This window comes from Balaenoptera borealis (genome assembly GCF_965194805.1).
Source record: "Balaenoptera borealis genome assembly, chromosome: 19".
NCBI classification, from domain to species: domain Eukaryota; kingdom Metazoa; phylum Chordata; class Mammalia; order Artiodactyla; family Balaenopteridae; genus Balaenoptera; species Balaenoptera borealis.
The window spans coordinates 34,730,965-34,875,143 of NC_138878.1; the positions used below are offsets into that span (position 1 = coordinate 34,730,965).

The 144,179-nt window shown below is 44.8% G+C and overlaps 1 protein-coding gene across 1 annotated transcript; it reads left to right on the plus strand.

Moving 5' to 3' along the window:
- Positions 1 to 3,728: 3,728 nt before the first annotated feature.
- On the plus strand, positions 3,729 to 64,709 carry ABCC12 (ATP binding cassette subfamily C member 12). Its single transcript, XM_082366832.1, is given in 37 exon segments — positions 3,729 to 6,385; positions 9,384 to 9,539; positions 11,881 to 11,941; positions 11,945 to 12,028; positions 12,317 to 12,550; positions 13,853 to 14,026; positions 14,436 to 14,468; positions 14,472 to 14,583; positions 17,989 to 18,137; positions 20,540 to 20,647; positions 25,368 to 25,643; positions 29,189 to 29,260; positions 31,607 to 31,678; positions 31,682 to 31,731; positions 33,978 to 34,050; positions 35,711 to 35,879; positions 35,882 to 35,905; positions 35,908 to 35,912; positions 39,334 to 39,395; positions 39,397 to 39,442; positions 39,446 to 39,460; positions 39,570 to 39,645; positions 39,729 to 39,800; positions 42,625 to 42,735; positions 43,440 to 43,543; positions 45,470 to 45,667; positions 46,348 to 46,574; positions 48,986 to 49,123; positions 52,291 to 52,477; positions 57,313 to 57,402; positions 59,113 to 59,286; positions 59,290 to 59,302; positions 59,745 to 59,904; positions 60,967 to 61,045; positions 62,011 to 62,124; positions 63,662 to 63,826; positions 63,929 to 64,709. Coding segments are annotated over 37 exon segments (4,089 nt in total). The 5' UTR covers positions 3,729 to 6,266; the 3' UTR covers positions 64,016 to 64,709.
- Positions 64,710 to 144,179: the final 79,470 nt, after the last annotated feature.

Genomic DNA, 144,179 nt, shown 5'->3' on the forward strand with positions numbered 1-144,179 from the left:
AGGGGCATTGGTTCCAGGACCTGGCACAGATACCCAAATCTGCAGATGCTCAAGTCCCATAGTCAGCCCTCTGTATCTGTGGTTCTGCATCAGTGGATTCAACCAACCCTGGATCATGTAATACTGTAGTTATTAAAAAGAACTGTATATAAGTGGACCCACACAGTTCAAACTGATGTTGTTCAAGGGTTAACCATATATACACTGCATCTTCTTTATCCATTCATCCATAGATAGATACTTAGGTTGTTTCCATATCTTCGTTATTGTAAAGAAAGCTGCCATGAATGTGAGGGTGCGGATATTTCTTTGAGATCCTGATTTCATTTCCTTTGGATATATACCCAGAAGTGGGATTGCTGGATCATACGGTAGTTCTAGTTTTAATTTATTGAGGAACCTCCATGTTGTTTTTATAGTGGCTGTACAAATTTACATTCCCACTAACCATGCTCAAAGTTCCCTTTTTTGTATATCTTTGCCAACACTTGTTATGTCTTGTCTGTTTGATGACAGTCATTCTCACAGGTGTGAGATCTTATGTCCTCGTGATTTTGATTTGAATTTCTCTGATGATTGGTTATGTTAGCACTTTTCCATGTACGTTATGCCCATTTATGTGTCTTCTTTGGAAAAATGTCTGTTCAGTTCCTCTGCCTATTTTAAAATTGAATTGTTTTTTGTTTTTGTTTTGTTACTGAGTTCCTTATATATTTTGGATATTAACCACTTAGACATATGATTTTAAATTTTTTTCTCCTCTTCCTTAGGTTACCTTTTCGTTTTGTTGATTGTTTATTTTGCTGTGCAGAAGCTTTTTAGTTTGATGTAGCCCTACTTAATTATTTTTGCTTTTTATTTTGCTTGTGCTTTTTGTGTCATATTAAAAAAAATAGTCGCTAAGATCAATATTAAGGAAATTTTTCCCTATGTTTTCTTCTAGGAGTTTTATGGTTTCAAGTCTTATGTTTTAAGTCTTTAATCCATTTTGAGTTAAAATTGTGGGTGGTGTAAGATAGGAGAACAATGTTATTCTGGATGTGATTATGCAGTTTTATCAACACTATTTATTGAAGAGATTATCCTTTCCCCCTTGAGTATTCTTGACTCTCTTGTCAAATATTAGTTGACAGTGTATGTGAAGGTTTATTTCTGGGCTCTCAATTATGTTCTATTGGTCTGAGCCTATTCTTATGCCAGCACCATACTGTTTTGATTAATAAAGCTTTGCAGCATACTTTGAAATCAGAAAGTGTCACACCTCCAATTCTGTTCTTCTTTCTCAGGATTGCTTTGGCTATTTAGGGTCTTTTGTGTTTTCATACGAATTTTAGGATTGTTTTTTCTATTTCTGTGAAAATTTCCATTGGAATTTTGATAGGGATTGCATTGAATCTATAGATGGCTTTGGGTAGTATGGATATTTAAACAACATTAATTTTTCTCATCCGTGAACACAGGATATCTTTCCATTTGCATCTTCTTCAATTTCTTTCCTCAAAGTCTTGTAATTTTCAGTGTACAGATCTTTTACCTCCTTGATTACATTTATTCTTAAGTATTTTTATTGTTTTTGATGCTATTGTGAATGGGATTATTTTCTTTATTTCTTTTTCAGATATTTTGTTTTAGTGTATAGAAACACAACTGGTTTCTATATGCTGATTTTTTAATCCTACAATGTTACTAAATTTGTTGATTAGTGCTCATGGTTCTTTTGGTGGAGTCTTGAGAATTTTCTATATATAAGGTCATATCATCTACAGAGACAATTTTACTTACCAATCTGGATGCCTTTTATTTTCCTTTCTTGCCTAATTGGTATGGCTAGGACTTCCAATACTATGTTGAATAGAAGTGGTGAGAGTGGGCATCTTTGTCTTTCTGATCTTAGACAAAAAGCTTTCAAACTTTCTCCACTGAGTGTGATGTTAGGGGTGGGCTTGTCATATATGGCCTTTATTATGTTCAGGTACTTTTCTCCTATAGCTAATTTGTTGAAAGTTTTTATCATGAAAGGATGCTGTATTTTGTTAAATGTTTTTTCTACATCTATTGAGATGATCATATGACTTTATCTTTTATCCTATAAATGTGGTGTATTAATTTATTGATTTGTGTATGTTGAACCATCCTTGCATCCCGGGGATAAATCCCACTTGATAATGACATATAATCTTTTTAATGTGTTGTTGAATTCAGCTTGCTTATATTTTGTTGATATTATTTGCATCTATATTTATTAGGGAAATTTGCCTGTAGTTTTTTTTTTTCTTTTCTTGTAGCATCCTTATCTGGCATTTGGGAGTGTTTCCTCCTCTTTAGTGTTTTGGAAGAGTTTGAGAAAAACTGTCATTAACTCTTCTTTAAATATTTGGTAGAATTCACTAGTGAAGCCAACTGGTTCTGGGTTTTCTTTGTTGGGAGATTTGTGATTACTGGTTCAATCACCTTACTCATAATTGGTTTGTTCAGATTTTCTATTTCTGCATGATTCAGTCTTAATAAGTTCTTTGTTTCTATGAATTTATCCATGTTCTCTGTTATACAATTTGTTGGTATATAATTGTTCATAGTCTCTTATGATCCTTTGTATTTCTGAGGTATCAGTCCTAAGGCCTACTCTTTCTTTCCTCATTTCTTCTTGACTAGTTAAAGGTTTTTCAATTTTATCTTAAAAAAAAAAAAACTCAGCCTTTGGTTTTACTGGTCCTTTCTATTGTTTTTCAATATTGTATTTCATTTATTTCTGCTCTGATACTTATTATTTCCTTCATTCTGCTAAATGTATTAGGCTTAGTTTGTTCTTTTTTTAGTTCCTGGAGGTGTAAAGTTAGATTGTTTATTTGAGATCTTTCTTTTTTCTTAATGTAGACATTTATCACTATAAACTTTTACCTTGGAACTGTTTCTGCTGCACCCCATAGGTTTTTGTATGTTTTGTTTCCAATTTCATTTGTTTCAAGATATTTTTTATTTCCCTTTTGATTTCTTCTTTGACCCATTGGTTGTTCAGAAGTGTATTGTTTAATTTCCACATATTTGTGATTTTTTTCAACTTTCCTTCTGCTATTGATTTCTAGTTTCATACAATTGTGGTCAGAAAAGATACTTGATATGATGTTAATCTTCTCAAATTTGCTAAGTCTTGTTTTGTGACCTATCATGATCTATCCTGGAGAATGTTCCATGTGTACTTAAGAAGAATGTGTATTCTACTGCTGTTAGTTGAAATGTTCTATATATGTTTGTTAGGTCCATTTGATCTAAAAGATAGTTCAAGTCCAATGTTTCCTTATTGATGTTTTGTCTGGATGATTTATTTAATGTTGAAAGTGGGATATTGAAGTCCCCTACTAATATTATATTATTATTCATTTCTCTCTTCACATCTGTTAGTATTAACTTAATATATTTAGGTGTTCCAATATTAAGGATATATATATCCCCAGTATAATTATTATATCTTCTTAATAAAATGACACCTTTATCATTATGTAATAACCTTTATCTCTTCATATAGTTTTTGGCAAAAAATCTATTTTTCTGATATTAATATAACTACCCTGCTCGTTTGGTTTCTACTCTCATGGAATATCATTTTACATCCCTTCACTTTGAGCCTACATGTGTCCTTAAAGCTGAAATGAGTCTCTTGTAGGCAGCATATAGTTGGGTCTTGTTTTTTCAAATCCATCCAACCACTCTATGCTTTTTTTTTTTATGCTTTTTGATTGGAGAAATTAATCCATTTACATTTAGAGTAGCTATTGATACATAAGGACTTTCTAGTGCCATCTTTTTGTCCTCTGGATGTTTTTGTAGTTCCCTTGTTCCTTTCTTCCTCTCTTGCTGCCTTCTTTTGTGAACTGATGATTTTTTATATTGTTATGATGTGATTCCTTTCTCTTTATCTTTTGTGAATCTACTGTAGGCTTTTGTTTTGTGGTTACCATGAGCTTACATAAAACATCTTATAGATATAATAGTCTTCTTTATGCTGATAACAACTTAACTTTTTGCATACAAAAACCATACCATTTTATTTCCCCCTTGTGTTTTTGATGTCATAATTGACCTCTTTTATATTGTGTATTCATTAACAAATTATTTCAGCTATAGCTTTTTTTTAATACTCTTGTCCTTTAGCTTTTACACTAGAATTGAATGGTTAACACATTACCATATTATATTAGTAGCATATTCTGAATTTGGTTATATACTTTTTACCAGTATGCTGTATATTTTCATATGTTTTCAGAATACTAATTGGTATCCTTTAATTTTAGCCTGAAGAACTCCTTTTAACATTTCTTGTAAGGTAGTTCTAGTGGTGATGAAGTCCTTCAGCTTTTGTCTGGTAAATATTTATCTCTTCTTTATTTGTGAATAGTAACTTTGCCAGATAGAGTATTCTTGGTTGGCATTTTTTTCTTTCAGTGCTTTGAGTATACCATCCCACCCTCTCCTGACCTATAAGGTTTCTGCTGAGAAATCTGCTAATACCTTTATGGGGATTTCCTTGTAAGTAACAAGCTTCTTTTCTCTTGCTGCTTTTTAGATTCTCTCTTTATTTGATTTTTGACAGTTTTATTAAAATATGTCTTGGAGAGGATCTCTTTAAATTCAGTTTGTTTGGTGACCTATTAGCTTCATGAAATGGGATATCAAAATCTCTAGGATTTGAAAAGTTCTCAGTCATTATTTCTTTAAATTAGTTTTCTAGCCCCTTTTCCCTCTCTTCTCCTTCTGGAACTCCAATAATTTGCAAATTGTTTCCTTTGGTGGTATTCCATAGATTATGTATGCTTTCTTCACTCTTTTTCCTTTGTTCTCCTCTGGATAATTTCAAAGTTCTTGTCTTCTAACTTACAGGTTCTTCCTCCTGTTGATACTCTCTATTACAGTTTTCACTTTATTTGTTCTTTCTTCAGATCCAACATGATTTTTTGGTTCTTTTTAATGATTCCTATCTCTTTGTTAGACTTCTCATATGCATTTGAAGTAGTAGTCACCTCCTCCAGTCTTTACTAACTGCCTTTGGGAGAGAAATACCTTCTGTCAGCCCTGCTGGGGACACTGAGGTTTTCTCAGACGTTCTGTGGATTCCCCTACAAAATTGCTCTTGTTGGACGGGGGCAGGGAAGCGCAACTGAAGTAAGTCTTAGCCATGAATCTGATGTCACTACTACATATACTCTTGAGTAAGTCCCTTTGCCTCTCTGGGCCTTTGTTTCTTCTTCTGTTCAATGAGGAGTTTATAAAAGATTGCATTTGAGGATACTTCTAATTCTGACATGCCATAGGTTTATCAGCCATTAAAACCTCGATGGGAATTGGTTTATTTTATGTTTATAGACATGAAAAATTCCAGAGAGAATTCATAAGATGGGGACCCCTGTATTTATAATAGTGAGGCTTCTGGTTGCAAGTGACAGAAACCAACTTGGTATATTTAGGTTAAAAAAGAGAATTTATTGATAGGATATGGGGAGCAGAATGTCATAGAACTCTAGGGCAAGAATAGAACTGTGTATCAGGGAAGAACTGGAACTAGAAATAGAAAACCTTCGGGAATCATTCTCTTTTCTTTTCATTTAGGTGATTGGTGAATGGGGTGGTTGGTTTGTGGACTGGACGGGCACTCCCAAAAGCGTCCTCTCTACCTGGATTGTTAGTTTCCCTTTGGGGCAGTGGTCACAGAAGTGGGGGGAATGTGGGCTTGTTCAGATATGCCTGGTCCTGAGAGGTGGTCTCTTTGAAGTTCTCTGATCCTTGGGTGTGGGGGCATGGGAATGTGGATGCACAAGCTTGGGTATCTGAAAGAATCAGAGAGAAAAAAGGGTTTGTATGTGTGACAAACTTCATTCTCGTTCACAATAAGGCAGAAAATCCACCTTCTTGGGGTTCTTTTGCCAGGCTGGGACTCAGTCTTGGTCATGGGCTGGCTCCTGGTAGAAAACCTGTAACAGGCTTTTCTGCTCCCAGTCAACCCAAAATGGGAAAGAAGAGGAACAGAATATCTTTGCTAATAAGGAAGGCTCTTAATGGAGTTGAGGGAGTTGTGGGGTCTCTGGCCACACTCTCCCATGAATGTGGAGGGTTGATTGGTGAAACCAGGTCTGAGTCGTCAGAGAAAGGGAGCTGGTCTGGGTGGAGTAGGGGCTGCCTGATCTCATTCCAGAGTGTCTTCTCATCTCCTCATCTCTCTGCTGCAGAGTGAAGGTCCCAAAGCCAGGAGCCCAGGGCTCTAGACTGCCATCAAGATGGTGGATGATGGCCCCTGCCTTATCTCTGATCTGGACTGGCGAGGCCAGCGGAGATCATTTTCAGAGAGATATGACCCCAGCTTGAAGATCATGATCCCAGTGAGACTCTATGCAAGGTAAGCCAGGAGGAAGATTGGAGGGAGGTCCTGGGCAGAACTTCTAGGAATCATTTCCAGCCCATCAGGAGAGTTAACCCTGACCCTGTTCCCCATGCTGCTGCTCTATATGCTTGTCCTTTTGTCTTTCCATCCATCCATCCATCCATTTTTTAAATTTATTGACCATTCACTTCATGAATCCCCCTGTCCTTTGGTGAAAGGGAGACAATAGCAAATGTTTAAGAGAGCTTTCCATGTGCCAGGACCTGTTCAGGTGCTTTACAAACATCTTCTCATTCACTCTTCACAACCACCCTGGAGGTGTTGTGATTATCTTTATCTGATGGGTGAGTAAGTGAGGCACAGCCAGGTTAAATAACTTGCACAAATTTAATCAGGTAGATTTTGCTTTATAACAAACTGCCTCTACATTTAGTAGCCTGAAACAACTGCCATTTATTTAGCTTACAATTTTATGGGTGGGTCAGCAACTTGGGCTAAGCCTAGTTGGGTGATTCATCTGGTCTTGACCAGGCTTTCTTATGCATCTGCTGGTCAGCAAGATGGTTGTGCTTCTGGGAGTTGACTGGTTGGGGGAAGGTGGGCCACATGGGCTATGAACCTCGAGCAAGCTAACCTGCCCTCGATCACATAGTAATGCAGTACGTGGCCAAGAGGATGAGTCGAAGCATATAGGCCTTCTTGAGACTCAGGCTCAGAACCGGTACACCGTTTCCTTCACTGCATTCTATTGGCCAAAGCAAGTCACAAGTCAGCACAGATTCAAGGTGTGGAGAAATGTCTTGAAGGAAGGAGCTCCAAGGGTCTGGGATACAGGTGAGGAGAGAGAATTGGGTCAGTTTTGAACCGCAGAATAAGAACTCAGGCAGCCTGATTTCCAAGCTCACATGCTTAACTATAACGTCATATTATAATATTATATATGTATTCTTAACATTACATTAACTATAACATTATAGAAAGCTGCCTTTTCTACATGAGAAGTGCCCTATAGCCTGCTCTCTGAGCAGCAGAAGGCCAAGGGCATCTTTATAATGAGGTGATACAGCACTGCTCTCTCCTAGAATCTATGGACCAAAGATACACCCGTGAGCCCTCTAAGGTGAGAGGTGAAGGTTGAAAGGTGAGGGCATGGTTTACCATCCTTAGCCCCATGCAGAAGAGCTCTAACTACCCACCATTTTGGCTCAGTTCACAATTTCTTTGTGGAGAGGAAATGTGAGATAGTGCTTAAGAGAATGATGGGACCCTGGAGTCAGCAAGCATTGGGTTTGAATCTCTACTTCACCACTGACCAGCTATAAGATTTTGGGCAAGTACCCTAACCTCTTTGTGCCTTGATGTTCTTGTCTATGAAATGGGATCATAATAGTTCTCAACTACTTATCTCACTGAGCTGTTGTTAGGATTATATGAGGTAATGCATGACTTCATCATTAAAGTTACCCTTTAGGAAACATTTACTATGCACCAGGCACATAGTACCTTATTAATATTATCTTAGCTCGGGTTCTCCCAAAAGCAGAGCCTGAATCAAAAACTTGGATGCCGGTAGCTTATTTGGGAGGTGATTTCAAGAAGCAGGAGGGAAGATTTAGGGAGTGTGAGGCAGGGAAGGAGAACATGGGGTGTGTCATCAGCGTCACTGCTGTAGACATGGGGGCTGGATTCTACTAGGTCCCCCCGAGAAGTGTACAATTTTCCACCCATAGGATGGGCGGTGGGGGCATTTGTCCATGGGCTCCTGTACTCCATTAGTTAGGTTTTCTTCTTGGGGACATTCGCCCCTTGCAATTCTGGGTTGCACTTATGCTCTGAGAAGGCCCCAAACCCGGTAGTGAAAAGAGGCACAGGATACCTGTGAGATGGGATGCTGTCAGCATGAGCCTGAGCTGCACGGCGCTGTCTTCCACACATGAGATCGAAGGTGGATGTGAAAAAGATTCTTAACCACTGCGCCACCAGAGACTGCAACTCAGGGCATCTTGACAGCATCTGCTACAAATGCCAAGCTCTTTCAGGGCCTGGAATATAACAAACACTCAGCAATTAGTAGATAACACTCTGTGTCTCCGACTCTTATTCCATCTTAGATGGTTAGCTCCTCAAGGGCAGAAACATATCTCTTCCTCCTTCTTCATTGTTTCTTCCTTTTCTTCTTCCTCCTCTACTTCCCTTTCTCCTTTCTCCCTCCTTTTACCTCCCCTGTCTTCCCTATTTATCTGCGAGCTAATATTATGTAGCAGCTTACGTGTATTAATCCTCACAATAAACCATGAGTTTGCCTCTAGCTCTTGCCTCCTTGGACAGCCTCACCTCTGCTTTGGCACACTCTGCTCTGACCCTCCCCATCCTCCTGAGAGCAAAAGCCAGGCGTCCAGCTCCTCCGATGATCAGCTACTGGGTCTCCATTTCCTCATGTCAAATGGAGCAGGTACCCTCTTTCCCATGGGGTGGTCACTGGTAAATATTCAACAACTGGCTCACTAAAAAATTCCCTGGTTTGCAGCATTTATCACTTTTTTGGTGTAAATTCTCCTACCATGGCTGATTTCAACGTGATGTCACTGAGTGCAAAGTTGGGAAGAGATGCAAGGTAATAGAGCCCTATCCTGTACGGTATTTCCACCACAGACACCATAGACTTACATAATCTAAAGAACAAATACGAGTAAAATCTAGTAAAATAATCTTGGAAGCTATGAGTTTTGAGTATTGATTGCCTTTGTCTTTAAGATAATTTACTTACATTTATGTAATTTAATTTTTAATATAGGCTGTGTTTAAGAACTGACTTGCAGAATTCCTAAAAATCGAACAATCAGCTCTTGCAAGCTGGTAGGAGCTGGCCCAGCACACCGCCGCTCGTGGGGCTGATGACGTGAGTCACACGTCTGAGCGTGGCTGTGGTTATCACTGTAGTTAAGAATTGCAGCCAGGGACTCAAGGCAATGACCCCAACATCCTGGAACACCGAGTGTTTCGCTTGTTTTAGGCTGGCACCCAACCCTGTGGATGACGCAGGGCTGCTCTCCTTTGCCGCATTCTCTTGGCTCACGCCAGTGATGGTGAGAAGCTACAAGCACACGCTGACTGTGGACACCCTGCCCCCACTGTCACCGTATGACTCACTTGACACCAATGCCAAAAGGTACCAGGATTTGTCTGGGTCACATCTAGAGAGGATCCCACTTTGGAAAGGGAAATGTGAGTCCTTGTGTGTGCTCCCATTTACCTTTGCGGAAATCAACGCCCACTGGTTTGGTGGCTGTTCTCATGGCTTACCTCTGAGATGAGGGCTGGGCTGACTGACCTTCCTGGCCTCGTCTCTGGGGAGGTGAGTATTGGGGAGGTTTGGTAGGGAGAATGAACTTCTTGAGAGCCTGAGGCTTCAGGACTATTCTGGCAGGGCTATCAGCTATTTTGTAGGAGCACCGCATCAGGACAAGAGTGGCTGGAATCTCACTTTGCTCTGTGCTGGCTGGACACCACCTGGGCTGCTTCCAGGCATGGTGTTGTATTTCACTTTAAAAATTGTCATTGGACTTTAAAAAAAATGGTTATTTTATATGGGAGTATAGTTGATTAACAATGTTTTGTTAGTTTCAGGTGTTACAGCAAAGTGATTCAGTTATACATATACATGTATCTATTCTTTTTCAAATTCTTTTCCCATTTAGGTTATTACAGAATATTGTGAGCTTTTATATTACAAAATATGTTTAGGTTGAACCAAATGAAAACTTCCAATATTTGACAATTTTGACTTGCAAAAACATGTATTTCTTTGATTCAACCTAATTCAGATTCATTATAGAAATGTTAAAGTAACAGAAATTTAAGCAGTGGAAGTATCCCCACCGTACTCCAGCCCCACTCCCCAGAGGTCAGCACTGTTAAATGCTGGTGTGCATCTGTCCTGGATTTTTTTCTACTCTGATTAAACACACCCTGTGCTACCATCTTCTGCAGATCAATACCTCTTCTTCTTCCTCTTTACTCACAGGTCATCTTTTTTTCTTTGAACAAAAAATGAAGCATACTATCTCATGGTTAACCATTTTGCTATTTTCAGTTAAGAGTTTATAAAGATTTTTCCACAGCCCCAAACCTCAACTTCATTCTTTCTAACGGCTGCATTGAACTTCAAGGTTCATATCTTAAACAATGGGGAAGATCTCATAGCCCTCTCTCTGCATTTGTTTCTTCTGGAATTCTCCTTCTCTTTGGCCTCATATGCTTGAAGGGCTGGGAGTTATAATCATGCTCTTGCAATTGCTCCTACAATTGTGCGTCCCCTCATCTGTGTCCTGCAGAAATCTCTGTCAGTGGTAGTTTCCAAAATCTATAGTCTGGAGAAAGTTGCCAGGGAGCACGGAGAGAAAGGGGCTGGACCATTGCCTGTGGAGTACCAGGTTTTCCTTCTACCTCTCTGTTGGTTTTTAATGTTGCCTTCCATCTACCCAACATCAGCTTAGATCCTCTTCCCTTCCATGCTAATGTTCTCCCCCAAAGGCTGACCCACCAAACACATGCTTGACAACCTTAATAACACACTATCTTCAGTCCATGCCTCTCTTCCAGACTCTGAGTTCATACACCCAGCATCCGACTGGACTTGGATGATTCACAAGCATCCTATATCTAAAGCTGCATTCTTGCTCTTCCGCCCCACCTGACGATGTTCCCTCTTCCCCCTTTCCCCATCTCTGTGAACTCTATTCCCACAGTTGGTCAAGCCAGAAAACTGGGGCCCCTGATCCCCCTTCTCCTTTTCTCCCACATCTAATTCATCAGAAAGTCCTGTTGTCTCCCCTGACCACCTTTCCCTAAATCCAGTGTCAAGCCACTGCCACCTCCCACCTGGACGCGATGGTCTCCCACTGTGGTCTCCCTGCTTCTTTGCTTCTTTGCTTCTTTGCTCCCCACCCCCATAACCCACTACTCTCACAGCAGCCAGATGTTCTTTTAGATATGTAAAATGATCTTGTCACGTTGGCTTAAAAGCCTGCAGTGGCTTCCTTTGCAATCTAATCTCCTTCGTGAGGACTGTGAGGTCCCATGAGATCTGGCCCTGCCTTGCCTCCCCGTGTCCCCACACGCCTGTCACACTGGCCTCCTTTCAGATCTTTGAAATGGACAAACTCCTCCCTGCCCTGGAGAAGATTTTTTCTTGGTTTCTCTGTTGCCTCAGTGTTTTTATCACAACTGGTATTGTGCCAGAGACAGGCAGGAGGAGGAAATCAAGGCCCGGAAAGAGCCCCAGTGCCAGATACCATCTTGTGCTGTGTCAGGGCTCTGCCCGCTGCCTCGCTCATGTCCCATCCACCCTCCAAAAGAAGAAGGGAGAACAAATGCTGTTCTTCTGAAGCCACCACTGCCAGGGATGGGGGTTGTGCTAAGAATTCTTGCAAAGTTTTTTCCACCAGAGTAGCTTTGAACAGCAAGTGGGAATGTAAATCCTTTTCCTTCTTCCTGTTCTTTCATCACAGGTTTCAAATCCTTTGGGATGAAGAGGTAGAAAGGATGGGTCCCGAGAAAGCCTCTCTGGGCTGAGTGGTCTGGAAATTCCAGAGGACGCATGTTTTGATGGATATCGTGGCCAATATCCTGTGCATTATCATGGCAGCCAAAGGGCCGGTGAGTGCACTGGCCCTTCTTCTGCCTTGTCTCCCAGGTCCCCAGACTGGCAAAGAATGTCATTAGTTACTTTCTCCACCATCTGGTGGGTTTAGTACGTTGTTGTTATCTTTGCGCTCCTTGGGGGAGAATTTTCATAAAGCTAATCTTTGTCAAGCACAGCAGCAGACACTGAAATTAATTAAAAAGTTTGCCTCATAAAGTCAGCTTGCTGACATTATCTGAGGCCTCCTGTACCTACCTTGACCCCCAGCAGCACTCTTCTCTCTCCACCGCGCTGTTTTACAGATGGTTCTCATTCACCAAATCCTCCAGCAGACCGACAGCATCTCCAGGAAGGTCTGGGTTGGCATCAGCCTGTGCTCAGCCCTTTTCACCACCGAGTTTACCAAAGTTGTCTTTTGGACCCTTGCCTGGGCCATAAATTACCGCACAGTGATCCGGTTGAAGGTGGTCATCTCCACCCTGGTTTTCGAAAACCTGGTGTCGTTCAAGACGCTGACACACATCTCTGTTGGTGAGGTAAGTTGGTCCAGAAGGAGTTTAACTTTAGGAAACTAAATTCCGAGTTTTCTGAATACCTGTGAGATGTGCTTCCTGGATGGAATATCTGCCCCCCTTTTGGTTGTCAATATCCTGCCCATCGTGTCCCATCTCCTTGCTAAGTGAAGTGGTGGAGACTCAAAACACCAGAAGAATTCAGAGAAAGGAGAGCTCCATTCAAGCTGGAGAATTTGGAAAGGCTTCCCTGTTCCAGCTGGAACAGGGCTTAGGGGTGACCTCATCCAATCCCTTCGATCGTCAGTGAGGACACTGAAGCAGTACAGAGAACACTACAGCATTTAATAAAGTTGATTGACTAATGGATCTGATGATTCCAACTCTGTAGTATTTGGGATGCCAAGTCCCAACAAAGACCATGCCTGTTGGACTTCAGAGTTAACATTCTCTTAAGCCCTTAATCCTTAGCAATAAAATCTTCACCCTTTACACGAGAACATTTCCCTGGCCAAAGGAAACCTGGGTGGTGTGAGGTAAGGGAAAAGACTTGTTTCTTTCTTACACTTGCTCTTTCAGTTTGTTCAAAATATCCTGTATCAGTTACGATTAGATTCAGTTGCATATAACCGAAAACCCCCCAAAACAGTGGATTAAACAGGATGGATTTATTTCACTCTGTGTAAAAGGAGTCTGGAAGAGGATGATCTGGGGCTGGAGTGGGGACTTCCAGGCTTTTCTATTTTTCTTCATCACTACCTTAGCACATGGCTCCCGTAATGGTTCAGGATGGAAGCTGCAGGTCCAGCCATCCCAACCATGTTTCAGAGAGCCGGTAGGAGGAAGGAGAATTCCAAGTTGAGTTCGCTCCCTGTAAGAATTCATCCCCAAAGTCCCATTCAGCACTTTGGCTTATACCTCATTGCCCTTAACATAATCACATGGTCACCATGCTTCCACAAAGGAGGCTGGGAAATGTGGTCCTTTTGCTGGGCCCATGCATGCCCTGATTAAGCAGGGTTGTGCTAATAAGGAAGAAGGAGATAGAGCTATCAGGTAGGCAGCTGGCAACCTCGCCGGCATGTTCCCAGGTGGTATTTAAGCCTTTCTTCATTGGGATTCTCAGTTCTAAAAGACAGGCCTCTCCAAAGTCATACTAAAATGAGACCCACAAAACTCACCCTGTTGGTCCTCTGACAATTCTCTCCCCTTATAAGTCAGTTTTTCTCTTCCTTCCTCAGACCCCTCAGCCATTCCGAAAGCCTTCAGTTGAAGAAATGTTTAGGTGACCCTTCCAAAGGCTGAACCCATGTGCTTTCTTTCCAGGTGCTCAATATACTATCAAGTGATAGTTATTCTTTGTTTGAAGCTGTTTTGTTTTGTCCCTTGCCAGCCACCATCCTTATCCTAATGGCTGTCTGTGCGGTGTACGCCTTTTTCATTCTGGGGTCCACAGCTCTCATCGGGATATCCGTGTATGTGCTATTCATCCCCATCCAGGTAATGACAGGTCTTTGCCGTTGCACTTCACACACACTCTCACTGAAGTGGACTTTGTGTCCAGGGCCTGGCCCTGAAGCCTGGGCCCTTACTTTGGCCTCACAGACAGTACAGTTTTTTTACAACTTGAATTTGAATACCCTGGGGAAGGGGAGCATGCTTCTTCAGTTTGTCAAAGTCCCCAGCACTTTCCTTGCATCCTGGCGATTCATGCATTTGCATCATCTGCCCCGACCCCAGTCGTGTCCCCCAGAGCACATCAGCCACAACTCAAGGGAGGGATTCAGCTGAGAATCTCAGGCCAACTTCCCTTAGATCTTTTCCTGACACTTACACTCCAATCCCTGGATTTTTAGGCCAACTGCAACTCAGCAATTCTCTGAACACACTGTTTGTACCTCGATTTCAGATGTTTATGGCTAAGCTCAATTCAGCTTTTCGATGATCAGCAATTTCAGTGACAGATAAACGAGTTCAGACAACGAATGAGTTTCTGACCTGCATCAAGCTGATTAAAATGTACACCTGGGAGAAATCTTTTACGAATGCCATCCGAGGTAGGATGAGCAGTTGCTGAAAGAACCACTTACCCTGTAGAATGTGCTCTTCTAAGGGGTTCTTAAGGGTCCTGGGGCCAGGCATTCTGGAAGTTGGCTGAAGCAACCCCTGAGCTGATCTGTAGGCTTTTCAAAAAATTACATAGATTTTAGAATACACCCAGGCATCTCTTCTGCTGAACCCAAGGGCTCAGCAGGTGAGTGACATATGGTTTAGCCGTACTGAGGTCAGTGAATTCTTGTACTGGCCAGTTACCTTTCACAAAAATAGTCCACTAAAACAGTATGAGCAGGAGAAGAGCTGGCTCAGGCTATTTCCTTGACTTGGAAGACGTCCACAAGGACACACGCACACACTAACACTTACACACATGATCCCTCCTCGCCGGCAGTAACCTCATCAGGATCAGATGTCTCACTGACTTGACATGCTTTGGGCAGATAAGAGAATGCATATATAGCTGTTTTGTTTTAAAGACGATATGAAGACTATTTCAACCAAATAAAAATGCAAATCTAATTGTAGGAACATTTACATAATTGCTGACATAGACTCAGGTGGTTGACCGGTTAATGATTTGAACCACAGTTACAACTAACTCTCTAGATCCACAATTACACTTTTAGACCAGCATGTAATTGGGCCCGAAGCTGTGTATCCACATTTTAGGAAGTGGCTTTAGAAAATCTGCTTTTGAGACTGCCAAAGGAAGTGCCCCAGGTTGGGGTGCTGGCAGCCCTATGGTACCCTCTTTGAAGATGCAGAAATACTTCCTCACAAGCTGAACTCACTTTAAAACAATTTATTTGATGTGATTAAATTTGATTCCATTTGACATAATTCAATTTAAAACTCAATTTAATTCAAGTCAGTTTAGCTCAATAAATATGTACCAAGTTCCTACTATGTGCAAGGCCATGGGAGTCACACAATATAATTAGGAAAAGGGTCCCTAGTTTTAAAATTGAGGGACGATGAGTTAACTAAGCTCAAAAATAGCTATTAGTTTGTTGGCTCTACTCCTAGAATATATCTGGAATCTTTCTGCTTCTCTTCATTCTACTGTCACCCTAGTCCAAGCAATATCCTCTTCCTTCCAGACTATGGCAAGAACTTCTAGATGGAACCCCTGCTTTCCCCCTTCCCCCTAAAACCCATGATGCACTCAGCAGCCAGAGTGACCTTTTAAAAATGTCAGTCAGATCTTTTCTCTCCCCTGCTGAAAAAGCTTTAGTGGCCTCTTAGCACACTTAGGTTTTTTCAAATTTAGGTCTTTTGGATGAAGTCCAGATTCCTTCTGATGGGCTATTAGATCCGGCACAGTCTGGCCCCTGCTGACCTCCTGACCTTATCACATCTTGTCCCAGGCCTTGATACCTCTGCTTGAGCCACACAAACCTTCTGTTTTTAGCATAACATCCACACCCATTCATGCCTCAGGATCTCTGCTGTTGCTGTTCCCTCTGCCTGGAATGTCTTCTGGTAGATGCTCATGCTGACTTTGTCTTGACTTTGGGTCTCCTGAAGTCAATGTCACTGACTCAAGAGGCCTTCTTGACCACAGTCCCAAGCAGGCCCACTCCCCATTCACCTCTTAATCACTTCATCCTGTTCATTTCTCTCATATCACCCAACACAGTTTGTGATTATCTTATTTACTTGTTTGTTTGTTTCTTTATTGTCTATCGCTCCTACTGGAAGAGCCGAGACCCTGTTTGTCCCTATATTCCCCAGCACCCAGCACAGCCCCTGGCATACAGTAGACATCAGATTAAAATGTGCTGAATGAGTGAACATGTGAATTAATTATAGGATAGAATGGGTAAAATGCCACAAAAGAAACTGAGAGGAGCTCCACGGGTGTGAGAGATGAGGAAAAGCCTCCTGGCAGAGGTGGCATTTTAGACAGGCCCTGAAGGATAGCAGAGATGTGGACACAGATGGAGCTGGGGAAGCCCCCTGGGCAGGAGCAAAGGCCTAGAGGCTTGGCGTGGGGAGAAGGAGGTGCTGGTGTTCGTGAGGGGAAAGGCGTGTGGACAGCATGCTTTGGATGCCAACCTCTTAAGAGGCAAGTCACGTAAACTGCTAAGCCTTTCCTCTACTGTCAGAAGGGCATAATGATGGCTTCTGCCGTGTCACCCTGTGGTGAGAGCAGCCTAGGGAGAGCATGCCTGTGCGCGGTTCAGCCCAACACCTGGTCCGTAGGCAGCACTCAGCCAGACGGGCTGTGACACCATGTTGCTAATGTGAAAGGGTTTCTGCAGAGGATGCTGGAATTGCCATCAAGGACTCTTTAAACAACAGGGGAGGGAAGCTTGAATTTTATGTGAGTGGTGCAGAGTCATGGCCTCATCTGGACTTATGGAAGGGAGTCATGCTCTTGGGTTTTTGTACCTGTTCCTGAGACAAAGGGCAGGGGTTTCAATCTGGCAGTCTTCAGGCTGGCACATGTGTTTTGTTTGGCCCCTACAGTACTTTAACTTTTTCAATTAGTTCCCAACATTTAAGAGTAGGGAGATGTCTCATAAAATTCCAGATCTCAGACTTCAAAACAGTCTGGTGAGCCTGGGACATCCTCGCTCTGGTCTTGCTCTCTGCCCACTCCCTTCATTTACCTTACTTGCCTGACCCCTGTAGGCATCTGAGTGTATGACTCCTGACACACAGAGAATCAGATCAGAAGGGACCTTGGAAACCATCCAGCAATGGCAGCTGACATGCACTGAACCCCCAGTACATGCTGGCGTTGTGCTCCGGGCTGTCTGTGCTTCCTCCCATTTAAACTTCACAACAAGAGTCCTTAACACTCATTTGCAGGAGAACAGGGCAGGAGTAATATGTTTCTTTTTTTTTAAATTGAAGTATAGTTGGTTTACAATGTTGTATTAGTTTCAGGTGTACAGTAAAGTGATTCAGTTATCTATATTATATATGTATATATATAATATATATATGTTCTTTTTCAGGTTCTTTTCCATTATAGGTTACAAGGTATTGAGTATAGTTCCCTGTGCTCTACAGTAAATCCTTGTTGTTTATCTATTTTATATATAGTAGTGTATATCTGTTAATCCTAGACTCCTAATTTATCCCTCCCCCTGCCCCTTCCCCTTTGGTATCCATACTTTGCTCTCTATGTCTGTGAGTCTCTTTCTGTTTCCTAGATAAGTTCATTTGTATTACTTTTTTAGATTCCACATATAAGTGCTATCATATGATATTTGTCTTTCTGTGTCTGACTTACTTCACTTAGTATGATAATCTCTAGGTCCACCCTTGTTGCTGCAAATGGCAATATTTCATTCATTTTTATGGCTGAGGAGTATTCCATTGAGTAATATGTTTCTTAATGCTGGTGCTTGACAAGCAAAATAAGACCACCGTGGACCATTTCTATTTCACAGATATAAGGAAGAGGGAAAGGCGATTACTGGAAAAAGATGGATTTGTCCAAAGTGGAAACTCAGCACTGGCCCCCATTGCATCCACCGTAGCCATTGTACTGACATTCACCTGCCACATCCTCCTGAGACGAAAGCTCACTGCCCCAGTGGTAAGCACCTCTTCAGAGCTGGCCTCGTCTGTACCCAACTCTGCAAGTGCCAGGTGGGTAGCTCCTCTGGCACTGGCATCAGAACACCCAATCACGGTGAGCCAGAAAACAGCAGAATTCCACCCTGACTTCTAAAACAAGTACTTGAGCTGACTGGGAGCCAAGGAGAGCTTAGTAGCAATTCTTATTCAGTCTACAGCAGGGCAGGGGTAGTAGTTAATGCTGGAACACAATTTTACATTTGGACATTGAAACCAAAGGAGCCCTTGACTATTTTATTCTTATTTATCCATATATACGACAAGAAGAGAGTTGGGGAAAGTTCTCCGGGTGGGAGGGGTGTCAGTATTGGGAGAGGCAGTGTGGTGTCCGGATCAGGGTCCCCCTTGTTTAAAACCTGACTCCACACTTGCTAGCTATGACTTACAGCAGTTCATGGATCCTCTCTTGTCTCGGTTTTATTATCTGTAAGTGGGGTGATGACAGTCCCTATCGTTGTGAGGATGGAAGTTGTCTTACACAAAGCACTCGGTCAGCACCTCGAATGCGGTAAATGGCACTCGGTCAGCACCTCGAATGCGGTAAATGCTGCATAAGTTGTTGCTGCTTTCATTAGCCTTATGCTCACCCAGGCCAGGCATATTCAGGTTGAAAGCCTCAGAAGGAGAATTGGAGTGAGCGTGAGGGGCTCAGGACCTGAGCTAGAGAGGAAATGGCCCCTGACTGAAATAAAGAAACAAACATTTCAGATATTAAACCAGTGTCTGAGGGGCAAGTGGTTGGAAGAAAGAACACAAAGGCAAGAAAAAGAGAGAGAGAGAATGAAATAAAAAAAGGAGAGGTATGCTCACCAGGGAAGAATTGCACCAAAAATCAGGGATCTGGAGGGGAGGGTGGGGGGATGTTTGAGAAGGCAGGATGTTCTTCTGGGGCATTCATTGTGGTGCTGTCGATCCAATTACTGCCCCGTGTTTCTTTGGGAGATACTTTAATTTTCTTAGTTTCATCACACACATTTTTCTCTCACACACTCTGGGGACTTGAACATAGCCACGAACCAAAAGCCAAAATGAACAGCAATGGTTGATGTACAGAATGAATGCTACCAGATTATTGTGTCTGCTGTCTACCATCCCAAACCAAAAAAAAATTTTTTTCCCAGAACACACCAAGTAAATTAATTTGAAACCAAATTGAGTGCACATAGTTAATATTTTTTAAAACGATGATTTAGAAGAAATCTAGACCAAGAACAAATTCCCTGAATGCGAGGCTCGTATTTCTTTGGACTAAGAATCCCTTTCAGTCTCCTCCTGTGCCAGAGCCACATGAGTAGGAGGTCAGCCCTGAGGAGCTGCCACATCAGGCAGACCGGAGGCTCTGCCAGCCAGGGCCTGCGTTTCCTGAGCCAAGATAGTGCTCTAGGGCCTGGGGGAGATGAATTCTCTCTGGGGATATATTTAGGACCAGATATGATGAAGGGAGCATCCTTCATCATCCACTTAATGAACTAACTAGGATTAGTTGAAGCCTGGGGGCCCTGTCCATGGGGCCCATTCAACAGCAGGAAGGATCACTCCAGATTTGTCGATGGAAGTTGTGTTTTTAATTTCTTAGCTGGGTGGTTAGGGAGAGGCTGCTAATTACAAGTCGGACAGATGAGAAGGTGAAAGCTGAGAGATGAGATCATGCCCCCTGTGGGGCACCCACAGAACAAGGAAACTTGTCTTCATTGAGGCTATATGATATTATCCACCCACCAGGCAGGGCTCAGTGGGGAAGGCCCTAGTGAAGGGGGGTCATTTTTCATTGTTTTGGAAATGACAGTGGAACCAAGGCTCTCACATTGGTCCCTTATGTGTGTGTGGAGGCAGGGCATCAGACCCTGAGGGCAGGAGAACCAGCAACCAGCCTGGGCCAGGCACATCAATCTAGGGAGCTTCCACCTTCAACATTGGTCTCTGTGTGGGATGTAAAAGGTTGCTCTGTCTCTGAAGGGTCAGATGCCTCTGAAGCAACTGAGAGAAGGGGATAATTTAGGGAAAATCTGCATAGGTTTTTGAGCGAATCGTCTAGGCCAAATAAGGATATGGTATGGATGGAGATTTCCAAAGGCACTCAATTAGAGGCCCTTTTCAGACCTCATCCTCTGGATTGACAAAGATAAGGGGATAAGTTTCCCACCATTTTGGTGAAAATCCAAAGGCAAAATAGTTTAAGATGTAATATCTTTAATTTGCCAACCCATGATTTCTGAGCCATGAAATGAGAAAATTTTTCCTCTGAGAATCCCGACTGTGCTACTGTTTCTCGTCTCAGGAAGTTTAATCCCCATGGACTTAATGGTTCAAAGCCAAGGCAACATCCCATCCTGAATTCTATACCTCTCTTTTGTTCTTCAGGCATTTACTGTGATTGCCATGTTTAATGTAATGAAGTTTTCAATTGCAATCTTACCTTTCTCGGTCAAAGCAGCAGCTGAAGCCAACGTCTCTCTAAGGAGAACGAAGGTATAACTAACACTGGGTGAGCAGGGAAGAAAGATCTCATTTTGGGGCAGGAAAATTCCCAGATAAGGGGAGGCTGTGTCAACCTATTGGAGGGCTGGGTCACTGGTTTGGTGGGTGTTGGGAGAAGACCCTCCATTCAGTGTTGGATACACAAATATGCATCAAGCAGGATACAGACAGAGTATTATAGGTGGCCTGCCCTTTTAGTAAAAATGAGATGGAGTCTCCACCCAGGGAGATGATGTTCCTGACCCTCTACTCTTTCTCCAAGCCATAAATCTTAACTTGTTCCAGGAGTGGAGTTCAGATTGCACTGAGCCATCCCCCCTTTGCCTACCTAGTTTGTCCTAGGATGTGTGTGGTGACAGAAGTGATGAAGACAGCGTGGGGGGGGGCACCATATTTATACACTCATTTAGTCATTTTATTTATTAATTTATTCATTCATCAAAGATTTACTGTGTGAGTCCCAAACAGGATCAACACAAAGAGAACCACACAAAGACACATTGTAATTAAAATGGCAAAACTTAAAGATAAAGAGAGACTATTAAAAGCAGCAAGGGGAAAGCAACAAGTTACATACAAGGAAACTCCCATAAGGCTATCAGCTGACTTCAGCAGAAACTCTGCAGGTCAGAAGGGAGTGGCACGATATATTTAAAGTGATGAAAGGGGAAAAACCACAATCAAGAATACTCTGCACAGCAAGACTCTCATTCAGATTTGATGGAGAGTTCAAAACTTTACAGACAAGCAAAAGCTAAGAGTTCAGAACCACCAAACCAGCTTTACAAGAAATGTTAAAGGGACTTCTCTAAGCTAGAAAGAAAAGACAACAACTAGAAACAGGAAAATCACAAAAGGAAAAAGCTCATCAGTAAGGGCAAATATACAGTAAAGGTAGTTAATCAACTATGTATAAAATTGGTAGGAAGGTTAAAAGACAAAAGTAGTAAAATCATCTAAATCCACAATATATAGTTAAGGGGTAAAAAAACAAATTGATGTAAAATATGGAAAAACAGTACTTGTGAGGGGAAGAGAGTAAAAACGCAGGGTTGTTAAAATGCATTTGAAATTAGGAGATCAGCAACTTAAAATAATCGTGTATATACATGTATAGATTGCTATATATAAACCTCATGGTAACCACAAACCATACATTTATAATAGATAAACACACAAAGGAATCCAAACATAACACTAAAGATAGTCATCAAATCACAAAGGAAGAGAGCAAAAGAAGAAAAGAACCAAAAAGAACTACAAAAACAACCCCAAGACAATTAACAAAATGACAATAACTACCCATTATTACTTTAAATGTAAATGGACTAAAATGCTCCAACCAAAAGACATAGAGTGGCTGAATGGATATGAAAACAAAACCCATATACATGCTGCCTGCAAGAGACTCACTTCAGATCTAAAGACACACACAGATTGAAAGTGAGGGGATGGAAAAGGCATTCCATGCAGATGGAAATCGAAAGAAAGCTGGAGTAGCAATACTTATACCAGAAAAAATAGACTCTAAAACAAAGACTGTTACAAGAAACAAAGACATTACATAATGATCAAAGGATCAATCCAAGAAGAAAATATAACAATTATAAATACATATGCACTCAACATAGGACCCACTTAAATACATAAAGCAAATATTAACAGATATAAAGGGAGAAATTGACAGTAGCACAGCAAAGGAAAGCATTGACAAAACGAAAAGACAACCTACTGAATGGGAGAAAATATTTGCAAATGATATGACTGATAAGAGGTTAATATCCAACATATATAAACAGTTCATACAACTCAACATCAAAAACCCAAACAACCCAATTAGAAATGAGCAGAAGAACTGAATAGAAATTTTTCCAAAGAGAAAATGCAGATGGCCAACAGGCACATGAAAAGATGCTCAACATCGCCAATCATCAGGGAAATACAAATCAAAACCACAATGAGATATCATCTCACACCTGTCAGAATGTCTATCATCAAAAAGAACACAAATTACAAATGTCGGGGAGGATGTGGAAAAAAGAGAACCCTCATATACAGTTGGTAAAAGGTAAATTTGTGCAGTCACTATGGAAAACAACAGTGTGGAGTTTCCTCAAAAAACTAAAAATAGAACTACCATATGATGCAGCAATTCCACTCTGGGGTATATAGCTGCAGAAAACAGAACACTAATTTGAAAAGATACATGCACCACAATGTTCATAGCAGCATTATTTGCAAAAGCCAAGATATGGAAGGAGCCTAAGTGTCCATTGAGAGATGAATGGGTAAGGAAGATAGTGGTACATATACACAATAGAATATTACTCAGCCATAAAAAGAATGAAATTTTGCCATTTGTAGCAACGTGGATGGACTTGGAGGGCATTATGCTAAGTGAAATAAGTCAGACAAAGAAAGACAAATACTGAATGATATCATGTATATGTGAAGTCTAAAAAAGTAAAGCAAAAAACCCTGAATATAACAAAAAGGAAACAAACTCACAGATATAGAGAACAAACTAGTGGTTACCAGTGGGGAGAGGGAAGGGGAAGGGGCACGATAGGAAAAGGGGATTAAGTGGTACAAACTGTTATGTATAAGATAAATAAGCTACAAGGATATACTGTACAGCACAGGAATATAGCCAATATTTTATAATAACTTTAAATGGAGTATAATGTATAAAAACTTTGAATCACTATGTTGTGCACGTGAGACTAATATTGTAAATCAACTATATCTTGATTAAAAATAAGATTTACAGTATGCTTCCTATATGCAAGGCATTGTGGAAAATGCAAATACAAGGAAGAGAGTCTTTACTCTTAAGAGCCTCCAGTCTAGTACAGGACCAGGTATCCCAGTAATTGCTATATATAGTAAGGGTGAAAGTGATGTGTAGGAAGGGCAGATAAAGTGGTTTTGAAGTTGAGGCAAGGAAAGGAAAAGAAGCAGGGCATTTCAGTCAAGAGAACAATGCGTTCAGACCTCTGTGAATTGATTGGAAGATCTTATTCACTCATGTCTGAAATGTGGATGTCATTTTAAGCATCCTAGGTGCCTGTATCCCTCTTCTCCCTTACCATCCACATTTAACCAATCAAGAATCCTGTTGGGACTTCCCTGGTGGTGCAGTGGTTAAGAATCCTCCTGCCAATGCAGGGGACACAGGTTCGAGCCCTGGTCCGGGAAGATCCCACATGCCGCAGAGCAACTAAGCCCGTGCACCACAACTGCTGAGCCTGCACTCTAGAGCCCGTGAGCCACAACTTCTGAGCCCGTGTGCCACAACTGCTGAAGCCCATGTGCCTAGAGCCTGTGGTCCGCAACAAGAGAAGCCACTACAGTGAGAAGCCTGCACACTGCAACGAAGAGTAGCCCCCGCTCGACACAACTAGAGAAAGCCTGCGCACAGCAACGAAGACCCAATGTGGCCAAAAATTAAAAAAAAAAAAAAAAGAATCCTGTTGACTCACCTCCTGATCACTGTATTCCTTCAATTTTAAGAGGCACCATTTACGAGATTGGATTGGAAGGTGCACTGTTGAGTTATTACGTTTTGAACAAAACACAGAGTCAACCTCATCACATTAATTGTATAATGATATCCAATATCTTAGACTAGAGGAACAATGCTATTTCCTGACTCCTCAACCTCTACTCTGTCCCTGGTGTCATCACCTTCATTCAAGACTTCATAGTCTCTCATCTGAACTATCGCAGTGACTGAAGAACCAATTGTCTTTTTCCAATGTTGTCCTTTTCAAATCCATATTGCACTGTTAATTGAGCTTTAAAATATTTGTCTGATCACTGACATTAACCTGCTTGAAATCCTTGTCCTTCTCTCTCCAGGACTGAGCCTGAGTCCTCCATCAGCAGGTCTTCAGTTATATCTCCACTTCATTTCTTATTCGCTTCCTACCTTGAGCTCTGGCCCTCAGTTATACCGAATTTCTTGTCTTATACCTCTCATCCCCCAAAACCATGCTATTGCCTGTTTTTGCTCATGCTGTGCCATCTACTAGAAAGCTCTCCCCCCCAACCCCTCCCTCATCTTTGCCTGTACAGACTCAGCTCAGGCATCAATGACATGGGCCTCCAGGATGGGGAGCCAAGTGTCCCATCTCTGGCAGTTACAGGGCTTTGTCCCTGTCACATTTCACTGAAATGATCTGTGCATGTTCCCATCTCCACCTGGACTGCAGTCTCTTCAAGGACAGGAAGCATGCCTGATGAATATTTGCATTTCTGCTGTTTACCCCAGAATCTGGCACAGAGTAGGCACTTGGCAGGTGTTTTGTTGAACTGAGCTGAGTGGGGACTTAGGAAGAAGACACAGCAGAGACTGAGCGTGTGACCTTGGTTTCGTAAGCATTAGTGTCAAGCAGTGAAGCCAACCACCCAAAGACTGGCAGAAGCTGGCCATCTTGGGCATAAGGGTAAATTGTAGCTGGGATCAGCATTCTCCAATGTGGGTGACCCAGATAGGCCTTGTGGTTAAAAAGGCATCCGTTCCAGATAGTATGAGCTAATAGACTATTTTTGCTGCAGCTTCTCCTGGGGGAATATCTTCAGAATACCTTTCCTGGATGTCCTAGGTAGAATTCCCAAGATTATGATTTGGGGTCATTAGAAGATATACTGGGATGATTCTTGCAAATGGATGACGTCTGCCAAGTTAATTTTGTTTCTTTACTCTGAGAAAATTCTCATAGCTAAAAGCCCCCCATCTTACATCACCCAACCAGAAGACCCAGATACAGTCTTGCTTTTAGCAAATGCCACCTTGACATGGGAGCAAGAAACCAGGAGGAAAAGTGACCTAAAGAAAGTGCAGAACCAGAAAAAGCATCTTCTTAAGAAACAGAGGCCAGAGGTATACAGTTTGAGTCTATCAGGTCAGGGAGTCACCGGCGCCGAGGAGCAACGTGGCAGCCGCAAATCGGTTCTGCACAGTATAAGCTTTGTGGTGAGAAAGGTGGGTATGTGTTCCAAAGGTGTGGCCTCCATCCTTCTTCCTTGTGTCACATGACCATGGCCTTCTCAGGGTTGAATATAATTCAGTTTGAGCAGGAGGTGGTGGTGGGATGTCTCCATTTCTCCCCAAATTTTAAAGCTATGCAAATGAACCCTGGAGACATCTCTTCAAGCTGAGAGAATACCGTTGTCTTAGTGGTTGTATTAGTGCCGATCTTCAAATTCCACAGGAGTTGAGAGCCAGTCGCAGTGTTTAATGGACAATCCATTTCAGGTGGCTAGACTCAAACTGACTTTCATAAGTCTTTTCAGATTTGTTCTTAATTTCACATTGGAGTCCAATAATAGATTATAATAGCTGACAGTTATGAGCAATTTCTATTTACCAGGCACAAAATTAACTCATTTAGCTACCCCAATAACCTTATGAGGTGGGTGTATAGCTGCCCCACTTAATGACTGAGGAACCAGAGACACAGCAGGTTAAATAACTCGTCCAAGTCATACAGCTCGAAAGTGGCAGAAGAGGGCTTCACACCCAGGGTGCCGGGTGCCACCGTCGGCTCTTAACCACCAAGCGACACTGCTCTTGTAAAAAGCAAAGTGAGTGCCACAAGCAGCCTAGGAACAGAAGCCCGCCAGATTCTGCTGGCTGGTCCCCTCCCCTCGGGATTCGGGGGTAGAGTCCTTAGAGAAGCTCTGCATTTGGGGAATGTTTGACCTTCTCTTGCATGTGGTTTTCTTGCCCTGGGTACTCGTCAGCTGTGCTCCCCAGATGGCAGTGTTGATTTTGCTGCAAAGGGCTCAGCATTTATCTTGTGCCTAATATTTTAATCTCCCGTCTTGTTGACTCACCCTTTCCCCATGTGAGCACTATAGAGGGAGAGGTTCTTATGTATTATGTGACGCTAGGCTCAATAGCTGGTGTAGAGTGGTACCTCTTGTAGCTAACAAGGCTCTCTGCACATATTCATTGGAAATGATATTCGGTTGGCTGAGTGCAATTGAGCTTGGCTCTCAGTGAAGTCCTGCTGTGTGCAGCCCACTTGCTTTCTCATCACTTTTCCCCGCCTATGACCTGCAGCACCCAGATTACTTCAACCATGCCTTCAGCGTTGCTCCAGAGAGGCCTCAGTGAACTGCTCTCGTGTTGTAAAGAAGCCTCCTCTTAGCCCTTCAGTTGCTTTCCTCCTTTTCAGTACGTTGGTGGCTCATGACTTGTCATCAAGGACATGGTCAAATATTTTGTGAAATAAGGTAAAGACAAAGGGTGCAGCACAATATCTTGGGGATTAGGGCTATGCCTCTCTAGCCTGGTGGACCAGGATTCCAATCCCAGCCACTCGTCAGCTGCATGGCCTTGAGCATCTTGCCTAACCTCTTCAAGCCAGTTTCTTTACCTGCTCCATGGGTATTTTAATAATAGTACCCACTTCACAAGGTGGATGTGAGGACGGAAAGACACATCACACGCAAATGCTAAGCCCCCATGGACGGGAGCGATTGCTGTTGCCTTTTTCCTCTAACAATTATGTCCAGCTTAAGTGCTGTCCTTAAATGTCCTAAACTCAAGGCATCTATGTTTTCCCAAATTTAGCTCTAAGGTTCCATTAGACCATAGCCTCACTGAGGTCAGGGTGTGTATCTGTGAACTTGTTCACAGTCGTGTGGCCTTACACTGAGCCCAGAGCCTGGCACAGAGTAGGTTTCCAATAATGTTTTCCAAATAATCAGAAACTCAGGGGTGCAGGCCTCATGGATTTCCTGCTGAAGACAAGGATGAATCTAGAAGGCTTAGATCTGGCCACAAGTAGTGGACAGGACTCAACAAAGAGCCAAGTGTCTAGGGAAGCTGGATCCATCCCTGTGTCTCTTTGTCCCAAAGTCTTCATAATGCCCCTGTTCCTTGTAGTCCTTTTGGTGGAATTAAAATGGATCCGCTTCACTTACCTGCAGCGCCAGTGACAGTAAGGCAGGGACTGCGTCTGCCTTGATCACTGTTTTACTGCCAGTGCCTAGTGCAGTATCTGGTGTTCAGTAAAGACTTATCCAAGGGATGAATGACGACAGGCAACAACCCTCTTGTGCTGGGGGTAGCAGGCAGGCGAGGGGCCCTCTGGTCTAGCTCAGGTGGGAAAGAAGCCATATTAGGCCCCATGCTGGGCATCTTTGCTCTGAGGGTTCACTGGGAGCAGGTCTCAGTGAGAATGTTCCAGATGTGCCAACTGCTGCGTTGCAATATCTGCTTGAACACAAGAGTGGTCTCACCTCAGAGTCTCCACATGGACTCCTATTCTGCCAGCAGTGGCTCCCCCCTGATAACTACACGACTCACTCTCTTGCCTCCTCCGGGTCTTACTCAGACATCACCTGTAGCAGGTACTGTCAGTGACCCATCTGTGTGGCCTGGCCATCTTCCAACTGCCAGATCTGCATCTGTGTGCCTGAGGGCCCTCCCCACCACCCTCAGTAAGCCAAGACGTCAACAGCCGAGGGAGCAGCTCTCAAACACTGACTGTTGGCTATTTATCCTGACTCCCTCAGCCATTGGGAGGACAAAGCCATGCTCAGTTTCCGCAATTCCTTGAGCTTCCCTGCAGGATTGAGCTTCATTTGCCTCCTGTGGGAGCTGACCTAACAGCACTCCCTTGATGGGCCACCTTCCTTCTCCTGTACCATCCCCCTCCTCCCAGCTGGTGTTTTCTGCACCTCCCCAGCAAGCTACCTTCACTCAATTCCTTGCTTTGGGGTCTTCTTCTGGGAGAACTCAAGCTAAGAGGTCCACATGTCCAGTAAGGCTCCCCGCCCCCATCTCCCCCCTGCTTTATTTGCTTCCATGGCATGTATCTGACATACTCCATATTTTACTTACTTATCTTGTTTACTGCCTCCCCAACTAAAACATAAGCTCCGTGTGGGCAGACCCAGACTTTTGACTGTGATGTTCTTTCCTGTATTGTGCTATTGCTGGTGTTCAGAACAGCACCTGGCACAAAGCAGGCTTTAGCAATGATTTGTTAGTTGAATTAATAAATCTGCGGCCCTAGAAAAATCCATGAACCCAACATGCTGGAACAGCATAACTGCTCAGTAATTTCAGACTGAGTTGTGATGGAGGAAGGATGCTTTAAGAGGACTTTTAAAAAGCACGCAGCCTTCTGTACTTGCAGGCTGTCACTGTCCCTCTGGGTCGTGCAGCCTTTGACGTCCATTAGATTTACTTTCCTGGAGTCGGCACAGGACCACCCTCACGTTCAGGGCCTGTGTGTCCCAGAGCAGCGCAAGGCTGTCCTGCATCAGTGCTTATACACGATTTCTAGAAGCCCTCCGGGTGCCGTGCTGGGTTGTGTAGAGGAGGCTCTTAATTAAGACTGAGGGTCCTGCCTCCTATGAGGCCGTGTATCGGGGCTGGGGGGCGAGGCTGCAACTGCCACCTCACAGAGCCAGCAGTGCCCCACTGGTCCCTGCCTGGCCTGGCCAGTGCAGTTTGGTGGTGACCCTCTAAGAACTGGGAGAATGACGGTCTTTTTTCTGTTTCTCTGGTAGGGGAAGGTCTTGGGCATCTGTGGGAATGTTGGAAGTGGAAAGAGCTCCCTCCTCGCAGCTCTCCTAGGACAGGTAAGCTGTGTGCTGAGCGTTGTGACGATGGAGTGGTTCCCTGCCGGCCGCGTTTGGGGACCTGGGCTCGGCCGCACTGGACTCTGTGCTCCTAGTTAACGTTGATGCCCAGGAGGTCAATGCGCTTGGCAGTCCCAGGCCCATGGCAGGCGGGGCCGGGCCTTCCACGTGCTCTCCCTGGTTTGCCTCCTGAGGACATGAGTTAAACAGCGATAGCTTCCTTGCCTGGAGCTCCATCTTGGTCAAAGGAAGCGATGGGTCATTAAATCCATGGTTTTCTCATGACATGCTTGGCCTGTGCCAAATAGAAAGGCCGGCCAGGCAGCTTGGCGGGGGAAAAACCCGGGAACCTGCGACTCTCGGTGACTTTAGATCCATCTCCATTTCCCCACTGTCTGCCCCGAGCATCTGCTTCTCAATGGAGGAGGGGTTGAATGAATGTGTGAACCAAAGCACACCTCGTGGTAGCAAGGGAGGGCGGGCAGACGCTCATCCTTTGTCTGCTACTTCTAGCTACTTGACCCCAGGGAAATGGCCAAGCCATTCACTGTATCCACAGGAAATGAATAGTTCACAGTTGCCAAGGCTTCTCATTCCAAATGAATGAGAAACTTTCTGGGGAAAGGAATTAAGTTCTCTTTCTCTCCACTCTGTGTTCCTAAAGGGAAGGTTGGGCACCTGGGATTGCCTTTGCCTGCAACAGAGACAGGGGGATGCTAGGCTCAGAAGAGCCCCTCCAGACCAGGGTGACTCATTCTGGCCTCAGCTGACTCATTTGTACAAAGAGTGACAACTCCTTCCCTGCTTGAAGGCGGAGGCGGGGGCTGAGTCAGGAGAGCTGTGGCGGTCCCTCAGGCTCCGGGATTCAGCGTGAGTGCCTTTGATAACCCTAGAGTCGGCAGGGGCATTGCAGGTGACCCAGCCCAATTCTCCACCTAATAACATGAGTCCTTTCCACTGAATCCTATAAGAGATGGGCCAACCTCTGCTCAGATGCCTCCAGTGATGGAGAACTCATTATCTCTTTAGAGAGATTTGAGGTATATGGGAGTGAAATTTGCCTCCTTTTAACTTCTACCCTATGGCCTGCTCCTGTGGAATGTCCCAGAGAAAGCAGAATCCATCTCCTATGTGACAGTGGTGGGATCAGGCCCCTCACGTGGTCACTGGGTTAAGTGAGTGGGCTCTGGACGGCGTGGGTTCACCAGCTGTCTCAGCCTCATGAGCATGGATAAGTCACTTCACCTCTCTGAGCCCTGGTTGACTCATCTGTAAAATGGGGCTAAGGATGTTGTGATGAGGATTAAATGAGATAACTGATATAATAGTAGTTATAGGACCATTCCCAGCGCCAGCCACAGTGATTAGCATTTTATATGTACTTAACACAGTGCCTGGCATACACCCTATTCATTTTAGCTATTATTATTATGTTGTTGTTGTTGTTGTTATTGTTATTATTATTCTCTCTTCTCCAAGTCCAATGTTCTCTATCCCTTAGACCATTCCTGAGGAGGAATGGAGTCACATCCCTCGGCCATCTTGGCTATCGTCCTTGCCTGTCCCCAACACACTGCCACTGGCCCATGAGCACCAGCCCTGAGCACCACGGCCTGCCTCATACACCCCTTCCTGACGGCTACAAACATGGCACCACCACTAGCCTCTCCCGTTATCTGTTGAGGCTCACCATGAAGGGCCATCTTAAATGAACGTGGGTACTCAGGGTCACAGACTGGAGCCCATGCATGTTTCTTAATTGGATTCCTCATTGTTTTGAAAGTTCAGAAGTTCCACATGAAACTAGACTTTCCGTTCCTCTTGAAAAATTAGAAACTCGCCACAGCAGGCTTGCATCCTTGCTTGGCACCAACTGTGCAATGGAGTCAAGGTTGCTTCCTTAGGATGGGGCATGCCAGGGCCACCATCCACAGCAGTGCAGGCTGTGCCCTCTTCCTGGGGGCCTGGCTGAGGAGGGTGGGGTCTAGCGAGTGAACCTGGGGGAAGAGAGAGCCTTTGTGATGGGTCTGCTCAGAAAGCATCTCATCCTAGATACACAAAGGTGCACGTGTGCCAGCAGCAGCCCTGCAGCCTGTGCTCTCCAGAGCACAGGGCTCACCTCTGCTCCTTCTGGAACATTCCCACCCGGCCTCTCGCAGATGTTTGACTTTGAGACCCTTGGTCTGCACAGCTGGGCTTTGCAGTGTGTGGCAAGACAGCTTCTCACCCTCTTGCACCTTCCGACTTAGTTCTCGTACAGTAAGTGGGTGGCAAGTTTGCAATAGGCCCCCGAAGAGAAGGTGGCGAGGCCTGGCTTCAGAAGGTTCTCTGGTGTTGTTGCTCCAGATGCAGTTACAACAAGGGATCGTGGCCGTCAACGGGACTCTGGCCTACGTTTCCCAGCAAGCATGGATCTTTTAGGGAAATGTGAGAGAAAACGTATTATTTGGAGAAAAGTATGATCACCAAAGGTAATATTAACTTTGAAAGCATGAGGCATTTTAGTATTTGGTATAATCTGCTACAGATGCTGATGCGATTGGTAATGATTGCTAACTGGGTTTCTTTAATGAGTTCTGATTAAACATTTGTCAGATCCAAATGGCTGTTGCTTTTTCTCTTCCTGATCCAAGAGCTCAGGAGAGGTGCCTTCTGCAGACCTGTGATCACGCTCTCAGAAACGTACGGAATCGCCACTCAATCCCAGTGCAGAGTAGCATATGTTCTGCGGTTCTCTGTAACAGTGCATATGGTGTCTGACTGGAGGAAGAGGAATCTGGCAATTTTGCTTTAGGCCAAGTAACAAGAACTTTCCTTGAAATTGAGCGCAGCAGGTATGCAATTAGTCAGCCCTGAAACTATTAATTGACACCAGTTATCAGGATATATCACTGTTGATGTCCTCAAAACGATCTAATGGAATGAAAACAAAGTTCAAGTCATAATTTTTGAATTCACTTTGGACCATTATATTTAAGCTCTGGAAATAGCTTCCTAAGGTTCTTTGCCGAGTTTGGTGTGCTGCCATGTACATTCTCTCGTTAGAGTCCCATAACCACCCGTATAAGGGAGATCCCGGCATCATATCCCCATTTTACAGATGAAGAGGTTGAGGCCCAGAGAGGAGAGTTGACCTGCCAAAAGTCAAAGCTATTAAATGTCAGAGGAACTCCAGGCCAGCATTATTTTTTCCCACTGGAACTGCCTGACAGCCCCCTCAAGTGCCACGATGCTGAAGGAAAGACAAATGGAGTTGGTTTTACAAATCTGGCTGTCAGCTCTTTAACTGTGGTCTGGACTTTCACATCTTATTGCCTGAACCCACAAACTCTATCCTTGCTGATGACATCGGCCAGCATGTGGGTTCTCAGCAAGAGATCTGTTACTTCCCCTCCTTGTTCCAGGCCACGACATCCTGTCATCAGGAGGCTCAGTCAGGGAGTCCTTGGCACCAGCCGAACTGTTCTGCCCAGCATCTCCTGGACTGCCTTTGCCTGTGCCTCCTCCCAGCCCCGCCTGGAATGGCTTCTCTTTCCCCAGAAGCAGACTAGAGGGAGGGATTCCTGTCTTTTATTATTAGGACATCAGAGAGCAAATATTTACCCAATACCTGCAAGACACAGGACTATGCAGGGCCATGTGGGCCACCAGGGTGGCTCAGATGTAACTTTGCCCTTGAGGTGCTCAAGTCTGTAAAGGGTTGTAGGAGATGCACAATGGGCCAAGGAGGAATGCGCCAAGGGCAGGAGACTGTGCTGGACTGTTCAGAGGCAGCAGAGATCACAAGAGGGAAGAGAGGGTGGCGCTTGAATTGGGCCTTGAAGGATGGACTGAGCACCCTTCCCATGTGGCATCTCTAGCAGGGGTTCTGCTCCTGGGGTGGATATTGAGACTCTCAGGACCACAGGAAGCAGGAGGGTGGGAGGAAGTTTAAGATGGGGGTGGAGCTGGCAAGAAGATGTGCTGAGCAGTCTGAATCTCATAGTCCAAGATTGGCAAAAGTGATAACATTAATTATAACTACCGCTGGAGAATTTGCGCACCAGACAGCGTGCTCTTGGCTTGATATGCGTGTTCTTGCTTCTCACAACCCAATGAGAGCTATTAGCCTATTGTGTAGAGTGGAGAGGGAGGATCAGGGAGGTACAGTCATTTGTTCAAGGTTACCCAGCTGAATTCAAACCCAGATTGTTCTGATTCCAAAGCTACTGGTCTTAACCACCAGGCACACCAGCCCTAAAGTTGATAACATGGGCACAATGCTCAGGGCATCCAGTGCTGCCAGGACGTAGTGCGCCACCTGCCGGGCAGCTACCTGTGATCTGCCTGCTCACGCTAAGCTGGCACCACCCGCACGCTTCTTCTCATCTACTAGCGGTCTTGCGGCCCCCGGGAGGCCTCCTGCAGCGACCTCAGCCCTCACTGGTGACTCCCTGCTCTGACTCCCACGAGCAATTTTCCCTTCAGGTGTTTCATGTGCACTGATTTCAGCTTTCTCGAATGGCGGGAAGCCTGTGAGCAGAGAGGCCCTCCCAAGTCAACTCTGCATCAGGTAAGCGGGGCAGAGGTCAAGGGGAAGCTGCCCTTGGGCATCAAAGACCAAGCAATCAGCCGCCTCCTCGCCTGCCCACGACGCCAGCGCACCTTTTGAGCAACCTAGGGCTGCACGGACGTGGGGTCTTTCTCACCGTGCTGACTTCTAGCTTTCCACCCACAGGTATCAGCACGCGGTTCGTGTCTGTGCCCTTCAGGAGGACCTGAGCAGCCCACCTTACGGAGACTTGACTGAGGTGAGTAGAACCCAGAGCTCAGCCCCACAGCAGCTCATGGCAGATCAACCGCCAGGTCCAATGGCCTGAAGCTCTGCAGGCACCAGCTCCTTCATATCCGTGTGCCCCAGAGGACAGGAAGATCCCAGGAAATGTGGGGAAAGTCAGGTTCTACCATTCTGCATTCTCCACCTGGGTCCTTTCTTGGGAGATATCACAATGGATGTGACACCAACTCCACTTGTGCTGGGCTCAGCCCGGTCACTCTTGGGGTCACTTCCAATTTGCCTGTCATCTCAGGGAAGGTTGCTGGTGAAAGGTGCTTCCTCATCTCCTGGACCAGCTCTGTCATCCTAAGACAGAGATCAAGGGTACAGCATTGTGGCTAGAGGCTCAAGGTCCCCTTCCTGCCTCACTGGACCTGCCCGCCCAGGAGTATAAGGGTCATCTCCAAACATTGCCCCCCAGGGTTTTGTTTAAAGGGCTGGCGGGGTCCTGGGCTGAGCCTGCCAACTCAGGTGACCCAGGGGAGTCACCAGGCCACCTTCTGTCTTCCCATCCCAGTGTACCCTCTGCACAGACTTCCCCCTCTGCCCAGTCTTCCCCCTCTGCCCAGGAGCCCAAAGAATGAGGCATCCTGAAGAAAGCCCAGTTGAGAGCACATTGTCATTCTCTGCTGGTACCTCCGTGTGCCTGCATCAAGGAAATGGCCATCACAGCCACTGCAGCACTGACCTCCCTGCCAGGGTTTGCTTCCACCCACCCCTACCTGCCTGACTAGGTGTGCACTTGCCTTCAGTTACCACCCTTCAAGTTCCCACCCCAAATCCACACCCTTGAAGAAGGCTTTCCCCAGACCCAGAGTCTAAAGTAATTTGCCCCAATGTACTTAGTTTATGCTTCTCAGTTGGCACTCATTAAATTCTGCTTTGTGCCATTATTATGTGTATAACTAACCACACCGCCCCCCACCCTGCTAAGATGCTAGTTCCCAGTAGATAGGGGAATTTTCTGGTCCCACTTCATGTGTCCAGCCCCAGTGCTCAGCACAACACCTGGCCGAACTCCTGGAGGCTCACTTTGGGGTCAGTTGGATAGAATCACCTAAAGTAGACAACCTAAGCTTTTCATCTTTTCAACAAATGTTTATTGAGCACCTGCTCTGGGCCAGGTGTGGTGCCGGGCCTTAGGGATGTAATGATGAAAAAGGCTGACATGTCTGTTATTTTCATGGAGCTTAGACTTGCCTAGTGGGGGCGGGGAGTTGATCCACAGGTAAACAAAGAGAGCCCCCTTGTCCCTCTTCTCCCAGACAGTTTTCCTTCCTGTTCGCTTGTCCACTTGCCCAGAGCTTCCTGCTCAACAATGCCCTTTGGTGCTAGCGGTCAAGATGTAGCCCCTCCCTACAGGACTGCACTGGGATGGGGCCGTTGTGAGCCCGCTACCCTTCACTCAGCAATGGAAAGAGCTTTTCCCTATTTGCCACTGCCCACCAGGCTTCCTGCAGAAGTGGAGCTTTCCGCTTTCCAGGGTACCTGGTGTGGCCGGGGGGTTCCTGTAAAGGGGTGATGAGCAGTCTGCAGAAGAATCTAGAGAAGCTTCAGGAAGTTCCTGGTCCCCAAGGACTGCAGGGTGGGGAATGGGGTCCGGTGAATGACAGTAGCATTGCCCTTGTCTGCAGATCGGGGAGCGGGGCCTCAACCTCTCTGGGGGGCAGAGGCAGAGGATCAGCCTGGCCCGAGCCGTCTCCTTGAACCATGAGATCTACCTGCTGGATGACCCGCTGTCGGCCTTGGACGCCCATGTGGGGAAGCACGTCTTTGAGGAGTGCATTGAGAGGCGCTCAGGTGGAAGACCATCGTCCTGGTGACCCACCAGCTCAGGTGACTGGGACCAGCAGGACCCGTGAGGTCATGAAATGGGCGTGGCACTTGATGCTCACAGAGTCTCCTCTTCTGCCTAAACCTGTTGTCCTCACCTGGACCAGGTCAGGGAATGGGAGAGGCGCACAGGAGACACCATGACCGGCCCCGGCCATCCTGGTTCACACCTAGACCTGCCTGCTCCTCTCTGTGCACGCTTCCGTTGCCCTACTTTTGGGCTCAGTGGGGCCAAGACCTTCCCTCCATCAGAGGGAGATTCTCCAGCTCTGGACCACTGACCCCTACCTGTGGGGTGGACACTTGGCACCTTCTCCAGCTCTGGACCACTGATGGTGGGGAGATGGGAAGTCGGGTAGGAACATTTAGACCAACCTTTCCTCCAGCAAGGGCTGGGCAGGCCTGAGGCCAGGGGTGCCCGGGTGTGGGGTGGCAGGGGATGACAGATCCCTTGATGAGAGGCCCAGATACCCCTGGCATCACTCCCCAGGGGAAAAAGGATGGAGACCAGGACTTCGGGACTAAGGCAAGAAGCTTCTCCCTGCCCAGAGCCACGCTCTCAGGCTTAGGAACATGAATATTGCCCAGGAAAGGGACTGACTGAATCCCCTGAATGAGCTTGGGAATTTGGCAGGGTGGGGACAGTTCTTACTGTGTCAGCCCCATGTAAAGGGTTCTGGATGCCTGGTGGGAAGCCAGGACCCCTCTCTACCCTGAGATAAGCCAGGTTACCCCTGTCCTACAGTGACTCCCCAGAGATGTGCTGTGTGTGTGTGTGCACGTGTGTGCGCACATGCGTGTGCACGCACATGCGTGTGTGTCCCCTGCAGGAGGAGAGAGCCCACAGGACTGGCCTGTAATGAGAGGTCAGTTGGAGCAGAGGCAGCAGAAGTCCTGTCTTCTGACTCTCTTGCCACCTGTGGGGAAATGTTAAACTAGGGGTAAGAGGCAGGACTCTCAGCCTTTGCAAAGGTAAGTCAAGCTGGGATGGGAGCTGGCAGCAAATGAAGTTGCCATGGCTACAGGATGCCGTAGCCAGCATCTTTAGGCTCCTCTGTCAGTGGCCAGAAGGGCCGGCCAAAGAGGGAAAAGTTTCTTCAAGACCCAGGAAAACCAGGCCTTCCTATACCCGTGGCTTTGCCCCCAGCCTCTGCCTCTGTTTGCTGAGGGCTAGAGACCTCAGGATAAGCTCCAAGCATCTGAATTTTGCATGTGGGGATTGCTCAGGTTTCCTCTGAGTGGCATCTGTCACCTCCAGGAAGCAGCCAGCTGGGCTGGTGCAGACAAGAGCTCCTCGTTCCTCTGCTGGGCAGGGACCAGGGTGAGGAGAAGGTTGGATTTCTTCTGGACCCCCATGAGGTGACTGGGAACGGGCTCTCGCCCAGCCAGGGTGCTAACTATGGTGACCACAGCTCTGCACTGCAAGGGTCCAGTCCCTGGAGACCATGTGTAGCAGGAAGGGCTGTCCTCCTGGAGTCCTGGGGGTGCACAGGGAGACTCCCGGCACCTGACGGATGTGGGTCAGAGCTGTCTTTGCAGGAGTCCTCAAGGGGGGAGAATGTGACCTTGGTCCTGGCCCAATCTCTGGACCTCACTCACCAGCGGTATGAACTCAGGCAAGAACCCAGGAGGCCTTGGAGACACTATTTTTCACCAAGGTCATTTCATCTTACTTTTTGCGTGTTGAAAAATACAGGCAGCCACCAGATGGCACTGGAGTCTCAGTCCGGCCATCCATTGTTGGGGAGGAGGCGCTCGGAGCCCAGACCTGGAGCCTGTGGGCTTTTCCAGAACATTTCTCGGGCTGCTTTTACTCTGGGGCCCGCGGGCAATCTGTATGCTTCCGAGTGCTCAGGATGGACCATTGCCCTTCTATCACTTGAGGAAACGAATGAAATGAGGCCGCTGGCCTGCCACTGAAATCCAACCCAGGGCCAGATTTTGTGAGTCTGCAGAACAAAGCTGCTCAGATCACACCTAGTCTCACTGGAGAGAACTGGGAGCTTGCTGGCCAGAGGAGCTGCACCAGGAGCTTCAGGGGCTGGAATGTGTGCCCCTACATCTGTGCCTCAGTTTCCACATCTGAGAAATGGGCTGATAATAATGTTGCCTGCTTTCTTCACTGGGTTGTGGGAGACTGAGAGATAGGAGATGAGATCGGCCTTTGAAAGTTAGAAGATGCTGTGCAAAGGTGAGAGGTGATTTTCAGGAAAATGGCCCTGTCAGAAAGTGTCTCAACTGGACATTAAAAGCCGGACTGTCCCTCCTTGGGCTGTCTGGGAAAGTGGACAGGGCAGTTAGTACAAAGGAAGCAGAAAGGCTGGAGCTGTCCAAAGCCAAGCGAAACTGCTGTCATTTGGCCTTTTGGGCACCACCCTCTTCCCCCCAAACCCAATCAGATGCACAATGACCAAATGTAGCTACTTCTTTCAGGGTTTCAATCAAGAGCATCAAAGGTAGATTTGACCTTGGGTGAACCCCAAAGCACAGGGGAAAGACCTGTATTTCAAGGCCCTGTTTTGGCTGAACCATCTTAGATCTCACAGCATCTTGTCCACCTCTAAGAGGGTCTTCCTGCCCCTAGATGGGCTGATCCTATGGGGAGAGCTTGGTCTCATTCCAAAATGAAAGGAAACTCCTCTTAGCAACTCTTTGATTTCAGGCATGATATGGAAATGAAGGGAACTCAAATTAGAAAAACAGAAGTGCTTTGGGCAAAATGTAGGATGCTATCATTAAATGTGGCTATATTTTTATCGCACAGATAAAGCTGGTGTAAACTCCTCCGGCCAGCTAGTATGGCCTGGAGGCCGGAGACCGCACGGTAGGCTACATCTCCTGGGCTAGATGAGGATGATGAGGTGGGCTTGTAATGTTACAACAGAGGGAAGCCATCTCTGAGGTCATATTTCCCCTCTCCACCAAATCTTGGCTGCAGTGACTTTGTCAATTTCATACTCCAAGTCTCCATGATGAGATTTCTTAGCACAGCAGCTCATGTAGGAAGCAATAGCAAAGGAAGGCTCAATATGCTTCACAGTGGCAACCAAAAGTCTCTTTTATACTCATGAGACCCGTGGGCACTAAATCAGTGCTTCTCAACTGAGGGCCATTTTGCCTCCTAGCCGGCACTGGGCAATGTCTGGAAACACTTTTGCTTGTCACACCTTGGGGAGGAGGGGCCCCTGACATCTAGAGGGTAGAAGCCAGGGAGGCTGCTAAATATCCTCCAATGCACAGGTCAGTCCCCACCCCACCCCACCCCCCAACAAAGAATTATCTGGCCCTCAATGTCAGTGGTGCCAAGGTTGAGAACCCCTGGACCAGATGAGCCTGGGACACTGCTGAATGGGAGTCTGGCATGGCTCTCTTCTCTCTCTTCCAAGGCAGAAGCTCACTGTAGATTGCTTTAATATCTCTGCAGTTCCTGGAGTATTGTGATGAAGTCATCTTGGTGGAAGATGGAGAGATCTGTGAGAAGGGAACAGTTAATGGAGGAGAGAGGACTCTATGCAAAACTGATTCACAAACTCTGAGGGTTGCAATTCAAGGTAAAACTCTTTGGCCTTGGGTGCAAGAGATTGGGTGCCTTCCCTCATGATTTCTGGCCTGGAGAAGTTCTGTCATTTCATTTTCAGAGGAATTTCATTTTGTCTCCAGGAGCCTGAGCACATTTATGATGCAGCAGTGGTGGAAGCCCTTAAGGAGAGTCCTGCTGAGAGAGATGAAGACACTGGTACAATCAGAGTTCCAATCACGCCTCTCTTATCACCCACGGCTCACGAGTGGATACAGATCTCTCTTTATTTCTCACCCTAGTTTTGGCTCCAGGAGATGAGAAACATGATGGAAAAGAACCTGAAACAGAATCAGAGTTTGTAGACATAAAAGGTATTTACCTTTCATTCCCTGAGTTACATACTCTTAACTATTTGTTGGGCACCTACCATTTGGGACAGAGAAGTGTAGGCATGCTGTATGTCCTTTGGGGCAGCTAGAATTATGTGGTTTACTATAGTGTGAGCCTTGGGGCTCAACTGCCTGAGTCCAAATTCTGGCTCAACCACTTACTAGTTTTATGACTTTGAAGCAAGGTACTTGGCCACTCTGAACCTTAGTTCCTTAATCCATAAAATGGGGGAAATAAGAGTACCAACTTCATAGGTTCTTGCAAAGATTACATTAGAAACTGTACATAGAATGAATAACACAGTGCCTGACATATAGTAACCCTCAGTAGTTGTTGTTGTGATGATGATGATAATGACGATGATGATGATGATGATGATTAGTTGGAAAGATCAAAGCAATGCACAGAGATTAATTACACGCAAAAGCACACACAGGAGATGTTTCCCAGTCTTTATGCAGAGCATTGAGAAAGAATTGTGCAGCCGTGAAGAGATCGAGGTGGGATAAGGTTATTCATTCTTTCCACAAAAGGACTCAGCATTCTACTATGTGCCAGGCACTAAGCTAGGCTGGGGAGAGAAAGAAAATATGGCCCTGTCCTCGGAATCTTTTGGTCTGGTGGGAGCCACCTGCAAGAGGATAATCATGGGAAACTGTGATAAGAGTAATGGGGAGCTGGGGTGGGAGTGAGAAGTCAGGGAGGGCTTCACAGAGGAGGTGACCTTTGGACTGGTCCTTTAAGCATATGTAGGAGTTTGCCAGGGACACTCTGGTGACAAGGAGGGGAAAGGGGAGGACCTGGGCTCAAGGGCATCAGGCAATTCCAGGAAGGCAGAGAGGAGAGATGTGGGAGATAAACTTGGCGAGAACCAGGCTGGCCAAGCTGCCTCTCCTCCTTAGACTCTGTTGCCTTCCATCCCTTTATCCATTCAATATTTGTTGAGCACCTACTTTGTGCCCTGCCCCTCACTGGGCACTGAGAAGGCAGAGATCAAAATACCCCTAGCTCAAAGTGCCCACAGCAAGGTCCCTCAAAAATGTGTAGCTGAAAAAAACCCTTAGTATATTTCAACAAATTTAAGATGCCATCCATTTTGAGAACACCATCATTTTATGTAGCACTAAGAAAAGTCTCTGCCAATTAGATGATATGGCATACTACCGAATGGGACACATCCTGATTTCAGAGATGCTAAAATGTGGGGAAAAAATGTGAGTCTTCTTATCGATGAAAGTTGGCACCATTAATGGTGCTTGTGACAAATGCGTGCCCATTTGGAAAAACAATATATTTTTATCGCTCTGGAGGCGGCCGAGGCTGAAGTGGGGGGCCCTGTAGTCTCTTCCATGCTTTCCCAGGAAAGCTCCAGGCTGCTCAGGATTTGGGGTCCTGTGGGGAGAGTAAATCCTGCTCCTCTTCTCCTCCTCATCCCTCTTCTCTGGAGAGGAAAGGGAAAGAGTGAAATTAAATGCTCTGAGAGCTATAGGAAGGGAAGGGTTGAAGGTGACGGCCCACTGGGCTGGCACGAGGGCATTTTCCAAGGGCAGCGAAGGTGAGCAGACCATCAGCAACACAGCTGCCTGGACTGGGGCTGCAAGGGGATCTGACGGTTCCTTTTATGCTTTAGGGTGCCATTCGTTAGGCTCTGCGGACCCATCGAGGTGACCCCCTCATGCTGCAGACCCAGAGGGAGACACAATGAGTGAAAGCCAGGCTGAACATTTCAAAGAAGCGCGAGGGTTTCCCAGGCAGGGAGGATAATGGCAGCTCTATTCACGGAGGCGCCTTTGAGATGGGACAGTTTTCCTTGCCAGGGCGGGATGCAGAGAGCCCTGCGAAGGGGGGCCCCCGTGTCTGGCTCTCTTTATCTCTGTTTACAAGAGCCAGGTGTAACTACAGCATGCTGCTTTGGAGTGGACATTTTCATGCTCCTCTGTGTAGGAGAGGGAAGAGACATGCATTCAATCCTGGCTGCTGGGAGCTCTTAGGCAGCCTCCCTGCACCTCTGAAAGCTGTTTCAATGAGAGCTTGACGGTCATTTGCCCTCACCCTTTGGAAAATGGAGAGGACTTGGGACAGCCACGCGGAGGGAATCAGGAATCCACCTGGGAGGATGCCCCAGGTTTCTTCTCATGGTGTGAGCTCCATGGTAGATGTCTTCTTGTTGGCCCTGTAGTAGATGGTGTGGGTGCCCTTAGCACTTCTGCGCACACAGCTGCCACACCTGCATCCCTTTGCCTGGGGCTCTCTAGTAGCTGCCAGCTGCAGGTCAAGGTAGAAGTGCTGGGGAATTAACCCCTGGGGGGAGCCCTCACCCAGTGGCCAACGGGAGTTGGTGTAGAAACATCCCAGGTCCCGCTGAGCATGAGAAAGGCCTCTGAGTTGTAGTTCTGCCCCAGCCTGAGATTTCTCTATGCTGGGTTAAGCTCCCATCGCCCATGGGTGCTGCTGCCTTGATGAGACACCTTTTATTGTTGCCTTCCTTTCCCTGTACCCTTTAGCTCTGGAGTAAACTGCATGCGTTCACATCCTCTTCTTAGGATCTGCTTCTGCAGAACTAGATCAAGACAGCCCCTGTCTCCCGAGGGCTGAGCACATAGTAGGTGCTTAATAAATATATTTCTCAAAACACGGAAAACCACCTGCCTCACAGGGCTGTAATGAGGACCAAATAAAACAAAATGAGCAAAAGTATGTTGGAAATTTCAAAGCATAGGGCTGGTGGAAGAAAGGATGGCAGTTGGCCCTAGTGGTGGCCGGGAGTGGGTGGGATGGGGCCTGCCCCGCTGGGGGGCGCCGCAGGACTTGTGTTTGTCCCCACCGTTCCTCTGCACCAGCTCATCCAGACTGAGTCCCCCCGGGGAGCAACCGTGACCTGGAAAACTTATCACACGTACATTAAGGCTTCTGGAGGTTCGGTAGAAAACAACGGGTTTCTTGATTTAATTTGCATTAAAAAATTCTTTCTTAAACTGTTGGGTTCATGTTTTATGGTTTCTTTAACAATTACTCTCTTTATGCTAAGGTCATTTATCAGTGCTTTTATTCTTTCCCCCTAAAAATCTAAAGTCTGATAAAACAGCCTTTTAAATGGAGTCATCCTTTGTCTCCATTAAAGCTGCCAGACTCTATTTATTGAAACTGAGTGAACAGCAGCATGACCCAGCTGTGGTTCTTGTGTAACCTCGCTCTCTAATCTCTGAGGACAGCAGGCACCCGCTCGTTGCCTGCCTTCAGTGCAAGAGTCATCTCCATGAGCAAAACGTACCTTATAGTTTCATTCCTTGTCTCCCCTCAGCAAGGCTGGGTTTTTATTTGTTTGTTTTAAAATACTGAGTCACTTCTATTAAAGTGAATAGTGGTGTGTTTTTTTGTTTTGTTTTTTTTAATATGTTGACAATTTGGACCCATGTTCCAACCAGGTGGAACAGATGTCCCCATTGGGGGTCCAGGGACCTAACACTCAGACTTGTCACATCAGCCTAGAAAGTGGTTCCCGGGGTAGAGGCCATTTTCCTACAGGCTTTGATTTTCCCACCAGGGTTAGACCCAAGGAAGAGGAGCCCACCACAGCCCCCTGGCCTCTGTAACCCCTGGCCCTCTACCCTCCCCTGCAGGGTACTTCCTCTCTCTCTTCGTGGTGTCCCTCTTCCTCCTGATGATTGGCAGCTCCGCCTTCAGCAACTTGTGGCTGGGTGTCTGGTTAAACAAGGGCTCACAGGTGAGTTCCCTTTTGGCTTTGGGAAATGCTGAGTCAGTTGCTAATGGAGCGTATGAACACCATACAATGAGCCTTCCACAGCCCTCTCCACAAGGCTGACGTCGGCTGCTTAGACTACACAACTCAACTCCTGAAATCCCCTTTGATTTTTCAAGACAAGCAGGGCATCCAAATTTGTATGTGCCGCCTTCAAATTTTAAAGGATTGTGCCAAGCAAATGCAGCATGGCTGGAGTCGTGCACGTGCAGGATAGGGTCAGTTCTGCAGCCTCTGTTGTAAGGTACCTCTGAGGAGTGTCTGGGAAAGGCTGGGGAAGCCTAACACAGATTTCTGTCTTCTTGCCTCTGAAGAGAAACTGGCATCTTGTCATGGACACTGTCTGGTGTCAGAGAGTTCCACCTGGCTCTGCTCCCCAAAGTCCCCCTCCAGGAATAGGACATGCAAAAGTCAGACTGGGTCCCTGGATTTGTTGTAGGGCCATTGGGGGGCCTCTCTCTGCCTCCCAAGCTCTCATCTAGGCCAGGCCCCTCCTGGGAAGGATGGATAAATCTGCTCTCCTTCAAGCTTGCTGGAAACTCTCCCAGCTTTTGGCCTATGGTTTCAAAGCTTTCCTGGAGCCCCAGGAAATGCTGTGGGGTTGCCTGCCCATCCTCCAAGATTACATTTTGGTACAGTTCTGTTGCTATGACAACCAAAGTGAGGAGGCCCTGGGAAGACATGGGCAGGGGAGAGGATGCGATTGCCCTCCTGGAGTTTGGCATAGCTCCCTGAGACCAGTCCCAAGGGGAGAAGCCAAGGGGTGGCCTTCTCTGTGCAAAAAGACAGCCATCTCTGGAACGTCCCCCAGATCCTTGCTTGCTCATGAAGAGCCCTTTCCTTGGAGAACCCAAGGGGTGAGTCAGAGTGGAGCCTCTCCCCATGCGTGGTGCTTCCCCAGTAGGCCAGTGCCATTCTAATTGGGCAGCAGCAATGATGGCTGACCCACGCATTGGCGCCACCACCAGACACTGCGGGCATAGCCCACAGCGCAACAAAACACCCTCTTCAAGCTGTCCTTTGGTCAATTAGCCCCCCAGGGATGCTTTTGCTTTTATGGATGTTCAGCCATCAGCCACCACTTCTGGTTTACATTTCCGCTATGGCTGTAATCAGCAAAATAACGTTTAGAAGAAAGATGCTTGTTTGCTCCCCAAAGGCAGTCTTGACTTTTAGCACATGGCTCAGAGAAAAGCAAAACTGCCAGTTTTTCAGGAGGAGGAGATGGCCTCCCTCCAGAAATGCAGGCAAAAACACGTGTTCTCCTCGTGCAGGATGGAGCCAAGTGTGGTCTCCTTGAACCCTCCCAGAGTCCTTGGTTCATCAGGCTCCCTCCTCCCCACCGCCGACTCCAGGGCAGTGGACCGGCGCCCTCCTAGGTGCACCCTGAGAAAAGGAAAGGAAGAGGGCCCTGGGGGGGCTGGCCCATCATACAGAGAAACTCCTGAGTCTCCCCAAAGGCCTGGTGGTTTCTGCCATCAGGTCTCTGATCCCCTGGCCTGTCTGGGCTGCCTGAATGTTGCTCAGCCAGCCTGTGGAATCCAGCTATTGTTGCTTCTGTGATTTTCCTGGCCCAGCGTCACCTCTGGTCTCCTGAGGTGCAGGTGGTTCCTGGCTGCCCTGTACAGGTCTGGTTTGTCTGCTTTGCTTTTCTCACTGGCTCTGCTGAACCTTGTCAGCCAGGGGCCCTTGGGTGCCCAGCGGCCCAGCAGGAGGACCCATGCAAAGCTCAGGAGGTCCCCACAGGGAACTGACTTGATTTTACCACCTGACTCATTCTTAACAATTATGCACCCCTTTTTAGTTTCTTCTCCCTGGAAAGATTCTCTGAAAAATTCCCATTCTTTTGACAGCTGATCAATCCTCGGTGCCTCTTGTTTTCCTCCCAAGATGACGTGTGGGCCTCAGGGCAACATGAGCACGTGCGGGGTGGGCCCGGTGCTGGCAGACGCCGGGCCGAGGGTGTACCAGTGGGCGCGCGCAGGGAGCGCGGTGTCCGTGCTGGTGTTTGGTATCACCCGAGGCTTCACTTTCACCAGGACCACGCTGACGGCATCCTTCTCACTGCACGACCGAGTGTTTGACAAGGTACAGGCTCCCCGTCCCCCGCCCCAGGGGCTGCATGCGCATCGGTACGTCAGTCAGTGGGGTTTATTGATCACCTGCCATGTGCCAGACACTGTGCTCAGCTCTGGGGGGGACACTGCTCACGGAGCTTACAGTCGAGTCTGGGAAGAGTCTCCCAGTATCTGATTATCAACTGCAAAGGCAAACTTCAGGGAGCTGTGGGTGTGTCACGGGCCCAGGCAGGGCTGGGGGTGGAGGTGTGAGTGGTCAGGAACGTCTCCCTGGGACATTGCCCTGGAGCAGACGTGTGCAGGCCCAGAGGGCATGTCCTGCTCCAAAGAGCTCTGAGGACATCAGGCCCCCTCTTCATTCCGCTGCTGCCGTGGAGGGCCCTGGCCGGAGTGCACAGGTGTGGCCCCCCACCGACACACACACAGGGGAACTTGGCCTTTTATTGCCCTGGGCAAAAAATCCCTCCCTCCTCCAAGGAGGCTGAATCCCTCCACGGTCACTCTCAGCCATGGTGGTGGCGAGAAAGGGCCGCATTCTCGCTTTCCCAGGACGGCCTGGCGCATTGTGTTGGCCCCCAGAAAAAACCTCAGGCCTGGCTCGCGATCCCAGCCCCAGGGAGCGCCGGACGGGGCAGGGGTGGGGGTCACCAAACAGGCACCTAGCCCGTGACCCTCCATCGTCACCCACAGATCCTGAAGAGCCCGATGAGCTTCTTTGACAGGACTCCCGCCGGCAGGCTAATGAACCGTTGTTCTGAGGACATGGACGAGCTGGATGTGAGGCTGCCGTTTCATGCCGAGAACTTTCTGCAGCAGTTTTTTACGGTGCTGTTTATTCTCGTGATATTGGCTGCTGTGTTTCCTGCTGTCCTTTTAGTCCTGGCCGGCCTGGCTGTAGGCGTCGTCATTCTTTTACGGTAGGTCGATGCGCGGTTTAAAAAGGAGCACACGAAACCCATGCATATTTGGTTAACCCTGTGCAGTGACCCGGTAGTACCCGGTGGTACTGAGTCCTTGCTGTCTTCTTTGAATGGTGGAGCACGTTGATTTTTGGTGATGTGCTAAGTGCTCGGCATACATCTGGCATTTGAGCCTCAGAGCAAGGCTGAGGGGTGGATATGGCTGGGAGATTAAGTCACTGGTCCCAGGCCAGGAAATGAGCGACCGTGGGTGCTGTCTACCTGCTGTTACGTTCTTAACCACTGGGCTTTGCCATTCCTGCTGCTGGAGGATAGAGGAGACCAGTCTCTCTGAGCTTTGAGAAATAGCCCCACCTGACCGCTGACGTGGTGAGAGAAAGGCCTTGGCTGCTTGGCACTGAGGGGTCCCCGTGCCCACCTTCATACCCACCCTGGGAAAAAGCGGGAGGGCAGCATCGGTCCCAGCTTTCCAGGAAACCCAGCTCCTCAGGTCCTCCCTCGCCCTGGGCGAGCTGGAGTTCTCAGCAGGCAGCCTGGTGGGTATTGCGTGAGGGCTAAGGATTGGAAATCAGATGAAATTTGTATCAGAGTCCCAGCTCTGCTGCAAAACTAGCTGGAGGACCTTGGAGAAGTCGGAGGAACGCTGCAGGCCTCAGTCTCCTTATCTCTAAAACGGTAATCATCGAAACATGTGCCTCGCCTGTTCTGGAAGGGTTCTCAAGAGGATCAATAAGTGTCTTGTAAATTAGAAATGGGACACAATATTATATAAACTTTGAGTTTCTATAAAACTCAACGAAATGTTTATTATGTTCCTAAATGTGCCCAGCCCTGGTCTGGACACGGAGGGTCTTGAAGAGGGTGCCCCAGATTGCAAGGATTCAGCCCACAAATCGTGGACCCACGTCCACCTGTAAGCAGGAACATCACACTCAGAGCTGAGTTTTAGAAATATTGCTGTGGCCATTGCGCAGTGTGGAGGGGGGATGAAGCTACAGAAAGATTGAGACAAGGCTATAGGATTGGAGACTCTTGCAGTGTAGAATCTGAGTGAGAACTGAGACATAGGCAGCAGCAGTCAGGGCAGAAAAGAGGTGGATTCGGGAGCCGTTTCGGAGATAGTCCGCTGGGGTTGGGGGATGGGAGAGGCCAAGGATGAGTCCAAGACGGGGAGTGCTGTGAAGACAGATATGAGTGATACTGGAGGAGACGCAGTTGGGGGTGATCAAGGTTACCGGTTTGATTTTGGATGTTTCAAGGTTGTGGATCAAGTCCACAGATGATGCCACAGACAGTGGGGAATGTGAGTGTAGGGATGTACGGGCAGAGAGGCTGACTCCACGTCCTTGGCTGAAGCTGGTGTCGCCATGGGAACTAGCACATGTGCCCTGGGAGTTGGGGGAGCCGGGCTCTTGCTTCAGTCTCCCACTGCCTCCTTTGTGACTCTGAGAAAGGACACATGGGCCTCAGTGTCCAGCCTCAAGAGTTTATTGCAATGACCAAATAAAAATAATTTCTGCAAGTCCTTTACAAACATAACATGTCCTGGGTACCACTTCTTAAAATGGATTCCTTGGGCTGGTGTTTGTTTTTGTAATCTGTGTGCTTGTCTGACCATTGTTCCTGTTCTCCCCTCTGTGCTGTTGACTTACTTAGCAAAAGGTTTTTCTCTGCCCTGCACCCCTACTTCTTGCTACAAGACAGGCCAGATGAGGCTGATCCAGACTGAGTTACCCAATGTTTCCAACTAACTCACTTGCGCTCTGAATGAGGTTTCCCTTCCTCTCCCCTGGGTGAATGTCAGCTGAGTCTGGAGGCCAGATCAGATTCGCTGTCACGGGCCAGCTGCCAATGTGCGTGCCGAGGGCAGTGGTCTCTCACTCACCGGGGCCCTGGGGGAGTTACATCCTGTGGAGCATTTGGTTTTAAAATCAGCTCCTGAGGTGACAATGTTCAAATGTTCAAAATTACCTTTGAAAATGTCTTTAGAAGATCACATATTGGCAGTTGACGCACCAGATCCAGATTTTCCTCCACAATTGGAACAGATCCCTTTTTCTTTGGTTGGGTACCCAGAAGTGGTTGGCTTGTATTTAGGGGCTGCACTGTGTGAAAAACTCTAGTCTTCAAAGACTAGAGTCACAGCTCGTGCAGCGAGACACTCATGCTGCAAGAAGCCTTCAGAGCTGAGACCACAGGAAGGAGTGGCTCAAATTTCTGAGAGCCCCACCCTCACACACAGGGATGGGCCCCCCAAGAGGAGAATGGCGGGCCAGCCCCTCCTCCCTGGTTAGATGGCACCGCCCGTCTTCATTTGTCTTGAGTGCCCAGCTGGATTTGTGTGAGCTGAGGGGATCACTGGGAGACCCCAAGTGGGGCCCCCTGGGCCGCTCTTGGTTTTCCCGCAGCATTTTTCACAGAGGAATCCAGGAGCTCAAGAAGGTCGAGGGCGTCAGCGAGTCCCCCTGGGTCTCCCACGTAGCCTCGTGCATGCAGGGCCTGGGAACCATCCACGCCTACGCCAAGAGGGACGACCGCGTCAGCAAGTAAGTCCTGGGCAGGGCCTGCCCCAGGGCTTCCGCTCCCTGTCAGCCCCAGCGGGAGGCCCAGAAACGCCGGCTGCTCCGGCTCTCAGGAGGGAAGTCTGGGTGGCGAGGCCTGACTGTGGACGGAGAGCCGGCAGAACGGAGGAGGAGCCCCTCACACACTAGGCCTTTCTCCCCAGTGTCCGAGGCCCGCCAAAGACTCAAGCTCATCCAATGACAACCTCAGTACAGCGTTTAACATGTTTTATTTTTTTCTCCCTAAAAGTAAAATGTGTTCAGTTAAGGAAAATAGGAGAAAATAGAAAAAAAAAAAAAAAATCACCCATGGGCCCCCAACCCAAATCCTATTAATATTTTTGTGTATTTCCTTACAGTCTTTTCTTTTTTTCTATTTCTGAAGTATTTATAATCATGTTTGTCTTGTTTTATTTTTAAATAGCATTTTTCATGTTATTACATATTCCTTGTAAAAGTCATTTTTAAAGATCACATTACATCTCACTTCGTAGATGGACCAGTTTTCTTCTCTTTAAAATGTCGGGACTAGATTAATAAATTTCTCTGGAGTCCTCCAGCTCCAAACTTCGAAAACACCGTATAATCACATATAATCAGTGTGTATCAATCACAGTAGGCTCACTGTGGTAACAAACAACTCCAAATTTTAGGGGCTTAACGCAATACATATTTATTCTTCCTCAAGCCACACCTGAATGAGGGTCCCTGGGGCAGGGGTAGGGGATTCTGCTCCACACTCAGGTACACGGTCTCTCTCCATCTGGGGCTTTTCCATCCTGAGGGCCTTGGGGACCTCTCCAGGATCCTCTGGTCTAACTGGAAGATAAGAGGAGAGATGTGGGTGGAGGACCCCAATGAAGTCACTCATCATTTCTGCACACTCATTGGCCAGATTTCAGTCACATGGGTGCACCTAACTGCAAAGGAGGCTGGGAAATGTAGTCCAGCTGTGGCCATAGGAGGAAAAGAAAATGGAGTTTGGTGAATCTGTAGCGTCTCTGCCACATAGATGTTCTTTTTCCACCCCCATCCTTTCCCTCCTTAAAATCCTAACACACACTTCAGAGTTTGTGTCTCTCTCTCTCCCCGCCACCCACGATCTCAGTGTGGACCTGGCACCCTAGCCTGTCTTTAGTTCAGTCAGCAGCTAGCGCTGTTACTGGTGTGACCTGAACATCATGTGTCAAGAGTCCTGCATCACACATCCACCCTTCCAGTGTCCTGGTCATGGGCCATTCATCAACTCACAACAAACTGAACAGATCCAATCCTTGTCTTCCTGCAGATTCTCCCCCAAGGTTTCCAAAACGATCCTATAGGAGAGCTGAGCCCTACGCCATTGATGGGCTCTTCCCTCTTTTAATCCTTTCGTTCCTTTCATGGACTTTCCAGAGGGCTTGGGCTTCTGACTTGTACTGCTTCTGCGAACAGACAAAAATGCTACAGCACTAAAAAAAGGTTTAAGGTCAAATTCCAATTTGATCCCTGCCAGTGGTTCTGTTTCTGCACAACCTAACCAACCACACACGTTAAGACCGCAGATGACTCCTAAGTCACTTAAGCTGTCAGTTGAATTTGTAGGCTTTATAGCGACATGGTAGAAAGACCAAAGTGTTTGGAAGAATATTTTAACTAAGCTCTGGGAAACATTAGTCGGAGTGGAAGCAGAGAGGAGGGTGCTACAGGGCCCAGCCTGGGTAGTCAGAGGGGCTTCCAGCCAGAATCCTTTGAGGAGGTTTAGAACAGGATGGAACAGCAATGCCGAGGACGTCATGACTGCACCAGTGGAGGAATCTCAACTCTTTAGGGGTTTAAGCATGGAAAGTTTTAATTTTTTCTAATAATTTCTACCAGTTGTTCTGATGAAGCCCCTTTCCCAGTAAGTCAGGGGAACCTTCAGTGGCAATTGTGATTAATGTCCCTTCTGGTCAAAGGTTAGCTCAGTCCAGTTAAAACTTCAATCTTGAAGGTACTCAGGCCACGGCCCCCCACCCTCCACCTGCTCAGAGGCTTGGAGTGGGCATGCTGTGCTGCTCTATGTGTCGGACAAGGGGGCAGGGTCACTGTTGGGAAGCACCTACTCTTTTAAACACTCTCTCCCTTTTCTCTGAGCCTGGTTCTCTGAGGCTGGTGCAGAGGGATGGAGGTGGGGAAGGACACATCCTCAGGTGACCACCCTGTCTGGGTCATTCTCCTTTCTGCTGCTGATTTCTTCTGGTCCAGCTCTCCGTGCAGATAAGGTGTGGTGGGGGAGAGCCCCCAACAGGACCCAGGTCCCCAGCTGCTCTGCTGTGCACTGCCGATGGTCAGGCTCTGGTGGGTCCTCCCATGAGCTCCGCCTGGCAGCCTCACACTGCTTTCCTTTTATATGGGGCCTCTTGCCTCATGCCGATCAGTGTGGCATCAAGACTGCAGCCACACATGCCATCTTCCCTCTGTACCCCAACTCTAGGGACTGCAGGAACGGGCAGGACCCACCTTCCGTACATCTGGGGACCGAGCAACTCCGGGGCTGGGTCTTGCCTTCATCCCTCGGCGGTGTCGTCTCTCTGTCGCTCTGCCCTGTGCTCCTTCTCCTCTGGCTCAGGGGACACGCAGCAGAGGTACAAGATGTCAGCTTTCTTTTTTTTCCTCCACCTTTATAAACAATTGCCTTGACTCTTCTTTCCCTGAACTGGGGAGGAGAACCAATCCAGCACCCTCCTTTCCTTCCTCTGCCATCACAAACATTGAGATCTCCTCACCTGCCACCCTGTATAGATCAAAGGGGTCAACGGTCATTTCCACAGGGCCTTTGGGGAGTGGCTGTCCCCAAGACAGCGGTCCTTTGGAGGTAGAGTGTGAGGTTCTCAGCCCCTCTTGTTCTCAGCTGTGGGTTCCAGTTGCCAGTTCTGGGAAAGACAGAAAGAGCCCACTCAGCACCATATGCTACTGCTATGTAGGATTTCTCAAAATAAGTGCAAATCAAAGATGCCCATGGCAGCAGATTTTAAAGAGTATGAATATGCTCATCTTTTAAGAGACTCCTATATAAGAATGCATTGGCCCTTGAGTAAAAATTCCTCTCGCCCTATTTCTCCAGTAGCCCTAACCCTAAGTCTATGGAAGCACAACCTGACCTCCTGTTTTGTCTGATTTCTTAATTTTAGGTTTAATATGCTAAATGATGAAAACTGCAGCCATCTCCTATACTTTAACTGTGCTCTCAGGTGGTTTGCTCTAAGGATGGATGTCCTCATGAACATCATCACCTTCATTGTGGCCTTGTTGGTGACCCTGAGTTTCTCCTCAATCAGTGCTTCATCCAAAGGCTTGCCATTGTCTTACATCATCCAGGTAACACCTAGTGTGAGGCTGGACTTGGCCTGGAGGCTCTGGCATAGAGTGTATCAGGGAAGATGGACATAACAGAAAACCCAACTCAACGGGTTTAAATAATAAAGAGAGCTCAGTGGTTCACATCATTAAAAGGTCTGGTGGCTGTATGGGCTTCAGGCACAGTTGGATCATGGCCCCTGGGTTTGTCCTCCTCCTGTGATGACTTTCTTCGTTGTTGTGCAATGGTGACTGGCAGCCTCTGGGGGCTATAGCAGGAAGGAAGCGGGAGAAAAGCATTTCCTGCCCCAGCCACTGAACAAAAGCCCTGTGTTCTACTTTTACTGGATTAATTGAGGCATCCCAGAACTAATTTGTGGCTCGATGGGATTCGGATGACTGGCTTAGGCCAAAGGATGGAGTCATACCCCATGCTGCTCTCATGTCACACACCGCTGCCCCACAATGGGGAGAGGGAAAGGAATGCTGGGGGGCAACCATGGTGCCCATGACGAATAATCACCAACTTCTCTTTTTGGTTGCTTTGGTGTTTTTCTTTTGAAAAATAAGAATAACAGGGAAATAATAATAATAGGGAATAATAATGATAATAGGGAAACACATGTCATTTTAGGCACTGTTGTAAGTCCTTTACATAAATTAACTCATTTATCCCCACAATAACCCATGAGGTAAGGACGCCATAATCCAGGTTTTACAGGTGAGGAGACTGAGGTCCAGAAAGACTTGTCAGAATCACACACTGGCCTGTGTGAGAGCCAGGATTTGAACCCATGTCAACTGGGTCTGATACCAATCTGAGTCTGCATCTGCTCCTTGTTACATACCTCACACTTCTGTCTTTGGAAGCTGTTCCGATGCAGTCCTTATCCTCGGTGCTCTGACAGTCCAGGACAGTGAGTCTGAGTGGGGGTCTGTTTCCACTTATTCTGTTCAAGGCTGGGAACAGAATAAAGTCAAATCTCTCTTCAAGTGGAAAAATTTCTCCTTTTCCTCTTTTATTCCTTTTTCTCCTCTTGATAATTTCCTTGTCTCCTTCCCCTTTGTTTTCTTTTTCTGTGACTCATATTTGTTGAATATTGGATTTCTTGCATCAGTCCTCTATGTTTCCTTTCTTGCATCTCAAAGTTTCCATGTTCTTGTTTTTTTATCTTTATTCTGGGAATTTTCCTTTGCTCTGTCATTCAGCCATTCTCTTGAATTTGAAGTTTGGCGATCATATGTTCGTATACTTAATTTCCACAAACTCTTTCTTAGTCTCTGAGTTTTTAAGCAAATCATTTTAAAATGGGTGCAACATATTTTAAATCTCTCTGAGGATATTAATTAGAGCTCCTCACCTTTCTTAAACTCTCCTTTCTTCTTTGACTGATATCTGTTTTTTCCAGGATCAGGTTTTTTGTTTGTTTGTTTGTTTGTTTGTTCATCTGGTTCTTGCTCTTTCATGCCATTGGTTTTGTTCATATGTCTCTTGATCCATTTGTGGTTAAGGCTGAGAAACTTGGTTGGATTTTCACGGTTTCATCTGCCTTTGTGTATGCCTTGGTAGGTCTCTCCTGATGGGAGGTTTTATAACTATGGATAGGTGGGTTGGACTTTTCCACAGGCTGGCTTCACTTCAGGAAAGCAGCCAGAGAGCGGGCCTTCAGACACCCAAAGACTAGATTTAAAGAGATTTTATCTAGGATACTATTCTGGGAGCCCCATTTATCCCCAAGTCATTTATCCACTTTAGGGAAGTGTGTGTGTGTGTGTGTGTGTGTGTGTGTGTGTGTGTGTTAAGTGAGGGAAATGAATTTTCCTTGGGCAGGCAGTTTCCCTCATTGATGGATGATTTTATTTGCTGTTACCTAGTAAAATATTAAACAGATGATGTTGAATAGATTCCCTTACTTGGTCCAAGTGAAACCGCTTTCCTCAACTGAGGTTATGCTCTTGGGATATATCACCAGCTTTCTATGAGATTGTTTTCAAACATTCCTGTGAGGCTGGAGAATTTGCACACCTCAAGGTCTAGGGGGTGTTTCCCCTCCAGCTGGCTTTGGAGCTTTATTGAGCATTAGCCCCCCTTTGGAGAATACAGAAAATCCAGCTGACAGAGCTTCCCTTGAGAACAGAGGAGACTCCCTAGGTGGAAGAGAAATTGGTGTGAAGTCCCACAGAGCAGAAAGTGAGTGCAAAGTAACATCCCATACCATCACGGAGGCGGATGAGCACTTCCTGGGGCCAGCACTGTGCTGATAAGGGAATTCTAACCCCATGGAGGGCTGCCCGGGGCCCTGAGGAGCTGATACCCTTGAACTTAACAAAATATTTATATGCCCTTCTCAAGAGCAGAGTTCATTCATTCACTCACCAGACGTGTCCACTGAGCACCTGCCGGGAGCCGGAACCATGCCAGCTGCTGTGGGTTCAGCAGGAACAAGCTGGACAGGTCTCTGCGTTCATGGAGCTTACATGCTAGTGGGACATAAAGGGATATAAAGTGGGATGGAATAAATAAGTGCGCAAGTAAATAAGTAAGGAGACTTCGGAAACTGCTGAACTGTTATGAAGATAACGAAGCAGGGTAATTGACTGTCAGTGGGGAAGCAGCGGTTAGACCCGATATAGTCAGGGAAGACCTCTGCCGGGAGGTGACTTGCAAGCTGACACCTGAATTTGATAAAGAAGGAGCCAAGGGAGTGCTTCAGTCTGAGAGACCTGGGAAGGCTGGGGGCAGGCAGGAGACTGGTGCCTTTGGGGAACTCAGAAGCTCCTGTGGCCTGAGCAGGGTGGTGGAGAATACGATATGAGGGGTCTGCGGGGCTCCATCAGCCGTGGGCAAGGGTGTCACCTGTCTTCTAAGAAAGGCTTTCTCGCCTGCAGCACTGTGGACATTTGGGTCAGATAATCCTTTTTGACAGGAGCTGTTCTGTGTGTTGCAGGATGTCAGCAGTCTTCCTGATCTCTAACCAGGAGATGCCAGTAGAATCTCCCTCCTCCAAGGTCGTGACAACCTAAAATGTCTCTAGACATTGCCAAATGTGCCGGGGACGGGGTGCCTAATCACCCCGGCTGAGAACCAGTGCCCTAAGAGAAATGGGAAGCCAGTGGCATGTGTGAAGCTGGGCGGCAGCAAGCCCACTGAGATGAGCTCTCGGAGGGTCTGCTCTCACCTCATCCACCTGTTCAGGCCACACTGCCTCCTTCCTGTTAAGGCCACTTGCTGCTACCCAGGGTTTGCCTGGCAGACTTCTTATCATGAATGGTTCAGCACACACCGTCTTCTTAATCACCCCAACTAAGGTAACCCCCCAGCCCAGCCCTAGCCCCTCTTTCACATCTTCCCATATAACTGACATTCTTAGGGTTCCTTGAAATTGCCTGTGTCTCATCCCGCCGGCCCACTAGAATGCAAGCCCTGGGGCTGCAGGGGTCTTGTCTAGCACGTTCACCCCTGGGAAACCAGCCCCGACTGTGCCGGCACCAAGTCACTAGTCACCTAGTGAGGAAGACCTGGTCCTTCCTCCGGCCCACTAGCCCACCCTGCGACCGAGGCAGGTGCTGTTGGTGGCCGCCCTTCCAGGGCAGGCCAGCTGGCCTCCCACTGCTGCGGGAAGGTGCTCGGTTCAAGGCTGAGGCAGGTTGCACCTGCGGTATGGGGGGTCCTCCCAGAGCCCCAGCAATGCCTGCAGGGAGTTAGTGGAGACGGAACAGCACCCTCGGGACAAGTCAGGTGTGTTCCGTGCGGACTCCCAGGACCCCCAGGGGCGTCAAGCTTCAGCTGCCCACAGTGAAGCCTATCCGGACTCTCCTCCTCTGTGCCTCAGTTCTCCCAGCTCCTACTGGGACTTTTTGGGTCCACCTCCTGGAGTTGTTTCCTAGGGCTGCTGTAACAAATTATAAACTAGTGGCTTAAAACCAGAGAAGTGTATTCTCTTGCGGTCCTGGAAGTTGGAAATCTAGAATCAAGGTGTCTGTAGGGCCATGTTTCCTTGGAAGGCTCTAGGGGAGAATCTGTTCCTTGTCCCTCCCAGCTTCTGGTGGCTGTTGGCTTCCTTGGCTTGTAGCTGCATCCCTCCAATCTCCATCCCACCTTCATATCTCCTCCTCCTCTCTCTCTTATATGGACACTTGTTGGATTTAGGGTCCACCCAGGTAACCCAGCTTGATCTCAAGGTCCTTAATTACACCTGCAAAGACCCTTTTCCTAATGAGGTAACATTCAAGGGTCCCAGGGATTTGGATGTGGAATATCTTTGGGGGGGACCTCCATTCAACCTGCTTGCCCTCAAACCTCAGGGTTGGCTTCTGGGGGATCCTGGCCTAAGGTGGGTGACCTTAGCAGGCCACCATCTAAGCCTAGAGTTTCTCATGTCCGAAGCAAGCAGATGGGCTTGATGGTTTTCTTCCACTTCTGATATCTGTGGTGATTGGGTTTCAGGTGCTTCCAGGATGCAGGTGGGGTAATCGGGGAGGGCACAGAGGTGCAGGACCCCACCAGGTGGCCGCAAGTGCTGGGTTTCCAGCAGTGTGGAGGCCCTGGGAGAATTCCTGCTCACAGCAGTTCCCCACCCCTCCAACCAAGAAGCTTGTGCCTGAGCGGTGCTGTAGTGGGATGACTCTGACCATCTGGAGTGCCAGGGAGAATATAATTACCATTTGTTTCTAAATACAAAGGAAGTGTTTAAAGGCAAAACACCCCAACAGGAGTGTCTTTACATCTGGGCACTTGGCTGGGAATGCAGGCCTGCTTTTGGTGTGGTCCTGAGTAAGACGGGAGGGGTGACTCACAAGCCAGCCCTGAAGGCAGAGAGGGCTCTGACTGTGGCTGCTTGTCGCCCCCTCCACAGCTGAGTGGGCTGCTCCAAGTGTGTGTGCGGACAGGGACGGAGACCCAGGCCAAGTTCACCTCCGTGGAGCTGCTCAGGGAGTACATTTCGGTAAGAAATCAGTGCAAGAGGAGGAGCCAGTTAACTCTGGCAGAATTTAGGTATTTGATCTTTTTACATGTGAAAGGGATCTCTTTAAAAACTGAAATCGGACCACAACCCCTTTTCTTAACACCCATATTTACAATATAGTCTAAAGTCCTTGATGATGAGGGAGAGGTTCTTTTTAAAAAAATTTCCTCAAGGACAGTTTCTGTACACAGAAGAGAGAACTCAGTGGCTTACTTTAGTTTCTAAAAATTAATATTTACTTGACTAAAATTGTAAATTGAAAAAACCAGTCTTCCTCTTCTTTAAAAGCTTTTATGTTCCCCTTACAAATCCTGCTATTCTTTGAAAAGCAGTCTTGCCAATTCAAGCAATCACTTTTAAGGGCCTTTGAACAGCATTTGGCCCCTTTTACAAACTTAAACACTTTAAAACATTTTAAACTGCATTTTAAAATTTAATGCATTCCATTTCCTTTTTAAGTACCTCGATAATCTGATTGAACAAACAAACCTTCCTGAGGTTATATAAATCTAATAAATTAAACTTGTAAATATGGTGAGCTTTAAGTTCTCATGACAATCCCAATACTGTATATAAACAGTAAGTTTTTAAACTTAAAACCATGTTAAAATAAGTTATTCAATTATACATTTTAAATTAGAATCACAAGCCTGAATGTTATTAACATTATGAATACTTAAAGCACCAAATATGCAGATTCCATAAACTTAAAAATACTACTATTCCAATTCTGCTTCTCTTAAACATTATTATTACTAATTCTAAATCTTCTAGGGATTAAAAATACTCACTGTCTAGGAATACAATTATTTTCTCAGCTAATTGTGGTTGCTTATCGACCAGCGATGTGGGCTGGTCAGCGACCCTAATGGGGAACACGGGAACTCTATTTCTCCTGGTTAACAGGGACTTTATAATTCAGAGGACGGGTTGGTCTTATAATGCAGTCAAGTTGCTCTCCTCCTTAATTAGAGGAGATTTGCATTTCTTGGGCTCTTATAAAACTTTAATTCCTTTTCCAAGTAACTCTGAACTTGACACCCGGTGCTACTGTCATCTTCCTGCTTCTAACACCACAGTGACTCTTGCAGATAATGAAATTGTATCTGATCGAATTCAGCAAATCTCAAGGCTTGGTCTGGATTTGTCACACAGCTTCAAGGTCACATTGCTGACACTTGCCCAGGCTCACAAGGCCCAGTATGAGCTGCCCCTTATAGTCATCCATTCTATTCACTAAGCTCTAGCCACACGACTTTTCTTTCTATTCCTCAAAGTCCCCACACTCATTCTGGCCTCAGGGCTTTTGCACTAGCTGTCTACTCTGCCTGGAATGAATCTTTCTGTAGCTGGCATCTTCTCAGCATTTCAGGTCTCAGCTTGAATGTCACATCCTCACAGATGCCTTCCTCAACACTTAAGTAACTTTTACTCCGCCTACCCCTTCCACCCCACACATTGTGTATTCTATTACAATACTCTGTTTTATTGTCTTCATTTCTCATCTCTTCTTGTTTATTATCTGACTTCCCCACTGCAATGTGAGTTTCTGGAGTGCAGTGTCCTTACTGGTCTAGTTCACCAGCATGAATACCAGTACCTAGAATTGTGTGAGTGAATGAATGAATGAATGAAATGAATGGAAAAGCAAATGACTATTAACCCATCATTTGTTATTCTGCTTTTCAGACCTGTGTTCCTGAATGCACTCACCCCCTCAAAGTAGGGGCCTGTCCCCACGACTGGCCCAGCCGCGGGGAGATAACATTCAGAGACTATCAGATGAGATATAGAGACAACACTCCCCTTGTTCTCAACGGGCTGAACTTGAACATCCAGAGTGGGCAGACAGTTGGGATTGTTTGAAGAACAGGTTCCAGTGAGGACAAGCTCTGATTGTGTTTCTTTCAGGTTGTTTTCTTTGCATTTCCACTGGGCATGCTAGTTAAATCACAACAGAGGGTGATGTGCATGTGTGGTGGATTGGTTGTTTTTTCCCTGACACCTCTTTACTGTAAATTAGGATTTCACGTTGGATGGATGTGTGGAGTCGGAAGTAAACACACATCAGTTTTTGAATTAATTAAATGAGAATCATTCTGGTGAGACGAAGCCCAGAGGATGAGTCATGTGTAAATAGCCCCTGCAGGGGTGGACAGGTTAACTGTATTAGGGTAGCTGAGTGCCCCTGCAGAGTGGGGTTTCTGTCTGCACAATGTCATTTTCATTGCGTTAAAAATTCCCTTGATTAGATAGATACTCAGGTATGATGGAATACAAACTGATGTTTGATTTGCTGCTGTTGCATTTATCGTTCCCAGGCAAGTCGTCCTTAGGAATGGCCTTGTTTCGTCTGGTGGAGGCCGCCAGTGGCACAACCCTCACTGATGGCACGGACATCTGTACTGTTGGTTGCGAAGACCTCAGAACCAAGCTGACTGTCATCCCCCAGGATCCTGTCCTGTTTGTAGGTACAGTAAGGTAGTTGTCTTTGATCGTTGTGCATCCCTATTTTTGGATAGTGAAATCAGACCAACAAGAGCTTTGTGAAGCGCCCGCGCCGTGGCTGGCCTGGGGCCGTCCTATCCTGAGATGTTTACAAGGCTTGGGAGGAGCTGAGGACTAGGGGCCTGAACATTACTTGTGTTTTATAAACTGCATTACAAATACGCAAGATGCGTATGTGCAGGGTGAGCAGACATCCCAGTTGGCCCCGGAGAGCCCTGATTTATGCCTGTTTCAGCATCCTATCAGGTTTAGCAGTGGCCACTCCCTAAATTACCCCAGTTTGCACGATAAAATAAATGGTTATTCTACGTACGTAGCTATCCTTTCGGAAGTAACGTCAATTCACTCCCACGAAGAAGTGAACAGAAACTGCTCAAGTCCAAGAACAGTAGGGTTGCAACTTCTACAGGGCTCAAGACCTGTCATCAAAGCACAAGGAGAAAACCACAGTTACTCACTTGCCCCAGTGTAGTAGCTGCCCCTCTAACAAGAGGGACATTCCCCCATTGAGCACCAGATGAAGTAGGGGGCTGTATTGAGAGGTGAATGAAAAGCACCTTCCGTGTCTTGAAATGCTAGACTCACACCCTGCATGTAAGGTGCTCAACCTCTGCAAGGCCTGGGAGCTGCAGATAAAGCTCTTGCCTCTGAAGGCAGAGTGAACACACCGGGAGGTGGAATTGCTCGCTGCTTCTCTCTCTGCCAAGAATTTGCATAAGGTCAGATCCGCTCTGCTGCACACGGCCACGGAGAGGACCAAATGTGTCTCCCCAGTGCCTCGCTCGGAGCTATCTCTTGGCAGGGTTGGTGGTCTGCCCGCCTTGGTGGTTTCTGCTCCGTCCCAGAGTCATGGGTCCTCGGTCTCTCGGCCTGAGGTTGGTATTTCATGAACCAGTGCCCTGGACTAAGTGCTGCTCTGGTTGCTGCAGCGTCATCACACATCACCTCCCGCTCTCCTCCTCATGCTGTGGAAGACATGCTCTCCCGTCCTCTCGTCCTCAGAAATTCTGCTTCCTCCCCTTTCCTTCATTGCAGGTACAACTTGGATCCCTTTGGGAGTCACAGCGATGAGATGCTCTGGCAGGTTCTGGAGAGAACATTCATGAGAGACACTGTAGGTCTCTGGGGCTGTCCGGGGTGAGTCCGTTTCCCAGCACCAGTGCCCCAGACATCTGGCTCAGGTTTAGATTTGGCCAGTTGTTTGTTGGCACCACATATGTCAATCCTTATTACTCCTTGTTAAAAGCAACAATAGATAGTATTTATCAGGCCACTGCGATGATTCAGTCAAGAGCTCTACATGCATTATCTCAGTTGGTCCTGACTACAACCCTCTGAGGTTGGTACTCCTACCCCTACTTTTAGAGATGCAGAAATTAAGACTCAGGGTAGTCAGGTGTGAGTAGCAGAATGGAGACTTGACCCCAAGCCCATCTGACTCTAGAGCAGATGAAGTGCCCTACTGCTCTGCCAATAGCCTCATTTGCTTATTGAAGCAGATAAACTCTGGGAAGATGAGCGCGCATGGCATGGAATGAACCATCTGTGAGACGGAACCCTGTCCTATAAGAGCTGCAGCTGGGGTCAGCAGGTGAGCGTGGCCACCTCTGCAGCCCAGAGGGAATTTTATTTTCCCAGGACTTGGTACCAAGGTGAGCATCTCCCAAAGCCACTTTGACTTGTCATGCTAGATAAATCAGACCCTGTCTTTACCTTTCCTTGATGACCAGAAAATTCCATCCCATCTCCATTTTATGCGTAGAAATAAGGATCCCGAAAGCCATTTATACTTGTTTGTGTTTCTCTGGAGCCATATGTGCATCATTTGTACTCTTTTGGCAAGGTGTCTACGGGGTTCTATGAATCACACTGTGATTTTAAATTACTAATGACTGCCTACTCCTTGGTCTTTCCCTGGTGCCTGTTCGCAATATTGAAATGATTGTTGTTTTGCACTTTGTTTTCCGCAGTAAAATAAAGCCAGCTGATAAATGTGAGAGAAGGGGGCAATCAATATGGAGGATACAGGACAATTTTATAGATCATCAGCACAAATATGGCATTCTCTGTGTTCTATAGATAATGAAACTCCCGGAAAAATTACAGGCAGAAGTCACAGAAAATGGAGAAAACTTCTCAGTAGGGGAACGTCAGCTGCTTTGTATGGCCCGAGCGCTTCTCCGTAATTCAACAGTAAGGAAACAGCGTGGAAAATGGATTGGTCAAATGTTGGATATTTCCTGCAGCGCCACTCAATCCAAGAGGTAGAGCCAGGCGTTTGTCTTTCAACAAAGAGAGAGCAATTGGGCCATTTAAAAACCGATCACTTTTTCTTAAGACAAAGTTGTGAGGGGAAAAAATTGAAAAATAACAGCCATTTACAGCAATAGCACCTGCCTCCCCTGGGCCTTTCCCCGGGAGGTCTTGCTTAGGTATTCTCTCTGTCCTCCTAAGTGGTTTGGGTTTGAGAAATCTGCCTCTCAACTTTTTCCCTTTGTCCCTGAATGATTCTGAGGCCTGATAAACAGTACTCAGGATACTAAAGAAGGCCTTCGGAATGCCAGGATATAAGGACTGTAAAATTTATACTCATTTTTCTGAGTGACTTAGCCATCTTTGCTTACTGATTTCGGGGAAGGGATTGCTGTTGCTTTAGAGATCCCATTCTCTGAACCCTGATCAAAGTGTAACCCATCGTGTGTGCTCTCTACATGTGCTAACGACAGGGAAGGGAGCAAGCATGCATTCAGTCCTGACTGTGGCACTACACAGCGCTGAGTGGTTGATGTGTTGTCCTTGCATTTCGTGTTCATGATAAGGTGTAACTCCCTTTTACAGACAAAGAAATGGAGCCTTGGGGAAGTCACGTAATTTAGCCAAAGTCAAGCAGAGTTAGAGCTGAACTCAAGCCCTCTGACTGGCAAACCAGCACTGTGGCAGGCAGAATAATGGCTCCCCAAAGATGCCCATGTCCTGATACCCAGAATCTGTGAACATGTTACCTTACCCGGGAAAAAGGGGCTTTGCAGATGTGATTAAGTCAAGGATCTTGAGATGGGGAAATTATCCTGGATTACCTTGTTCGGCCCAGTGTAATTACACAAGTCTTTATAAGGGGAGGAAAGAGAGTCAGAAAGAAAGAAGAAATACAACGATGGAAGTAAAGGTTAGAGTGATGCCAGAAAGAGGCCACAAGCCAAGGAATGCAGGCAGTCTCCAGAAGCTGGAAAAGGCAAGAAAACCATTTCTTCTCTCGAGCCTGCAAAAGAAATTCAGTCCTGACAATACCTTGGCTTTAGGACTTCTGACCTCCAGAACTGTAAGATAATAAATTTGCGTTGTTTTGAGCCTCTAATTTGTGCTAATTTGTTATAGCAGCAGTAGGAAACATAACAAGTACTGTTATTATATCTCATGCTAACTCATGTAGTACAGTAGATAAAGACCATGGGGCATTTCTTCTTACTGTTTTGTAGGATTAGAATAAACCATTCACAAAAAGGGGAGTAAAGAATATACAACCTTCTTTCTCCAGCAAGTCCCTCTGAGGAAGAAGAAGGTGGTGTGATACGACTTTTATTCTCTTGTTCTTCTTCTAACTTTCTGAGACAGACACTTAGCTCATTACTTTTCAACCCTTCTTTTTTAATAAATTGAGCTAAGACTATAAGTTTCCCTCTAGGTATAGCTTTGGCTTGGTGTGACTTTCACAACGCTCCTTCCTCAACAGATCATTCTCCTTGATGAAGCCACTGCCTCCATGGACTCTAAGACCGACACCCTTGTTCAGAGCACCATCAAAGATGCCTTCAAAGACTGCACTGTGTTGACCATTGCCCACCGCCTCAACACGGTCCTCAACTGTGACAATGTCCTGGTCATGGAAAACGGGAAAGTGCAGGAAGTTGGCGTCACCTCTCCAGAGGTTTCAATGGTTTGGGCTCTGTGGTGGGTGGATATTTTCTGACAATTTCAGCTCTTCTTCTCTGACTTTCAGGTGGTCGAGTTTGATAAGCCTGAAGTCCTTGCTGAGAAGCTAGATTCTGTGTTTGCGATGTTACTAGCAGCAGAAAAAAAAGTCTGACTATAAAGGTCCCCATAGGGGCCACATCAGCTGATTTTAGAGGAAGAGGAGGCTGTGTGAGATAAGTCAGATGTGCCTGCAGGAGGAGGGGCCGTTATCTCAGGGGGCAGCCCTGGTCCACCATCCCTCCCACGCCTGGAGCACAGGCAGGGCTGGGGTGGAGGTTGTTTCCTTGCCTTGCCCAGCACGTGCCTCCTGACCTCACTTGGAGGGTGTGGGTCTGGTCCTAGGTGATGAACAGAGGCAGAAGAAGCTTGTGGGTTAAAAAACTGCCCCTCACCTTCTAAAACCCCAACCATCCCTCATGTGTCCTCATCATTACCACCTCAGTGCCTGGGAATGGAACCATTGTAACTTTCAGTTAAAAACTGGTCAAACAGAACGGAAAAATGCCTAAGGATGGACTTTGTAAAGGTTTCCTGCCTTGTTATCAGAAGGGAAAAGAACAGAGTTTTCTTCCTGCTTAACTCCTATTCACATCTATTTGGAGTGTGTGACAAACAGTAACTACACAGATCTGTAGCATGAAAGATTGATTACAGTGTTGGGTGAAAATTTTTTTAAAAAAATCATATTGTATGTCCCATTTGCTCTATTAGAATAACCAGGGAAACAAAATGTTGGAGTTTTTCTGTAAATTACATTTTTATATCTTCTATATTGGTCACTAAAATGCAGTAGGAAATTAAACTACCCTGAAATGTTGCCTTGCAATTATTTTGCTGAAGATATTCCCGGTTCTGTACTGTTTACTCTCACAGACCCTCTTTGCTTTCTCCTTTGACTCAGTAACAAACCTCCACAGCGTTTCCCAAATAAAACCTTTCTTTCCAGCCTCAAAGTTTGCTATGACGGAGGCAGTAAAGACATAGTCCCAGCAGCCCAGGAGTGAGTGGCATGGGGCAGCCATGGCCAGGGAAGCCCCCACCCCACCCCTTCTCAGTCTTGGTCCCATCCTTCACCCTAACCTTCCAAACATGGAGGAAGGCAAGTCTGGCACATAGTACTCAGGAGTGAGTGACATGAGTACATGACACCATGATGAACTCATCCTGGCAGGTACCTGCCATCTCCCTACTCCCAGGGTATATTTGCATGTTAAGGGTTTAATCCGGAGAGGATGAGATTTAGGGAAGACAAGCCATCCACTAGCATCTCAAAGGCTGGGCTTGTGGTGTGTGCTTCCAACAAATCAGTCCCCAGCTCTCCTCTGGCCAGGCCTGGGCAGGTGTCTGCAGGACCAGAGGTGAAGCAGGCACAGCTGGCTGCAAGTAGAGTTCCCCGTCTGGTGACCATTAAGGCCCTGGCTAAGGTAGTTGGGCAGCAATTCTGCCATCAGCAGAGGACACAGAGCAAGAAGGATGTGGTTGAAAAGGCCACGAGTGAGGGGGCTCCGTTCACGGCAGCTCCATGCCAAGTTCAGATCTCCCTGTGAAGGGACACAGTGCATCTTAGAACGGTTCACTGTCCTGACCTGATTCTTGCCTTATCACAGTATGTGAGGCTGATCTGAGGTCTTCAAACCCACATCCACTGGGCTCTGGAGCAGCTGCTCCAGGCTGAGTGCGGTCTTCACTTTGACGGATGGATGTCCAGTGACTCCCCCATGTGGCAAGCAGACCAGGCAGTCTGTGCTGCTCGTGGAAATCCACGCCAGCTGTGTGATGGAGGAGGATGCTTTGTTTTCTACCAACTCAGCACCAGCCAGACAATCAGTCTATGATTTCAGGAAGGTGTTTCCAGGAGGGCAGGAGGGCGCCGAGGCTACAAAAATCCCTGTGGCTCATTCCGATGCACTAAAATAGGAATCATCTCCTGCTACTTGTTTCTGCCCATGCTCCCCTGGGCTTGTACTGTCCAGAAGAGAGTACCAATCCTGACTCACCCCTGTGATGTGCCAGGCACCGTGATAAGCATTTTTACATGAGTAATTTCATTGACTCTTCACCTCACACCATGAGATGGACGCTTTTATTATTCCCATCTTCCAGATGTAGAAACTGAGGCTCACTGTGGTTAGTAACTTAGCGATAGATGTACAAAAGGAAAAAACAGAGGCAGGATTTGAACCCTAACCAGTCTGACTCTAGCACCCTGCTCCTAACCCCTCCACAAGAGCCCCTCATGCCCGTTCCCCTCATCCTGTAGCCGGGACAGTGTTGGTTGTCAGTATGGAACCCAGCAAAGAGTGACTTCCAGAGGGATGACTATTGCTTGCATGTGCAATGACATGGATTGGTCTCAGGGAGCCCTCCCCTCCCACCCCTATTGTCACTGAAATGTTGGCCAGGGAGAAAGTATGTTGAATAATGATAACCAATGTTTAGCCACTACAGGCAGACCTCGGAGATTCTGCAGGTTTGGTTCCAGACCATGGCAATAAAGCAAATATTGCAATAAAGTGAGTCACACATTTTTTTTGGTTTCCCAGTGCACATTAAATTTATATTTGCACTATACTGTAGTCCACCAAATGTGCAAGAGCATTACGTATAAAAAAAAGTACGTCAATGAAAAACTATTTTATTACTAAAAATGCTAACCATCATACAAGCCTTCAGTGAATCATAGTAACATTAAAGGTCACTGATCACAAATCACCATAACAAATACAGTAATAATGAAAAATATGAAATATTGTGAGAATTACCAAAGTGTGACAAAGAGACAAGAAGCGAGCAAATGCCTTTGGACAAATGGCACTGAGAGACTTGCTCGATGCAGGGTTGCCACAGACCTTTGATGTGTAAGAAACGCAGTATCTGTCAAGTGCAATAAAGCAAAGAGTAATCAAGTGAGGTGTGCCTGTAGTCCTCAAAACACAGACTGAGTTCATTGAATCCTCACCATATTGCTGTGAGGAAGGTACCAGTGTTACCTTCATATTACTGATGATGACACTGAGACACTGAGAGTCCCTGGACCGACGTCACACAGCTAGTGAAATCTGAATGCAGGCAGGCGGGTGCTGGAATGTGCGCTCCTCAGTCCCATGTAGCACTGCTGGTAACCTGAGACTCTCCAGGTGAGAAAGAGCCCAGTGTTCAGAGCTGTAAAGCCTGTGTCAGGATTAGGCTCAGTTATGCTGTGGTAACACACAGCCTCGCATCTCAGTGGTTTATTTCCCGTTCACATGACATGTCCATCATGGGTCATCTGTGCCTGTGCTGTCTATCTTCTTCATTCTGCAGCCCAGGCTGGCAGAGCAATCAGAAGTGCCACGTGCCACTTCACCACATTTCATGGGCAACAAGTCACATGGCCATTCTTGAGTTCAACAGCGAGGTGAGGCGTGTACTCCACCTGAGGCGAGGGGGGGGGGGCATGTCAAGGCACATGGTCAAGCTTGTCCCTGCAGGGAGTTGTATAATCCACCTCTTGGGAGGGACAGCAGATATTTTGAACAACATTACAACCTACCACAGCCTGGGTTTGGGTGTTAATTTTGGCACTGAGCGGCTGTGTGATCTGGGGAAAGTAGCTTGCTCTCTCTGAGCCTCCATTCCCTCATCTGTAAAATTTGGGGGTTTGGACTGAGTTCTTTTCAGTCCTGACTTTCAATACAGGGGAATAAAAAGGAGATATGAAAATAGTTTCTAGAGACTGGAATTTGGACTTCCAAGGGGATTATAGTGAACCCTAAATGTAATTAAGCATTTTTGTAAATGTTAAATTTGGCAAGTAACTTGAACAAGGTTTAACTGAGTTCTGACTCTTCCTTTAGTGTCTACTTTGATGCTCATTAGGACATTAGAAGGACTTTGAAATTTTTATTCTCATTTTATTTGGTGCCCCGGTTTTGCTGTCTTCTCTTAATCTGCCTGTCTATTAGGTGATCATACGTTCAATGTTATGACTTAGAACTTCTCAAATATCCTTTATTAGATGCCAGCAAAGAATAGAATAAGCCACCAATAAGCATTGCTATTATAAATTAATAACAAATTGCCTGTGGCATGTTTCAGAACGGCTGATCTAGAGTGGGGATGGGCAAACTACAGCCCATATGCCAAATCCAGCCTGGCTGCTTTTATAAATAAAGTTTTATTGGAACACAGCCACCCTCGTTTGTTAATGTATTGCCTCTGGCTACTTTTTGGCAGAGCTGAGTAGTTGCAACCAAACGCATGTCCTCAAAGCCAGAAATATTTACTCTCCTGGCCCTTTACAGAAAAAGTTTAGGCATTGGTGTGTAATGCAATTCAGGTCAATGAGACGTAAGAGGGAAGTCAGCTGAGGGCTGGAGGGTGGGTTCTGGAAAGCGTTCTCTCCCGTGGCCTGGTGTGTGTGCGTGGTGTCTGAAGCTGCGGCAGCCACCTTGTGCCCACAGAGGAAGTAGAGAGATGGACGGAGCATAAATTCTTGCTTATGACATTGAGCTGCTGTTTTGCCGACCCTGAAGTCACCCCACCTCTTGTCATGTGAGAGGCTGCATTCTCTTTACGGTTTAGACCAGCTGGAGTTGACTTACTGTTACTTGCGGCCAAAAACATCATAAACGATGCAGAAGACGGTGACATCCTCCTTCCTGGGAAGATGCTGAGCCTGACCCGAGGAAAAGCAAACCTGGGTCCCTGCCCTGGAGTCACACCCATTTTCCTCTACCTTAGAAGTGGCCCAAATGGGCACTAGTTCACATCCAAGCAAGAAGGGCTTTCTAATTCTCATCTCCTGCCAAAGCTTCATGCCACATACGAATATTTCCCTCACCTTCCCTCCCTGCTGCCTGAGATCAGAAGGACCCAGAAAGAACTCACAGATTTTTTTATTTTTGCTATTCAAGTGAACAGATCTGAAATCAGCCAAGAATTGTTGGTCAAAACGTGAAATATTCTTTGCTAAGAGTTGGAGTCACTTTGGCCAGAACAGCATGATTTAAAATGAATTAAAAAGCGCAGGAGGTCAGTTTGGGGTCAGATGGACGATCAAAGAAATCACTTTTCTTTTGGCCCTGTGTAGAAGGTCACCTCCGAGTGAGGCTAAATCGGGCACTAAAACCTTCAAATACATGCTGATTTCCATGGAGAGGGTCTGCCCGCCTGACTTCCCGATGTGCATGTTCATGGCTTCTGCTGAAAGGCTTTCCCTCTGGTGGGACTGGCATTAAAGGGCCAGACCCAGGCTGTTTCTACGGTTTCAGCAAGAAACACGGAGGCAGCCAGGCTGATCTTTACCCTCAGCTCCAGGAGTCTCTGGCAAAACTCACACCCAAAGGAACCTAAATTTGGTTTGTGGCAATTGTTTTATATTTCTTTAAAACATTTTTTATTATGTTAAAAGATATATAACATAAAATTTACCACTTTAACCATTTTCAAGGGTACAATTCAGTGGCATTAAGTACATTTACATTGTTGTGCAACCATCACCATCACCCATCTCCAGATCTTTTTCATCATTCCAAACTGAAACGCCATACCCATTGAAAATCAACTCCCAGTTCCACCCTCCCCCCAGCCCCTGGTGATCACCATTCCACTTTCTGTCTCTGTGAATATGACTACTCTCCGCAGCTCATATAAGTAGATTTATACAATGTTTGTCTTTTCGTGACTGGATAATTTCTCTTAGCATGTCTTCAAGGCATGCGTCAGAATTTCATTCCTTTTTAAGGCCATCCTAATAAGTGTGAAGTGGTATCTCATTGCGGTTTTGATTTGTCCCTGATGTTTAGTGACATAGAGCATCTTTTCATGTGCTTATTGGCCTTGCATTTCTTTTAAAGAGAAATTTGCACAGCATGTAAGAATCTTAACAGAAGAAACAGTCTTCCACCACCTTGCAAATTCCTTCTCTGATATAGTGTCTTGAATGAATATTCTCATTGTGTCAGAATATGGACAGGAATTTAGAGACTGTAATTATCAGCTGTGGGCTAAACACCTAACATGCGGCATATCATTAAGTATTTAAAGCAACTCATTAAGTCTTCCTGTTTGTTCAAGGAGGTTACAGCATCTGCCCAGATGGTAGACCAAGGAAACAGGATTTGTACTCAAGAGCCCACTCAGTTCAATCCCTCCACTCTAAAGACTAGGGAGCTAAAGCCCAGAAAGTCTAAAACTGGTCTGAGTTCATCTGAAGAGTAGCGGGTGGGGGTGGGGGGGGAGAATAGGATCCTGAATTCCAACTTGGTGCTGTGTCCATGATGCCACACTGATTGATGCACAGACCGTTCTCAAAAAGATCGACGGTGGCCAAGTTCTGTGACCTGAACCATAAAAGAAATAAAAAATAATAGTTCTTTCCTCCAGGAAGCTTATAATATTACTCGGGAAGTGACTTAAAAGTGCCAAAGAGCGTACAGTAAAATGCAGGAGGATGGAGTGTAAGGTTAGATGTGAACTCATTCATTCATTCTTTCACTTATTTATTTATTCATTCTTTAAGTATTTTATGTGATCATTCACTCTTTTGATCCTTCCTTCCATTTGAAAAAGGGGAAAGTGAATGAAGTTTGGAAGCGGTGAGAACGATTCTGAAAACAACCGACAGTCCCTGTAGGACAAATAGGGGCCACTAAGGCGGGAGACTGGGAAATGTGTTCCTGGTTGGGGAAATCATCCAAAGACCTGAGGTGAGGATGAGGCCTGGTTGAGGGAGACGGCAGGTGACTGCTTAACTAACACTGAGAACTGTTTGGGAAATTGTCAGGTGCTTCAATGTCTGCATCTCCAAACACAGGTGGAGACCACCAATGGCTTGGATGTAATTGGATATAGTTTGCTGTGGAATCAATTAGGGCAGGTGCTGGAAAGAGCGCATTAGCAATCCAGGGAGTCTGGCCAAGGAAAGCAGGGCCTTGGACAATCCCACTGCCACAGAGCCAGTGGAGCCAACAAACGATGGGAGGACAGAGATGGGTTGGTTCTGCCACATCACCCCCCATCCCCAGGGCAGGATGCATGTCCTGAGGACAAACTGCCAGGGACATGCAAGGGTCACATTCACCAGCCGGTATCGTGCCTGCTGCCCGCCAGCGGGAAGCTCTCTCCTGGGCGCTCGGTGGAAGGGAAGCCAAGTTCCTTCTGGCGCATCTGTTTCCACGGCATGTCTCTTTGTTTCTGGAATAGGTAAGTCTGAGATGATCTGCACAGCAGGACCAATTAGGAAATGATGAGGCCACTCTGTGCAGAGAGCGCATTTGGCTTGGCAACCAAAGGGCTTCTTTGGTAAGTGGTGATAACGGTGCTACAGCGCTAATCAAATTCCTGTTTTCTCTGACGTGGGGATTTTAGAGCCAGGTGTCCTCACTCTAAGTGGAGGCAACATGTTAATATCAGGATAGACAAACTGAAGGACAGGGCATGCGGGGGAGAGGAGCAAGCCTGGGCCCCGGTCTTCTAGGAAACGCTGTTGGTGCTCTGCCAGGATCCCTCTGGTCAGTGGGATGTTTCAGCCTGCTCTTGCTTCCAGAGGGCTCTACCTTTACCTCTTCTTCCCAGGACCACCTTGGGCTACTGGAGCCACTCAGCTCACACAAGGAAAGGCAGAAGAGCCTAGAAGTTTACGTTCTTCCAGGGCAGCTCTGAGCTGATAGGCCAGCTCCCTAGTCTCAGGGTGGGACTCTTCAGAAGTGTAACGCACACTTGCAAGTTCCCCTGTGGGATTAGGTTGAAGGGAGTCTGTACAGGACTTGGCCAGAATCTGGACCTCTCCCCTTCCTTGTCCTGCTTTCCCTCAGCCTTTACAGATTTTTCCCTGGGAGCACTTCCTTGATAAATTACTAGCATATAAATCCTTATCTCTGGGTCTATTTCTGGGAGAGCCTACCTAAGACAGAAGGTCAAAGAAATCTCAGCTCAAACCCAAACCCATCATTTTCAAGATCTCAGCACCTCTTGGGGGACCATTACCCACTCTATTCTTAGCCCAGGACCTAGGCAGTTCAGATGGTGCTGACTCACCAGCTGTCTCCTGGGGTGGGCCTGGGGTAAGAAGAGGCCAATCAGAGAGTCACACCTCCGTGGTGCTGTGAGAGGTGTGGGCTGGGCACGTGACCCAGGCCGGGCCAGTCAGAGTCAAACCCAGGACTTTAGCTGGAACTAAGGGGGAAACGGCGAATTCTCCTTCCTGGATGGAGGGAGGGAACCACAGACCTCTTTAGCTTCCAGCTTCCAGATGCCATATTTGATATGTCAAGGAGAGCGTCTGCCTGAGAAAGAAGGCAACACAGAAGAAAGCAGAACTGAGAGATGGGGAAGATGTTACCATGTGCCCTGGGCATTCCTCATCCCTTTTGGATAGTTTGGTCTCTGTTGGGGATTTGTTGCTGATGGGGTACTGACTCCTGGTGCCCCCGGAGCTTCCCAGCCCCCAAAGTACCTGCCGTGCCAGAGCTATACTGTGTTGTGCCCTGAGTGGGGAGAAGGCCCCTCACCAGAAGGCTAGGCTAGGAGCCAGATGCTCTTTCAGGCCCAGGCCTCCCCTGCACAAAGCCTCCTCCTACAAGTCAGTCCCAGGGGGTCTCCTGCTCTGTTATACTCTCCTACCAGCATCTTGAAGCACAGAAATAAGAACACATTTATTTAGTGCTTGCCACGTGCCAGACACTGTTTTTATGAGTTTTGCAGGATGACCTCACTCACTTCTCACAAGAGCACAGCTGGGATCCACGTTTCACTGAGGCCCAGGCAAGTAAAGTTACTTGCTCAAGGACCCTGCATTTTAAAAGTATCACTGAGTTTTTTTCAATGATTTTACATCTTTAATCTCCTTTTATTGTCACAACAGTTTCCTGAATTGAAAAAAAAAACCCAAAGCATAAAAAGTTGAAATAAATTGCCTAGGGTCAGACAAGGACTCTCAAGTCAGAGTTCACTCACAAAAACATGGAAGCTCAGAGTTGGAGGGAATTTCAGAAACCATGCAATTCTAGCTGCTCATCTAACTGTGGGGGAGACGGAGAGTCAAAGGAGAGAGAGGTCTGCCTGAAAGTGAGTTGGGGTCTGGAGTCTTAATCTTCTCAGCTCTTTTATTCTACTGTGCTTCTCAGAGGGGTGTGCCCTTCTCTCGCTCTCTCTCTGTCTTTGTCTCTCTGCAACTCTCTCTCCCTTTCTCTCTCTCTCTCTCTCTCTCTCTCACACACACACACACACACTGCGCCTGCCCACTGTCTCAGAAACTGCTCATCTCCACCCTCACCCTCCAACCCCCTAACCTGGACCACCTCCCTCTAAGTTCAGAAGGAGCAGGCGGTCTGTACTAGCCACGGTCCCTCTGATAAGCTAGGGAGAGTTTCAGCTCAAACCCAGATGACTTTATTTCCCCCCAGAAAGTGTCCTCGGTGTCCAGGGGAGTTTAAGGTTTAATTTTTTTCTGAGCTGAGGTAGGAGGCAAGTATGTGATGGAGGGACCAGCATCCCGGGGGACGGTCAGAGCTCCCGTGTGCGACAGGGCTGCTGTGAGGACTCTGGTCTTCCTCTGCCCCAGACCGTGAGCGTCTGGGAGAGCGAATGGGAGGAATATGGGAGTGGAGTGCTTGACCAGCCAGCCAGCCAGGCCCATGGGCTGTCACTAATGCAGAAAAACATGGAAGGAGGTCACAGCCGAGGGGAGTTCATAGTCAGAAAGAGGAACCCATGCAAATGAAAACTATCACCTGAACTAGGGAGGTAATGAAGAAAGCAAATCAGCAGAGGCAATGCAAAGTCCGACCACTAAGCCAAGCCTCTCTCCTCTCTCTTCTGAAAAGCTACCACGTGTGGATTGATGTATATCTCCTGAGTCGAAGTCGGCAGCACAAATAAGATTAATGAGGGCAATAGCATGGAAATGCATTGTATTAATGGACTCAAGCAGAAAACAAATGAGAATGACTTTCATGAATGAGTCCAAGATAGGAACAAAAAGAAGATGCAGAGGACAATAGGAGGTGTTGGGGGGCAGGGGTATAGGGGAGGGGAGGGGAGGGAAGACATGGAAAATGATTGCCAAAAGTTATTTCTTTGAAGCCATTGGTGACAGCAGCCCCAGAGATGAGCTATCTGATGAAACTGAAACATTAAAACATAGTAGGATTCAAGGGATTGGCACTGGAAAGGAGAATGAGGGTGAGAGCAGAGGAAAAGTTGAAAATCAAGAAAGGGAAGAGCATGATGCTACAAGATCGGGTTTTGCAACTGTGTGCAAAGTAGAGTACCTGGGGGCAGAGTTCCACTGGAGGAAGGCAGGGATGTTGGTGGATGCAATGGGGAAGCACTGCTCCGTGGGCTCCAGGCACCTGCCTGAAGATGATCTCCTCTACGTTGGTAACCGCACTGCAGAAGAAGGCCAGGGACCAGTGAGATCTGGGCAGTGAGTAGCATTTCCAAGGAAAGATGGACATAACAAGAGTGTTTGGAAGGCTTCGTGCTTCACAATTTCCTGTGTGTTACTGGGAGCCAGGGCATGGGATCTCAGGCTGGGCAGTGTGGGTTGGTGACTTCCCCCCAGTGGTGCCCATCTTCCTCATCTGATGAAGAAAAGCCAGTGGCAACTTTAGCTCCTACCTGTAGCAGAGTCAGTGGTCTCAGCAAACATTCCATTGGCTCCTTCCCCACCCCCACCATTCCCTTGCTATTACGAGGGGAGTTTTGCAGTTCTCTTGCAATGTTGGTTAATAGGCTTAAATGGAAAGGATACAAGTCAACATGGACTCATGCATGGAAAAACCAGTGCAAAACCCTCCAGGTGTCTCTTCCACTGTTTTGGCCACATTCCAGATGCCATTCCATATGGTGGAGGCTCCATCACCCTGGCTTCCTAAATAACTATGTGAAGAAGAATCCTCCTTCTCTCCCTACTCCTAGCACCAGCTGACCTGAATGGAACACGTGGCATGAGCAGTATGAGAAAGAAATAAGTTTCTGGCATGTTAAATAAGAAGATGCAGTAGAAGAAGTCTTATTGCATTGGGTTCAAAAGAACCATGAGAAAAGCAAACAGCTGAATCCCAGAAGCTGAGGTGTGTGTGTGTGTGGGGGAGTGGGGGGTGGTGATCAGGAAGACCCTACAAAGGTGGTGTCCTTTGAACTGGGCTTTGGAGGAAGTGTACAGATGTATCAGGTAAAAAAAGGCTTCAAGAGCATGCAAGTCAAAGACTTGAAGAAGATTAGAATACCTGCTGTTGGCTTTTCTATTGGACTAACTTATCTGCTACAAATCCTTTAAAGTTTTCTCAGGCACCGCCCCTTCCTGAAAGCCTTTCTCACCTCTACTCTCCTCCGTCATCGCCCTCCCCCACACACAGAGGCACACAGAGAGGAGAGGCAGGCCCTCCTCTCTGCCTCTGCAACATGCCAGCCCCATCACAACAGTATTTTTAAATTTCTTGCCTGTCTTCCCCATTGTGTTGGAACCTCTTAATGTTGGGACTGCACTGTATTCCCAGAGCTCTGCAGAGGGCTTGACCCATAGCAGATACTCAAAATATTTTGAAAAAAGTAAGCAAAAACAGGAAAAATAAACCATCATCTAATCAGAAACAACTCAAGACTCCATCACAGACCTACAGAAATCTGGGTTCTATCTGGTTCCAGATTCTAGAACCAGAGGAGGAGGAGGGAGGGGAGGGCTACACAAGGCAGGAGTCTAGGGGCTTAGGAAAAGTGCAGTCCAGCCAGGAAAAAATCAGCTGAACCAGGAGAGGACTGATCTTTAAAAGCAAAAGGAAGGCAACGATTCAAAGTGGGAAAGTCATGGAGGAGCCGTGAGCTACTGACTTTGTTAAATCATTAATGATTGGTATTGGCGAGAAAATAGCATCTCTCTTTCCTGTGATTTCTAATTTATCCAGGAGCCTCTCTGGCATTCTAAAATTTCTGTTAACTCATGTGTCTTCATGGTAAATTCCAAGTGTCACCGTTCTTATTGATGTTTCTCCCAGGCTAAGACCTAACGCTGATTCCGTGACTGGGAATCAGTAAATACTTGCTGAGCCCTTGCTCTGGACAAGATGCAGGGCTAGGAGTGGGAAGGACACCATGGAAACGGGAGATCACTGGGCTCTGGAGTAGTTACAGTCTAGGGGGAAGCAAACATGTTCTACACCATCAAATGACCCCTCAAGGTGGCAATGGGATGCAGAGCAAGCCCAGCCAACATGAGGCATCAAAGTGGTCCAGGGGCTGGAGGCAGGCTGGGCTGGTGCTCACGCTAGGGGTTTAGGCCAGGAGAGAACCAGAATGAGAAAAAAGCTCTTTCCTAAGGAAAACAACGATCAATACCGGGGACATCAACTTCTACACTCAAGTTCAAGGAGGAAGCACAGAGCCAAAATGGGAGAACTATTGAAAAGTCAGAAGTCAAGAAGAGACTGGAGTAAACAGTGAGGAACAAGATGGGAAGAGAGAGAAGATCCCAGACACTTTGCTGTGAACTAGGCTGGAGGTCCCAATGCTTATTTTCATTGGTCATTAGCCATACCTTTTGTAAGTGGGTGGATTTGTTTAAAAGCTCAGGAACTGGATATATATCTATGTAGTGCTTTAAGCCGTGACCCACAAAGCCCAGTCCCAAGGTGGTTTTGAGGTCAAGACTCAACAATCAAGATTAATTTCAAAACAGGCACTCCTATTCTTGGTTTATATTTTTCAGACACCAAGGAGGGCACATATAGACCTCAGCCATTCTTAACACATTCCTGTTTTCTCTCTCATCCTCTTTGCTCGTGTACTACAGCAGCTCTGAACTTATTTTTCCCAAACCACACTGAAGAACTTTCTCCTCTAAGCCCCGTCTCCCAGACCTCTTGTATTTCTCTCCCCCTTCCTTTCTCCAGATTCTGTGCTACCAAGTCTGAAGAGCTGGTCTGCTGAGCAGCGCCCTTCTCAGAGGGTGGGGAGCAGGCCCAGGCAGAATGTTCACGAGTGGGTAGGGGATCAGGAAGGACCGAGACCATTCATCTTCTAAAATTATATCCCATCACATGTATAACAGACCACAAAATGCTGAACACGAAGCAAGTGCCAAGCGGAGGCCTAAGGATCTGTGTACAGGCTCAGACAGACTTTCCTGTCTGTTGTGGAACATCACAGAGATTTCCTGGGCCAGTGCTGTGGGGTGTCCCAGAGAGAACATTCCATGTCCTTTCAGGGCAAGATAAAGTTTCCCAGTCCATGTCAAAACTTGGAGGATGTCTCCCTGTACCTTTGTGATGCTTTGGACTCCAAACATAGGTTTGACCCAGCATTTCATGGTTGATTTCCCTCTTCACTGCTTCTGCATCTTCAACCGACATTATTAAATGCCTGTGCTTTGATGGTAGGGCACACCTTAGATTTTCCAACTATAAAATGATCCTGTTTTATAACACTGCAGGCTCTGTGTCACTTGAATGCCTCTCAGTCCCGGAATCAATCCTGCTCAAGCCAAGTTGTTGGAAAAAAATCCTCTCCAGCCATTCCTCTCAAATGTTGAGTTTCCTGACATAATTGCCTGGTCCTGGGGTGTCGCTGACTCTCCGTCTCACAGCTGGAGGAGATTGGTAGCATTTCCTTACAGGCAGGAGCAGGGCAGGACGGTTTGTTCCCTCACAGGCAGCAAACTATTCTTTGTTTGTGAAGTGTGAATCCTTCTAGGACTTAGCCTAATCCACACACTGCCCTTGAAATGGGAGAACAGGAATTCAAAGCAGGCCCCGTAACAGCAAATGAACCAGTTTAACGCCCACTTCAGCCCTTCCTGGCAGCCTGGGCCTTTGGGAGAGCTCTGTCCCTGAGAAGTCCTAACCACAGATATTTCTAGGTGGCCGAATATTCCCTCGCCAACATCCCTCCTGCCTCACAACCTGGTCATCCATTCCATCCCTGACTTCTTCCCTGGACACAACTCTGTGACAGGTGTGCATTCTGCCCAGGAGTTAGAACACTGCTTCCCAAAGAGTGTTCTCTGGAACCCTAGCCCTTCGAGATGAACTGTGAGAAAAGAGTTCCTCGGTCAAATATATTTGGGAAGACCTCAGACTATGGCCCTTGGCTGGAGATTTACAGTGTAAGTTGGCTGTGTCTTCATTTGGGTTTCCCAAGAGCATTGACTGAGGTAAAGTTTCCTGATTCCTGAAAGATGGAGAATGAAGGTGGGGAAGTGAGACAGGGAAGGATGAGTTATAGGGCCAGTGACCCTTGTGAACTTGATTCCACTGGGGAATTTTGCAGCAGTGAGAATACTGGCCTGCTGTCTGCCCGAAAGGACAGGGTGGGAGAGCTGGGTGGACACACACCACCGCTGTGGACCTTTGGCTGAGGGCTGCTCCTAAGGAGTGCTCAAGCCTTGGTACTTCTTGCTGGTCCTGTGTTGTCAGGGTGGGCTCCAGGGGTCCAACAAAGACTTCAAGAACAGAAATGAAGGATCTGACCGTGGAACGAGGGTCGGTCGCCTGCGCTGAAGAGTCAAGGGTGTCGCTGACAGCGACTGCCAAAGTTTATTAACCCAGAATTTTTAAAACTTATTTGACCACAGAACTTTAAATTTTTCCTCCAAGGAATATCAATTCCTACACTGTGACACATTTTGGATAAACCTAGCTCAGATAGTTAGCAGGCAGGCGTATAAAACCAAAAGCTGAAAGTGGCGCTTCTGTTATAAGAATAACAGGCTCTCCATCCAGAACAGAGGATACCTGAGAGACAGGGGAGGCCTGAGGGGTTGTCAAGTGGGGCAGACTGAGCCCTCTTCCCTTGGGCGCAAGAAGAAGTGGAGATATCGGGTCAGCGGCTAAGGGGATGGAGGGACAGCGAGCTTCCCGGCGCCGTGCGCATTCTAACAGCATCGGGGTTCTGTGTGCGTGTGTTGTGGGGTGGGGGGTATTAAGGGAGGAGACATTTGTCAGAAGGCTGACGTTCTAGCTCTGAAACTGTGTCATTTTCATATCTTCATCTTGATGCTAGCTCCAGGATTGGAGGGCAGGAAGAGGGGAAAGCCGGGGTACTCCTTCCCAATCTCTCTGCTTATTTGGTATCTCTGGGTCTCTCAGTGGCCCCTGGGCAGCCTCTGCCATGATTTAGTTTCTGCCAGAAGCCCCAGCTTGTGAACTTTGGATCAAAGATGGAAGATGCTAGAGGGAAGAGATATGGGAACATATGTATATGTATAACTGATTCACTTTGTTATAAAGCAGAAACTAACACACCATTGTAAAGCAATTATACTCCAATAAAGATGTTAAAAAAAAAAAAAAGATGGAAGACTCACTTCTGCTCACAGCAGAACCTTCTCCCCCATTATGCATTTACTCACGGGCTGAGGGGAAACCTGCCCTTTTCACACAACTGGGGTGGTAGGAGGATAAGGGAAAGCAGTGCCCAGGGTCCTAAAGTCTTTGCCTGGTGTGGGAAAAGCCATCCTCTTTCTTCCTTCCTTTCCCACTATGTTAAAAATCCCACAAGAAACTCAGCCTGTGCTGAGATTGTCAACCAAGTCTCAAGCCTCCAGATTGCCAAGGAGGCAGGGAACTTCTTGGGCTTTTAACTCAAAGAGCTATGCTTTTCTGTTGATAAGAAATAATAATTGTGCTTTGTTCAAAGAGTCAGAAAAATGGATTAACCCTACAGATTTGGTTTAAATTAATCTTCCAAAGATGTATGGAGAACATGAAAGAAAAATCCCAGATTAACAATAAAAAGAACTAAGGCACTTGCCAGAAAAAATTTAAAGAAAACAGGCAAATGTAATTCCCCTAATCCCAGCAGCATTTCCCTTCCTGCTATCTATAGTATTCCTTATCCTAACAGAGCAGCCCTGGGTATGTAGTGTGGTTGCAGGACCCTTCTAACCAGTTTACCCAGTGCCTTCTGATACTTCCCAGATGAGAAATGCTCCTTTGCATTTTACTTCACTCAAGAGACAAAATTCTGTGCCAGCTCCAGGGGAGACAAGTGCATTAGGAACTGGGAAAGGAGGCTATGCCTGTCAACTACCCATCTCTCTCAGATCCATTGTCTGCATTCTCTATCCCACTTGGTGTCGTAGGAAACTACATTTCCCAGATTCCCTTGCTCACTGGATGGGATGAGAGGAGGAGAAAAGCCAGGATGTTTCTTCCCATCTCCCTCTGCTTACTATGCTGTCTCTGGCAGTGGCTCTGTCTCCTCCATGGCTTTAGCTTCCACCAAACAGTCGCTCCCTCCAATGTCCCAGGTACTTCTTATCAGCCCCTTACGGCCTTAGCTCCCAACTGGAAACGTGGCTTTTGGACCCTGCAAACCCATATTTTCCCATAGTCCTTCCAGCCCTCAGATGGTAATGACTTCTTTTTTTTTTCTTTTTTTATTATTTTATTTATTTATTTGGCTGCATTGGGTCTTCATTTCTGCGCATGGGATTCCTCCAGTTGTGGCGAGCAGGGGTTACTCTTCGTTGCGGTGTGCGGGCCTCTCATCACGGTGGCCTCCCTTGTTGCAGAGCACGGGCTCTAGGTGTGCGGGCTTCAGTAGTTGTAGCACGCGGGCTCAGTAGTTGTGGCTCACAGGCTCTAGAGCACAGGCTCAGTAGTCGTGGCACAGGGGCTTAGTTGCTCTGCGGCATGTGGGATCTTCCCGGACCAGGGCTCGAACCCATGTCCCCTGCATTGGCAGGCGGAGTCCTAACCACTGCGCCACCAGGGAAGCCCGGTAATGACTTCTTGCCATTGCTAATTTCTGGCTCACCTCATTGTCCTTTGCTTGGCTTCTTGGCTCTTGCCTTACCTGTGTCACCAATTCCCCATGTTAAACTGCTTCTGTTTGGAAGGCCTGGAGTGATTTCTGTGCTTTTGACTGGATCCTGGTTAAAATAGTGGTCTGTCCTATGGGTTGGAGACCAGAAAGACCTCTATTGGCCTATGCTTTGAGAAGCCGATTCCCTTAATTGAGGACCGTGCTAAACAGAAGCCAGGCTGCAAGGAGCAAGGATTTGGGTCAATGTCACTGTCGCACAGCAGCCACAGGGGCCCCTCAATGCCATAGTTCCCACAATTTCCCTCTACCCTCGCCCAGAACATTCCAGGATTGTTACCATTACTTACTACTATTATCCTATTTTACAAATATGGAAATTAAAGCCTAGAGCAGTGAAGTCAATCCTAAGGTCGGTGTGGGGTTTGAACACAGGTAGGCTGACTCCAGAGCTTGTGTTCCTGACCGCTATACTACTCTGATCCCCTGACCTATTCTCCATATGGTCCCCCAAATAAACATTGCCAAAGGTCCCCTGTTTTTTGATCTGCTCAGACCTGCCTTGGTTTCTTTTGACTTTAGATGGAAGTTGGACTAAAGAGAAAGAAAACATATGCCTGGCTTTTGCATCTTAGATGTCATTTGACTTCTAAACAAGGTAAGTCCTTAATCAATTATGCTATAAAATAGCAGAAACAGCCCCCAGGTCCTGAATGCTTAGCTATAGCTGTGGGGCCTGCCTCATGGATAAAGATGCTTCCTCTAATTCGGCAGTAATGAGCCATCCTCCACGCCCTCTCACCATCTATATGAATGCTCTGAGGACATTTGCAAGATGCTGGGTGACGTTAGGAGCGGACTCCACTCACAGAACAAGCAGAGCTTGTTATTCCATGTGGGGATGGAGCCCTGACCCTAGCCTCATTAGCAAATAATCTCTAAACAGCTGGCGACAACCATTGATGCAAACTCCTTTTCTTTCAAGAACATTTTAGGTCATAGACAAAAGTCTGCGTCCCTGTCCGTTCCCTGGGAACCAGGCTTTATTAAGAAAAGAGCTAGTTGTGCCCCAAATTTCCTCAGATGACAAATTAACTAAGCTTTTAATAAACTGTGGCCTTGGGGATGAGGAGGAACTGGGTTATTCTCAGTGAGTCTGCTCCACTAATGTTGTCTTGCAAAGAGTCTTGTGTGGAGTGACCAGGAAGGCACAAGGCACCTATTAGAGAAGAAAAGAATTTTCAGAGATCAAACGGGGGCTGACCTGATTTCTTACTGGGGAACTGTTGCCTGGTGCTGAGACTAGAAACACATGAGTGAATATGTTTCAGGTTTTCATCACCGTCGCCATCATCATCATCATCATCAATGACATTGTCATCCTCAGCCCCAGACAATATTTATTAAGTCTGCTGGGTTAGGTACGTTGTGATGGTAGCCAAATAAACTTGGAACAATTCATTATGAAATTTGGTCCCGCATCTGAACTCTTCAATCAATCAAATATCTATTGACCATTTTCTGAGTATCTGTGATGTGCTAAACCACTAGTTCTCAAACCTGGCTGTGCAGTAGAATCACCTGGAAAGCTTTATAGTAGAACCTAGGCCTGGGCCTCACATCAGACCAGTTAAATCCAAATCTCTGGTCGTGGGACCTGGCATTTATTTATATTTTCACAAAGTTCTACTGGAGACTTTAAAGTATAGCCAAGGTTGAGAAGAGGTGTAATAAGAAATGTGCTAGAAACTGTGGCAAGATTAAAAAAAAACGCTGACTTCTAAGTACTTACTGCCTAGTTAGAGAAATAAGATGCAGTTAAAAAATAATGAACGTGGGGACTTTACTGGTGGCACAGTGGTTAAGAATCCGCCTGCCAATGCAGGGGACATGGGTTCGATCCCTGGTCCGGGAAGATCCCACATGCCGCAGAGCAACTAAGCCTGTGTGCCACAACTACTGAGCCTGCACTCTGGAGCCTGCGAGCCACTACTACTGAAGCCCACATGCCACAACTACTGAAGCCTGCGTGCCTAGAGTCCGTGCTCTGCAACAAGAGAAACCACTGCAATGAGAAGCCCATGCACTTCAACGAAGAGTAGCCCCTGCTCGCCACAACTAGAGAAAGCCCACGTACAGCAATGAAGACCCAATGCAGCCATAAATAAATAAATAAATAAATAAATTTTATTTATTTATTAAAAAAATAATGAATGTGTTAACTAATGAACTACGACAAGACTCAAAAGAAAAGATGTTTCAAACTAGCACACAACTGAGAGAGAGAGAACTTTCCAGATGAGTGGAAAGAAAAAAAATGTTCAGGAGGTGTGGAGATGAGAGTAAGTTCAAGTATTCAGGAGTGCTTAGTGGAAGAATTGGAGCCTGAGAAGGGCTTTAAGGAGAGTTAGCTAGCAGATGGATCATTCCAAGCTGAAATGGTCTCAACAGTTCTAGAAAAGCAGGTTAAATTTGCTATTTTCTGGAAGTAGTCACTAGATCAAGAATATATTAAACAGTGGGCCAGAGAGAAGATTAAAAAGGTAGGTCATGGGTTGGATTGAAATGGCCTTGATTATGTTACACAGCAGATTTCTAGAACTTATTTGTTGTATATAACTGAAACTTTTTACCAATTGAACAAAGTGGCTATAGTTAACAGTACTGTATTGTGCACTTAAAATTTTTTAATTTGTTAATAGGGTAGAGCTCATGTTAAATGTTTTTACCCACACATACGAAAGGACACAAGGAAACTTTTGGAGGTGATGGAGATGTCTGTTACCTTAATCGTGGCGATGGTTTCATGTGTATATGCATATATCCAAACTCATCAAATTGTGTATATTAAGTGCGTATGTTTTTTGTATACAAGTTATATCTCAATAAAACTGCTTTAAAAAAATGAAAGGAAAGAAAATGGCCTTGACTGTAAGCTAAGGTGCTTGGCTTTTATCCCGTAGATAATGGAGTAATTGTTGATTTCTGAGCAGAGTATCAAGATGCAGAGATTTTAAAATTTTTGTTCTTTGAGGTTTAGCTTTATATTTTATGTAATGTAATACAGTATGGACTGGAGTGGAAGGGAAAGAGAGGGCATTTAGAAGACTGTGTTTCCTCAGGAATGAGAACTTGGACCAAGACAAGGCTGTTTAGAGAGAGGAAGATAGAAGAGATGCCTAGAAGAAGAGTCAGCGGGCCCTAGTTACTGAAAGGATGTTGGAGTTGCTGACTTGCATGACTGATTGGACGGTGGTGCTCTTAACCAAACAGGAAGGCAGCCAGCCTGGCATAGTGGAGTCAAAGGCAGCCAGCAAGGATTGGGAACAGTTGGCCTGAAGTTAAACTTTGGCTCAGTTACTAATCAAATGAGCTTAGACTCTTTGAGCTTTAGTTTCCTCATCTGTATAGTTGGACTTATACTATCTGCCTTGCATGTTAGTTGGGAAGACTAGAAATAATGCATATATATACTGCCTACTATAGGGCTTTGCCCAGAGTAATACCTTATTTGTTGTTATTATTTTCAGTAATATTATGAGACAGAAGAAGATGTCTGGAGGGGTGAGGCTGCATAATGAGTTGAGTTTTAGATGTTATACTTGCAGGCTCTCTTGGTAGAAACGTTTCAGTAGTCAGTAGGTAATATGAGCCCAGTGTTAAAGTTAGGGCCTGAAATAAAGATAGGAAGGTCATCTACATAGAGGTGACAGCAGAAACTCATGGAGGTAGATGAGATTGCCCAGAGAAATATGTAGAATAAAGAGAAAGGGTGTTCAAGAATGGGTTTGGGTTTTGTATAAGTCAGGACTCTGGTTACAAATGACAGAACCCCAACTCAACTGGATTAGGGAAAAAAATGGAGACAGGAGGAATGTTTATTGACTCCAGTAACCAAAGGCACAAGGAGGGGTACATATGGCTTCACACGTGGTTGCATGGTTGATTCTGGGTGCTGAAAGATGTCATGAGGATTCTTCCTTCTACCTTCCTTCTGGATAGCTTCATTCTCAGGCATGTTGTCCCTGTGTTGTGGCAAAGGTGACCCCGAGGACTTACTCTGTTTGCTTAGTAATCCCAACAGAAAGGGAGTATGTCTTTCTCAACACTTACAGAAAAAGGAGCAAGGCTGCTTCTCATCAGTTCACTGGCCTTGCGCCCATCCCTGAGGCAATCACTATGACTTTGTCCGAGCCTGGGTCACACGACCACCCTTAGGTCTGAGGAGTGGGCTCAGACATGAACTGAAAGGAGAGAAGGGTGTCTGCCCAAAGAAAAATTGGGGGTGTTGTTAATCCACTAAAACTGAGGTCCACGGGCCAAATCCCTCCCCTTACAACCCATTTTGTAAATAAAGTTTTATTGGAACCCAGCCATGTGTGTTTATGCATTGCCTCTGGCTGCTTTTGAGCTACAGCAACAGAGCTGAGTCGTCCAGAGACCTCCAGAGACCATCTGGCCTGCAAAACCTGAACTATTTACTGTCTTGTCCTTTACAGAAAAAGTTGGCCAACCCCTGCACGAGAATCTAAGTCCCAGGGACTTTTGTCTGTTATATCCACCTGTTGCATCCCCTGGGTTGGAGGAGCGCCTGACAGATGGTAGGCACTTAATGAATACGGTGGAATGAATGGATAAAGGGGAAGCGAGGACTGGATGCCCACTACCAAACCACGGAGAGCATCAGCAAGATGATGAGCGTCAACAGGATGATGACCATCAACAAGAGAGCATCACCAAGGTCGGCTTGAGGGGCATGAGGAAGAACAGAGGATAGGAGACCTCCGTGTGAGCCTGTCTCAGGAGCTCCATGAGGGGAACGGCTCAGAGAGGCAGGTCACCTGCAGGAAGGCCTGGGACGAGGTCCGTGGATCTGGATGGGGAGAGGGCGCTCAACCTGGTGTCCTTCCCCAAAGTTGTTTTAGTGATGCAGCCAACTGAAGGTGGATGGACAGGTGGAAACAGTTCACGTGTAACACATTTTGTGATTTGGGAGGAGAAAATAAATGCTCAGCAACCCCAAGTCACCCACAGAAGGGTGAGGGCAGGTCTTGACAGGGAGGAGGCTCAGCTTCTTAAATGGCCTGCAGCCCTTGGGAGGGTCTCCTTCTCTCCTGGTCTTGGCTTGGAAGTTAACCCCTGAGTGCCCAGCCTGCCTGCTCTGACATCCATCTTTCAAATTGCTGAGAAGCAGGCCACACCAGGTCCAAGATCACACATGGCTGGAAGGATCTGCTGTCCCCTTACTGACTAACTCACATTCCTCTCCAAGATCCAGAGCTCCAGGCTTTTCCTCATGGGTTAAACATCTTCTGAGACTTTGAAATAAGCCCCGAGGGAATTGCCCTGTATGCGCTGTTTTAATTTCAAGCAGAAAGTATAAGAGCTGTTTATTCTTCTCTTTTTTTTCTTGAGCTTAATTCAAAGACCACTTCTACTAACTTTATTGGAGTATATTAACTGATGTCAAAATCACCCAACTCAGTTTCTGTTGTATCTGAATCCATTTTAACATGTACAGGGTCCATTAAAGGCAGGAACAAGAGTTCCATTCCCCCAAGTGTCAGTTCCCTCCCAGAGGAATTCTTCCCATGCTGGTTTCTCTGTGCAGAGTCTGAAGTGAGCTAAGGTTAGTGAAGGAAGCATCCAGTGGAGTCTCAGCCCTCAGTAGGCGTCCACAAATCCAATTCCCCTCCCTTCCCAGCCCTTCCAAAATGGGCCTGGGCGGACCCTGATGCTTCCACTGGCCTTTGATTCCAGGAAGGGGGATTGTGAAGGGGCTTGACTATTAAGATTCCCTTAAGGGAAAGTAGTCTTTGCATCAATTCTTCACCTGGGTTAGGGATCCAAGGACACCCTTGGGACGCTGTTTGAAATAAGCTTTTGCATTTAGACTTTCTTTAAGAAAAGTTGTTTAGGCTGTCATCCAAGGTAGGAGTTTGAGGTTTTATGAAGTCATTCCCTGGGAAGAGAGAAGACATTCTGCTGCTTCATGAGGGGCTCTCTCTCAAGGGTGCCATTATGCTTTTCTCACCTTGGCTGCTGGCAGCTGCTTGTGGGGCTGTGAGGATAAAAGCAGGGATTGTCAGTCCCTGTGTGAGGCCTGGCTTGTCCACCCCTCACTCTTTGACAGCTGATTCTTCTGGACAAAAATCAAGTCAGAGTCAGGTCCCAGTTTCCCAGGCCACCCTGGACCAGTAAACATGGGAATTTGCTGAGACAGCCTCCCTCTCCTCATCAGTCTCCAGCCCTGCACCCACTTCCACCTGAAAGGCTCCTTGACCCGGCTGGTCCCACCCCACACAGAGTCAGTGTGAACATTCATTCATCTGTGAACATTCATTTGTGTGCATTTGTACGTATTGAAGAATCAAAAGGTTAACCTGAGCCCCCAAGAAATACAAAGTAGATCAATGAAGGTGAGCAGGAAGGGTGGGGTCTGGAGACCTCTCTGGAGGCGTCTCAACTCCTAGGATCCTTCTGCAGGCCTGTGTGCCTAGCTTGCTGCCACTAGGGGCTGCTGTGGGCAGGGAGTAGATGGAGAACAGAGCGCTATTTAAAAACAGGGAGAAAGAAAGACAAAGCCGGGATTATTTCAGCTCGTGAATATTCTTGCAATTTCAGAGGATATGGGAAGTATGCTTGCCCCCCTGCCCCCAGTTAGCAAGTACGTGACTCCTTTCTCACAGAGTGGCCCTACCGGGGCAGCCCCATCAGAAGATCCCGTCTGGCTGATCCGGGATCCAGGGGGCCTTGTGTTGATATGCACAGGCTGCTGTGGCAGACATGGGCTGGGCTGGGCTGGGCTCGGGGCTTCATCTCCAACACACTGCTTAGGGAGTAAGAGCTCCTCTGAGGGTGCAGACCTCGAGTAATGAACACCGAAGAGAGCAGACTAGGTTGGAGAGGCAAGGTGTCTTTTCCCTGGATTCTGTAATTCTCCACTGGGCTGAGGTCAAGATAAGGAACTGTTGGTCCTTCAATTTAATCCAGGGCAACATTTATTAAGTACCTACTACATGCAGGATACCTTACTCTAGTTTAACAATATTTGTATAAACTCTTCTCAGAAGAGCCAAGTTAGATATTTGGAGGGAGGGGTACGGGAAGAGTTGAGAAGCTTTTGAAAATAGAGTTCACAGGAACAAAGAAAGTAAGACAAGCCTATAAATTGCACCTATTTAATTTACTAAGAAATAGACACTAGATGGGAGAAACAGTGAATTAAAGGGTAAGGTCCAATGCTTGCTTTATTTCCTGTGGCTAAAAACATGAAAGCTGGAAAAATGATTCCCTGCTGAAGAGAGATTTCCTCCATGTGCTAAAAGGGCATGGTGGCATTGTTATTATTGTTGTTGTTATTATTATTGTTGTTCTTACCTGGGATATTTTTTACCAGTGTGAGCAACTGTCCATAAAGATACCCACTGTTGCTTATTAACTTAACCCCTTTCAACTGGAAAGAAAAAAAAGACAAACCCATTCCTCCTCTATTGGAAATGGACCTGAAATCGACAGCATTGATAACAAGGTGTTTGTGCCGTAACATTTTGGTCTGGGCTCTGGCACTCTATGGTTTGGCATTTCAGGCTCCAGGAGAGGATCTGTAATTTTTGCGAGCGCAGAATCTGGGCAGGACTTCTGCATTTGCTCTCTGCAGCCTCCCCTGGGAGCAGGCAACACTGGGAGAAAATAACGACGTGGAGCCATCATCACTAGATTCTCCCTGTGCAGACAGGCAGCCTTGATCTGGGAATACTTTGGTGTCTGTCCTGGGCCCCCAGAGACAGTGGGAGAGTTCTGGACACAGTCAAAGTTGGGACCTGTGTGTAGAGGGACAGGAGAGCAGTCCGGGAACTGTTGACTCACCTCTGTTGCCCATACATAATCAGGAAACTTCTTTTTCTGTCTGTACCTTCCATTGCCCTCTAACGATAGTGCAATGAGCGTGAAGGAAAATGTGTGGAATAAGCCTGGTCCATTGTCTGGCATGTAGTCGGTGCACAGCAATGTGATTCCTCCTCCTCTTCTTCCTTCCCTATCAACTTGCCACCCCCACTCCAAACACAAGCTGTCAATTCCGTGATCTCTGCTGAGGAAGGAATGGCCAGTGGTTCAAGAATGGCTGGTGTGGTCAGCTCAAGGGCCTGGAGGGCAATTTCCCAGGCTCTCCAGAGCCAAGTGGAGGAGCAGCATTAGGGTGAAAATCTGTATGAAAAGCTGGTAACTCAGAGAAACAGACCCAATCGAGACACTGTAGGGTGTATGAGGGACCTCATTTTGCTGAGATCAACAGCAAGGAGCTTTAACCGCTTCATGGGTTCTGCATGAGTTATGTATTTTCTGTTTGTAAAGCGTTTGACAGGTTTTAAATGCATCAAACTGAACAGATTTGTTATGAAGTGCAGTACATATGCTGAGTATTTTAGTAAAATCATAGCCACCAGGAATGCTTTTCTTCTGGTGTGAAAATACAAATACAAAGACATCCTTTGATCACAGTTCCAGCATAGGGATCTCTGGATTTACATAAATATAAAGATGAATTTGTATGTGGGGAAATCACACCATACCAGATTTCTCAACTTCGTCCTTTTTGTGGAAGGCTCAGCACTCAGGGACTCTTAGAGAAGGAAGTGACCTAAAATGATGATTCACACTAACCTCGCTGAAGAGTTCCATCTATATCTTCCCTGCCCAAAAGATGGTCCACGAACAGCAGCATCGCCTGGAAGCTTGTTGACAATGCAGCATCTCAGCTCCACCCAGACCTAATGAATCAGGATCTGCACTTTAGTAAGAGCTCCATGTGATTCAGGAGCACACTGAAATTTGAGAAGCACTGTTCTTCAGCTCTGACAGATGCCACCCACTTCCCCCAAAAGCTCTTTGAAACTTTTTTACTCATTAGCTATCATCAAGCTTTCTGAAGCAGCATGCAGCAAGTCATCCCCTTCTTTTCCAGGTAAAGCAATTAAATCACTCACCCACCAAATATTTATGGTGAGCCCACTCTGTGCTAAGTGTTTGCAGGGGAAGATGTATACGTGAAGCTAGCAGCTCTCCATCCCATTGCTTTTCCTTCTCCACACTCCCAGTGTATTCGGCTTATTCTCAAACAATATGGCTCTCAGACCCCTTCGCCATTCTTCTTCAGCTCATCCAAGTTGTCAAAGTAATTCTTTCAAAAGAATTATCCCCCTTAAAATCTGGCACTTAATCAAGACCATATTTTTCTTTTTTCTTCTCTTCCTTTTAAACCATTTGATCCAGCAATCTCAATTTTGGGTATTCATGTACTAACCACTTGTTAAGATGAAATGAAGATGAGACACGGTAGTCTCTATCTTATTAATTCAATCAAATGTTCTATATTTAGGCTTAGAGAAATATGTTCCCACAATTGGAAGCAGATTAAAAAAAATGAAAAAATCCCCCCCCCAAATTTATTTACCCAAAAGAACTGAAATCAGGATCTTGAAGAGATACTATCACTCTAATGTTCATTACAGCACTATTCACAACAGCCAAGATGTGGAAACAACCTAAGTATCCATTAGTGGGTGAATGGATAAAAAAATGTAGTCTATACATACAATAGAATATTATTCAACCTTAAAAAAGAGGGAAGTTCTACAGCATGCAAAGTTCTACAACATGTCTCCGGCAAATACTGCATGATTCCACTTACATGAAGTATCTAAAATAGTCAAACTCATAGAATCAAGGAGGGGAATGGTAGTTTCCAGGGGCTGGGGAGAGAGAGAACTGGGCAGTTACTAATCAACAGGCATAAAGTTTCAGTTAAGCAAGATGAATAAGTCCTAGAAATCTGCTGTACAACTTTGTAACTATCGTTAACAATATTGCATTGTACACTTAAAAAATCTTTGAGGGTAGATCTCATGTTAAATGTTCTTACCACAATACAATTAGATTTTTAAAATCCTGTATTTCTAATGTAGCCTGAAAAAATAATAATTTAGGGGGACTTCTACCTCTGTGGTCTCGATAGAATTGTCTAATTTGAGTCCCATCCCTACCACTAACCAGCTGTGTGATTTGGTGGGTGGGGAGGGGGAAAATCCTTTTATTTCTCTGGGCATCTTCATCTAAAATGAGGCCATTGGAGTCCATCACTAAGGTCCCTGTATGTTCTACGTTATTATTCCAGGCTATGAAAGGAAGGGAAAAGACACCCTGCCACATGGAACCGCTGGTGCTCCCCACTTCCTTTCCACCCCACCCCCGAGTCGCAGGCATGTTCCTAGGCCCTGGAGATGCAGCAGAGAGACAGCACACAGCCTCTGCCTTCATGGAGCTTCCATTCTAGGAAGGAAAGACTCAAAACGGAGGAGTTCATGAAGAGGCACTGTCCAGCTGCTCTCCAGCCCTGCAGCCCAGATGGGGAAGCCAGGAGAGAAGGATTTGCTGCTTCTGCCACTGTAGGCATATCAGTTATTCCTCACCTCTACTTAGTAAGCAGACTTCTTAAGAATGATGGAATGAATAAGGTAAAATAAACACTTTGGGGGGAGTTTAACAACTCTTTCATTTAACAACTACTCCCACAAGGAGCAAACATGTCACTTTTCCTGGGCAGCAAGAGGAGGAAACAGGAGAGAAGCAGAGGACCCACAGCACCAGGGAAGCAGCATTTTCCACCCCGAAGGCAGCAGCAAAGAGCCCGAAGGATGTGGGCTCCGAGATGTGATTTACAGAGACTCTCACACCCGACCACTCCCTGAGCGCTCTGGAAACAACGCTCTGTTGTAAAATGGAAAATGTATGTTTAAGGGCAGCTGAGGGAGTGGACGCCTCCCCGGTGCAAGGTCAGGGGTGAGCGCTCCAGACTTGACTCACTGACATTTCCTGGGCAGGCTCTTTCAAGCATCTCTGCTACAAACAGCAGCCCGAATAGAGGATAACCTTTCTATAGGATGCCTGCCGTTCTGCTGGTGCAGGGAACCAGCTGCAGGAGGAAATGACACTTTGAGCAGGCTTTGTGATGGAGAGACACCCCTGGGATGTTCCTGTACAAAGCCTGTGCACAGGCAGCCCCAGCTTAGTTCAGCGTTTAGTCCCAGGGTCCCCCTTGGGACACGAACTCCTCTGTTTGGCCAGGAATCCACCATCCAGGAGGCTCCAGGAGTTTCTCACTGTGACTCAGGGTTGCTACGGACAATCCACCAAACTCGGGATCTGCTCACCTGTAGCCGTGTGGCCTAAAGAGAACCTAGCCCTCTCTGCTCCCTTCCCAGTTCCTGGCTGTCCACCGAGGGCCTCAGTGACCGAGGAGGGGGCTGGAACTTTGGAAAGATTTTAAGCCCTGCCAACACTTTGTGTCAGTTAGGGGTTCAGGGCTGCCGGCAACAGCAAGCAACTTTGGCCTCTTTGTACAAACGGAGATTTATGGGATAACTATAACAGGCAGGGGCCGTTCCATCCGAAGTGTGGATGCCATGGCCTCCGCCATGGCCACGAAGAATGACCTCCAACCATTTACACTTTTCAGCATTTTTCAAGATTCAAGGTCTGGGGAGAGAACACATGCCCTCACTATCCTGGGGTGGGATTGGCTCCCTCAGTTTTTAGAGTGAAAGGTGGTCACCTGGTATTATTTTTCACCAAGACCATCTCCAATGGGAAGGGGCAGAAGATGATTCCCCAACAGGAAAGTGGTGGGCCATCAGGGAAGAGATGTTGGCGGGTAGCCAAAGCTGATGGAAGTCTATTACATAGTTGGCCCAGCCTCCATCTTGCAAAAGACAATGAAAAAATTACAGTGGGGGGCTTCCCTGGTGGCAGCAGTGGTTGAGAATCTGCCTGCCAATGCAGGGGAAACGGGTTCGAGCCCTGGTCTGGGAAGATCCCACATGCCGCGGAGCAACTGGGCCCGTGAGCCGCAATTACTGAGCATGCGCATCTGGAGCCTGTGCTTCGCAACAAGAGAGGCCGCGATAGTTAGAGGCCCGCGCACTGCGATGAAGAATGGCCCCCGCTCGCCCCAACTAGAGAAAGCCCTCGCACAGAAGCGAAGACCCAACACAGCCAAAAATAAATAAATACAATTAAAAAAAAAAAAAAATTACAGTGGAAAGCGTCTAAAGCTCCCGGTTTAATCTTCTTTGTCTTTTTGTTTCGTTGTCTTTTGAATATACCAGAGGCAGCACATAGGAACCTCCACCTGGATTAGCACGTAAGGACCTAGTCTCAGCCCCGCCATCTCCCGGTCTGGTGTCCTTGCTGTAAAATGGGGCTAGAACTGTCAACCTTGCAGGAGCACTGAATGAGGAAATGAGCATGGATATTATGGAAGAGCGGAGCTCATCCTGTAATTGAGAGATATTCAGCTTGCTCTGAATAAGCCAGCTGTGCCAGATCACCAGCTTTTCATTCCCTCCTAGTCTCACTTCCCTTTCATTTGCTTTTGCTCTGATTGAGTTTGTTAAGTTTCACTCTGCTTTTTCCTTAGAGGGTTCGGCTCTCAGGTGGCGGAATTCCTCCTTCGTTCCCTGGCAGGCTCACATCCAGTCCTCTGAGATTTCATGGGGGCTTCTGCCCTCCTCCCTTGGATTCCATGTGCAGCTGAAGGGAGAGCTGGAACAAGGGTGGGGGTCACCCTCTGATGGACAGCCTTTCCTCGACACCCACGGGGGACCAGGGGACCTTCCCCTCATGCAGGCTCAAGCAGAATCTAATCATTCCAACCCCTGCCCCTCTAGCACATTTTCCTCTTCCTCCTCCTCATCCCCCTTTTTTCTTCTTCTTCTTCTAAGTATGACTACGTTGGGTCCACTGAAACCCAACAGGCTGAGTGCGATGTTGCCTGCATCTCTGTCCAAGGCTCTGGATGGAACACACCTTCCTAATCTATTCTATTCCAACAAGATGTCATTTGGCTGTAACAGAAGCAGACCAAGATTCTCATTGGAAAGAACCATGTAAAAACAGCACCCTGAGTCCTCTTGAAAAGAACAATCGACAACACAATAAAGAAGCCATGGAAAAAGAGCAGGTTCTGGACAACAGAGTCACTTCAATATAAACCAGGACTAAATAAATTCGGAATCATACTTATAGACTAGCCTGCAAATGTCATAAACCTTGAAAAATCTTTTTAAAAAACCAACAAAAGTAGGGGAAGGGTAGTGCTGATTTCCATATTTTGCATAGAATGGAGTAGATAAATATTATTTTAAATGGATATAGAAAGGTAAAAATGACTTTCAAATTTTAATTATTATTATTATCTTAATCTAAGAAGGCTTTTTTAGGAACTAATACCTCTTGTGGTGAACCTATTCTCAGGGCAGGATAGAAACATAGACATAGAGAATGGACATGTGGACACAGGGTAGGAAGGGGAGGGTGGAACGAATTGGGACATCAGGATTGACATATATACACTACCATGTGTAAAACAGATAGCTAGTGGGAACATACTATAAAGCACAGAAAGCTCAGCTCAGTGCTGTGTCATGACCTAGATGGGTGGGATGGGGGGGAAGAGATCCAAGAGGGAGGGGATAGAGGTATGCATATAGCTGATTCACTTCATTGTACAGCAGAAACTAACACAACATTGTAAAGCAATTATACTCAAATAAAAAATAAAATAAAATAAAAAATAATAAAAATTTAAGCAGAAAAATAATACCTCTAGTGGTACAGTAATTTTTTACTTCAAATTCATAAATTCTTTTAGTTTAATGTCATTTTTTCCTACTAAATTTAAGTAAAATTAAATTAATTTTTAAAAAATAGCATGTATAGGGCTTCCCTGGTGGCGCAGTGGTTAAGAATCTGCCTGCCAATACAGGGGACACAGGTTCGAGCCCTGGCCGGGGAAGATCCCACATGCCATGGAGCAACTAAGCCCGTGCACCACAACTACTGAGCCTGCATGCCATAACTACTGAAGCCCACATGCCTAGAGCCCGAGCTCTGCAACAAGAGAAGCCACTGCAACGAGAAGCCTGCACACCGCAATGAAGAGTAGCCCCCACTCGCCACAACCAGAGAAAGCCCGCGCACAGCAACAAAGACCCAATTCAACCAAAAATAAAAATAAATAAAGTAAATAAATTTATTAAAAATAAATAAATAAATAAAAATAGCATGTATAGTATCATCCAATTCATAGAAATATAGTTTACTTGATTTATCTGGCCTCCCATCTGTATATATGCAAAAGAGAAAGACATATTTGGAATAATATTTTTGTAATTTAAAAAATATTCACATTGTTTTAATGATATTTCTGGGGATTAGATTTGGGATAATTCTTTTACTTTCTTCTCTATAGACTTGTCATTGCTTAAATTCTTTATAATAAGCACAAACTGTTAAAAACAAAACAGCCTAATACAATTATTACTCTCAAAAAAAAAAGCATCTTGAGAAAAAGGACCCTGGGTTAGTTGGAAAATCCACTGTAGAGATGAATAATTTAATGTAGATTCTTAGGATAACATATGTGATTATTCATGTTTACCTGGACTATTTGAATATGTCTATAAATCCTGGTGATTTATAACTCAGATACATATTTTTTAAACTTAAAGCCTTCCAATTTAGAAATTTCTCTGTATGTTAATGTATGGCTATGCCGTTGTTGAAGTATGACAGCATGCTTTCTTAATCCATGTGGGAGTGCAGAGCTGGTGATAAGGTTGGGGCAGAGGGTGAGGAATGAGCTCTTGTGTTAAAGGCAAATGAATTTATTATGATCAGTCCTACCAGATCGAAGCAAAAAGTGAATATATAACAAAGTAATGATGTGAAGGAAGAGCTGAAAGATTCTTGTCAATGATAGCAAGCTTAGCCTTGGGACTTAAGGCCCTGTTTTTATGCCTCCACCACCTCCAGTTTGGACTTGATATGACAGCCCCACACTTTTAGACTCTCTCTTCTTCAAGTTATTTTTTGGGGGTTGGCAACTTTTCTGCTCTCAATTCAGGGAGAGTGAACTGAGAGCAAGTGGGTTGATGGGAGAGGGCTAGCCTGAGCAAAGAGGGTGCTGATAGGCTGCTCTTCCTAATCCCCAGCCTCTCCTGAGGAAACGCCTTGGGCAAAGTTGGTAATGTAGTGAGTGTCCTCTGTAAAAGTGGGTGGTTTTGAATTTTAATTGATCTGGGCAAATTACATTTCTCCAAATTTATGCCAGCCTTCTGACCCAAGCCCAGACATTGCTGCCACCCGAAGCACTGATGTTTAACCAGGGTCTTCCAAATTTATGCTAAAAAACAAGGAATAAATGATGTAGGTCCATTTCTACTGAAACTATGGGAACTCTTTGAAATTGCTTGCGATAAAGGTATCAGGGAATGCATGTATTTTTATTTATCCATGGAGAAATATGTGGCATTATTTTGTGTGTATTTTAATATAAATATATATTAGATATAAAGTATAATATACACTAAATATACAGTATGATACGGTATAAATTGTATCATAATGTATAGTTATATAAATGCATCTAAAAAGATCTGCCACTCTCATCTCATAACAATGGTGGCCTTTAGGGAGAAGGGAAGGGACCAAGGTTGGCCAAGGGGAGCAAAGAGACCTTAGCAAAGGGACATCTGTAATGTTCTCTCCTCTTTTCCTCTCTCTCCTTTCCTTCCTTTTGTTTTTCTTTTTAAGAAATAGGGTCGGGCTTCCCTGGTGGTGCAGTGGTTGGGAGTCCACCTGCCAATGCGGGGGACACGGGTTCGAGCCCTGGTCTGGGAAGATCCTACATGCCGCGGAGCAACTGGGCCCGTGAGCCACAATTGCTGAGCCTGCGCGTCTGCAGCCTGTGCTCTGCAACAAGAGAGGCCGCGATAGTTAGAGGCCCGCGCACCGCGATGAAGAGTGGCCCCGCTTGCCACAACTAGAGAAAGCCCTCGCACAGAAACGAAGACACAACACAGCCATAAATAAATTAATAAATTAATTAATTAAAAAAAAAAAAAAGAAATAGGGTCATACTTTACTTCCACAACTAAAAATTACTTTTAAGGATTTAGAAACAGTACTCTCCAGAAAAGTCCAGTTATACACTTAATGATTGCCTAGTCAAAGTGCTTCTTTGGTTGTTTTAAAAACTGATGTCTGCATAGTACCTATGCTTTTTTTTTTTGGCTGTGTTGGGTCTTTGTTGCTGCACGTGGGCATTCTCTAGTTGTGGTGAGCAGGGGCTACTCTTCCTTGTGGTGCCTAGGCTTCTCATTGCTGTGGCTTCTGTTGTTGTGGAGCATGGGCTCTAGGCGCGTGGGCTTCAGTAGGTGCAGCACACAGGCCTAGAGCATGCAGCCTTCAGTAGCTGAGGCGCACGGGCTCTAGGGCACGTGAGCTTCAGTAGTTGTGGCGCGCGGGCTCTAGAGCGCAGGCGCAGTAGTTAGCTGTGGCCCACAGGCTTAGTTGTTCCGCAGCTTGTGGGATCCTCCTGGACCAGAGATTGAACCAATGTCCCCTACATTGGCAGGCAGATTCTTAACCACTGAGCCACCAGGGAAGTCCAGTACCTATGATTCTTGATGTAGCTGATTCCATAACATCATTGGGATAAATTAAAATATTAAAAAGATGGTTTTTTGATCTCATGTTTATATCTGAATAAATATTATTTGCACCTGGGAAGAGCAAAGAACCTGTTCATGAGTGGCACACAGTATTCACTCAACAGAATGCTTGTTAAATGGCTGGGCAGATGGATGGATGGATGGATGGATGGATGGATGGATGGATGGATGGATGTATGGATGGATGGATGGATGGTTGGATGGATGAATGAATGGATGAATGACTAACCTGATGTGAGAGATAATCACTTGTTAGATTAAGGATGAACTTGAGCACAGGTTATAAATTCAAAAAAATGAAGTTAAAAACATTCTCATTTACTTTTGGCCAAGAGCTGAGTTTGATAAAGGCAGTATTTCTTGGCTTAAAAAAAATCAGCAAAATGGGGAGTTGGACAAGATGATTTAAGTCTAATAGTAAAGCTGAAGCTGAGACTTACTGGTGTGCAACTAGGGACCAATAAACTGTTTCTTCTCTGTCTGTGAAAAGAGAGGAAAACATACAAATGAACACCAAAATCATTTAGGAATGTAGCAGGGTGATTACACAAGTTACAGGGAGGACAATAGTGCCCAGAGGTGCTGCAAAGCAGTCAGGAAAACCGAATCCACTACACAAATATGGGTTTTATTCCAAAAGGGACAAGAGAAGGAGACAGTCACTGGTGGCCAAGTTTGCTCTCCACCCCAAATATGATAATGGAACCAATAATTCCATCAGAGGAAGCAGGAGGTGCATCTTCTTACAGGCACTCAGTGAGAGGGGACTAGGAAGAGTGCTTGACCAGTGTGATGTCATGTCTTTTCCAAAATGAACATCTCCTTCTCCCTCGTTTTCCACTTCCCAGCTCAGGGTCACTGCCCTCCCCTCCCAATATTTGTGCAGCTCCAGATGTGGAGAAAAATGAAGACTGAATATGAAGCATGAAGCTTTCATTCTATGTTTCCACTACCAGCCCACTTTGTCCCAGCCCATCAGGGAAAACAAAATCTTTTCCCTAAGCTCTAGAAGGCTTTCAAGCAGGCATCTTGCCAGAAAACGCCTCTTGGTTTACGCAGTGAAGAATCTCCTGAAACACAGTTTGGAAAGCTCGGCGTTGTGTGATGCCCTGGGGTCCATGGCATTCCAGGAGCTGCTAGGTATCATGACAAAGGGAATGCCAAGGCAGACAGTACCTTGAAAATCAGTGGGAACAAGAGGGAAATGGGTTTGCCTATTCACACAAGCATCTAAAGAGAGCAGACTGAGGCCCTGGGTGGAAAGAAGAAAGGAGAGAGAAAAGAAGTCCCCCTCCCTCCCGCCTCCCACCCCACACACAGGCTGGCAGTGATTGACTTTGGAAGTGCCATATACGAATCTCTGCTTAAAACACATGCTGTCAAACCTGTTTTTCTGTGCCTTGAATAATTCTGTCAAATGCCATAAGCCATTCTGTCAAGAAAACTCTTGTTTTTAACTGCCAGATGCTTTGCCTTTCCTCTTTCTTCTTCAAAGCATTAACCTTCTTCATGGGCTGTTGGCCAAATATAATGGAGGAAATGGATGCTCTCATTGGTCATCCCAATGATTGAATGTGCTATTTGGTGATACACTAAGCCACCTGCCTCCAACTCAAATGCCTACGGGGTCCAGGCAGGCCACATAAATGAGCAAAGCAGACCTGATGGCAGCTTTGGCAAAGTGGACTGTCCTCATCCCACCTGAGGACCTGGTCCTCAGCTCCAGCTGACTGTACACCTGCAAGTCTAGTGTTGCCAGATCTGTTGATCTGTTCCATCCACTTCAGGAGCAACAATAAAACTCAGGAACATAAAGGTTAAGATAAATTATTTTTCCTGAAGCTGTTCAGCTTGCAGTAATTATTCCAGTGGCAAAGCTGTGCTTTCTCCATCCTTTAGGGATTTTTTTTCATTTTTCTCCTATTCCATGACTCTAAAATATGATTTACCAGAAGCTACTTTATCTCTCCCTCTGCAATAACTTCTCCAAGGATAGGCACCTAACCCAGCCTGAATGATCCTGGTATCTCACCCTACTGGCCACAGTGATTGGGTCCCGGTCATGGGCATGTGACTCAAGTTGGCCAATCAGTATCCTTTCCTGTTTCTTCTCTCTCTCTCTTTTTTCTTTTTTAAACAATTGGAGCTTGGGGGCAAGAGCTTTCTTTTCATTGTGAAGCTAGGGGGGTGTCAACTAAGAAATAAGACTCCAGCTTTGTGGAAGAAGCCAGCCTGAAGGAACTATGGAAACACCTGGAGATCAGAGATAGAGAGTCCTGAGGGCAGTCAAATTCCCAGTCTCAGTTGTCTCAGTGAGCAGCTCCCTTCCTGTTCTTTTCAAGGATTGGTCTTGTGAGGAAACAAACTTTCCCTTTTTGCCTAGTTAATTTGAGTTGAGCTTCTGTCACTTATAACTCAAAAAACTCTGATGGATATGTGGACTCTGGGGTTAGACCACTTGGGTTCAATCCGTATCCGACACTTGCTAGCTGTGTGATCTTGAGAAAGTTCATTAACCTCTTTGCCTTAGTTTCCTCATCTGTAAAATGGGAACATAGGGTTATTGGAAGGATTAAAATAGTCAATACACATAAAGCACCCAGAACACAAGTGTTGTGATCAAGGGGCAAAAATGATTAAAAACCCCAGAGGCAGGGACCCAGTCTGTCTGCAGTCGAACCCAAACTGTAGGTCTTCTCAAAGAAAAACTTGAAAGCTGAAAGGTGATTCTTCTTCTAGCAGCTTCTCACTCTTTAAAGAATGGTAACTGCATAAGAAATATGTTTCTCTTTTCCTTTCCCAAAGAGAAGGAAAAGAGAACTTTATGAAATCAAATGCATGTTACATCGAGAAATTAGAAGACAAACTAGACAGGAACTCTAGAACAAGGTGAAATTCATTACTATTCTGAGAGGGATGGAAAGTTGAAGAGGTAGTAGAGTCATTATAAGACATTTCCACACCCACCACAAAGAGAAGTTACTAATGGGTGAGTGTAGGTAAAACTTAATGCTTGCATTTATGAGAGAATCCAGGAAATGACAGGCTTGTAATTTTGACTTCACTTGTAGAGGTAAGGGAAATGCTATTCAGGCTTAGAGCAGCAGAATGCTGTGAAAGTTATTATTTAATTAGAAACCGTAAGCACAGATTCAAACAAGGGAAGAACTCTTCATTTTGCAGGCAGTAGGTTCACTGGCATCCTGAAGAAATTGAAGAGACAGCAGAGAAGTGAGCTACCACCTTCTCCAAGAGGACCTATCTGAAATGCATCCCAGAGTGAGAATCCGGGGTCGTGGGTCCGAGGAAACCTTCCCTGCAAGCTGCCTTTACCCTCGAGAGCCCTTGGTGCCATTCCCAACAGAAGCGGTGTCATCTGCAAGAATACGAAGGGGAAGAACAAAGTCAAGTGGTAATTTCCATGTTTTAGGCATCAAACTGAGAAAGGAAGAGATTAAATGGATGTTGAAGGGATTGCAGTTTTGATCAGAGAATCAGCTTTGTGCAAGTCTAATGGTAAAACATCAGGTTCAGCCTACGGAGTCAGGGCACGGGGGTGTCCCTTCTTGGAGATTTTCAGGAAGGGGTGTGATAGCTCTCTGAAGACAGTGCCAGAGAGGGAGTGAGACAGGTCTTTTTCTGGTGATTTCATGGCTACTTTGCTCACTTCCACTGCCTCCACAACACAACCTATCACCATGAGTTATATTGACATTTACAGACTGTCGTGGAAAGTTACAGCACCAAATCTCCTTTAAAGACAAATGAAGATTTCATGAGTTCATGATGCCTGGGAAGCCCTCTCTGAAAAACTGGTGGGGGAAGGCAGGTTAGATGACTAAGGAAGCTCATGGCTATGCTTGACATCACTATTTTCCCAAGGGTAGACAGTGGCCTTAAAAAAAAATGGAGGATCAGAAAAAGGGTGACTGATCAATCCCAACATTTATTTCACTCACTCTTATTTGAAAAGGTTAAAAAAGGAAGGAAATCAGAGACTGACTTGAAGAATCCATGGAGAGTGTATTCCAAGGTCAGTATAATTGACCCCAAGACAACATGGTCTGGTCACAAACCCCAAGGACCCATGACCAAAAGTATTTCTAGATTATCTCAGAGGACACCAATCTCAATTCAAAGAGCGTTGTGTCTCTTCTTAGTATCTGAAAGCTCACACTTTGTCAGTTTAATCTTCAGGTTATACCCACAGGAGGTGGCCAGGTACAGAGAAGCTACCTTATTTGAGCCAGATGACACAGATTCTTGTCCCAACTCTGACTCTCATTCTAGTGACGTTAGGCAAGTAAATTTGAGGCAATGAAGAGTGATTGGCTTCTCATGTCCCTTTCAGCATTAAAGTTCTATAAATAAGTTCATTCTATGGTAGAAAAAAACCTATAGTGTGAATTATTGGGAAATGTGTTTTGGGAGAGGAAAATTTAATAACCAATGAAGTGTTGACTGAGAAGGCCAGACAGAGCAGGGCCAGCACCAGGATAGCTAGAAACCAGGAAGGAGAAGTAAAATACATTCTAGGGAACATGGTGGCTGAGAAAGGAAGTGAGGAGGCTTGAAAAGCAATGTGATAAGAAGGAATTAAGAAAAACAAGGAGCACAGTCAGTGCAGAAAGCAAGTGGGTTCTATACCAAGCTCTGCTCTGAGGTTCATTCATCAAAGTCAGGTTTTAGATTCACCTCCTTGGAGTTTTCCAAGGCCGGTCCCTCCTACAGTCCTCTGGACATGTCATGCTTCTCTCAGAACCATCAGAGGCTCTTCATGGCCTAAAAAGTCTAGTCTCCAAAATTTGTTTCCTACTTATCTTTCCAGACCTCTCTCTAAACTGCCTCTGGCAAGGGCTGAATACTTCATCTTTTCCAGAATGTTCCTGAACATTCTCCCACTGTTTCCTCTTTCTGGAAAGCCCTTCAGCTCCCTCTCTGCTGGTGGAAATAATCTCTTCTTTCAAGATCTATACCATCATTCTTGACCCCAGGAGTATTTTATCCATCAGGCCCCAAAGGGTTTTCGTGAGCTTGTGACAATGTTGGAGACCTGCAGTGGAGGTTCATCTCAGAAAGAAAGAATGAACTCCAAAATATGAAAACTGAAAAATCAAAATAATATTTTAAAGATAAATTTTGACAACAAAATATTAAATTTAATATGAGAACTGGGTGTATTTTAATATGATTACCATGTCTTGGGTGGGGTCTTCAAAGGAAAGAACGCCTGAGTCTTACAGATGTCTCACAGGGAAGACTCCTGCTGAAACCCATGCTTGGAGGGCTCTCCCCCTCCTTCTTGCTTCTCTAGCACTTTGGGGATACATCTATCCCATCTCTCTGCTCTGTAGCAAGTGACCTGTGTCCACTGCTGCCTCTTGTTCTTGAGGACAGGAATCCTGTCTCCAACTGGGGATCCCAATTAGCAGCCATAGGCCAATAGACAGCGTTTTCAAATCAGGACATTTCACTAAATGCTCAGGTTCATGGCTTCTTTTAAAAATTTAGATGATCTGACCACTCCTCCTCCTCTTACCTTCACATGAGGTGATGGGTGACTGGAGCTGAGTAGGCGGGGCATGTGGCCTCCCATTTGCTGACTCCCCCTGTGCCCACTTGGGCCATTCATGTCAGCAGTGTGGCAACTGCAGGCACTGAGACTGGGGCCCTCCTGTCTTACTTTTTTGTATTACTCCTCCTCCTCCTCTTCATACCCAGCACAATGTCTTGCATAGTATGTATTTGTTAAGCAAATATGTGATCACAAGGCTTGGGGCTTGATGTCCCCAAAATTCACTGTTAAAATCAGACTTTGAGTTGCACAAAACAAACTTTATCCATTTACTAATAAAATGACACTATTTCCCTTTTCCAGCTGGTTGAGGGAAGGAAGCTAATAATAAGCTATGCAGAGTATAATTGGATCATTTTACTGAAAATGATCACAGCAGTACAAATTATATCTGTATGATGGATCTCCAGCATTACTGAATTTTTTGGTCAGATTTGCAGGCAAATTATTGTCTTAACTCCAAGATGATACATCCAAGGATTTGTTAACACAAGAGTGTCAGATGCAATGCAAATTCACAATGAAACATGAACCGAAAATGAGATGAATGCTTACCATCTAGTGCTTCTATTTTTCTTTTATCAAATAAAATTAGTCTTCTCCCATAAACTGATAAAAATACCCTTGACGAGACAAGAAATTAAGCTGAAAGGAATGCCAGAGAAACCTAAGCGTTGCTGATCAGAGATTTGAAACCATCATTTCAGAAAACTGAACTTTTTTCAAAATTTCATGTTTGCTTTTGAGATCCAAACTACAGAAGTCAGATTTGAGAACATGTTAAAAAACATGCGATTCCATGGCCTCAACTGTGGAATTTAAGGTGACATTTTCAGTGACGATTTGACCTGAGCCACACACACACTGTAGTACTGACACGGCTGGCTTGTGTCCCTACGGAGAGTATATCATCTTCCCAACAAGACTCTAAGCTCCTTGAGGGTAGGAACTCTCTTCTACTCAGTCTGTCTTTACTTCCCTGCCACAGTGCTCTGTACATAACTGGGGCCTACATATCTATGATTACTTGGCTGATAAACACACCCAACCCATTTGCCATTAAACACAGCAAACCTTCATGCAATGCTCTTAGAAAAGTAGCAAGCTCTAAAATCTGGGAAGGGCATGGAAAAGTGCGTAGATTTATAAGGGGAGCTTTTGTCATTAATAATTCACGCACAGAGAAAACTGCAATTGGAGAAGCTCACTCTCAATGCTGGGGTAAGTTTCTATGTTATTGTAGTGGAAATGTTACCATCTTGGTAATGGAAAATGGGATTTGTATATTGGCCGATTACATCAAATCAGATGTAGTTCAGTTTCAGAGATGGGATTTGACCTGTGAAATATTAAAATCAAGGAAATGATGAACCAGAATGTAATAGAAATCTGTTGTAGCATTATCTTACAAATCAAGAATACGCCCAGTATTATTCTTGAAGCACAATGTGTGTTTCTATTCCTTGACCAAATAGTCATTGAAACCCAACTCTCTCTCTCTCTTTTTCCCTCTCCCTCTCTCCCTCTCTTTCAGTTTAAGGATGGAGGCAGTGTGGTGCAGTTGACAGTACACTGGATAAAGAGGCAAGAAAACTACATTCTGGCACTGACTCTGCCACTGCCTCTCTGAGACTTTGGCTAAGTGACTTCACTTCTTGGAGCTTCATTTTCCTCATTAGTAAAGCAGAGCTGGTAATACTACCTGCCTCACAGAAGCATTGAAGGGATTTATGAAATAACAGTTCTCAAGTGCTCACAACAGCATCTGGCTCAAGCTCTGCCTCTGAAGAGAGGCAGATAGCTCTTCCGTTTACAATCTCCTGCAGCAGAAAAGGTTACATATTTCTCTGCTCTGTCAGGTGAAAATGTGCAGAGCCAGCACAAACGAGCTTCCTCCTGTCAAGAAAATTGGCACATGGCAACCTCCCTAGCCTGAGCAAAACAGGTCTCCAGGGTCCTGTGCTATTTCTGTAAGAGTCCTGTGTTCTCTAGAACCCTCGAGTGAGTTATTCTTAGTAGAATGGTAACGCCACATATTCTCCAATCTGGTCTTTTGCATTTACTTCCTTTATCACACATCAGGCCCCACCAGGTTTGGTTCCTGGAGCTGCAGTCAGCTTTGAACCTCCCTACTCAACTTCATTCAGCAAACATGGGCCATAGGCCACTCTCAGTCTATTTGAGATTTGGGTACACTCCCCCTACCTGCGAGGCAGACAGAAGGGCCCTGCCTTGTCCTCCAGCAGTTCATGATCCCTTTGGGGAAGACTTCTAGTGGGGAATGTTCCTGTGTCCAACAGGTATTTATTTATTTTTTCTTTCTTTCTTTTTTATTGAAGTATAGTTGATTTACAATGTTGTGTTACTTTCAAGTGTACAGCAAAGTGATTGTTACACACACACACACACAAACACACATATATATTCTTTCTCAGATTCTTTTCCATTATAGGTTATTACAAGACATTGAATATACTTCCCTGTGCTATACAGTAAGACGTTGTTGTTTATTTTATATATAGTAGTGTGTATGTGTTAATCCCAAACTCCTCCCCCCTTTCCCCTTTGGTAAACATAAGTTTGTTTTCTCTGTCCCAACAGGTATTTATTGAGCATCTACTACTTGCCATGCTCTGTGCCAGGCCCTGGGAATGTTGCAGCAAATGAAATGGTGCTCATGGAGACATTTCATCTGGAGCAGATCTGTCCAACAGAAATAGAATGTGAGCCACATATGTAATTTCAAATTTTCTAGTAGCTAGATTAAAAAACTGAAAATAGGTGACGTTAATTTTCATAACCCAATATACCCAATATGTTATCATTTACATGTAATCGAGATTTTTACATCCTCTTATTCATACTAACTCTGAAATCTGGTGTGTACTTTACACTTAGCACATCTCAGTTTGACTGCCATGTTCAAGTGCTAGGTAGCCACATGTGGCTAGTGGCTGCTACATAGGACAGTGCAGGTCTAGAGAAACTGGTGAGCAGTGGGAGGTGATGGGCACATGCCTTCAAATAGGAATGGTGATGGTAGGAGGGCTGCAGACATCAGACAGCCTTTGGGAGGAAGCAGGTAGAGCTAGGCCTCAGGGGTGGGAGGGTGAGAGAGATGGCACATCACTGATGCACTGGAAGTCAGTTCAGCCATGCTGATGAGGAGTATGTGAGGTGAGGGTGGATCAGAGGTGCTGGAGAAATTCTAGCACAAATCATCCCAGCCACAGAAGCATTCTGAAGGGAGAAAAACCAGCTGGGAGTACCATGGGCCCAAACATGTGTTTTGGCCTTTGAACATGGATTCACTTTTTGTTTATGTACAAATATTTATGGGACACCTACTATGTGCCAGGGACTATGAATGTAGTGGTGAACAAGATGGTCCCTTCTCCATGGAGATCACATTATGTCATAGGGTGGGGAGGTAGACTGTAAACAAGCAGTAAATAATAAGACAGTTTCAGATAATGATTAATGCATGATGGGGTGGGAAAGGAACAAGATGAAATGATGGACACAGTTTGGTTGGGGTTGTATTCTCCATTGGCCCCTGCAGACCCATTCTCCGCCCTGTCCTGTGTGCCAGGAGGCTAACCTCTGCTGGGTGCAGCAGCAGATGTGTCCTCTGGTTCCATGTTGGGTCTGGCCAATGGAGAACACTGACAGGAGATTGGAGAGTGGGAGGGAAAGGTAAATACACCCTGGGACCCACCCCTGGCTCAGCTGGAACCACAGCTTGGGCAGTGGTTGAATTCCTGTACCTGTGGCCCCAGCTCTTGCCAAGCACTGTTAACATTGTTTCCTCCTCTTGCCCCTCCAAGCTGGGGATTGGTAATGTTCCCCATCTGGCTCATCCCCAATGCTTTACTCTTCCTTCTTGGTTCCCATAAGCCCATGCATACCTCTGTAAACTGCCATCATTAAACTCTCTTCAGTCGCTCCTCTGAGTGCTCCTACCACTTCGCTTGTGGTCAGGGAGGCCACATTGAGCTTTGGATTGAATGACAAGAAGCTAGCCAAGGTGACATCTGGACAAGGATACTCCAGGCAGAGGGGACCTAGGAGCAAAAGGCTTACAGATAACAAACTAGGTGTGTCAAAGATATAGGAAGAAAGCCAGAGGGATCTAAGGTCAGGAAGAGACAAGAGAGCAGGAAAAGTGAGGTCAGATCACACAGGCACTTGTGTGCTGGGGGAGAACTCTGAGTTTATTCTAAGTCCAATGGGAACAATTAGGTTTGGAGCTGAAGACTAACATGTCTAAGTGATGCTTTAAATATATGCAGCTAAAAAAATAATAATAAGATAAACAGTAAAGAGATTTCTGTTTGGGAGGGGAAAATTACATGGCCTGTACCAAAAAAAGAGAAACAAAACAGCAAAACCAAACCACAAAAGGATGGAGACATATTAAAAAGTCACAGAGACCAACCTGAAAGAGCTCCCAATGGACAAACTAAACCATTTTCAGCAACAAAATATATAATAATGGTGTTGAATTTTAACCCAAAGAGTATAATACAGATTCATGAGTCCATACTGATATAAATAAATGATTGAATAAATAAATGGAGGGGAAAGCCTAACTCTTCCTTACAGAAGAATTCCAATTAATAAATGGAGAAGGAATGAGGGAAATAGAAAATCATCACTAGAGCATCACAATAATCATTGCTGCAGGCAAAATCCACTCATGAATGCTAAAACTCGTTGGGAAAGTTTAAGAAGAAATAGGATATTTGCATAGCCTCAAAGTATCTCCCTTCAAATATTAATTAATTACTGTGGGGGCTTTAACGTATACCTGCAAATTCTTTGACAGGCCTTCCTCCAGGAGGGTGGGCTTATCTCCCGTCCTCTTGAGTGTGGGCTGGATTCTGTGAGTCAGTTCTAATGCATAGAGTATGGAAAGGGGAAAATGGTGACTTTATAGGGAGAAAAACAATCGACACCACTTTCTCCAAGCGATGAAAGTTAGCATCACCAGCAATAAGACATGTTGGTCTCACCTACCCCCTGACATGATAGGATGAGAAGGGTACCTCATCTTTGTGGTGCACTCCCCCAAATCTACCACCTCAGTCAAATCATAAGAAATCACCAGCCAAATTCATACAGCCTACAAAATAACCAAATGGTATTCTTCAAAAGTGTCAAGGTCAGCAGGACAAGAAAAGACTGAGGAGCTGTCACAGATTAGAGAAGATTAAGGAGACGATGACTAGATTGGTTCAAGATGGTGGATTAGAAGGACGTGTTCTCACTCCCTCTTGCGAGAGCACCGGAATCACAACTAACTGCTGAACAATCATCGACAGGAAGACACTGGAACTCACCAAAAAAGATACCCCACATCCAAAGACAAAGGAGAAGCCACAATGAGACAGTAGGAGGGGTGCAATCACAATAAAATCAAATCCTATAACTGCTGGGTGGGTGACTCACAGACTGGAGAACACTTATACCACCGAAGTCCACCCACTGGAGTGAAGGTTCTGAGCCCCACATCAGGCTTCCCAACATGGCGGTCTGGCAACGGTAGGAGGAATTCCTAGAGAATCAGACTTTGAAGGCTAGTGGAATTTGATTGCAGGACTTCGACAGGACTGGGTGAAACAGGGACTCCACTCTTAGAGGCACACACAAAGTAGTGTGTGCATTAGGACCCAGGGGAAGGAGCAGTGACCCCATAGGAGACTGAACCAGACCTACCTGCTAGTGTTAGAGGGTCTCCTGCAGAGGCAGGGGGTGGCTGTGTCTCATCATGAGGACAAGGATGCTGATAGCAGAAGTTCTGGGAAGTACTCCTTGGCATGAGCCCTCCCAGAGTCTGCCATTTACTTCACCAAAGAGCCCGGGTAGGCTCCAGTGTTGGGTCACCTCAGGCCAAACAACAAACAGGGAGGGAACCCAGCGCCACCCATCAGCAGACAAGCAGATTAAAGTTTTACTGAGCTCTGCCCACCAGAGCAAGAGCCAGCTCTACCTATCACCAATCCCTCCCATCAGGAAACTTGCACAAGTCTCTTAGATAGGCTCATCCACCAGAGGGCAGATAGCAGAAGCAAGAAGAACTACAATCCTGCAGCCTGTGGAATAAAAACCACATTCACAGAAAGATAGACAAGATAAAAAGGCAGAGGGCTATGTACCAGATGAAGGAACAAGATAAAACCCCAGAAAAACAACTAAATGAAGTGGAGATAGGCAACCTTCCAGAAAAGGAATTCAGAATAACGATAGTGAAAATGATCCAGAACCTCAGAAAAAGGATGGAGGCAAAGATCAAGAAGATGCAAGAAATGTTTAACAAAGACCTAGAAGAATTAAAGAACAAACAAACAGAGATGAACAATACAATAACTGAAATGAAAACTACACTAGAAGGAATCAATAGCAGAATAACTGAGGCAGAAGAACAGATAAGTGACCTGGAAGACAGAATGGTGGAATTCACGACTGTGGAATAGAATAAAGAAAAAAGAATGAAAAGAAATGAAGACAGCCTAAGAGACCTCTGGGACAACATTAAACGTAACAACATTCACATTATAGGGTCCCAGAAGGAGAAGAGAGAGAGAAAGGACCCGAGAAAATATTTGAAGAGATTATAGTCGAAAACTTCCTTAACATGGGAAAGGAAATAGCCACCCAAGTCCAGGAAGTGCAGAGAGTCCCAGGCAGGATAAACCCAAGGAGAAACACGCCGAGACACATAGTAATCAAATTGGTAAAAATTAAGACAAAGAAAAATTATTGAAAGCAGCAAGGGAAAAACGACAAATAACATAAAAGGGAACTCCCATAAGGTTAACAGCTGATTTCTCAGGAGAAACTCTACAGGCCAGAAGGGAGTGGCATGACATATTTAAAGTGATGAAAGGGAAGAACCTACAACCAAGATTACTCTACCTGGCAAGGATCTCATTCAGATTCGATGGAGAAATCAAAAGTTTTACAGAAAAACAAAAGCTAAAAGAATTCAGCACCACCAAACCAGCTCTACAACAAATGCTAAAGGAACTTCTCGAAGTGGGAAACACAAGAGAAGAAAAGGACCTAGGAAAACAAACCGAAAACAATTAAGAAAATGGTAATAGGAAGATACCTATCGATAACTACCTTAAACGTGAATGGATTAAATGCTCCAACCAAAAGACACAGGCTTGCTGAATGGATACAAAAACAAGACCCATATAGATGCTGTCTACAAGAGACCCACTTCAGACCTAGGGACACATACAGAGTGAAAGTGAGGGGATGGAAAAAGATATCCCATGCAAATGGAAATCACAAGAAATGTGGAATAGCAATATTCATATCAGATAAACAGACTTTAAAATAAAGAATGTTACAAGAGACAAGGAAGGACACTACATAATGATCAAGGGATCAATCCAAGAAGAAGATATAAAAATTATTAATATATATGCACCCAACATAGGAGTATCTCAATACATAAGGCAAATGCTAACAGCTGTAAAAGGGGAAATCGACAATAACACAAAAGTAGTGGGGCACTTTAATGCCTCACTTACACTAGTGGCCAGATCATCCAAACAGAAAATTAATAAGGAAACACAAACTTTAAATGACACAATAGACCAGATAGATTTAATTGATATTTATAGGACATTCCTTCCTAAAACAGCAGATTACACATTCTTCTCAAGTGTGCACAGAACATTAAGCAGGATACATCACATCTTGGGTCACAAATCAAGCCTCAGTAAATTTAAGAAAATTGAAATCATACCAAGCATCTTTTCTGACCACAACGCTATGAGATTAGAAATCAATTACAAGGAAAAAAACATTAAAAACACAAACACATGGAGGCTAAACAATACGCTACTAAATAACCAAGAGATCACTGAAGAAATCAGAGAGGAAATCAAAAAATACCTAGAGACAAATGACAATGAAAACACGACGATCCAAAACCTGTGGGATGCAGCAAAAGGAGTTCTAAGAGGGAAGTTTATAGCAATAAAAGCCTACCTCAAGAAACAAGAAAAACCTCAAATAAACAATTTAACCTTACACCTAAAGGAACTAGAGAAAGAAGAACAAACAAAACCCAAAGTTAGTACAAGGAAAGAAATCATAAAAATCAGAGCAGAAATAAATGAAATAGAAACAAAGAAAAAAATAACAAAGATCAATAAAACTAAAAGCTGTTTCTTTGAGAAGATAAAAAAAAAAGATAAACCATTAGCCAGGCTCACCAAGAGAAGAGGGAGAGGACTCAAATCAATAAAATTAGAAACGAAAAAGGAGAAGTTACAACAGACACTGCAGAAATACAAAGCATCCTAAGAGACTACTACAAGCAACTCTATGCCAATAAAATGGACAACCTGGAAGAAATGGACAAATTCTTAGAAAGGTATAACCTTCCAAGACTGAAGCAGGAAGAAGTAGAAAGTATGAACAGACCAATCACAAGGAATGAAATTGAAACTGTGATTAAAAATCTTCCAACAAACAAAAGTCCAGGACCAGATGGCTTCACAGGTGAATTCTATCAAACATTTAGAGAAGAGCTAACACCCATCCTTCTCAAACTCTTCCAAAAAATTGCAGATGAGGGAATACTCCCAAACTCATTCTATGAGGCCACCATCACCCTGATACCCAAACCAGACAAACATACTACAAAAAAAGAAAATTACAGGCCAATATCACTGATGAATATAGATGCAAAAGTCCTCAATAAAATACTAGCAAACAGAATCCAACAACACATTAAAAGGATCATACACCAAGATCAACTGGGATTTATCCCAGGGATGCAAGTATTCTTCCATATACACAAATCAATCAATGTGATACACCATATTAACAAATTGAAGGAGAAAAACCATATGATCATCTCAATAGATGATGAAAAGCTTTTGACATAATTCAACACCAATTTATGATAAAAACTCTCCAGAAAGTGGGCATAGAGGGAACTTACCTTAACATAATAAAGGCAATATATGACAAACCCACAGCAAACATCATTCTCAATGGTAAAAACTGAAAGCATTTCCTCTAAGATCAGGAACAAGACAAGGATGTCCACTCTCACCACTATTATTCAACATAGTTTTGGGAGTACTAGCCATGGAAATCAGAGAAGAAAAAGAAATAAAAGGAATACAAATTGGAAAAGAAGAAGTAAAACTGTCACTGTTTGCAGATGTCATGATACTATACAAAGAGAATCTTAAAGATGCTACCAGAAAACTACTAGAACTAATCAATGAATTTGGTAAAGTTGCAGGATACAAAATTAATACACAGAAATCTCTTTCATACCTATACACTAATGATGAAAAATCTGAAAGAGAAATTAAGGAAACACTCCCATTTACCACTGCAACAAAAAGAATAAAATACATAGGAATAAACCTACCTAGGGAGACAATAGACATGCATGCAGAAAACTATAAGACACTGATGAAAGAAATTAAAGATGATACCAACAGATGGAGAGATATACCATGTTCTTGGATTGGAAGAATCAATATTGTGAAAATGACTGTACTACCCAAAGCAATCTACAGATTCAGTGCAATCCCTATCAAATTACCAATGTTATTTTTTACAGAACTAGAACAAAAAATCTTAAAATTTGTATGGAGAAACAAAAGACCCTGAATAGCCAAAGTGGTATTGAGGGAAAAAAACGGAGCTGGAGGAATCAGACTCCCTGACTTCAGACTATACTACAAAGTTACGGTAATCAAGACAATATGGTACTGGCACAAATCAGAAATATAGATCAATGGAACAGGATAGAAAGCCCAGAGATAAACCCACACACCTATGGTCAACTAATCTATGACAAAGGAGGCAAGGATATACAATGGAGAAAAGACAGTCTCTTCAATAAGTGGTGCTGGGAAAACTGGACAGCTACATGTAAAAGAATCAAATTAGAACACTCCCTAACACCATACCCAAAAATAAACTCAAAATGGATTAGAGACCTAAATGTAAGACTGGACACTATAAAACTCTTAGAGGAAAACATAGGAAGAACACTCTTTTACATAAATCACAGCAGGACCTTTTTTGATTCACCTCCTAGAGTAATGGAAATAAAAACAAAGATAAACAAATGGGACCTAATGAAAGTTCAAAGTTTTGCACAGCAAAGGAAACTACAAACGAGACGAAAAGACAGCCCTCAGAATGGGAGAAAATATTTGTAAACAAATCAACAGACAAAGGATTAACCTCCAAAATATATAAACAGCTCATGCAGCTCAATATTAAATAAAACAAACAACCCAATCCAAAAATGGGCAGAAGACCTAAATAGACATTTCTCCAAAGAAGACATACAGATGGCCAAGAAGCACATGAAAAGCTGCTCAACATCACTAATTATTAGAGAAATGCAAATCAAAACTACAATGAGGTATCACCTCACACCAGTTAGAATGGGCATCATCAGAAAATCTACAAACAACAAATGCTTGAGAGGGTGTGGAGAAAAGGGAACCCTCTTGCACTGTTGGTGGGAACGTAAATTGATACAGCCTCTATGGAGAACAGTATGGAGGTTCCTTAAAAAACTAAAAATAGAATTACCATATGACCCAGCAATCCCACTACTGGGCATATACCCAGAGAAAACCATAATTCAAAAAGACACATGCACCCCAATGTTCATTGCAGTACTATTTACAATAGCCAGGACATGGAAGCAACCTAAATGCCCATCGACAGATGAATGGATAAAGAAGATGTGGTATATATATACAATGGAATATTACTCAGCCATAAAAATGAACAAAACTGGGTCATTTGTAGAGACGTGGGTGGATCTAGAGACTGTAATACAGAGTGAAGTAAGTCAGAAAGAGAAAAACAAATATCATATATTAACGCATATATGTGGAACCTATAAAAATGGTACAGATGAACTGGTTTGCAGGGCAGAAATTGGGACACAGATGTAGAGAACAAACGTATGGACACCAAGGGGGGAAAGTGGCGGGGGTGGGGGTGTGATGGTGTGATGAATTGGGAGATTGGGATTGACATATATACACTAATATGTATAAAATGGATAGCTAATAAGAACCTGCTGTATTAAAAATAAATTACATTTAATTAAAAGAAGAAAAAGGAGATGATGACTAAATGCCATGTGATGGCCTGGACTGGATTCTGGAACAGAAAAAGAGCATCCAAATAGAGTCTGTAGTTTCATTAATAGTTCTGCATCAATATTAATTTCTTAGTTTTGATAACTGTACTATGATTATATAAGACATTATCATTGGGGGAGGCTGGATGACAAGTATATGGAAACATTATGCTGTCTTTGCAATTCTTCTATGTCTAAAATTATTTCAAAATAAAAAGTTAAAAGATACATGGTTGTATAAATATATACAGAAACACACAGATATAGATTGGCTGCATATGGCTCACACAATTATGAAGCTGAACCATCCCATGATCTGCTGTTTGTAAACCGGAAACCTAGGAAAGCTGTTGGTGTAATTCAGTTTGAGTCAGAAGGCCTGAGAACCAAGGTAGCTGTATAATTCTCAGTCCAAAGGCATGAGAAGACCAAAGTCTCAGCTCAGGCAGTCAGGCAGAGAAGGGAAAAATTCTCCTTTTCTCCTCCTGTTGTTCTGCTCAAGCCCTCAATGGATGGAATGTCACCCACCCACATTGGGAAGGGCCGTCTACTTTACCGAGACTACTAATTCAAATGCTAGTCTCATCTGGAAACACTCTAACAGAAGTATTCAGAAATAATGTTTAGCCAAAGATCTGGGTACCCTGTGATCTGCCCAAGTTGGCACATAAAATTAACCGTGACAGCGGTCCAAGATGAAAATACACATAACAGCAAGAAATTTACATTTAGTCATATCCACAAGAGAATCACAGGGAAATTTAAGTAACATCATTTAAAAAAAAATATCATTATTGGAGTATAATTGCTTTACAATGGTGTTTTAGTTTCTGCCGTACAACAAAGTGAATCAGCTATACATATACATATATCCCCATATCCCCTCTCTCTTGAGCCTCCCTCCCACCCTCCCTATCCCACCCCTCTAGGTCGTCACAAAGCACCAAGCTGATCTCCCTGTGCCATGCAGCAGCTTTCCACTAGCCATTCATTTTACATTTGGTAGTGTATATATGTCAATAGTACTCTCTCCCTTTGTCCCATCTTCCCCTTCCCCCTGTGTGTCCTCAAGTCTGTTCTCTACATCTGTGTCTTTATTTCTGCCCTGCCACTAGGTTCATCAGTACCGTTTTTTAGAGTCCATATATATGTGTTGGCATACGGTATTTGTTTTTCTCTTTCTGACTTACTTCACTCTGTATGACAGACTCTAGGTCCATCCACCTCATTACAAATAACTCAATTTCATTCCTTTTTATAAGTAGCATAATTTTTATACTACAAGTCATGGTAGAAATCAAATTAGCACACCCGCAGAGCTTTCCTTTCTGCCTACACACTCTTTAACACAAGGGCAGAGGGATGAATCCATACTCCCAATGAGTTGCAGTAACTGAGGTTTGGCCTCTCTGGGCCTCAGTGGCTCCATCTATAAACTAGGAGGTTGGGTTGTGGATTTCTAAGGCCTTCTGAATTTGAGATATTCAACTCTGAGGGTAGTTGAACTGGATAATAATCATATCTCAAGCCCCTGGGGCCAAGTAAAAACTTGTTCTACTTGTTGCATGGTAAGATCACCATGGTAGAAGACAATCATAACAACAACTATAAAATAACTAACACTGAACTCTTACAGTGTGCTGGGCGCTATTCTAAGCACTTGACATGTATTAACTTACTAAACCCTCAGCATATTCATTATCAGAACCTCAGAACACTATCATTATCATCATCTCCCCTTTATAGATAGAAAAAGCTGAGTCAGAGAGAGGCGGAGGGAGTTGCCTGGGGTTACACTTCTCAGGAGTGATACAGCTAACATTTGAACTCTGTATGATTATATGAGGGGCCTGGGTTGTCCTGTGCTGGAAGGAGCAGGATGGGGACCCTGGAGAAGATGATGAAATCCTGGTGAAGGCAGGGACAGACCTGCCTCCTCTCCCGAAAAGGGAACAGCACATGCTGGCTGGTGTCTGCCCCTTCTGTACCCAGGATGACGAGGGGCCATATTCTCAGGCCAGGCCTGGGTCCTGGCACAGGAGCACTGGGGTAGGAAACACTTAGAGCGATTTGCTGACTCCAAAAGCAATTTCCTTTCAGCTGCCTCCCTGGGGAAAGGGGAAGATCTCTCTCTCACATGGATTCTCCCTACTCCCCTCTTTCTCCTTCCAGCCTGGCTCTTTACGGATGGTGTGCGCTCACAGGTGCATGCAGCTCATTTATTTTGCTTCCTCTATTTTTTTTTTTAACATCTTTATTGCTTTACAATGGTGTTTTAGTTTCTGCTGTATAGCAAAGTGAATCAGCTATACATATACATATATCCCCATAACCTCTCCCTCTTGCGTCTCCCTCCCACCCTCCCTATCCCACCCATCTAGGTGGTCACAAAGCACTGAGCTGATCTCCCTGTGCTATGCGGCTGCTTCCCACTAGCTATCGGATTTACATTTGGTAGTGTATATATGTCCATGCCACTCTCTGACTTCATCCTAGCTTCCCCTTCCCCTTCCCTGTGTCCTCAAGTCCACTTTCTACGTCTGCGTCTTTATTCCTGTCCTTCCCCTAGGCTCTTCAGAACCATTTTTTTCTTTTTTTTAGATTCCATATATATATGTTAGCATATGGTATTTGTTTTTCTCTTTTTTTTTTTTTAAATTAATTAATTTATTTATTTATGACTGTGTTTGGTCTTCGCTTCTGTGCGAGGGCTTTGTCCAATTGTGGCAAGCAGGGGCCACTCCTCATCGCGGTGCGTGGGCCTCTCACTATCATGGACTCTCTTGTTGTGGAGCACAGGCTCCAGACGCTCAGGCTCAGCAATTGTGGCTCACGGGCCCAGTCGCTCCGCGGCATGTGGGATCCTCCCAGACTAGGGCTCGAACCCGTGTCCCCTGCACTGGCAGGCAGACTCCCAACGACTGCGCCACCAGGGAAGCCCTGTTTTTCTCTTTCTGACTTACTTCACTCTGTATGACAGACTCTAGCTCCATCCACCTCACTACAAATAACTCAATTTCATTTCTTTTTATGGCTGAGTAATATTCCATTGTACATATGTGCCACATCTTCTTTATCCATTCATCTGTCAAGGGACAATTAGGTTGCTTCCATGTCCTGGTTATTGTAAATAGTGCTGCAATGAATATTGTGGTACTTGACTCTTTTTGAATTATGGTTTTCTCAGGGTATATGCCCAATAGTGGGATTGTTTGGTCATATGGTAGTTCTATTTTTAGTTTTTTAAGGAACCTTCATACTGTTCTCCACAGTGGCTGTATCAATGTACATTCCCACCAACAGTGCAAGAGGGTTCCCTTTTCTCCATACCCTCTCCAGCATTTATTGTTTGTAGATTTTTTGATGATGGCCATTCTGAATGGTGTGAGGTGATACCTCATTGTAGTTTTGATTTGCATTTCTCTAATGATTAGTGATGTTGAGCATCCTTTCATGTGTCTGTAGGCAATCTGTATATCTTCTTGTGAGAAATGTCTATTTAGGTCTTCTGCCCATTTTTGGATTGGGTTGTTTGTTTTTTTTGATATTGAGCTGCATGAGCTGCTTGTATATTTTGGAGACTAATCCTTTGTCAGTTGCTTTGTTGGCAAATATTTTCTCCCATTCTGAGGGTTGTCTTTTGGTCTTGTTTATGGTTTCCTTTGCTGTGCAAAAGCTTTTAAGTTTCATTAGGTCCCATTTGCCTATTTTTGTTTTTATTTCCATTTCTCTAGGAGGTGGGTCAAAAAGGATCTTGCTGTGATTTATGTCATAGAGGGTTCTGCCTATGTTTTCCTCTAAGAGTTTGATAGTGTCTGGTCTTATATTTAGGTCTTTAATCCAATTTGAGTTTATTTTTGTGTGTGGCGTTAGGGAGTGTTCTAATTTGATTCTTTTACATGTAGCTGTCCAGTTTTCCTAGCACCACTTATTGGAGAGGCTGTCTTTTCCCCATTGTATATTCTTGCCTCCTTTATCAAAGATAAGGTGACCATATGTGCATGGGTTTATCTCCGGGCTTTCTATCCTGTTCCATTGATCTATATTTCTGTTTTTGTGCCAGTACCATACTGTCTTGATTACTGTAGCTTTGTAGTATAGTCTGAAGTCAGGGAGCCTGATTCCTCCAGCTCCCTTTTTCTTTCTCAAGATTGCTTTGGCTATTCGGGGTCTTCTGTGTTTCCATACAAATTGTGAACTTTTTTGTTCTAGTTCTGTGAAAAATGCCATTGGGAGTTTGATAGGGATTGCATTGAATCTGTAGATTGCTTTGGGTAGTAGAGTCATTTTCACAATGTTGATTCTTCCAACCCAAGAACATAGTATATCTCTCCATCTGTTTGTATCATCTTTAATTTCTTTCATCAGTGTCTTATAGTTTTCTGCATACAGGTCTTTTGTCTCCTTAGGTAGGTTTATTCCTAGGTATTTTATTCTTTTTGTTGCAGTGGTAAATGGGAGTGTTTCCTTAATTTCTCTTTCAGATTTTTCATCATTAGTGTATAGGAACATAAGAGATTTCTGTGCAAGAATTTTATATCCTGCTACTTTACCAGATTCATTGATTACTTCTAGTAGTTTTATTGTAGCCTCTTTAGGATTCTCTATCATGCAAACAGTGACAGTTTTACTTCTTCTTCTCTGATTTGGATTCCTTTGATTTCTTTTTCTTCTCTGAATGCTGTGGCTAAAACTTCCAAAACTATGTTGAATAATAGTTGTGAAAGTGGGCAACCTTGTCTTGTTCCTGATCTTAGTGGAAATGGTCTCAGTTTTTCACCATTGAGAACAATGTTGGCTGTGGGTTTGTCATATATGGCCTTTATTATGTTAAGGTAAGTTCCCTCTATGCCTGCTTTCTGGAGAGGTTTTATCACAAATGGGTATTGAATTTTGTTGAAAGCTTTTTCTGCATCTATTGAGATTGTCATATGGTTTTTATCCTTCAGTTTGTTAATATGGTGTATCACTTTGACTGATTTGCGTATATTTAAGAATCCTTGCATTCCTGGGATAAACTCCACTTGATCATGGTGTATGATCCTTTTAATGTGCTGCTGGATTCTGTTTGCTAGTATTTTGTTGAGGATTTTTGCATCTATGTTCATAGATAGGCCTGTAGTTTTCTTTTTTTGCGACATCTTTGGTTTGGGTATCAGGGTGTTGGTGGCCTCATAGAATGAGTTTGGGAGTTTTCCTCCCTCTGCTATATTTTGGAAGAGTTTGAGAAAGATAGGTGTTAGGTCTTGCTAAATGTTTGATAGTATTCGCCTGTGAATCCATCTGGTCCTGGGCTTTTCTTTGTTGGAAGATTTTTAATCACAGTTTCAATTTCAGTGCTTGTGATTGGTCTGTTTATATTTTCTATTTCTTCCTGGTTCAGTCTCGGAAGGTTGTGCTTTTCTAGGAATTTGTCCATTTCTTCCAGGTTGTCCATTTTATTGGCATATAGTTGCTTGTAGGAATCTCTCGTGATCCTTGTTTTTCTGCAGTTTCAGTTGTTACTTCTCCTTTTTCATTTCTAATTCTGTTGATTTGAGTCTTCTCCCTTTTTTTCTTGATGAATCTGGCTAATGGTGTATCAATTTTGTTTATTTTCTCAAAGAAGAAGCTTTTAGTGTTATTTACCTTTGTTATTCCTTCCTTCATTTCTTTTTCATTTATTTCTGATCTGATCTTTATGATTTCTTTCCTTCTGCTAACTTCGGGTTTTTTATTTTTGTTCTTCTTTCTCTAATTGCTTTAGGTGTAAGGTTAGGTTGTTTATTTGAGATTTTTCTTGTTTCTTGAGGTAGGATTGTATTGCTATAAACTTCCCTCTTAGAACTGCTTTTACTGCATCCCACAGGTTTTGGGCTGTCGTGTTCTCATTCTCATTTGTTTCTAGGTAGTTTTTGATTTCCTCTTTGATTTCTTCAATGATCTCTTGGTTATTTTAGTAGGGTATTGTGTAGCATCCATGTGTTTGCATTTTTTACAGTTTTTTTCCCTGTAATTTATATCTAGTCTCATAGCGTTGTGGTCGGAAAAGATACTTAATATGATTTCAATTTTCTTAAATTTACCAAGGCTTGATTTGTGACCTAAGATATGGTCTATCCTGGTGAATGTTCTATGAGCACTTGAGAAGAAAGTGTATTCTGTTGTTTGGGATGGAATGTCCTATAAATATCAATTAAGTCCATCTTGTTTAATGTGTCATTTAAAGCTTGTGTTTCCTTATTTATTTTCATTTTTGTTGATCTGTCCATTGGTGAAATTGGGGTGTTAAAGTCTCCTACTATTGTTGTGTTACTGTCGATTTCCCCTTTTATGGCTGTTAGCATTTGCCTTATGCATTGAGGTGCTCCTATGTTGGATGCATAAATATTTACAATTGTTATATCTTCTTCTTGGATTGATCCCTTGATCATTATGTAGTGTCCTTCTTTGTCTTTTGTAATAGTCTTGATTTTAAAGTCTATTTTGTCTGATATGAGAATTGTTACTCCAGCTTTCTTTTGATTTCCATTTGCATGGAATATCTTTTTCCATCTCCTCACTTTCAGTCTTTATGTGTCCCTAGGTCTGAAGTGGGTTTCTTTTAGACAGCATATATACGGGTCTTGTTTTTGTATCCATTTAACCAGTCTATGTCTTTTGTTTGGAGCATTTAATCCATTTACATTTAAGGTAATTATCAGTAGATATGCTCCTATTACCATTTTCTTAATTGTTTTGGGTTTGTTATTGTAGCTCTTTTCCTTCCTTGTGTTTCCTGCCTAGAGAAGTTCCTTTAGCATTTCTTGTAAAACTGACTTAGTTGCTGAATTCTCTTAGCTTTTGTTTGTCTGTAAGGGTTTTAATTTCTTCATCAAATCTGAATGAGATACTTGCTGGGTAGAGTAATCTTGGTTGTAGTTTCTTCCCTTTCATCACTTCAAATATGTCCTGCCACTCCCTTCTGGCTTGTGGAGTTTCTGCTGAATTTACCTTATGGAGATTCCCTCTTATGTTATTTGTTGCTTTTCCCTTGCTGCTTTTAATATTTTTTCTTTTTATTTACTTTTTGATAGTTTGATTAATATGTGTCTTGGTGTGTTTCTCCTTGGATTTATCCTGTATGGGACTCTCTGTGCTTCCTGTACTTGATTGACTAGTTCCTTTCCCATATTAGGGAAGTTTTCAACTATAATCTCTTCAAATATTTTCTCAGACACTTTTTTTTTTCTCTTCTTCTTCTGGGACCCCTATAATTCGAATGTTGGTGCATTTAGTGTTGTCCCAGATGTCTCTGAGACTGTCCTCAATTCTTTTCATTCTTTTGTCTTTATTCTGCTCTGCGGTAGTTATTTCCACTATTTTATCTTCCAGGTCACTTATCCGTTCTTCTGCTTCAGTTTTTCTGCTATTGAGTCCTTCTAGAGAATTTTAATTTCATTTATAGTGTTGTTTATCATTGTTTGTTTGCTCTTTAGTTCTTCTAGGTCCTTGTTAAACATTTCTTGTATTTTCTCCATTCTATTTCCAAGATTTTGGATCACCTTTACTATCATTACTCTGAATTTTTTTTCAGGTAGACGGCCTATTTCCTCTTCATTCGTTTGGTCTGGTGGGTTTTTACCTTGCTCCTTCATCTGCTGTATATTTCTCTGTCTTCTCATTTTGCTTGACTTACTGTGTTTGGGCTCTCCTTTTCGCAGGCTGCCGGTTTGGAGTTCCCATTGTTTTGGTGTCTGCCCCCAGTGGGTAAGGTTGGTTCAGTGGCTTGTGTAGGCTTCCTGGTGGACGGGACTGGTGTCTGTGTTCTGGTGGGTGAGGCTGGATCTTGTCTTTCTGGTGGTCAGGACCACGTCCGGTGGTGTGTTTTGGTGTGTCTGTGAACTTGTGATTTTAGGCAGCCTCTCTGCTAATGGGTGGGGTTGTGTTCTTGTCTTGCTAGTTGTTTGGCATGGGGTGTCCAGCACTGGAGCTTGCTGGTCGTTGAGTGGAACTGGGTCTTAGTGTTGAGATGGAGATCTCTGGGAGAGCTTTCACCGATTGATATTATGTGGGGCCGAGATGTCTCTGGTGGTCCAATGTGCTGAACTCAGCTGTCCCACCTCAGAGGCTCAGGCCTGACACCCGGCCTGAGCTCCAAGACTCTATTAGCCACACAGCTCTTAATGAAGTAGGTTCAGGAGATAGAACAGTTGGTTTCTATTTATTTCCTTCTTGTTAGTATACATCTTTTTTTCCTTTGTGTGTAGTCTAGCTTCACTTGCTCACAGAGTGCCACGTTCAGAGGCCTCGCAACAGCCCTTCAGACCAGAGTTCCTCTCCTCTACTGGTTTTACAAAAATTACAAAGTGATAAATACGCATTGTAAAAATATTCAAATAGCATAAACATATATAATGGAAGAAGTGAAAACACCACCCTTCTTCCCCCAGGCCTCTGTGGCTTCCCCAGATCCCATGCCCTGGGGACAGTGGCTATGTGCAGGCATTTTTGGAGGATGTGGCACCAACATTTTTATACCAAAAATAGGCCCATGAGAACCAGGACTGTGTCTGTCTTGCTTCTTGTTGTTCTGTTGACCTAAAGCAAATAGACGGCCAGGTATTTCTCCTGTAAAGACAGGTTTATTCGGGATCAACAGAGAATTGCAATTCTGTGTCTGCAACCATGGCGAGCCACACACAAGTCCCCACAGGGCAACAGAAGGGGAGTGATTTTATAGAGGGGAAAGGAAGCTGGGAGGGCTCTAGTAAAAAAAGAGTCCATGGCTTTCCACTGGCCAAGTCCTTGCCAGTAAAGAAGAGAAGTCTTTCTTCTTCGTGTTGGGCTCTGCTATGGTTGCAGGATGTGCAAACTCCCCTCTTTGGTCTCCCAACTCTATTTAATTGGGATTTCTGTTTATTAATTTTTATTACAGTTTCCAGAAGAGAGTCTCGGTAGGCAGCCAATCATATTTGTTGAATGCTGGATGAATAAATGATTTCTTCCTCAACTTATTTTTTTTCAAGAAACAGAGCTATTGACCTACTTCATTCTTTTTAGAGACCCCAAGCATTCCATAATCCAGAAGTACCTTAATGTGTTTAACCATCTCCTTATTAATAAACCCTTGGGTATTTTTGTAGCGTTTCTATCACAAACATGTTGCAATGAGCCCTCCTTTACCGGGGTCTTAGTGTGTGTGGATTACCACGTCATAAGGGAGATTCTCTGACATGGAAGTGCATCAAAGGGTATGTTTAAATTCTGCCCTAGAGATGTTAAAAAACCCCATGGGAGCCGGACAGAAGGCATGGGGTTGTGGCGGAGGGGTCACAAGTGCTTCCCAATGGGGTTAAGTCAGCATCTCTTGTTCAGACTTGGGTTGGGGCTTATAAGGAGCCTCCTTTGGGGCCCTGGCCAACGAAACTCACTCTGACAACCTGCAGGTGGCTAAGGTGACAGACAAGGGTCTCTCTATAGGGCGCTTAGTACTCTTTCTTGGAACTCTTACTGAAAGTGCTTGTGATTTTCAAAATAGCTTCACTGATTCAGCTTCTCTGGATCTTCTGATCACCGTGATGCCGCTGATCACCATGATGCAGGCTGGAAATCTAATGGCATCCACATTTTACAGGAGATGTGAATGACATTGCCCTTGAATCCAGCTGTTCCTGAAGCCAAACTATCCTGGACTTCCCAACTAAGAGAGTCAATAAATCCCCCTCTTTGTTTAATCTAGTTTGGTCTCCATCACTGAAGGACTCCTCATTAAGATTGATCTTAGGGCACAAAATGTTAAACACAAGTAGAATAATAATTAATAATAATGATTTTACTGGTAATTTTTAATGAGGGTATAATTTATATACGGTAAAATTCAGGTCTTAAGTCTTCAGTTCAATGAGTTCTGAGAAATGCACACACACCCCTATTAAGATATAGAACAATTCCATTACTCTTGGAAGACCCCTTGCATCTCTTCCTGGTCTACCTGTCCCCACCTCCCACCTCAAAGACAACTGTCGTTCTAATGTCTTTCACCATAGATTCGTCCTGCCTGTTTTAGAACTTCCTCTCAAGGAAACCAGACAGTATGTGCTCTTTTGTGTCTGGCTTCTCTCACTCAACATGATGTTTTAAGGTTCATCTACATTCGTGAAAATGACACCCAACATATTTGAACTCTCCTGGTGTGCCAGGCACTGTATTCAACGTTTTCTGTTCTTTATGTCTTTATAATAATCCGATGGCGTGTGGTTACCATCCCTATTTTGTAGCTGAGGAAACTGAGACTTAGCGAGGTTAAGTAACTTGCTCAGATCACATTGCCAGTCAGCAGATCAGTCAGGATTTGAGCTTGGGGGTCTTGACTCCAGAGCCGGAAGCCCAGAGAGCCTGGCACAGGTCACATGCCACTGGAAACCCCCTCACCCAGTCGCCCCTTGGCCTCCCAATTGCTCCTCCCCGTTCTTTGTTCACTCTCCTTGGACCAGGCTGAGATCTCATCTCCTATTCCACTGGGGTGGGGTGGGTCACCTTCACTACCCACTCCAAGTGAGCCAGCTTGGGGAGGGACAGCCGAGCTTGTGAAGGTGCCTCGGCTACTCCAGGGAGTCACTGCTCCATCCTTATCCTCTGAGTGATGATCATCTGCGAAGCGTGACCCATAAATGCAGTTACATTTGTGGGCCTGTCTATGGAGAGAAAGATTATCTACGGCTATGAAAAGGGTAAGGTGAAGGTGAAAAATACAACTGCCACCCAGATAACTCAAATTAAACAAAAGCCTTTCTGTCTAAAGTGACACCCGGTTCAAAGCAGAATTTGTGGAGACGGTGCAGAGCTATTAGTCACCACTCACAGATAAGCCCCAGAGCTGTGCCCACTGTGCACGGAGCCCAGCAGCCCAGGTCCCGCCTCCCACGTGGCCAATCAGCCACTGAGGAGTGGGCACTGCTGCACTGTTTAGAAAGCTCTCTGTTCGGAAGAGCAGAACCCCTGCTCCTGGTCCTGCCGGCTTCCTGCTACACACCCCCAGACCCTTCAGCCTAGACTCCTTGAGATCAAGGGAGAGAAAAGATCATTTGAGTTCTCTGGAGGAGAGTGGGGTAAAGAGGAGAGCAGGGAGTTGAGGGCACGTGGAATTGGGAGGAAACTGGGCCAAATAAATTGAGCAAAGGAAACAGGGAAGGACGGCAACTCCTCTGTCTGGCTTTGACGGACACCGATCATTTCCTGGCTGTGTGATCTTGATCAAGTTGCTTAACCTCTCTGTGTCACTGTTTTTTCATGGGGGATAATAATAGAACAGACCTTATAACATATAACATACCTGACACGGTTTCTGGTGGATAATAGGCACTCAATAAATGTTTATTATATTGCTATTACCTTCACTGTGCTCATTGGGACTGTGGAAAAAGCATTCTGGACTGAGAGTCTTTCAATGTAGATTCTCATCTTGTCTCTGCCACTAACTTGCTGTGTGGACTTGAGCAAGTCACTTCCCCTTTCTGGGTCTCAATGTCCCTATCTTCAAAGCCAAAAGGCCATTCCAATGCACGTAGTTTAGTCTGTACTCCTTGGAAAGACAACATTCAAGCAAAGCCTTCCAACTCTCCTACCTGCTCCTTCCCATTTGTCCTCAGCACCCCAAACTGTCTGAAGATGTCAGCAACCCCCCTGCATCTCAACCTGGAAAAGCTGGGACAGCTCTGCACCCAGTTCAGAAGACCACCTTCCCCCCAATGGAAGATGCACCTGTTGGCTGCCTCCCTCAGGATATGCTTTAAGTCAAACCATCCAAGTCCTCGCTCAGCCACTAGCCGGCTAGTTGACCTTGGGCTGGTTGCTTGATGTCTCTGAGCCCAGACTCCTCTTGCGTAAAGTGGGGATAATAGTAACAGCTATGTCACACAGTTATCGTGAAGAGTAAATGCGACTTTACAGTTAAAGAGCTCAGCACCGTGCCTGGTGTAAAATAAATGCTCAACAAATATTAGTCATTTTTATATTATTGTCATCATCAACATCATCATCTTGATCATGATTATCTCTTCCTTTCCAATCCTGGGTCTCAGGGACAAGCAGTAACCAGTCTCAGAAGACAGCTTCCTCCTTCACCACTCCTGGGAGCCATCTGTTTTTGCTGCCCTCCACGTGGACACGTGTGCACATCCCCCCACCTTGACCACCTGGCTCTGGGGGCACCTGACTAGCTGTCCTACAGGGCGAGGGCAAAGGCAAGGAGCTGGCACGCAGCTTCTGGCCTGAACACCATGATTTGCAGGCCAAACTGGGCTCTTTTCTGCAGATTCACCAGCAATTTCGGCTGCTCAATAAACACAGCTTGTGAGTCAGCAGTCGGGTAAATTGTGCACTCAGACTTGTATTTAAGATCATCCTTGGACCGTGGTTGGCAGTCAGAAAACCAAGTGTATAATTTTAGATTAGCACACCACAAGCATCCAGGTTTGCTTAAGCCACTGCATTCTCTTCTGGAATTCACGTTGCTACTGGTTGTGGTCTAAAAACAAGTCAGTCCTGGACTTCTGCAAGAAAAAAAATTCTGTATGTGAGGATTTCTGAGGCTATCCCCCACCCCAACATATACACCAGCCTTGTCATGGGAATGGCGCCCCTTTCCAATCCACCCTGGGATCTCCCCACCCTGTCCCTTACCCTCCCCTTCTTCTTACTACATTAGGGCTCATCCTTCTTTTTTTGGGCCTGGCTTCATTTCCACCACTACTTTATCCAGGCTTGAACTCCCGAATGACCACACTTTGGTGCACATGCCTCCTTCTACATGCTTTGAAAGCAGCAACGAACACAATAGCAACAGTTATAATGATGATACGTACCATCTAGCAGCCACTTTCTATGCCTTGTCAAGCACGGTGTTGAGTGCCTCATAAGCACTATTTCACTTAATTTCAGAGCAGTCCTTGGGGCTTGGGTACTACAAACATTACTCCCACTTTGCTAAGAAGGAAATGAGAACTAGAGAAATAAAGTAACTTGGCTGAACTCTCCACAGCGGTGACTGGTATCTTGAACCAAGGGAATCTGACTCCAGCGCCCAGGTTAACATCTGTGCCCCACTGTTCTAACGAGTCACGTGTGATCTTCCACAGCATTCTTCACATCTTGGCTTGTGACCCACAACGTCGTTTTAGTGAATCATGCATTTGTAAAAATAGACTCCACCAGGCTCCAACTGGGAACATCAAAGCACATCATCCATATTCAGGACAAGTATTATTTCTCAATACTTTATTTCAATTCAACACATACGTGTATGCACATACCTGTTTACAGTGTAAAGTTGTCCCTCCTAAGTTTAGTCACAACCGAAAACAGTCTGAAGGTCTCTGGGCTATTGGGTCCCTCTGGGAAAACACTGGATAGGTCCTGCCCTCTCTCTTTCCTACCTCTCCTAATCATAATAATATTAATGGCAATGATTTCGCCTGGCTCCGATGGATGTGAAATTGCTTAGCAAATTCTAAAATGTTGCACATCATCGATATCCAGGTTGATTTTCACTTCTGCTGAGTGTTTTTGTTCACGTATCTGGGGGCAGATGGAAGGGGTGAGTGCCATGGGACTGTCATCACAGGCCCGAGGGAGTCTCCCATCTCACTGTCCTGTGGCTGCTGCCACCTGCCAGAACTCGGGGTGCCGTTTCTTCCAATTAGAAGCTCAATGCCCAGAGGTTAGCTGCTTAGGCGACGGGGATAGAAAAGCTTCCAGTTCTTTGGGAAATGTTTCCAGGAGAATTTATCCCTGTCGGCCTTTTCCCAGACATCCAGGGACTAGTCAGGGATCGAACTTATCCATCCCAGCAGCTGGGGAGACTGGGGCAGGAGTCTGCTGGCTCCCCCCTCCCCCTTCCTCCACCCCAGCCTTTGCTCTGCTGCTGTCCTTTCACAGGTCAGAGAAGGGCTTTGGGGCTTGATTCCACAGCAGCCTCAGGCTTCACCTTCAGGGCAAGAATCACAACAATCCTATGGGTTTACACGGGGTCTTGCTTCTTACAGGCTCAGAGCAATTTCTTGGATGTTGGGCTCATTTTTTCCAAGGTCAATGGAAGGTGTTCTTAATACCTAGGTGGTATAAAAGGAAGATGGTTTGGACGTTCTGGCCTTGACAGCCTGTAGGGAGTGTGGGCTGGGGTTGGATTTGCCTCAGTTTAGCTTCCCAAACCTTCCTATCTGATTGCTGATTTCTCAACCCTGTTTCATTATCACTTTCCTAAAAAGTCTTTTTAGACATTTCTCCTTATTTGCCTTCCACCTGCCCATGAAATGTTAGTACCACAGATACACTGTGTGTCTGTTTATGTACTATATGTATCTCTGCTTATACCTAAAAAGAGTAAGATTTTTTTCACTCCCCACTCTTCCAGGAGCCAATTTTTACCCCCTTGGGGGTGATTTTGCCCCCCCAAGAATGCAGGCTCTAGAGAGATGGTACTGACAGGCCTGGCCTCCTGGGCCCTCGGCTCCTGGTCTGTGCAGGATAAAAAGAGCACCACCACACGGGGTTATTGAAGGACTAAAGGCCATACTGCAAGTAGTGTGCTTAGCACATGCTTGGCACCAGTTCAGCACTCATAACTACTATCACATCATTACTGGTGATAATCATAACAGTTAATGTGTGTTGGGGAATTATTATATGATGGGATTTAGAGCTTTTCATAAACTCAGTGACTTAGTTCTCATAGCAACCCTGTGAGGTAGGGACTATTATTATCATCTTACAGATAACAAAATTGAGACACAGACTCACTGACTTATCCAAGGCCACATAGCCCATACGTGACAAAGCTAACATTTGACTCCAGGGAGTCTGGCCCCTGAGCTTACTCTTAACCATGATGCTATGTACATTAGTCATGTAAGTACAATGTTAGTGGAAACATTAGGATTAATACTTTAACTTTTTCAACACTGTCAAGTGGCCTCACTGGTACTTTGGCTTCAAATGGTTCTGGCCTCTGTGGTCATCTCAGGACTTTGAAATGAACTTTTCTGATTCTTTCATTGCAGGCAGAGCTGCCTGAATTCCTGAAAAGGATCAGTTATTTGAGTTTCCACTTCCCAGCCTAGGGAAACTACTCAGGCCTCCCCATGACCATTCCTCCCTCTTTGGAATCAAGATGGCACTGAGCGTGGGCTGCTGCTGAGGAGATGTGTGTTGCTATGGCAGCAGCTCATGCCTCCTTCCTCCCCTCTCAGAGGTGCTCTGACACAGGAGGCAGTTTCTATGGTAACAAGCTGAGTGGAGGGTCCATAAAGAAAGGACTGTGTGTTCAGACATGGGGGATTTGAAAATGAATCCTGGGCATTTAGAGGGCTACCCCGCCACATGTCCAAGGCAAACAGCAGCGTCACTGCAGGAATGGTCCCAGCAAGTGGAGTATTAGAGACATGAGAGTTTCTTAGCTTATCGTCCCCTACAAGTTCACCTTTTGTCTTTTTTTATAAAGACAAGTTAAGACTTCAGAAGATAAAATGAAGAGGAGGAAACCATAGAGTGTATAATTCAGGGGTGTATAATTCAATTCCTATGCAAGCAGTAGACCCACTTTTAAGCATGGTTCCAAGCCCTTCAGAGAAGTTTCAGAGGATGGAGGGACCGATGTTCAGTTCTTTTTGAAGCTGTTCAGTGCCCAGCTGCAGAAAGCCCTTCCCACTGACTGCCACCCCTGTAGCTGCTGTGCCCCTTTCGAGCCCACGCCTTTCCTGCTGCCTGGAAGCGTGGGCTGCTCTCCTCACCTCCCCGGGGCCATGGCTGGCTGCATCCTGGGATCTCATCCTACACATCAACACTCATTTTGCCCTTTGCAGGTTTTCAAGGTCACAGGAGGTGTGGCAGGAAAGCCCAGTACTCTAAGAGGAGGCCCAGCAGGGAGAGACCTTGCGGCAGTGACAACTGTTTTGCGTCTCTTCCTGGTCACATAAGAGATGTGAAGAGCTGATTCATGCTTATTGAGAGCTTACTATGTGCTAGGTATCATTCTAAGCAATTGACATCTATTGACGCATTTAATTTTGCCAAAAACCAGATGAGATAAATAATATTATTATCCCCATTTTACAGATGAGGAAATAAGCACAGAGAGCTTGAGAAACTTACTCAAGGTCTCACACTTAGTAAATAGCAGAGCTAGCCTGCCTGGCACCTGGGACTTCAATAAAGTTTGTTGAATGAATGAAGAAGTGAATGGGAAAGGAAGCAACAAATAAATCCTTTATGTATACACGTGCCCTTCAGGGTCATTTTGGCTTAAGATGCATGTTAGAAGCAAATGGGGGCTTGGCAAATTTGAAACCCTTCTCCTTCTTCAAACTCACTGATAGTACTATTTGGTATCAGACCCCAGTATAATTAGAATACCTCCTGAGAATACCTCAATAGCAGTTAATTGCCCCAGCCCCTCCCCAGTGAACTCACCCCTCCCACATCATCCTCTCTGAAAGGCTGGCTGGCCTCCAGTCAGCTTATGATTTGCTTCATTGGGCAACTATGACTCTCCATTGTTACAGTTTACATGTTACGTGTTGATGGCCCTTAAACCAGGAGTGCCAGGAGGACAGGGACTGAATCTTTATACCTGCATTTCCCAGGGCTCCCACAGGACCAGTCCTATGCAAGAAGTTTAGGAGATGCTGATTGAGGGAATGAACTGTCTTCTATTGTCTGTAATTATTTCCCATATGTTAGTTTGGTCACTCCAGTAAGACTAGAATAAGGAGGCAGGAGAACACTACTTCATTTTCTCCTTGTGTCTTCTTTGTGTCAAGCATGTACAATAAATATTAACTGATTTCTTTTTCCTTCATTGGGGCCCACTGTGTTTTGCTGTTCTCCCTCTATGTGGAGACAGGTGCTCACAGAAGGAGATGGTAAGCTTGCTATAAACTCCATGATCAGGGTCTCTGGGCTTCTTAGAGGAAAGATTAAGTTGGGGAGGGGAGGCAGCTACCACAGATGGATAATACAGTGGCTTTATCTCCAGTATTTCTAAATCCCACATTACAACACTGTGTCTGGATAAAGATTTTTGTGTCATGTTCAGGTGCATGAAGTAATTTTGGAGCTGAAGTTCAGATACCCAGTAAACATTAGCTGAATGAGTAAATGAACAAATGGCAAAAACTAAGATGAGCTCCAAAATCAAAATCTTCTGTCTCATATGCAAATGACATAAGAAAATCAATTATACCCAGAAAGAAATCTCTTCATTTTCTAAAACTCTTCTGTAATATCAAAATATTCTTTAAATGAAATATGAGACAAGCTGATTCTCTCCTTTGGTTTGAGATCTTATTGTGAAGCCCTTAGAAGTTCCTATAAGATGCCAGGAAGGTCCTGGTCATAAATGGTGCCCCACAGACGGGTGCCTGTGTCAGTGGCTGTCCCGTATTAGTGTTTTCCTCATAGGTGAGTGCCTTCAAGCTCTGCACAGTACAGACCTGTGGCCACAGAAGCATGTCTTGTCTGGCGTAATCCCTGCTCTAACTGAGCCAGCTGGGGAGAGAAGCATGTAAATAAATACTGGTGGCAAAGCTTAATATTCTATCAGAGGAGAATGCAAGGTGTAGTGGGCACCATGGGAGAAATGGCTAACTGCCTGTTTACAGTCAAGGAAGGCTTTGAAAGAGATGCTTAAGCTGAGCCTTGAATGAGGTATAGAAGAGGACCTTCCAGCTCATGAGACATGATTGCAAAAACAGAGGAGTGGGCAACAACATAGTGCCTTGGACCCTTTCCAGGAACAGCAGGTGTTCAGCACTGCTGGGGAACAGGGCAATTCCATGCTGCCTTCAATCTGCTTTTCTTCAAGTTTTTGTAGTCTTGCCAGCATATAGCATCAATCACACACATCCACACGCATGCACACATGTGCACAAATATTCACGCACGAGCACACTTGCTGGCTTTGATCTGAAATACACTTTGTGTGCTTCTCATGGCCTGTGAAGTCTGTTCTGAGGGCTTAGACATATACAAATGTGCGCGCACACGAGCCAAAGGAAATAGACTTGGATCTTGGTCCAGAGAAATGATGGGGAATTATCTCAACAAATAGAGCAGATATGTAATTCCCTGAATAATTTTTTTGGGTTTTTTTGTTGTTGCTGTTTTGTTCAATTTAACAATCTGCTCTCCTGTACATCTTTTTTGTTATTATCAAGTAATGTAACAGTGTCAGCTGTCAATCTCAGAGCTTCCCAACTACCTGGAAGCCAGACAGGAGCTAACTCCATCATCCCCTTCTTGGAACTAGTTATCGCAAGAACCATCGTAGCACACACTTTACCTAACCAATGATTGGGGTCATTTTGTATGACAGCTTTATGGTTTTTCACATAAACTCACAGCCCCTAAAAAGATTTCAATTGTTAGGGTCAGTGATCGAGATCTGTACGTCACCTCAGCATCAAAACAAATTCTGAACTTCTTTTCCTTGGATTTGTTCTGGTAGGCTAGCTCCACACTGGCAAAGTCTAGACATGGCAAGTGGGAAGATGGTAGTGGGGACCCCTCCCACAAGCTGGGGTCCTCTTGGTCGATGGGCCCCTTGTTCCTGTTGCTGTGCTATCATTTTGGTTAGAGGTAATGATGCCTGCCTTTTTAACATACCAGGCAGTTACTTTTATTTTCAGCAAACCCATGAGCAGAAAAGTGAACCAGCATGGTGTGGTGAGAAGGAAGTTAATCAATGTCAAGTTAAACCTAGTGGCAGGCCAGGGGCAGAAAGAATGCCATCGCACTGACCGCCTCCCAATCGCCCTACCTCACTGGACACCTGCTGTGTTTTAAATACCCTCCAATAACACCAACTGCACTACAAGGACTTGCTAAAAATTTATGTTCTGACTAAATTACAGATTTCTTCCCTTGAAAGTTAACTGAGTAGAGTTTGTTATCTGGTGACTAAACCACTATCACCTGTTATTCCCTAGAAAAGAGAGAGTCTGAGGGATGGAAAACAGGTTCGGGAGAAGGTCCAGAGGTCAAAGGGTGCCTGCATGGACTGTAGGAAAGTAAACCAGGTTGGTCCTAGGAGGGCTATGCCAATAGGAGTTATAGGCTAATGTGACCCAGATATACCTTGTCTATTGCATAACTTTGTCCCAGTCCATTTCTAAGGATTTTGTAAAAAAAAAAAAAAAAAAAGAAAAGCAGAACATGTATTTCTATCAATCTTCCTGAGTCTGAAGAAACTTCTTCCAGAGCAACTGGCCCTCTTGAAAATGTGAATCATATTTTCGCAGAAGTAGTTACAGATGAACTCCAGCGTATATACGCGTCCTTGAAATAGGAAGGAAAAAAAAAGAAAAGAAGAGCAAGGCCAGGGTAAGGGCTAGTCTAGACTCACACAGCACCAAGAGGTGTGCTGAGCAAACTTGACATCAGCAGGGCGGTTGGTTCCAGCAGAGAGAGCTGGTGATTTGATTACAGCATCCCAGCCGGATGCTCAGAAGGGAACTGTTTGCATTTTTTTTCACACTGCACAGTCTCACGATTCTCACCTTCCCTCAAAGTCCAGCAGCCAGCATTTGCAGGATGATGATTTATTTCAATTCTGCTTTTATAAATAGCTTCTCAAATTTGGTAAAATCAAATTATCTTGCTGCCACGCAGAATGTTAATGTGCAACATCAGCAGTGGAGCTAGGGTGTCCTCAGGGACACTAATATGCATAGATTTAAAGCCGCAGGACTTTAAAAATTTACACTTTGCACTTTAAAACACCTGCGTTTAGCTCAGAAAAGAAATGGGTTTCAGCAGGCAGGTCTACAACTCCCACCTCCACAGCCTCTTCCATGTCTCTTAAAACTCAAACTCACCTTCTCCACAATATAATTTATAAACATCTTTTTCCATTTTCACCTCTTGGCAGGGGGGTGGATTTTCATCTTGACAAGTCAGTTCCCTTTAAATGTTTTGAAGATTTTTATATCTTTAATAGCACATTTTGAAAAGAAAGGGATTTCTCAGTTTGTGGATAAGAATCTGATACACACAAATACTTACAAAATATTTGGGTATCTGGAGGACAAAGCTCTGTATTTGTGATTGATAGGTCTCTTCAATACACTAAAGGGAAATCAGCTCTGGAGTTTTCTTTATTGAAATCCTGTCTTTGTTGACTGTTTTGCCTCTGGCTGAGCCCTTGGAGAAAAGCTTCCCAAAGTGGGAAGATGCACTGCCCTATCCCCCTTATCACCCTCATTCAGCCGACTTGTTCAGGAGACTGTGGCTGCACTGGGGACCGTATTGGGTCCATTAGGATCCCCTCCTCCTCAATTTCAGCCACACAAAAGGATCTTAAAATTGAGCTGTGAACAGAGGCTCTTTCTCTCACCCTTTGTGAGATCTACATCCAGACCGAAGCCCTCCCTCCCACACGTGTGCATCTGCTCAGGCCACTGTCAGTCATCCGGGCTGATGGAGGGTGGCCACAAGGTTGAGGACCCCACATCATTTCTACAAGGCTTTGGAAGAAATCGAATGAACTTGTTTCTGAGGGAGCCAATGTATTTTTTGAATTACTTGTTAGGGCTTGGCCTTGTAGACCCCATGTTTTTAAAATGTGGTCACACACAACAGGGGTGACCAGTGATGAGATCTAGTCAGATTGGGGTGAAAAAAGTTTCAAGCTCAGTTGCAAAGCTGATATTGAGAAAATAATTGGTGGTCTGAATCCACAGCAAGGCTGACCCTTGACTTTGAAATTTGTGGGAGGTGTGTTTTTGTTTTGTTCTTCTCAGGGCCATTTTAAAAAATTGTGGTAAAATACAGTAATAAAATTTACCTTTTTTTTTTAAAATTTATTTATTATTTATTTATTATTTATTTTTGGCTGTGCTGGGTCTTCATTTCTGTGCGAGGGCTTTCTCTAGTTGCAGCAAGCGCGGGCCACTCTTCATCGCGGTGCGCGGGCCTCTCATTATCGCGGCCTCTCTTGTTGCGGAGCACAGGCTCCAGACGCGCAGGCTCAGTAGTTGTGGCTCACGGGCCCAGTTGCTCCGCGGCATGTGGGATCTTCCCAGACCAGGGTTCGAACCCGTGTCCCCTGCATTGGCAGGCAGATTCTCAACCACTGCGCCACCAGGGAAGCCCTCTAACCATTTTTAAGTGTAGTTTTCAGTAGTGTTAAGCACATTCACACTGCTGTGCAACCAATCTCCAGAACTCTCTTCATCTTGCAAAACTGAAACTCTTTGCCCATTAAACAATTCCCCATCCCCCCTCCTCCCAGGCCCTAGCAATCACGTTTCTACATTCTGTCTTCTCAGGACCATCGTAAGTGCCTGTGCTGTCAGGACTCTTTCAGCCACAAGTAACAGAAGCCACTGGAAACTGCTAAAGCAATAAAGGAAGTTTACAGGCTCAAGGGAATCCAAGGAAAGGTTGGCCAGTCAGCCACAGAAAGGCAGGGATGGGCTTCAGGAGCAGATAGAGGCCAGGACTCAAATGCCACTAAACGCCTGCATCCCTGCTCCCTTCTACACCTCAGAGTCACCTCCCACTCTCTGCAGAGAGGTTCTCCGCAGAGAACGTGGCCACCAGCAGCTCCATATTAACTTCATTCACCAGAGAGACATTGGATGGACAAGCTCTGTGGTTCTAATATAGATTCCTAGGGAAGAGGCTTATAGAATCAAGTGGATCAGAGGCTCATTCCTAGACCAATCAGCCATGGCTGTGATGGCAGGGATACTATCGTTGGCCCATCTTAGGTCAGGTGCCCACCTCTGACCAATCAACTATGGCTATAGGAGGGGCATGTAATATCAAGACTGACCCCATGGGTAAAGGGCTAAAGGAGTTCCCAGCAGAAAGGGCCAGTGACGCTGGGCAGGAACAGCAGACGGTATTTACTAGCACACCCTTCACTTCCTCTTCCTCCACCAGATGTCCGTGAATTACAAAGCCACTCACACTGTTTTGCTCCCACCCACTCGCTATGATGAGTCTCTCCAGGAGCTGCTCCTTTCTCTACATCTTCCCTTTTTACCAGCAACAAGAGATAATGACGTAATCATCTGCAGGGTATCAAGACACACACATGCTCATATAGTCCCTCTCCGTCTCTCTTTGTCTTTCTCTCTCTTTCCGACAAAAGATTACCTGTTAGGATCTGACCGTGTGATTCTTCCCAATGGCATTCTTATATTTTAAAAAAGAGTCTAACGACCAAAATCTTTTCAAGGCTCCCTGCTCCAAATTCGCACCTGCTGGAGGAATCCAAGGCACTCAGTCACGCACTGCCTAGAGGGGGCAGCCTCGGAGCTGCTGGCGAGAAGACAGAGGGAGATTTTCTCCTTGTTCTTGTTATTATCCTAATTCCCTTTTTTCATGACATTTAACCAGGCAGCCTCCATCAGTGTTATTATATTGGTCAGATTATCCTTGTCTTTAAAGAATTGTCTCGGCATCTGGGCTTGAGCAGATTTACAGGCAGGCAAATGCTTCCTTTCCACAGCATATTAGCTGAAAAGCAAAACCCAACTGTGTCCTGGGAGGTCTCCATCCCAGGCTGGCCAGGGCCACAAATCCACTGCAGCAATGTCCCCATAGGGATCCTGAAAAACTTAGTGGTCACTGGCACCCTACATGGTGTCCACATAAAGACCTGTTTAAACCGACAGCACTAGGCCTGGTCCATATTTGACCATGTATTTGAATGGTTAGCCCTGAGTCATGTGACCCTCATGCGTTTGAAAGACTATTAGCCCCATCTTAGTTTCCAAAGACACCTTGCAGTCTGCTGCTCAAAGTCTGAGTCTGAGGCTAGTGAACACCTTCACAACTTTGAACAAAGTCAGAGAAAGGTTTTTTTTTAAGTGTTTGTGCTATATTTCTGATCATAAGTATTGCCCTAGACTTTTCTGCCTAAAAAGCAGGATGGAATCATAACACTGAGAATCAAGGAGTTTTCAATATCAGTCAGGTTTGGTGATAGCCAGGCTAAAGGGAAGATTATTTATTGAGCACTTACTATGCGCTCGCAGTACATAAGATTGTGCTTAGAAAAGCATGAGCTGTCATCTCCACACGCAGGAGGCTCACAGGCCACCACAGGGGAGCTGCGTCCATTTTCCTTTATGCTGCTCAAGGACTCTTGACTTCCTTTGAGGAGCCATCCCACCTCCACTCCCAGATTGTATGGCTTTTTAGCACTGCCTCTTCTCCAGTTTCATAGATGGTCACATGACTCAGGGCTAACCATTCAGACTATTTCATTCCTCTGATTGATTCATAAAAGGGCATATGACTCAAGGCTGGCCCATCAGACTCATTGTTGGGACTTTTACTAGAATTATTGGGAAAAAGCCTTAGTCTTTCTGTTTGTCCTTTAGCTGAAAAGATGGTGGTCTGGGGTGCCTGGTGGATATAGGCCTCCCCATTTTACAGATGAGGGAACTAGAGCACAGAGAAAATAAGTAAATTCTGTAAGATTATAGAGCCAGTTTGTGGGAGGGCTGGGGTTCAAATTCAGACAGCCTAGTTCTAGAATCCATGCTCTGCCAGCATGCCTCTCATACAGTCCATATGCCTCTCGTTACCAGCCAACAGGGAACTCCCCATAGCTCTTTCTTCCAGGAAGAAGCCCCTTCCAGAACTTTCTCCCAGAAGGGATGATCCCTGTCTTTGGTTCATACTCTGGGTTAGTAGGGCTGATCTCTGGGTGAAGAACCCAAAGACCAAAAAATAAGAGCAAGATAAGGTAAATAACCCACTAGAGAACCTAGAAAAGGGATTCTTAACCTACCTTGGACCTCTGACCCCTCTGAGAATTTGTTTCCCCAAAATAGTTTGTATACGCTTGAAGGGTTGTACATGACGTGTTCTGATTGCAAGTGACAGAAACCCCATTTGAATCAGTTTGGTTAAAAAGGGGAAAGTATTTTTTCACATAACTGTGGTAAGAGCAAGAATGCAGCCGGGCCAAGGGACAACAGGAACCAAGGATAAAGGCTTTGTTTTTTTGTTTTTTTCTCGGCCTCTTTCAATGTGTTAAATTCATTCTCTCTGACCCATGGTAAACAACATGGTTGAAATTGAGTCTCATTTCATATTGAGTAGCCACATCGTTGCCCCAGCTCCAGTTCAAAATATCTTTGGGAAGAATCCATGTGGCCATGGGTTGTGAACACACCTCTGTGGCTGTGAAAGCAGAGAACTGGGATCTGCAGTGGTTATCACTGCAGGAAAAAGGGCAATATACTCAGAAGAGAGGGTATGGGGCAGACAAAACATAGAAGACCTCAATAAAGAACCCAGTGGGACCTTGGACTTAGAGCCTAGAGCTACATCTAAAAAATAAAGTGGAGAACTGAGGATACTATATGAACAATTCAGAGAAACACTTATCTGAATTATCTGAATCATTCAAGGGAAATGTCTTGACCAAGATTGCCCAGAATGTGGCCTCCAGATTTTCCTTTCTTTGTCCAAGAATTCATAGAAAATTATTTCAGAAAACAGAAAGAAGGTATCGATTTCCTATTGGAAAATATAGTGCTCTGCAAAGTTGAAGTTTCTTGTTTCTGCATCTTAAAAGAGAAATAAGATATATTTGATCAGATTGGTCTAGTCTAGGCTGTCTGTATCTAATACTAATTGTGCAAAATCCTTAGGAAATACTTAAGCAAGCTTTTATTTTTAATTTAATTAATTAATTTTATTATATTAGTTTCAGGTGTGCAACACAGTCATTCAATGTTTTATAGATTATACTCCCTTTAAAGTTATTATAAAATATTGACTATATTCCCGGTGCACTACAACATAGCCTTGCAGCTTATTTGTTTTATGCATAGTTGTTTGTACCTCTTAATCCCCTGCCCCTATCTTGCTCCTCCCCCTTCCCTCTCCCTACTGGTAACCACAGTTTGTTCTCTATATCTGTAAGTCTATATCTGTTTGGTTATATTAATTTATTTGTTTCATTTCTTAGACTCAACATAACAGTGGTAGCATACAGCACTTGTCTTTCTCCATCTGACTTATTTTCACTAAACATAATACCCTCCAGGTCCATCCATGTTATTGCAAATGGCAAGTTTTCATTCTTTTTTATGGCTGAGTAATATTCTTCTTTATCCATTCATCTGTTGATAGACACTTAGGTTGCTTCCATATCTCGGCTATTGTAAATAATGCTGCCATGAACATTGGAGCGCATGTATCTTTTTGAATTAATGTTTTTGTTTACTTCAGGTATATACCCAGGAGTGGAAATGCTGGATCATATGGTAGTTCTATTTCCAGTTTTTTGAGGAACCTCCATACTGTTTTCAGCTGTTAGTTGTTCCCACCAACTAGGGTTCCCTTTTCTCCACGTTCTCACCAACATTAGTTATTTGTGGTCTTTTTGATGATAGCCATTCTGACAGGTGCGAAGTGATATCTCATTGTGGTTTTGAATTACATTTCTCTGACAATTAGCAATGTTGCACATCTTTTCATATGCTTGTTGGCCATCTGTATGTCTTCTTTGAAAAAATGTCTATTCAGGTCCTCTGCCCATTTTTTAATCAGGTTGGGTTTTTTTGTTGTTGTTATTGAGTTATATGAGCTATTTATATATTTTGGATATTACCCCTTATCTGTCATATCATTCGCAAATGTTTTCTTCCATTCCATAGGCTGTCTTTTCATTTTCTTGATGGCTTCTTTTGCTGTGCAAAAGCTTTTAAGTTTAATTAGGTCCCATTTGTTTATTTTTGCTTTTATTTCTTTTGCCTTAGGAGACAGATCCATGTTATGATTTAAGTCAGTGTTCTGCCTACGTTGTCTTCTAGGAGTTCTATAGTTTCAGGTTTTATATGTAGGTCTTTAATCCCTTTTGAGTTTATTTTTGTATATGGTGTGAGGAAATGTTCTAATCCCATTGTTTTACATGTGACTGTGCAGTTTTCCCAGTACATTAATTAAAGAAACTGACTTTTCTCCATTGTATTTTCTTGCCTCCTTTGTTGTAGGTTAATTGACTGTAGGTGCATGGGTGTATTTCTGTGCTCTCTATTCTGTTCCCTTGATCTATGTGTCTGTTTTTGTTTCAGTACCATGCTGTTTTGATTGCTGAAGCTTTGTAGTATAGTCTGAAGTCAGGGAGCATAATACCTCCAGCTTTGTTCTTTCTTCTCAAGATTGCTTTGGCAGTTCAGGATCTTTTGTGGTTCCATATAAATTTTAGGATAATTTCTTCTAGTCTGGTGAAAATTGTCAGTTATTTTGACAGGGATTGCATTAAATCTGTAGATTGCCTTGGGTAGTATGGAGGCTTTAACAATATTAATTCTTCCAATCTACGAACAAAGTATATCTTTCCACCTGTCTGTGTTGTTTTCAATTTCTTTCATCCATGTCTTATAGTTTTCTGAGTAACATCTTTTACTTGCTTATTTAGATTTATTCCTAGGTATTTTATTCTTTTTGATGAGATTGTAAATGGGATTATTTCTTTAATTTTTCTTTCTGATATTTCATTGTTAGTGTATAGAAATGCAACAGATTTCTGTATATTAATTTGGTATCCTGCAACTTTACCAAATTCATTGATGTGCTCCAGTAGTTTTTTGGTGGTGTCTTTAAGATTTTCTATGTATAGTGTCATGCCATCTGCAAATAGTGACAATTTTACTTCTTCCTTTCCAATTTGGATTCCTTTTATTTCTTTTTCTTGTCTGATTGCTGTGTCTAGGACTTCCAATATTATGTTGAATAGAAGTAGCAAGAATGGGCATCCTTGTCTTGTTCCTGACCTTAGAGGAAATGCTTTTGGTTTTTCACAATTGAGTGTGAAGTTAGCTGTAGGTTTATTACATATGGCCTTTATTATGTTGAGGTAAGTTCCCTCTATACCCTCTTGTGGATATAAATGGATATTGAATTTTGTCAGAAGCTTTTTCTGCATTTATTGAGATGATCATATGATTTTTTTATTGGAGTATACTTGCTTTACAATGTTGTGTTAGTTTCTGCTGTACAGCAAAGTGAATTAGCTATACATATACATATATATATGTATATGAATCAGCTATATATATATATCCCTCTTTTTTGGATTTCCTTCCCATTTGGGTCACCACAGAGCATTGAGTAGAGTTTCCTGTGCTATACAGTCAGTTCTCATTAGTTATCTATTTTATACATAGTAGTGTATATATGTCAATCCCAATCTCCCAATCCATCCCACCCCCCTTCCCCCGTTGGTATTCATACATTTGTTCTCTACGTCTGTGTCTCTATTTCTGCTTTGCAAATAAGTTCATCTATACCATTTTTCTAGATTCTACATATATGCGTTATTCTTCAGTTTGTTAATGTGGTGTATCATGTTGATTGTTTTGTGGATATTGAACTACCCTTGCACCCCTAGGATAAATCCCACTTGATCATGGTTTATGATCTTTTTTATGTATAGTTGAATTCATTTTGCTAATATTTTGTTGAGGATTTTTGCAACTATGCTCATCAGTGATACTGGCCTGTAGTTTCTATTTTTGTGATATCTTTGCCTGATTTTGGTATCGGGATGATGCTAGCCTTGTAGAATGAGTTCAGGAGCATTCCTTCTTTTGTGAGTTTTTGGAATTATCTGAGAAGGATAAGTGTTAACTCTTCTCTAAATGTTTGGTAGAATTCATCTGTGAAGCCATCAGGTCATGGACTTTTCTGGGGAGGGAGTGTTTTAAATTACTGATTCAATTTTATTACTGGTCATAGGTCTGTTCATGATTTTTATTTCTTCCTGTTTCAGTCTTGGGAGATTGTATGTTTCTAGGAATTCATCCATTGCTTCTAGGTTGTCCATTTTTGGGCCCATAATTGCTCATAGTAATCTCTTGTGATCCTTTGTATTTCTGTGGTGCATCGTAACTTTACTTTTTCATTTCTGATTTTATTGATTTGGGCACTCTTTTTTTGTGATGAGTCTAGATAAAAGTTTATCAATTTTGTTTATCTTTTCAAAGAACCAGTTCTTAGTTTCATTGATCTTTTCTATTTTTTTAGTCTCTATTTTATTTATTACTGCTCTGATCTTTAAGATTTTTTTCCTTCTACTATTGGGTTTTGTTTGTTTATCTTTTTCTAGTTCCTTTTGGTGTAAGGTTAGATTGTTTATTTGTGATTTTTCTTGTTTCCTGAGGTAGGCTTGTATTGCTAAAAACTTCCTCTTAGAACTGCTGTTGCCACATCCCATAGATTTTGGATTGTTGTGTTTTTGTTTTTATTTGTCTCTAGGTATATTTTAATTTCTTATTTGAATTTTTCAGTGACCCGCTGGTTGTTTAGGAACATATTGTCTAGTCTAACCCACTGGTTGTTTAGGAGCATACTGTTTGTGTTTTTTGCAGTTTTTTTCTGGTAGTTGATTTCTTGTCTCATTATATTGTGATTGGAAAAGATGCTTGACACAATTTCAATTTTCTTAAATCTACTGAGACTTGTGGCCTAGAATATAATCTATCCTGGAGAATGTTCAATGCGTACTTGAAAAGAATGTGTATTCTGTTGCTTTTTGATGGAATGTTCTATATATATCTATTAAGTTCATCTGGTCTAATGTGTCAATTAAGGTCAGTGTTTCCTTATTGATTCTGTCTGGATGCTTTGTCCATTGATGTAAGTGGGGTGTTAAAGTCCCCTACTATTATTGTGTTACTGTCGATTTCTCCTTTTATGTCTGTTAATTTTACTTTATACATTTAGGTGGACCTATGTTGGGTGCATATATATTTACAATTATTATATCTTCTTCTTGGATTGATCCCTTGATCATTATGTCGTGTCCTTCCTTGTCTCTTGTTACAGTCTTTGTTTAAAGTCTATTTTGCCTGAATTAAGTATTGCTACCCCAGCTTTCTTTTGATTTCCATTTACATGGAATACCCTTTTCCATCCCCTCACCTTCAGTCTGTGTGTGTCTTTAGACCTGAAGTGAGTCTTTTGTAGACAGCATATGTATATGCATATTGTTTTTGTAACCATTCAGCCACTCTATGCCTTTTGATTAGGACATTTAATCCATTTACATTTAAAGTAATTGTTGATAGGTACGTAGTTATTGCCATTTTGTTCATTATTTGTGGGGTTTTTTTTGTGCATCCTTTTTTGTTCTTTTCTTCTGTTGCTCTCTTTCCTTGTGATTTGACATCTGTTTTTAGTGTTATGTTTGGATTCCTTTCTCTTTTTTTGTGTGGTTACCATGATACACACACACACACACACACACACACACACATGATTATTTTAGTTGCTGATCTCTTAAGCTCAAATACATTTTAAACACCCTGTATATTTACTCCATTCCCAGCACATTGTTTTTTTTTTTTTTGGCTGTGTTGGGTCTTCCTTGGTGCACGCGGGCTTTCTCTAGTTGCAGTGAGTGAGGGCTACTCTTTGTTGTGGTGCATGGGCTTCTCATTGTGATGGCTTCTTTTGATGTGGAGCATGAGCTCTAGGCTCAGGGGCTTCAGTAGTTGTGGCACATGGGCTCAGTAGTTGTGGTTTGCAGGCTCTAGAGCACAGGCTCAGTAGTTGTGGTGCACAGGCTTTGTTGCTCCGTCGCATGTGGGATCTTCCCAGACCAGGGCTCGAACCTGTGTCCCCTGCATTGGCAGGCAGATTCTTAACCACTGCGCCACCAGGGAAGCCCTCCCACCACGTTTTGACATTATATTTTACATCTTTTTGTGTGTGTGTATCCATTAACTACTTATTGTGGATATAAATGATTTTACTACTTTCGTCTTTTAACCTTCCTAACAGATTTATATGTGATTGATTTACTACCCTTACTGCATATATGCCTTTACCAATGAGATTTTTCCTTTCATAATTTTCATGTTTCTAATTGTGGTCTCAAGTGGGCTTTTAAAAGTATCCTCAACTCCAATTTAAGCCCCTTTCAATTTGCCCTCTGCACATATGCCAAGCTAATTTGCCTAAAACACTATTTTGTTATGATTCTCCATAAATTCCTATTGCTCAAAACTACACAAGATGGGGATCCACTCTCCTAAACCAATCTCATCTCCAACAACTCCATCTTGAGTTGCCTCCTCAATCTTCCAAGCTTCGTGCTTATTTTCACCCTTGACATCCTCTTCTCCTCCTCTAATTTATCCCAAAGCTCCTCCATTGTTAAAAATTTAGTTTGATCTCCACTTTTTTAAAAAATAAATTTATTCATTCATTCATTCATTTATTTTTGGCTGCATTGAGTCTTCAC